This window comes from Pipistrellus kuhlii, unplaced genomic scaffold, assembly GCF_014108245.1.
Source record: "Pipistrellus kuhlii isolate mPipKuh1 unplaced genomic scaffold, mPipKuh1.p scaffold_m20_p_5, whole genome shotgun sequence".
NCBI classification, from domain to species: Eukaryota; Metazoa; Chordata; class Mammalia; order Chiroptera; family Vespertilionidae; genus Pipistrellus; species Pipistrellus kuhlii.
The window spans coordinates 79,694,176-79,797,751 of record NW_023425551.1 but is presented as its reverse complement, the minus strand read 5'-3'; the positions used below and the strand labels follow the sequence as shown (position 1 = coordinate 79,797,751).

Below are 103,576 nucleotides of genomic sequence, written 5' to 3'. Positions count from 1 at the left end.
GAGCATTATGCTAAGTCAGTGGTCGGCAAACTCATTAGTCAACAGAGCCAAATATCAACAGTACAATGACTGAAATTTCTTATGAGAGTCAAATTTTTTAAACTTAAACTTCTTCTAATGCAACTTCTTCAAAATAGACTTGCCCAGGCCATGGTATTTTGTGGAAGAGCCACACTCAAGGGGCCAAAGAGCTGCATGTGGCTCTCAAGCCACAGTTTGCTGACCACGGTACTAAGTGAAATAAGCCAGTCAATGAAAGAAAAATACCACATTATCTCACTCATTTACAGATAATATAGAGCATTATAACCTGATGAACAAAAAGATAGATAAAGAGGCAGTAAAGCATCAGACTGTCAAATTATAGCAGGAAGGTTAGGGAGATGTGGGGGACATAAGAGATCAACTGAAGGACTTGTATGCATGTATATAAGCATAACCAATGGACGTAAGACACTGGGGGTGAGGGCATGTATGAGAGTGGGGTGGGGGACAATGGGAAGATATATACACATGTAATACCTTAATCAATAAAAAAATAGCAAGTGTTTGAGCAGATGTAGTAACATGCACAAAGACATGCTTTGGGAAAACAAGTATGTTAATGATACGGTCTATAGCTATGCTATCCAAGACAGTAGCCATTGGCTACTTATGGCTATTTAACTTAATTAAATTAAAATTTCAATTCCTCAGCCATATTAGCTAGATTTTCTTTTCTTATTTTTAAAATATGCTTTTTATTGATTTTTTTTTTTTTTTAGAGTGAGAAAAGGGAGAGGGATAAATAGAAACATTGATGAGACAGAAGCATCATTGATCAGCTGCCTCCTTCATGCCCCCTACTTGAGATTGAACCCAAAAACTAGGCATGTGCCCTGACTGGGAATCAACCCAGTGACCTCTTGGTTCCTAGATTGATGCTCAACCACTGGGCAACACTGGCCGGACACACTAGCTACATTTCAAGTCTCAACAGTCACATATGGCAAGGGTTACCATACTGGACATAAAACATTTTCATAATCTCATTAGTTCTACTGAACAATACCTGGAGTTAGAAGAGACGGGGGTAAAAAGACCAGTTGGAGACCATTACCATTACCTCTAGGGGGAGATGTAGTCAAACCATAACTCATGGGACCATAGCGGACGTCCATAGCGGATGTCTAAAGGGGCAGGTGGAAAGCTGTCAGTGAAGGGCTCATCCTAGCTAAAGGCAATCAAGAAAAACACAGGATTTCCTTGTTGGGTTTCTTTTTCTTAGCAGTCTCCTCTGGGATTTCTCCAGTTCCATGTGTGTTTCTTGATGTGACAGAAGCCCTGGTGGTTCACTTTCATGCCCAGCAAGACCCTTCCCTTTCCCAACAAGATACAATGACCAAGGCTCCTGCTGACAAGTGGCAGAGCGCTTTGGTGTGGAGAAGGTGAAGCATCACAGAAGTCATCCAAACTGCATGATGGGAAGTGACCTTACAGCCAAGACACGACACAGGACAGTAGGGTGTGTTGCAGAGAACTCATTATTGGGATGGGGATGTTGGAGGCTTCGAGGGAACACTGATACATAGGATTTGATTAGAAGAGAAAGGGGCTCAGGAGGTGGGGGCGGGAGTGGGGCTCGGTCAGGGGGAACAGAATGAACATAAGCAGGGACCTGTGAGAGTAGGAGGCACGCCTGGGCGGTGGGGTCTCAGGAGGAGATGGGTGGGTGTGAGGTGAGGCCCCGGCTAGCCTGGGGCTTTTGACCTTTCATACCAGCGAGTTTGAAAGGATGCAGCTTGCAAAACGCACACAACTGCTTGGGCAGCAGAGACAATGCTTCATTCATTCCACAGGTTTTGATTGAGCGCCGGGCCCTGCGGCTTAAGGCGCGCCCCCGCCCGGGACGGGGCGCCCCGAACCCGCAGCCCCGGCGCCCGGCTCTGGCAGCGGCTCACCGGCTCCTCGGCGGGCGCAGGGGGCGCCGGTCCCGCAGCTCCGGCCGGGCTGGCGGCGCTGCCCGCGGTCGCCGGCGGTTCCCGAGCCGTTGCGGCCGAGCCCGCGGGCGTTCGGGGGGGCGGGCGGCAGGAGTGGGGCGAGGTGGGGAGCAGGGGGCGCGGGGGTGGGGGACCTGGGCCGCCCTCCCTGCACCGGGCCGATGAAGCCCCTCACCTGCGCCACTCGGGGTTTCCCACTGGTTTGACTACTACCCTTTTTTTCCCCCGGAGAGGAAGGGAGAGAGAAACATCATGGTGAGAGGGAATCATTGATCGGCTGCCTCCCTGACCAGGAATGGAACAGTGACCTGCTGGTTCATAGGTCCACGCTGAACCACTGAGCCACGCCCGCGGGGCTTACTACTGCTCTGGATGGAGGGCCCAGCTGATGCCAAGCCTGGCGCCCTGCACCTCGCAAACAGTAATCCACTGTCTCCCCACAACCACATCAATAAGAAGAGGCTGAGGGAACTGGAGGCTAGAGAGCCACCCAGGCTTCCAACCCTAGCTCCCGGCCCCACAAGCTGGTTCCCTCGCCCTTCTCTCTCCTCCCTCTTCCCCCTACCCACCGCCCCCTCCGCGGCTGCCCAGGCCTCCGGCTCTGCTCTCTCCCCCTTTACCTGCCTCCACCTCCTCCTTCGAAGCTGAGGGCAAAGGGGCCACATGCTCGCCTGACAAGCTCAGGGAAGGCCTGCTTGGTGGCCTTGCAAACTCAGAGACCTACATTAACCACAAAAGATGGTCTGAAATAAAAACGTTTTTAATGAAAAGCAATTTATGGTGGGTAGTCATGTCCTGGGTTGGTATCTTCCCTGACAATCTTTACCTTAACTAAGCCTGCCTATTGTCCTCTTGCATCTATGATAACATATTAAAATGTCAAAGTAGTCTAGCTGGTTTGGCTCAGCAGATAGCACGTGGGCCTGGAGACTGAAGGGTCCTGGGTTTGGTCAAGGGCACATGCCTGGGTTGCAGGCTCAATCCCCAGTAGGGGGCGTGCAGGAGGCAGCAGATCAATTACTCTCTTACTGATGTTTCAATCTCTCCCTCTCCCTTCCTTTGCCACTGAGTTAATTGTTGACTGTTAACTGTCCTATACTCACCCATGTAAAAGGAGTGTGTCTGTCATTTTACTTTTTTCTTTTTTTCTTTTTTTAAATATATTTTATTGATTTTTTACAGAGAGAAAGAGAGAGGAATAGAGAGTTAGAAACACAGATGAGAGAGTATCATCGATCAGCTGCCTCTTGCACACCCCCTACTGGGGATGTGCCCGCAAGCAAGGTACATGCCCTTGACCAGAATCGAACCTGGGACCTTTCAGTCTGCAGGCCGACACTATCCACTGAGCCACACCAGTTAGCTAGCCCCTGTTTCTCACTACAGCCTTATATTTCTAATCAGCCATTGCAGTTTTACAATCGCTGAATTCCTGTATTCATGTTTAACACAGTATTCACTTTACCCATTCCTTTTTATAACTGTCTCTCCCCTATAGGGGCAGGGATTTTTATCTTTCATTTACTGAATCATCAGTGCCTAAAACAGTGTGGGAGATAAAGTACATGCCCAAGAAATTTGTGTTGAATGATTGAATGATTACCCTCAAGTTAATTGTAAGCTCCATGTAGGTACAACTGAATTTGCTTTTAGACCACCCTTTCATCAGGAATGCATGGCACCTAGTAGGCATTTAATACATATTTGTTGAATGAGTGAATGCAATGCTCACTCCATCTTCACCCTTTTGGTCACCCTCGCCTCATCATCGCAATTTGTTGGATAGATTTATGATTTTCTTAGGATTCCTGCTTCCAAGTTTCCTCCCTCATCTCAATTCTTCACTCGAAGACCTCATTTTTCCCCCCACAGTCATATTTTTGCTCTCACTTCCTCCTTCAACCTTCATTATTTCTTTGAAAGCTCCCCAACCTGCAGGTTGGCTTGAAACATTTTCAAGCACCATGTCTTTGTAGGCAAGAGAATCCAGGCTAAGCCACATTGAATAAAAAAATACAAATACAAATAAAAATAAAAATAAAGCTTTGCACGAATCACCCATGAATCACGTTTCAGGTTTTAGGTTTTCTTATTTTTTTCCTAGAGGAGAATTGACATTCCTGTACTACCTTTAGCACAGGTGCTCTGCTGGTGGTGGTGACTAACTGCAGTTCAATGGTCATAGGTCATAATTTGTTCAACAAATGTTTATGGGGTATCTTTTATGTTCTGGGCACTGTGTTAGATGTGGGGACAAGATAGGCAAAATCTAAGCATTCCAAGGGATGTATAACACAAACTGGATAATCATGGGAAGTGATGAGAATTGGCTTGTATCTTATTATTTCTTTTAGGGTCCAATTTGCCTATTGGAACAAGCTTGAGCATAGGAGTAGGTTGGTAACAGTGGGTATAGGCATGGGATTATAATACCTTGCCCATTCATATTTAATACCTTGTTCAGCTTTCCAAATGACCCTATAGGATGAGAATGTAAGAAAGGAGTTATCTTTTGCACTAACTGGAATTAAGGTCTAAGGAAGATCAATTGACTTGACTAATAAGATGACTCTCTGCTCTGGTTTTCTAAGTCTGAGAGGCATGAATTAAATGCTTAACGTCCCCTTCAGTGGAAGCTCTTCAGGGCAGGAATCCATTTCAAACCATCAGGGAAGCGTTTTTGTTTTATTTTGTTTTGTTAAATATATTTTTATTGATTTCAGAGGTTAAGGGAGAAGAAGAGACAAAAACATGAATGAGAATAGCGGATGGGCTGCCTCCCCCACACCCCCTGCTGGGGATCGAGCCCACAACCGGGAATTGAACCGTGACCTTCTGGTTCATAGGTCCACGCTCAACCACTGAGCCGCACCAGCGGGGTCCTCAGGATAGTGGTTTAAAAAATACTTCTCAAAGGCAGATACCAGAGAATTTCCTTCATCAGAACTGGCTGGGCGGTATTGTAGAAATTCGCATTCTTGGTGCCCATCACAGACCTATCCAACCAGGCTCCCTGTCTGGGAATCTGCGTTTTCAAACTCCCAAAGTGATTCTTATGCACATGAAACTTTGAAAACTACTAGGAGAGTTAGGGTGCGAAGCGTCAGTCTATGAGGCAAGGCTGAGAATTACTTTGGGGATAGATTTAATCAGAGTTCCTAAGAGTAAGCCGTCTGTCCTTGAGTGGATGGGAATGCAACAGCTTTCTGGACGGAACCTTTCTCTTTTTTTTTAATGCAGTTATTTCTTGGAAATTGGGGGTTCGGCTGCGCAGGTTCAAACAGGCTAGCCGCAGTTCAAAGATCTTTTGGCTCTTTTCCCACGACACTGTCACCGTCAATTTCCACCAGGCATTTGCCCCGCCGGCCACGGTGGGGCGCACACGGCCCGTGTTGCCTGCTTACCTTCTCCTTCGGGCCGCCTTCCCGCCCTTAACCGACGCCAGGCTCCCCTTCCTCTGGCGTCCAGCTGTTGCTCTCTTCTCGCGAGAACTGCTCCTCCCGTCCTCCTCCCTCCTCTCCCCCCTCCCCTGGGCGGGTTCCATATTGGGTAAAATCTCGGTTCGCGGAGCGTCTCGGGAGCTCGTCTCGCGAGAGTACGGCGGGAGGCTCCTGTTCTCTGGCTCGGGAACGGCGACCACTGGAAGCCCAGGCGGCGCAGCAGCTGGAGCCGGGGTCCCGCGGCGCCGCCGGAGTCGGCCTGACAGGGGAGAGGGTGCAGGGGGAGCTCGGCGGGCGCAGCCTGGAGCCCCGGAGCGCGCCCTGCCCCTAGCTGGGCTTGCCCCCGGCGCCGAGGCGCGTCCAGCCTGCGGCTGACAGGGGCCGCGCGCCGAGTCCGCGGGGTTGCGGCCGCCGCACCTGCGCGGGCGTCCGGTGCGGGGTCCCGCCCTACCGCGTGGGCACCGAGGGCCCGGGAGCGGGTGCGGGTGCAGGCGGGGCCCCGGAGGGCCACCTCCTCCCCCCGCGGCCGCCGCTGGAAGATGTCTCAGGAAAGGCCCACGTTCTACCGGCAGGAGCTGAACAAGACCATCTGGGAGGTGCCCGAGCGCTACCAGAACCTGTCCCCGGTGGGCTCCGGCGCCTATGGCTCCGTGTGGTGAGTGTCCCTGGGCCTGGGGCCGCGGTGGCTAGCTGGCCCTCTATGCCCCGGAGCCAGGCCTGCCCCCTCGGCTCAGCGATGCACCAAGCGGCAGGAATTCTCCTTGGGGGAGGGCATCGCCGCCCTTCCGACCCCTGTCCAGCACTCCCCGTGCCCCTTGCACCCCTCACCCTGCACCCCGAGGTGGGTGGTCAGCTGTGTGCAGGATGCAGGTCCACGGCGGGCGGGAGGGCGGTGGTAATGCTGGAGCTCGGCCCTGGCTGCACCCTGCGCATTCCCTCCTCGGGGGTTGCTGCTCTGGGGCCAGGCACGAGGTGTGTGTGTGGGTGTCTTTCGGGGGGAGGGGGGGTGTCTCCTGCTGGCATCCAGCAGAAGGACCTTCTCCAAGGTGCCCCCACCCCGGGCGCCGGAGCCTGCCCTCTGAGCACAGCAGCCCGGGGAGCTGCCGGGAGGAGCAGAAGGGCAAAGCCCGACTCGGAGACTGAGGACGGAGGGCGTCTGTCCGGACTTTTTTGCAAGCCTCTGTCAAAATCCCATTTTGAGAGGCGTCCTTTCTGAATGTGCAGTTGCATTAGCAGCGACCCACAGAGCTTAAAATACCGGCTTTATCTCGGAGAGCGCTGTGCCAGCTTGAGCGGAGTGTTTCCGATCCGGTGGAGAGCGTGTTTCCTTTGGCGGACGGGGTGGGCGATAGCGCCCGCGGGAGCCTGCAGCCGCAGGAGCTGGCGGCCTGGCCGGTTAGTCACATTCCGCTGCTCATTTAAGTATTGTTTGACAAAGCAATTTTCTCACTTGGAGCAAGTGAGAATCAGACCCGTTGGGCGCCCTCAAGATCAAAAAATTCTTAACAATGCTGGGAGATATTGTAAATATTTTTTTTAATTGCGACAATTCTTGTGAACAGGACTGTGTTTTTTAAAGTCCCCGAGCTTTTGCAAGGGGGGGAGGGGGGAGAGACTTGTCTACATTTATAGCCCGGGGAGCACCATGGTTCTGCGGGATATATCAGCTTTAATTCCCACTGAGTGTGTTTTAAATGAAATGAAATTAATACCATAAAATTTCCAGATCTGAAACATTTCACTTAACTTCGCTAACTTCCAAGGCTTTAGACATTACATTTTAGGCTGACTGTAATTCGAGAGCTCCTGATCTGAAGCTTATCCATGTAATTCATGCCCGTTGAACATTTGAAAAGGGGTCTATAAAATGATTTCTTGCTTTGGAACAAATTCCGGGCTTTTGAACGTATTCATCTTTCGGTATGATTCCTGTATTTCTTAAAGTCACATCATGAATTTCCTGTTTGGTAGAATCTTCTGGGTAATTGAGATTGTGCAATTGTGTCCAACAACAGATCGTATTGCAATAGCTAGTTCAGGCTGTGAATTATGTTGCTAATGGCACCATACCTGACATCTTTTCCACGTTTTCGCAGTACAGCAGGCTACATTTTAAGGGACTTTGCAGTATTTTACTGTATGTACAGTATATGTATTATTGACTTGCTACTTTTCAAAGTTGTATTTGGATCATTGCTCCTTTAAGAGCTCATTAGTTTACTTTGTTTTTTACTCTTGAATTGACACATTAATTTTTGTAGTTCCCAGTTTTTGTTTCCGATGATGTGCACTTTAGTGCAGTGGTACAGTTCAATAGTCCAACTGTGATGAGTTTAGTGACTTGCACTGCTGCAGGGTTCCCTGCCGTGGGTGTGAATGGCTCTGCACTGGGACGGGAGGTTCAGATCCACAGTGGAGTGACGTTAAAATGAATTTCACAATTCTTTAGTGCTAGCATTGTTTCCTGGCTGGGGAGCCAGAAATATCTGACACTTGGAAATAATTTTGTTAAACAGGTTTTTAAAAATTCGTCATGCATTCACATTGTATAATGTTCCAAAGGTATAAAAAGATACTCAGTGAAAAGTCTTTTCTTTCTGTTCTCCAGCCGGGCTGTTTCTTTGCTCAGAGATAGCCTCTGTTAAGTTTCTTTAGTGTCTTCCCAGGAAGGCAGAGCTTGTTGGTTTTGTTCTTTAAGTAGTATCGATATTTCTGTGAAGGCTGTTTAAGGTGTAACCTTTAGCACATTAGTGGAGGAAAGCACAGCTGATCTATGTAACAATTGACTGTAGACAAATGTAACTGATTTTGGATTAAAATATCAGAATTTAGATTTAGAAGTAAGTGAGTGTATCATTCAGAGTAGTTATTTGGAGTTCTTCCAACTAGCAACTTTTCAGGTTTGGCAGAAAATACTCTATGAACCTCTCTTAGAATTCGTTTTTGAGCCTGCGTTATTTTTCATCATCTTCATCCTTTGAGTGTGGATTTTGGGAAATAACAAAATGAAATTGTATCCAAATAATTTAGAGAATTTGTACTGAAGTCTGGTGAAGAGGATTAAGCAGCCAGGTTAGTGATACTGCCTTATGTCTAATGGGAGTCTCAACTAAAAAGTAATGACACAGAATTTCTTGTGTGACTTGTAGAACTGGATCTGAAGTCTGTTCCCAAAAAGAATCTCTGCAAGTACTTTAAGGAATGCAACCTCACTGAAATATGTGTCAGCTTCCTAATTTGATTATAATGAACTGCGATATGCTTTGATGTGTAACTTAAACTTTTTATGTCAAGGCTATTTTTATTTTAATTTGTGCAAAGTATATAATAAAAATGCAAATAGAGCAAGTGTGATAACCAACCACAAATCAAAGAGCAAGGAATCAGACTAGAAATCTGAGAATTGATAAAGTTTTACAAATATGCCTTTCCTTTTTAAGGGATAAAGGGAACCAAACTAAGCCTTGCAGTTTAAGGAACTTTGTACATTGTCTGTGAGGGGAAATGAAGCAAAATGGTTTAAGAATAGTTGTTGCAAAGCATTGATTTTGTGGGTTTGGGACAGAAACAGGGGAGGGAATCTTTGTGGTTAGTTTAAGGAAACATAAACAGGAACTTAAATGCCTTTTTCTGGGGTATGGTTTTCAGACCTTTGATTAGAGAAGATGGGGCACTGGTAACCATAAAATAGGTGAGAAGTGAGAATTACTCTTAAAACATATTCAATTACTTAGTCAACATATTTATTAAATACAAACTATGGACCTGATAGTGGGCTGGGTTTCTTGGGATACAGTGCTGAATGAGACAGAGCAAGATAATACGTCCCTCATAGAGCCTATAGCCAAATGTGAGTAGAAACCACATTTTATGCATTGCTTACTATGATCCAGGCATTGTGGCATGAGATTGATATTTATCATCAGTATATAGAGGATATAACAAAACTTAGTAAAAGGTTGGCAACATTTCTTTTTTTTTTTTTATAATATATTTTTATAGATTTTTTTTTACAGAGAGAAAGGGAGAGGGATAGAGAGTGAGAAACATCGATGAGAGAGAAACATCGATTAGCTGCCTCCTGAACACTCCCTACGGGGTATGTGCCCTTGGCCAGAATCGAACCTGGGACTCTTTGAGTCCGCAAGGCTGACGCTCTATCCACTGAGCCAAACTGGTTAGAGCAGCATTTTTTATTTATTTTTATTTTTATTTATTTATTTTTTTTCCAGTAAACAAAAGAAACTTTATTGAGGCCCTAGCATCACAGGGTTCAGATAGAAGGCTGCCCTGTGGACCCAGGGAGTTGGGGAGGGGCCTTATTTAACCTCCTTCTTGGGGCGCAGGTTGTTGGTGAGGCCGCACTTCTTCGTGCGGCAGTTGACAGCACGGGGGTGCAGGCGGGCGTAGCACTTGCGGCAGATCATCTTGTCGCAGTTGTAGTTTTGCGCGAGCTGACCGAGGGAGGGTTCGATGATGCCACCCCTCAGACGACGCACCAAGTGCAGGGTGGACTCTTTCTGAATGTTGTAGTCTGAGAGAGTGCGCCCATCCTCTAGTTGTTTGCCCGCAAAAATCAGACGCTGCTGGTCAGGTGGGATGCCCTTGTCTTGGATTTTAGCTTTGACATTCTCAGTGGTGTCACTGGGCTCAACCTCAAGGGTGATGGTCTTGCCAGTCAGGGTCTTCACAAAGATCTGCATTTCTCCGTCTGCTGGGGAGGCTGCTCCGCTGCCTCGTTGACGAGAAAGAGTAGAGCAGCATTTTTTAAATCAAGTCCAGTTCTCTGAATGTTTTGTGGAGCAGTTGTATATTAACAAATATAATAAATAAATTAAGCTAATTTTTTCAATATAAATGCCCATTCATTATTTAAAATCTTTCATTTTTATTTATTTACTTTGAATGAACTAGGACACAAATAAAAATATGTTATCGTTGAGTATATAAAGATGACTTTCTTCATATATATACTCAACGAGACAGACTTGCCCTTTACTAGTGGTGACAATAAGCCCATGTTGATCTTTTTTTCCCATTTGTTTTTATTAGTAATCAAAAGTAATGTGATTGGCTGCATATAATTAGTGCTAACCAATAAATATTTAAACACAATGGCAAATATTCGTATTGATAAAGACTTTTATATTTAATTTTTAATTTTTAATGTCTTTATTGATTTTATAGAGAGAGGAAGGAAGAGTGAGAGAGAGATAGAAACATTAATGTGAGGGAATCATCGATTGGCTGCCTCTTGCATGATGGAGCGGGCAATCCTGGCATGTGCCCAGGAATCGAACCGGTGACCTCTTGGTGCAAGGGATGACACTCAGCCGACTGAGCCACGCTGGCCTGGCTGTCTATAAAGACTTTTAAGAAGTTCAGTCAAGTTGACTATGAAGCCATTTTACTTATCAAATCCCACTTTTTCACTGGTAGTTTTCCAGTGGTTCCCATTTTAAAATAAGGGTATTCTGGACCTCTACCTTTTCAGTTCTGCCAGTTTAATTTCCTGACACTGAGGAGTACTCTGCTTTTTATTCCATGCTAACTGTGCTGTTTGCCTCTTCCTATCCCTCCTCTTTGAAGAAAGGGCTGCTGGGTCCCTTGTCATAGAGCTGTGACTATTTCCAGGGCCCACCAACCAATGCCATTGCCCAGCTAGTCTGAGGGGTAATGACTTAACTTATTGAAATCGCATCTCTTCCTCAGAATTGATAAAACAAAAATGAACTTACTGTCCAGATTAAATTTTCTCCCCAGAGAATTATTAGGCAGTGCATATAGTTAATTCCTGAATTTATGAATCTTGTCGATTTGAAATTCCTCAATGTGCATTTTGTAAAGTTGGGACTTCTGTGTATGTTTGTGTTATAAGTTTAGGACATAAATAGAAATAATTGCCTCTCTAGACCTTTAAAAAAAACATTGGATTTTTTTTCTCTTTACTGTGAAATTTGGTATTGAATTGTTCCTGTCCAAGAGGTATAATTACTGTAGTGCTTAAAAAAAAAAAAAAAATCCTCATCATAAAGTTGGTTCCCTGACTTAGAATCTAGGGATCCCAAGATTTCTTTAAACTTGTTTGTGTGTGTGTGTGTGTGTGTGTGTGTGTGTGTGTGTGTGTTAATAAAGCTTTCAGTATTAGAAGTAGTTTGTCTTTGCATAGTGCTTCCATAAATTAAGTATATATGTGTTAAGGATTTATAAAATTGACTGGCTTTTCAGCATTTCATTTCTTTTTACAGTTTTAGGGAAGAAGGAGATGGTGGTCTGTAAGTTCTGCATTTGAGAAATAAGTCCTGGCTTCAGACATGTTTGGCTCCCCGGCTCAATGCGGGGAGAAAGAGGCACAGAAGAGAAGGGACTCCAGGATGACCCCCGAGTTCTGGCTTAGGACAAATGGATAGATCTTAGTGCCATTATCTGAACTTTGGAGTGTTACAGGGCATAGGATGTGGAGGCAGAGAGAGAGGAAGATGGGTTCATGCCAATCTCTTTGAGGATAGGACTCTGAATATTATACTTTGAACAAATACTTTGTCATTCTTCAGGTGCTGGAAATGGAATATGAGCAAAACAGGCAAAAATTTCTGCCCACAAGAAACTATATTCTAAGGGGGTGGAAGTAGAAGATGATAAACAAGTAAAAATTAGAATATGCCAGGTGATAAGTACTATGAGGAAAACGAAGCATGGAAAGGAGGGAATATTGGGTTGGCTCTTTGAAGCAGAGTAGACAAAATGACATAGAACACCTGTTGGACATGAGAGGGGAGAGAACATTTCAGGGTGAAGGATCAGCAGGTGCAAAGGCCCTGAGACAAAGGCCCCTTGCTCTCTAGGAGTAGCTAGGTCAGCATGGCTAGAGCTGAATGAACCAGGGGCCAAACAGTAGGAGAAGGACGTATAGAGGCTGCAGATGGGCAGGGATCATGAAGAGTCCGTTTTGCCTTTTATAAGAACTGTGCCTTTTACTCCGAGAGGGGAAGCCATGGAAATCAGGATCAGAGAAGAGACGTGATTTCACCTTCTGTTTTAAAACATCACTCTGCTCTGGTGGGTCCCTGCTTTTTCCATTTCTGCGTTTTATCCATGTATTAATTGTAGTTCAGGTTGATTGGGAGACTCAGATGAATTGGTGCACAGCCCGGACTGATGCTCACAACTGTCATTCCAAAGACTCGGAACACCAGAGCCAGTACTGTTGTTGGACCCTGGAAATGTCGGGTACTCAAGCTCTTCAAATAATGTGCTTCCCTGAAAACAAAAGAAAGGGAACAGAGATTATCTTCAGGCTTCTGTAACAAAGGAAGATTAGCCTGCGGGCAGGTTGTTCAACTTTCTCTGGGTTTCTAGGTGTGTATGTTTTGTTTTTGCTGTCAGGTCATATTTAAAAGTCATTTTTGCCTTCCTTCAGCATTTAATTTCTGTTGTATTTGGTCCTGTATCCCCTTTACATTCACCCGCCTTTTCCCCATTACAGTAATTGTAGTCGAGATGGGGTTGTTGTTACCAGTTACTAATATTTTGGCTATGAGGTTGAGTTCCCACAACCTCTCTCATAAGTTGATTATATTTTTTAGATTAAAAGATTCTACACTTATATGACCCTATAAGAGCCCATGGGAATGCTCCTCTCCCCCACCTTTACCGATACAAGTCTCTCCTCTTTCAGGAAAGCTGTGCCCCCGTTCGCTGCTCTGACATATAGTTGCAGAAAATGTGTTCCTAAACACTGATTCCCATGGCAACATAACAAAAGGTTCTAGGAGAAATGTTTATTCTGTTTAGATCTGCTGGCAGAGTAACTTTAGACCCTGAACATGCCAGCTCCTGGTACTTGGAATGATGTTAATAGTTTTCCTTGTTTTCCTCTTCTACACCTTCACCCTTAGGCCTCCGTGGTAGTCACTGTGCCTGTGGCATGAGGAAGGTGTGTGAGGATGTGTGCTTACCGCCAGTCTACTCACAAGCACGCTTTGGCTGCTTTTCCAAGCTTATGATCCAGAGTGTAGGCATCACATAACACACACAGGACCATGCAAAACAAAAACAAAAACCCACAAGCACACCGCCTGTCCCCTTTGTTTTCTTAAACCCATTAATTCAGTAGTGCCAGTGCATATAAAGATTAAAAAACATCAACAAAAAAGCAGCAAGGATCTGCTTTTGAAAGTATCATCCCACACGGGGCATGTCTATGTCGTTTCCTCAGGTTGCTTTGGAAATCCCCCCTTCTCCTCTCCATTTCTTTTAAAAAAATATATTTTATTGATTTTTTACTGAGAGGAAAGGAGAGAGATAGAGAGCTAGAAACGTCGATGAGAGAGTAACATCGACCAGCTGCCTCTTGCACACCCCCTATCAGGGATGTGCCCACAATCAAGGTACATGCCCTTGACCGGAATCGAACCCAGGACCTTTCAGTCTGCAGACCGAAGCTCTTACCACTGAGCCAAACCGGCTTTGGCTCCCCTCCAATTTTTAAAATTTAAATTGCCATCTCAAATCTACCTTTATATTTCTAATACTTCTTTGAAATCTTTTAGATTTTCCTGTGTCTCTCGAATCCAGTGACACACTGGTCACTTTACATCTAGGGTAACTCCATGCGGGGCTGTGGGTTGAAGATCTGTGTCAGAGAAGCCTTTCCATCTGATGACTCACATCTAGAAAGTGGTGACATCAGTTGTGCCCACAGAGGTCAGAACTTCTCCTTTTGATCTGCCCAGGGCTCAGGGAGGCTATGATTTAGGGGGAGGAAGGGACGAGGAGGGTAAAGGTCCTCTAAATCCTTAACCCAGCCCTATCCCGGCAGCATCTCTGTGTGACAGTGTCAGACCTACAAATTAACCTGCCTCTAATCATGCCCGTAGTCTGTCCTGTGACTCTGGCCGGAGGTGTCTGGTTTATGCAAATGTACATTCAACTCATATGTTTCCTCAGCCCTGTAGTAGATATAACTTTGTTCCCATAAATAATTGCCTTATTCTTACCATCCCTAATAGCTATTTCTTTATATCCCCTTCTGTCAAATCCTTCATTTAAGGCTTTAGCTAACTTGAGCCTTCTTGTACTCAGTCTTTTGAATTCTATTTATTTATGTTTTCTTCTCCAGACTTCCAAATGCTGGGGAAAATCTTAAGTTGTCTTCCTAATTTGGTATAATAAAAGATGACTCCCTAACACTCTCTTGGTATTAAATTTAAGTGAAATATTGATGTTGATATCTCAAATTGATATATTTCTAATAATTTTCTCATTTGACATTATAAGTTTAGCTTGCTTCATTTTCCAATTCCTAGTTTGGTATTCTAAGTGCCTTTATGCATTGATGATATGCTTTGAAATGAACAATCTCAATACATTAAATGATATAGATGCTAAAAGCAGCTAAAGGGGGAAAATAGTAAATGAAGAGAGCAGTAAATACTTTGAGTATCTATCAAGCTGTGTTTCCATTTTCTAATTGACATAGTATTCCCTAGGATTATATAGTCTATGACATTTTGAGTGGGATAAATTTTTTTGTTGTGGGACCTTCTTTTGCATTATAGGATATTTAACAGCATCCCTCTACCCTACCCACTCACTAGATGCCAATAGTAACCCTCAGTTGGTACAAACCAAATATCTAGACATTGACCCATGTCCCTAGGGGCAAAATTATCCTTGGTTGAGGACTACTTATATAATCCTATATATTTAGATCAATTGGCCGTGAATAAAAATGAGATTGGATAACTTGAGTCTTCCCCCTGCAAAAAGGATCAAAGCTATATACTTTCTGTGCACATTTCTTTTGAACTCATTACTTGATACAGTCTCTGTAAGGTTTGAGGCACAGAAGCAAGACAGAGTCCAGGCGATTAAAGAGGGGAGGGAGAGATTCTCGCTGGTCCGAGGGTGGGCCAGGGAAGTTCCCGCCGAAAATTGGCATAGGTACTTCTTTTCCACAGCTGTTTAGGGAGGGGAGGGTGGAGGGCATGAGAGGTGTGGGATTCCTGCCTGGCCAGGGGTCTAGGAAGGCGCCAGCTATCTTTGTCCCCATCTACCTTGCAGGTGCTTGCATCGGCTCTGGGCTTCCCCCCTGCCACCTGGATCTAACAGTCTCCACAGTGGCCTTGTTCCTATACTGTGTCCAAGATTGTATACTTACAAACTTAATCTTAAGAATTTATCCTCCTTTGGATTTCAAGTCTATTGAAATGTAGAGTTTCATGCTTTCCCTGATTTCTTCCCTACACATTATCAAGGACAGGGCTCTCAGAGACATAGCACTGACTACCCTAGGAATACATTAATGTTGTAAAATTGCCTTAGATACGTGGAGCTGACATTTGAAGGAAGCTTATCATTAGGTGAGTGACAGTAGTCCTGAAAATTGCAATCAGGGAGTGAGCTGATTACCTGAAGATTTCTATTAGTCTAGGTATTTAAAGCAACATAATTTTGAAAGTTTGAAATTGTGTGTGTGTGTGTGTGTGTGTGTGTATTTATGTTGGTGTTTTATACTTACGGTAAGGAAGGAAATCTGTTGGTCATCCATCATACAGTATCAAGTGCTCACCAGTGTATAAAAGAAGTAGATATAAAAGGTTAGTGAATTGTACATAGGTATTGATGTGTATAGAGGTATGGGGACATTGTGGGCTATAGTAGTGAGAATGGTTCCGTGGAAGGAGAAGGATATGAAGATTATTTTGAAGGATGGGCAGTTTTTGGAGAGGAGGAAAGGGAACGTTTTTAGATTAACAGGAGAAACCATAACTAAAGGAATTAGATATGAGATGGACTGGCCTGATGGAGGGTGTGCTGGTTTGTGCTTCAGAATCACTTGTGGGACTTTTTAACATGCAGGTGCTGGGTTCTACCCTCAGAAATGAAGAATTAGGTCTGGAATAGGGCTAAGGCAACTACATTTTCTAGGCAATAGAGAGCTACTAGAATTGAGTTGTAAAGTACAAGGAAAGGTGTTATTAAATTGGTCTGACGAGGTACAGAATGGATTGGAGAATGCAAATGTGCTGCTTTGTAAAAGTCTTCAGTAACTTGTTTGTATGTGTCTGTTCATTCTGACTCCGCAGCTAGATTTCTCAGTTCCTCTAGGTCAGGAACCATCTGTGTAGGTATGTATTAATCTTGCAGTAGTTTCAGGCACTGGGCTAGGTTCTGAGGATAAACTGGAGCTTCTGCTCTCTCTCCCAGTCTAAGTTGGGAAACAAATATATAAAGGAATAGTTTTTGGCAGTTCAATGTCATGAAGTATTGGTTTTATTATATTGCTGTTTTTAGTAGTTCTTAGATCTCATCTAGTAGTCACTGAATAAGTATGCATACTAACTTATAAAAGCAATATTTTAGTTATCTGTAGGGTGACAACAAATGATCGAGGATTTGAGCCCTCAATTACATTTTAATAATCTGCCTTATTTTACCTCAAATTTGAGAATAAGAGATCTAAAATTAGATATTGAAAATTGATTATGTAATAAGCCCCATACAGCTTCATTTCAACTTGGGACATTTAAAATTACCTGCCTTATTTCTATATAGAAAATGTTAATATGGAAAGTCTCCTCAGGTGTTCGACCGGGAGTTCGATCGCTCACTGTGATGTGTACTGACCACCAGGGGTCGGCGTGGAGCGAAGGAAAGCCCTGGCCAGCAGCTGGGGAAGGAAGGCCCCAGCTGGCAACCGGAAGGCCCCCATCGGCCCTGATTGCCGGCCAGGCCTAGGGACCCTACCATTCACAAATTTCATGCACCGGGCCTCTGGTATAATTTATAAAGTACTTTCACCTAATTATCTTGAGCCTCAAAATAGCATTCTGAGACAAGCAGAGCTGGTGATACTACCATTTTAATTTTGTATTTTATTTTTGTGTGTTGGTAGGGTCCCAAAGGCCTGGCTGGTGATCAGGGCAGATCAAGTTCCTGCCTCCCTGCCTCCCTACCTCCTCCTTACCACCGCGTGCCACCGCTGCATGGTTCCCCACCTCCTCCTCCCCTTGCTCCCTCAGTGCCCATGTTCCATGCCACCCCCTGGTGGTCAGTGCACATCATAGCGAGCAATCAAACTCACAGTCAAACTCCATAATAGCCTTTTATATATGCATAATAGCCTTTTATATATGTACTTAGAGGCCCGGTGCACAAAATTCGTGCACAGGTAGGATTCCTAGACATGGTCAGCGATCAGGACCAATCTTGGGGCGATCAGTGGGATGACGGGGAGAGGGGCCTGCTGGCACCCACCTTGGCCGGCCTGGCACCGCCCGCCTGCTAACCCCGCCTCCCTCCCTGCTGGTTGCCTCCCTCTGCGGGGTAACTGACGGGTGATTGAGAGGCCCCCTGCTGACACCTGCCTTGGCCGGCCTGGGGTCTGTGGGCTGGGGGCAGCTCCTGTGTTGAACATCTGACCCCTGATGGTCAGTGCACATCATAGCGACTGGTTGTTCTGCCATTTGATCAATTTGCACATTAAGCTTTTATTATATAGGATATCAGTTTTACTTTATTATTTTATTCTAGTTTTGGTTAATCGTCACTTGAGGCTATTCACCCATTGAACTTTAGAGAGAGTGGAAGGGAAAGGGAGAGAAAGAGAAACGTTGATGTGAAGAGAAACAACGATTGATTGCCTCCCGCAGGTGCTCTCACCTGGGCCAGAGATCAGTCCTGCAACCCAGCTCTGTGCCCTTGACTGGGAATTGAACCTGAGACCCTTTGATCCAAGGCTAATGCTCCGATCACTGAATGACTTTGTCAAGGCAACACCACCATTTTATTGATTTGGAAACAGGCTCAGAGAAGTTTTGGCCAAGATCACTTACTGGGAAATGCCAGAACTAAAACTAGAACACAAATCTTTTCACTCCTAGTTTACTTTTCTCTGCATCAGACTGTATGTGTTTGTGCTTAATAGGATTTTTTTAGATCAAGTCCTCAAAATACCGCAAACAGAGACCTTTCACTAGGGTGCGAAAGTAGCTTTGTTAAATGGAATTTCAGTGATTTTTCTAGAGCACTAAAAAGATTTTATCTACCATTCCCAAACTTAAATGAGCTATTTTGGAAATTCCAGTATTTCAATTTTAAAAAATCAACTTGCTTTGGGAAGATGAACACACAATACAATATACAGATAATGTATTGTAGAATTGTACGCCCGAAACATAATTTTATTAACCAATGTCACTCCAACATATTTAATTTTTAGAAAATCAAGTTACTAAGTGTAATGTTTTAAAAATATGACTATAAATTACTTGATACTCCTCCCTTCAAGAGGTGGAGCTTAATTCTGCTCCCATTGAGTACTGACTGTATGTAGGAACCCACTTCTCTAATGTACAGAATGCGGCAGAAACGATGGAATGTGACTTCTGAGGGTAGGTCATAAAAGACATTGTGGACCCTATCTTGTGCTTTCTCTGAGATCAGTTGTTCTAAGGCAGTTTCTCAACCTCAGCACTATTGACATTTAGGCCAGATAACTCTTTGTTGTGAGGGATGTTTAGCGATATCCCTGGCCTCTACCCACTAGTTGTCAGTAGCAACTAGTGCCTCCCAGGGCACCCTCCTCTTGCCCCCCCCCCCCCCCCACACACCAGTTGTGAAGCTAAAAATGTCTGACATGGTTAGATGTCCCCTGGGGTGGGGTACAGTTGCTCCGTGTTGAGAACCATACTGAGGGGAAGCCAGCTGCTATGTTGAGAAGATGCTGAAGCAGCCCTATGGAGAGGCCACAGCGGGAGGGACAGGCCTGCAAGGCCATGTGAGTGAGCCATCTTAGACGTGGAGGATCAGCTCACTCAGGCCTTCAAATGACTGTAGCTCTGGGCATCCTCATGAGAAACTGAACCAGAAACACCCAGCTAAGCTGCTCCCAAATTCCTGTCTCACAAAAACTGTCAGATCAGACATGAAATTTTGGTGGTAATTTATTATTCTGCATGAGATAATAATGCACTAAGTAAGTGTTGCTGTAAAAAAAATATGTACATGTCATTTAAGATGGAGAATCACAGTCTGAGCAAAACACAAAAGTTTTGAAGACACATTAATTAATACCTGTTGAATACTTCTGCAGTCATGTTCATAATATTTGTAGGGTGCTTTTCTGGACATAAGCTTATAAATACTATTTCTGTAAAAGCCTTCTATTTGTAGCAGCAAGGCAAAGTTGATTGGTGGTCATATCATTGCTGAATATTGGGTCTAGTAATAATTAATGTCATTTTTTAACATTCGTTTAAAATCTTGCTTGGCGTTGACTTGTATTGACATAACCTTCAAACACGTGGTATCTACAGAACGTGTGAAGTGCAATTAACAAGTTTTGCTTGAAAAAGTTTGTGTTTGGTTTGGTTTTTGTTGCAAAACTAGGGCTAAGAAGATGGCGGATGAAGAGCATATTCGGCACTGCATGCTTTACGAGTTCCAATTAGGAAGAAAAGCAAGTGAGGCTGCAAAAAACATCTGTAGTGCTCTTGGTCAAGATGCAGTTAGCGCCAGAAAATGCCAGCGTTGGTTTGAGAAATTTCACGAGGGAAATTTTTCGTTAGATGACAAGAGTGGTCGAGGCCGTGTATCCAATTTTGATCAAGAAGCTCTTCAAGCTCTTTTGGTGCAAAATCCTCAAATTACTCAACAAGAGCTTGCGACAACTTTAAATTGTTCACAAAAAACAATTTCCAATCAATTGCGTGCACTTGGCGAAGTCCAAAAGTTTGGAAAATGGGTTCCTCATGAGTTGATCGACAACAACCGTAATCAAAGAGTCACAATTTGCAGTTCGCTCCTCTCTCGTCAAAACCGTTTGCCGTTTTTAGAGCAAATTGTTACCGGAGATGATGAATGGGTGCTGTATGTTAATTTGAAAAGGCGGCCTCAATGGTTGGACAAAAATGAGGCTCCACAGCCCACGCCAAAAGCTGACTTGCATGCGAAAAAAGTGATGTTGTGTGTTTGGTGGAATTTTAAAGGAATTCTTCATTATGAACTTTTACCATCTAACCAAACCATTACAAGTGCAGTGTATAGTGCCCACTTGGAAAGGTTAGCCCAAGCTTTAAGAGAAAAAGAACCCGCGCTGATTAATCGGAAGGGCGTAATTCTTCACCACGATAACGCACGACCACATACTGCAAGAATCACTGCTGAAAAACTGCGCCAGTTGGAATGGGAAGTTCTCCCTCAACCTGCATATTCTCCTGATATTGCCCCTTCCGATTACCATTTGTTTCGTTCTTTGCAAAACTTTCTTCTTGGAAAAAAATTTAATAATGAAGAATGCCTCAAAAATGCATTGACCGAATTTTTTGCATCAAAATCACAAGAATTTTACAACAGAGGGATTAAAATGTTTCCTGAGCGTTGGGCACAAGTAGTAGAAAACAATGGCAACTATATTGTTGATTAAATTTTGTTGTATTGTTTAAATAAATTCGATTTAAAAAAGTATTAGAAAACGACATTAATTATTACTAGACCTAATAGTTACAATGTAATATATTGTTAGTCTATTTCATATTTCAGATTTGCTTGAAAGGAGTTATGATACTTCAAAAACATTTGTTATTTAAATTTTTAAACACCAATAGGTAAGAAGATGTACCAATGGTGACAACGTTCTCACGGGGATTTGGAAAATCCTTTTAAAAGAAAAAATAGTCCTGGCCGGTGTGACTCAGTGGTTAGAGTAACAGCCTGTGCACAGAAGAATCTCGGGCTCAATTTCTGGTCCAGGGCATCTACCTGGGTTGCAGGTTAGAACCTCAGCCCCGGTCAGAGTATGTGCAGGAGGCAACCAATTGATGTGTCTCTCACATCTATGTTCCCTTCTCTCCCTCCCTGCCTTTGTCCTTCCCTCCCTCCCTCCATCCCTCTTTCTCTAAAAATCAATGGAAAAAATTTCCTGGGGTGAGGATTAACCAAAAAAAGAAAGAAAGAAAAAGAATACATGGAATAAATAAGAATCCACATGTTGCAATATTTTTGCAATCAATATGGGTTGACTATTAGATATATCACTTCACATTTGCAATCAAATATGCTGACTTACACCCCCCCACACACACACTATAGCTTTTAAAGTTTCAATGAAGAAATATAAAATCATTGTATTTTCAAATGGATCCTATAGCAAACAAAGATGAATTGCATTTTAACCACAAATGGCTTTGGATTTTTAGATTGCATGTCTGAGTGAGTTTCTACATTGTTTGGATGTTTTCATTATCTCAGTAAAAATTGAAGCAGTTGTGAAAAACATTTTTGCTCTAGTAGTTGAGAAGCTTTTGCAGCAGGAATTGGACCAGATCAGGAATGGCAAGTATCTAGTATGTTTTGCCATTCTCTGAGTCCCTGCCTCATGGCTAATGTCCCTAATAAGTCCTATCACAAATGTATTTTTCTATTTGAATAAGATTTTCATGAAAAAACTAAATTTGCTTAAGAGTTCTTGATCAATTAATGATTCTTTCCTGGGAGGGGACCAATATTTTAAGCCTTTTTAAGAACTTTTAGAAACTGAAAAGCTGGAAATTGGTTGCATTGCACTTTCTTGTATTAATACCATTTTATGTTCTTCCAATCAGTAAGAGAATGCTATTGTTAGAGACTGAATTCCATTTTAAAATACCATGTATAGTGCAAATAGTAAATAATTTTTTTATTTTTGAAAAAACTCAAAGTGGTATATAAACATTAAAACAAGGTATTTGAGAACTAGTGGTGATATTAAAAGAAAGCTCACTATGTTTTATAAAGTCAATTTTAAATCCCTTTCTACTCTGAAGAATATATATTTTTAAAAATATATTTTTATTGATTTCAGAGAGGAAGGGAGAGAGAGAGAGAATCATTGATTTACTGCCTCCTGCACACCCCCAACTGGGGTCTAGCCCGCAACCTGGGCTTGTGTCCTGACCAGGAATCGAACTGTGACCTCCGGGTCATAGGGGAGTGCTCAGTCACAGAGCCACGCTGGCTGGGCTGAAAAATACTTTTTGAGCTTCCTAAATCAAAACTTGAGCTCTAGTTTTTGCATAAAGTTGCCTTTATTTTCATGTTATTTCTAGGAAGGGGCAGAGCATAAGCATCAAACGTACATGATACTTGCATCTGTGTCTGAATTTAGAAGAGAGAAAGTAGGTTTGTGTAGTAGAGGGATATTTGTACTGAAAAATATTTCCAGTATGGTATTTATTGTAATTTATATTAAGTATTACTAGGTAAAGAGAAGGTACCAAGTTAGTAGTTGAATTACTTTGTTATTTAGGAGGCACATTTTGAAGGCAATCATAACTGGAATTCAATTGGAAAAAAGCCTCAAATTGTATCATCTGTGGAAGAGTAAATATTTCCATTGATTTCCAAAAATAAAATTGTGTTTATCTTGTTAACCATTATTGAGGGCTCATTTTTCCTTATTAATATCACATGGGGATTAGAAAAGTCATCTGTGACCATAGAAAGAAATGGTAAAGTTACTTATGATCCCCACACATTATTCAGAGACTTGCCAGGTGATTATTTTTCATTCAGTCAGGCAAAATCCAAATTGTTTCCTGAGGACAGTCCTGGCACGCTCATTTGTCCTCATGCTTTGCGGCCGTGGCACTGGTCCGGTCCGGGTCCGGCAGCTCGTCACCTTTTTAAGGTGGTTCCCTTCCAGCTCAGCTTCTGCCTTCCAGCTCAGCTGACAGAGCATGTTGCTCTGCCTTTATCCTGCAGCACATCTGCAGGCCAGGGGCCATCATGGAACAAACACAGCGTCTCTGTACCTATCAGAGGCTCCGTTGATGGGAATCAGCGTCTTTGGAAGATTGTCTAAGGAATATGGAGTTTAGTAGTCTCTTTTTCTAAACGCACTGAAGATTTCCTCTCGGATTAAGTCTGTCGGAGCAGCATACCCTGCTGTTTTGTACTCACTCTCCTTTCTCCTTTGCTCACAATGAGCTGAATTTTGGCTTTGTGAGGGACGCTCTAAGCCAGAAAGAACCACCTGAAACACACGATTATATTTGTGTAAAGATGTTGATAGGATATCTTTGGCACGTTATAAGTGTCTTCTTCATAAACATGCACAGGAGGAGGGACTTTTCTCCAGTTTTATTGCAGGAATAATTATGCCTCTCCAGTTCTCCTGAGTACCTGGTTTGTTTTTATTTTATGGCTCCTATGACACATGTCTTCACTGGTTGTTTTTATGTCGTAGCTTTAGTGGACTCCGAACCACATTTGAGGCCCACCTCTAACCATATTTAAAAAGGTCCTCCTGATAAACATTTATGCTAACCTCACCCATAGTGAATTTCTTATTTATCTTATTTTCTCTTAATCATAGTTATGGGTATATATTTCCAGGCTGCTTTAAATTCATTGTGGATTAAAGCAGGGTGGGATATATAAATAAATTTAGAAATTAAACAAAATTATATTAGTATTTATGAAGAACCTAGTAAGCCTTTTTTATTTTCTGGGCAGTTGCGGGGGAGGCAAGTCTGAATGTATAACAAAACATTCAATTTTCTTAATGACTATTATTGTGTCCTAGGCACTGTATTTATGATCAGCAGTAAATGAGTGACAGTGACATCCTAATGTTGTAATAACTGCTTTTAATGAATTTTATATTTCTTTATTTTGTTTAACCTCATCAGTGATTTTATAAAATGTGAATCAACTATAACTTTGGGAGACCTCATTTGAATTATTGTATATTCAGGAGAAAACTTATTAAGCAGTGTGTTTTGAATTTTAGTTTGGAGAATGTGATCATCATAAAGATAATTCCATTTTATGATGTTGTCAATGAAAACAGTTTTATTTGTAGTTTTTAAAATATGATTTAAGAGGATTCTTCTCAACTGTTAATATTAGTGAGTCGTATAATAAAGGCAAAGTCAAAAGTTGGTCTTAGGGTTGTCCTTATTCTGGCAGCTTGGCATCCTGGAAAAAGAGAGCATTGACATAGACAGATTTGGCTTTGAATCCCACTGCGTACTACCTACATGACCATGAGTGAGTTGTTAATATAAGTAGGTATTTCTGCCTTTGTTAATTACAGTGTTCAATTTAGAATGAGATACACTATTTCTTCTGTCTCCAAATATCGCTTTGATTAGTGGTTGAAACAGGAGGCTGAGTCAGAGCAATTAATTGCTTAAAGAGATGGGGGTTGGAATGGATTGTATATTCCTTGCTTCAGCAGCTTTTGCTATAATGATTACTAACTATTAAACAGAGAGCAGTTTTTCTAAACAATTTCTACTTATTCTCTTTTGTGAGTAAAATATGTTTTAAAAAGTGGGAGTGGCCCTAGCTGGTTTGGCTCAGTGGCTAGAGCGTCGGCCTGCAGACTGCAGGGTCCTGGCTTTGACTCCAGTCAGGGCACATGCCCAGGTTATGGGCTCGATCCGCAGTAGGGGGTGTGCAGGAGGCAGCTGATCAATGATTCTCTCTCATCATTGATATTTCTCTCTCTCCCTCTCCCTTCCTCTCTGAAATCAATAAAAATTATATTTTTTAAAACATTGGGAATGTGTGTCCTTTGAAAAAAAGTATTCATCTGTTCTCAGGAAATGATGCAATTATGGAAGAAATAGTGTAAATTATGCAGGCAGGGGCAAAAGTAAGTTTACAGTTGTGAGTACATGAAACAGTTTATTCTTGTATCATTTACTTGTTTTACAATTGTAAGTCAACTTTTGCCCACCCCTTTATATTAGGAGGATAGCCATGTATCATTGAAGGGAAAATAATTGTTAATAGCGGTTTTATTAAAGTTTGAGTGTCTCCTTTGTTTTGGGGTAACAGAACAATACAGATGACTTATGCTTCTAACTTGAATGCTCCTATTAAAAGGTAAAGCTCACCCTGCTAGTTTGCACAGTGGTTAGAGTGTCTGCATATGCACCAGTGGGTCTCGGGTTCGATCCTGGCCCCAGTCGGATTGCATTCCTGAGGCAACCAATCAATGTGTCTCTCTCACATCGATGTTCCCCCCCTTCTCCTCCCTCCCTCCCTCCTTCCCTCCCTCCCTCCCTCCCTCCCTCCCTTCTTTCCTTCCTCTCTCTGAAAAGCAATGGAAAAAATATCCGCAGGAGAGGATTAACAAAAAACACACCACTTGGATTTGAATTGCAGCTCTCCCAATTTCCATCTATTCCCTGAGAACATTACTTAACCTCTCTGTGCCTCATCAGCTCTCTCATGTATGAAATGGGAAGAATAGTGCCTTCTCATAAAGTTGTGATAATTAAAGACATTCATTCATGTAAAGATCCGAAAACAGTGACTGTCAATAAATGTAGTTAAAATTTTTTTTTTTTAATCTTCATTTGAGGATATTTTTTCCATTCTTTTTCAGAATGGAAGGGTGGAAGGGAGAGGGGGAGAGAGAGAAAAACATCAGTATGAGAGAGACACATCAATTGGCTGCTTCCTACACGTGCCTTAATAAGGGCCAGGGATCGAACCTGCAACCCAGTACATGCCCTTAACTGGAAATCGAACCCGAGATCCTTCAGTGTTCAGGCCAATGCTTTAACCACTGAACCACACTGGGCAGGGCAATGAATGTAAGTTTTTAACATTAATATCAGTTTCTTATTATTTAGATGCTATTAAATTTGATGAAAATTGAAAACCAAATGAGCAGCTAAAAGTTTTTCTTTAATATTTCAGGTGACTGTTGTTATAAAATACTCTTGTATTTTGCTAAGCATTTATTGAGATTGTAACATGTGCCAGGCATTATGCTGAGTTTTACATAGTACAATAGTGAGTAAAACAGATGACGCTTTTTGCCCTGGAGATGTTTACGATGAGTGGGGCAGGTGGACGTTAGTAATGTCTAATACTGGGCTCTATCACATTTAGTCCTGACAAACACCCTTCAGATTGGATATAAACGTTGTCCTCATTTTATACGTGAGGCTGAGAGAATTTAATTAACTTCCTCAAGATTATACAGCTACTCTGATAGTCTAGTACTGAAGCTGAAGCTCTCATTTAACCACTCTGCTGGGTTGTAAATAAACATATAGTAATAAACTTTATTATTGGGGTCTGTAGGTACTGATTAATCCTAGCCTGCCTTGTAATGAACAGATACAGGAGTCAAATAGAGATTGAAACATGTATTACTGTGAAGCTGGCATAGAGAGCGCCTTCCAGTGCTTGGACGTGCAGCTCCGGTGGGCTTCTTCCCCCCTCCCCTCTCCCCCCTCCTGAATTTACCTCTCACACTAAGTCCCAGGCAGGTCAGCTAGAAAGCTGATGGCATCCTTGCTCCAAGAAGCCCAGCAGGCTTACAGTGGAACAGAGGAGAAACAGTCGAAGGGAATGGGCCAGACAGGAGCAATGACCATTGCTTTCAATCTCACCAGAGCCAGTGAGGGATGGAGAGAGAGTAAAATTACTTGGCACTTCCAAGGAGTTCACCTTTGATGGGTTTGTAGGAACAAGGGGAGTAGGAGAGAAGAGAACCAGGCCCCCCCCCCCTTTCTGTGGGATAAGGTAGGAAGCAATGAGGGTGCTGTGACAGGGAATGGCTCCTAGGGGCCTTTAAGCCATCTCTGAAGGGGTGGCTATTTAAGCCCATGCTTCAGGGGTAGGGATTCCGCTGTGGGGGGTGGAACGGTAGAGATGGAACCAAGGAGAAGAGCAGTTCAGGGACCAGGAACCGCCTGCCTGAGGCATTGAGGGCACTGACAGGAGCCAGCGTGTTCAGAGCGCAGAGTGTCTGAGGGAAGGAGGGACCAGGCTGGAGCAGGGTGGGGTGGCCTCCGGTGCTCAGATCACCTGAGCCTTGTAGGCTGATGGGAAATTTGCTTTTTATTTTATATTTTATGCCAAGGAAATTCTTTGAAGCAGGGGAGTGGTGTCATCTAAGTTATATTTTTAAAGGTTGTATTAGATGCTTGTGGAGGGTATATTAGAAAGTAGCAAAGTAGAGGAGGTGGGAGACCACTATAAGGAGCAGTCTGGTGATGAGGATGACTTGGGCTGGTGTGGAAGCAGTAAAAAGAAGAGAAGTTGAATTAGCCCTGGACAGTGTGCTCAGTGGTTAGTGTTGGCCTGAGCACCAAAGGCTCACGTTAGATTTCAGTTCCATTCAGGGCACTTACAGGAGGCAGCCAATTGATGTGTCCCTTTCACACCAATGCTTTTCTCTCTGTCTCTCTTCACTCACTCCTTTTCTGCTCCCTGCTCCCTCCCTTCCGTTCTCTCTAAAAATCAGTGGAAAAAATATCCTCCGGTGGGGATTAACAGAAAAAGAGAGAGAAGTTGAATTAGAGATGTGTTTTGGAGATGGAAACCATGAGACTTGCAGATAAATTTGCAGGAAACAAGGAAAGGAAGAATCAAGGATGGCATTCAAATGTCTGGCTCGAGCAACTGGATGAAAACTTCATTTGCTGAGATAAAGAAGACAGGGAGAAATAGTTTTGGGTGTTTTGAACTTGCTAAATTTAAATGCTTATCTGTTTAGAGGCCCAGTGCATGAAAATTCATGCACATAGGGGGTCCCTCAGCCCAGCCTGCCCCCTCTCACAGTCTGGGACTCTTGGGAGATACCCATCTGCTTGCTTAGGCCTGCTCCCCGAGAACAGATGATCTAAAAGAAATAATCATGTCCTTGGGTAAGGATTTTTTTAAAAAGGTAATGGTCGCATGAAAATTCACTGCCGGCGGGGCTGAGGGGACTGGGCGCCACCATCTTGTAGCTGTGGGCACTGCCATCTTGTGAGGGTGTGAGGGTCAATTAGCATATTACCTCTTTATTATATAGGATGACAGGTAGGCAATCAAGCGCAGAGGAGATTTCAGTGAGTGATGTAGATTTTGGAGTTTTCAGTATATAGATGGCGTTTAATTTAAAGTCATGGTAGAGATGAGATCATCGTGAATGAGAATGTGAGAGAGAAGCGGGCCCAGTGCTGTGCCCGGAGAACTCCAGCGGGCAGAGCTTGACTAGGGAGGCCGAAAAGGTGCTGCTGCAGAGGACAACCAGCCGAATGTACTGATGTGGATTCCAGGGTGGGCCGTGTTGAGAGAGGAAAGGTGGTCACTCTGTCAGTTGCTGGTCTAGAAAAGTGGCCATTGGACTCGGTAATGAGGCCATTAAGGGCACCGAGAAGAGCAGTGGGTAGCTTGAGGAAAGATGGAGGCTGAGGAAATGTCATGTAAATATGTGCTTCTCCAACCTTAAGATGCAGGTGAATTACCTAGAAAACTTGTCAAAATGTAGATTCTTTTCCAAAGCCTGAGATTCTGTACTCTAAGAGCATCCAGATAATTTCAGTGCTGCTGGTCCATGGATTAGTGTATGTTAAAATTACATAGAGGGCCCTGGCTGGTGTCTCAGTTGGGCATCGTGCCATGCACTGAAAGGCTGCTGGTTCCATTCTGGTCAGGGCACATGGCGGAGTGTAGACTCAATCCCCTCCAGGAGACAGCAGATCAATGTGCGGAACCACATTGATGTTTCTCTCTCTCTCTCTCTCTCTCTCTCTCTCTTTCTCTCTCTCCCCCCCCCCCTTTCCTCTCTCTCTATAAAAATCAATAAAAATGTTTTAGAAAATTATGTGGAGGGCTTGATAAAAGTACATATTATTGGACCCACTTCAGATTTTCTGATTCAGTAGGTCTGGGATGGTAGCTGAACATTTAAATTTCTTTAAGTTCCTATGTGGTACTGAATCTGCTGGTCTAGGAACCACACTTTGAGAACCACTGGGAAGGTTTTAACTGTGATGGGGAGCTGTCAAGAGAGATTTTTCTTTTGTTGAGGGTGGCTAATAACTAGAGCATATTTATGCTGATGAGAATGATCCATTAGGGAGAAACTGATTATGTAAGAGAGAAAGAGAACAAAGGAGTTAGTCCTTGAAAGGATGAGGGAAGATGGGCTTTTTATAAGAAAGAGCATGCGCCCTTCACTATGGCAAGAGAGGATGCAGAGAAGATGGGTCCATAGCTTTGTAGATTTAATGATAGGCAGATGGAGTTCCCCTTTGATGGTTTTTATTTCCTCAGTGAGGGCTACTCCTGAGGAAGGAAGTGACGTTGTCAAAGGCTGACTTTGAGTAGGAAAATCAACTTTAAAAAAAACAAGGTAGTATTGAGAGGTTAAGGTAAGAAATTAAGAGTGAAACCGATCTGTATGATTGTGATTTCTTTTTTTCTTTTTTTCTTTAACCACAGTTTTTCAACCACAGTCAGACATGAAAATTAAATAGTTGAGATCTCCAGAGGTAGACTTTATCTAGGAGAAAGAGAGAGGTGAGGGGGGTGCGGGGGGTGGGGGTGGAGACAGTCAGACAGACAGACATGAGAGGGCCTAGGATAGAAATAAGCAATGATGAAGAGGTTAATGAATTAGCATAGTTAGGGTACAAGTAAACTGAAACAGCACAGGTTTGTGATGGAAAAGCAGTGCTGGCATTCAAAATTTGGTAGGCAGGGCAGCTCTTGGTGGTGACAGAGGTCCAGAGTGTGGCACTGAGGTGGAGTTTCTTGGAGAGGTCAGGAAACTGAGACCAGGATGTTGGAAGTGCCCTCCACCTGGATGTTGAGGTTGCCAAGAATGATGACAGAAGTTGGGAGTGGAGAGAGACTTTGAGATAGAAACTAACTTTTCAATGAATGATGGAAAATCCCAGGTCAGTGGATGACAGCAGCAGAGAGGGTTGTGAGCAGGGACTTTTATAAAACAAAGGGAGAGTTAGGGTTGGAAGTGGTAATGCTTGGCAAGGCGGACATCTACTCACCCTGCTAGCCTTGAGGAACCTGGGAGGCTAGTGAGAGGGTGTCCTCGAGATGCCAGGCTGTGAGGGAAGTAGCATCTTCACGGTACAGCTTGGTGTTAGTTAAAGCAGAGATGGAGGGGTTGAAGATGTCCATGAGTTTATCACAGAGAGGGAGCTGAAGAGCAAAGACAGAGTGAGCATTTGGGAGTGAAGGTAGGGAGCTTCTGGAGTAAGCCCAGAGTCTTATGGGAAAGAGTTTGGTGAAAATAAATTATCTGAAATCTTGAGCGCCCATTCGAGACTGACAGAAACAGGAGGATGAGGCACGATGGAGTTAGCCAAGTCTCTAAAAATATTGAGCATGCATAGTAAGTGTGTTGCTGCAGATGCGGTCAGCCTCTGCCGACTAGTCCACCTCTGACCTCATTCTCTTCAGCTCCGCCGGCTCCTGTGCTCGCCGCCATCTTTCTTCGGCCACTTCAGCTTCCCCTTGGTTTGCACCTGCTCTTCTGAGAGGCAGCACAGCAGAGTGGCTGATAGCGTGAGCTCTGGTTCCAGACTTTTTCTGCCGCTTTCTAGCTTTGTGAAGGTTATTGAACCTCTCTGGACTCCAGCTTCCTCATTTGTAAAAGTGATAGTAATACTTACTACAAAGGGATGTTGGGAACTAAAAGAGTTAATTTTAAAAATGTCAGATGCTGTCAGTGGTTTCTGGTATTCAGTGAAGATTCAATAAGTTTTTTTTTGTTTTTTTGTTTTTAATGCTTAAAGCTCTTTTTTCCTATTTCTTTACATGGTTGCTACTTACATTCAGCTGTCTCAGCTTCCCCAGACATCCTAGCTAAAGTAGCATGACTCCATTGGTTCTCTTCACCCTGTTTACCATTATCCTGTTTTATTGAGTCATAGCATTCATCACTGTGTTTTTAAATATGTTTCTTGGACTTTTTACAGAAGGATAGAGAGATAGAAACCTTGATCAGCTGTCTCCTGCATGCCCTCTACTTGGGATCGAGCCCACAACCTGGGCATATGCCAGACGGGAATCAAACTGGTGACCTCTTGGCTCATGGGTTGACACCCAGCTACTGAAACACTGGCTGGGCATTCATCACTATTTGAAGCTATTTTATAACTTTGCTGTTCCCCTCTCCCTGCTTCCTCTGAGGGTGGGGGTTTGTTGGCTTGTTCCCTGCTGTATCTGAGCTTCTAAAAAGTGTCAGATACTTTAAAGGTACTCAAAAAGTTTTATACCAACTTGTCCCGAAAACATGGTGGTTTCCAAGGCGTCTACTCGGAACAGCCAGCTTATTGTGGCAAAGGGACGGCAAGACCAGGCAGAGGCCAGCTGGAATCCTGCTCTTTGTGTATCAGTCTGTTGGCTTCTCTGGACAGGTGCCTCCTTTCTTGAGCTACTGGGACATAACCACGTCCATTTTTCAAATTTATTATCTGGCTGCTTTTCAGCTACAAACACAAAGTGGAGTCGCTCTGACAGAGACTCTAGGCCTCACAGAGTCTAAATAATTACTGTCCAGCCCTTCACAGAAAAGTTTGCTGACCCCTGATTTAGATGCGTACAACAAAAAGGCTAATAGGAAACACCTAAAATAATGACAAGTTTTATTTGGGTAATGGAATTACAGGTTATTTTAGTTTTTATCTTTATACTTTCCTGGTATTTTGTTATAGACCCATTTAATTTGAAAATGAAATAGCCTTGTAAAGGCTAAATTTTTGAGTATTTAGAGCACATTTAATGATGTTTTTTTTGTGTGTGTGTTTTTCCTTAGTTCTGCTTTTGACACAAAAACTGGGTTGCGTGTGGCCGTGAAGAAGCTCTCCAGACCGTTCCAGTCCATCATTCACGCCAAAAGGACCTACAGAGAGCTGCGGCTGCTCAAGCACATGAAACACGAAAACGTAAGTTCTTCACTCCCTTCTGCTCCGAATGGACTAAAAAACTTGTTTTAATTACTGCCGATGGCAGTGCATTCCAGGGCATCGGACTGTGGGCCATGCTCCTTCATTGGGTGTTAGTGGCCACTGCTTTATGTCAAAGCTTTGGGATGCAATTGGTGCATCTTCTCGGAGTTTGGTTTTACTCAAAGATTTTTAGAGGGAAAACATTAAAATAATTTTTAATAAAAAAGGATATATTATGAGTTATAACAATTCATAGCAAGTTTTAGGAGAAAATATTACACACAAAAAGTGTGTTCTTTACCTGGTTTACTTCAGGCCACCTTATCATAATATGGGATCCATGGCTGTTTTGAGGTGTTTTGGGTTATTTCAGTGGAGAAGTTTGAGGAAGGAGTACTTAGGCTCACTCAAAGTCCTATCAGAGGTGGCTATTATTTTATGTACAAATTAATATTATAATTTTTATTTTTGATCTGCAAAAGCAGCTTTACCAGATTTGGGTATTTTAATAAATATGACAAAGACATTATAAATATGACAAAAACTTTTTTTTTAAAAATTTATTTTTTTTATTTTAAGATATTTTATTGATTTTTCCCCCCTCCCTCCCTCCCATACGTACCCTCCCTCCCCAGAGTTTTATGTCCATTGGTTGTACTTATATGCATGTACACAAGTCTTTCGGTTGATCTATTATCTCCCTGAGATCTTCCTCCCCTCACCACTGTAATTTGACAGTCTGCCTGTTGCTTTACTTTCTCTATATCTGTCTCTTGGTTCATCAATTTATAATGTCCTTTATCATCCACAAATGAGTGAGGTCATGTGGTGTTTCTCTTTCATTGATTGGCTTATTTCGCTCAGCATGATGTTCTCCAATTCCATCCAGGTTGCTGCAAATGATGAGAATTCCTTCTTTTTTATGGCAGCATAGTATTCCATTGTGTACATGTACCATAGTTTTTGGATCCAATCATCTGCTGACGGGCACCTAGGCTGTTTCCAAATTCTGGCTATTGTAGATTGTGCTGCTATGAACATAGGGGTACATATATCCTTTCTGATTGGTGTTTCTAGTTCCTTGGGATATATTCCTAGAAGTGAGATTACTGGGTCAAATGGGAGTTCCATTTTCAGTTTTTTGAGGAAATTCCACACTGTTCTCCACAGTGGTTGCACCAGTCTGCATTCCCACCAGCAGTGCACGAGGGTTCCTTTTTCTCTGCAACCTCGCCAACACTTGTCGTTTGTTGATTTGTTGATGTTGGCCATTCTGACAGGTGTGAGATGGTACCGCATTGTTGTTTTGATTTGCACCTCTTGGACAATTAGTGACTTTGAGCATGTTTTCATGTGCCTTTTGGCCTTCCTTCTGTCTTCTTTTGAAAATATTCTATTTAGGTCTATTGCCCATTTTTTAATTGGATCATTCATCTTCCTTATATTTAGTTGTATAAGCTGGCTGTAAATGTTGGAGATTAAACCTTTATCAGTGGTATTATTTGCAAATATGTTCTCCCATACCGTGGGCTTTCTTGTTGTTTTGTTGATGGTTTCTTTTGCCGTAAAAAAGCTTTTTATTTTGATGTATCATTTGTTTATTTTCTCTTTAGCTTCCATTGCCCTAGGGGCAGTATCAGTGAAGAAGTTCTTTATTTTTGTGAATGGTGTAAGTTGGTGATCTAGTTTCATTCTTTTGCATGTGTCTGTCCAAATTTCCCAACACCATTTATTGAAGAAACTGTCTTGACTCCATTGTATATTCGTGCCTCCTTTGTCAAATATTAATTGAGCATATTGATTTGGGTTGATATCTGGGTTCTCGATTCTATTCCATTGATCTATATGTCTGTTCTTGTGCCAGTATCAGGTTGTTTTGAGAACAGTGGCTTTGTAATATAGTTTGAAGTCTGGTATTGAGATCCCTCTTACTTTACTCTTTTTTCTCAGGATTGCTGTGGCTATTCAGGGTCTTTTATTGTTCCAAATGAACTTTTGGAGAGTTCTTTCTAGGTCAGTGAAATATGCCGTTGGTATTTTAATGGGGAGTGCATTGAACCTATAGATTGCTTTAGGAAGTATGGACATTTTGATGATGTTGATTCTACAAATCCATGAACATGGTATGTTCTTCCATCTCCTTACATCTTCCTCTATCTCTTTTTTCAGTGTCGTGTAGTTTTCTGCGTATAGGTCCTTTACTTCCTTAGTTAAATTTATTCCTAGGTATCTTAATTTTTTTGGTGTGATGGTAAATGGAATTGCTTTTTTAGCCTCTGTTTCTGTAGTTTCACTGTTGGTGTATAGAAATGCCATGGATTTCTTGGCTTTAATTTTGTATCCTGCTACATTGCCAAATTCATTTATTAAAGTCAATTAGTTTTTTAATGGAGTCTTTTGGGTTTTTTGTGTACAATATCATGAAATATGACAAAAACTTTTTCTTTTCTATCAATTTGGAAATTTGAGAGCAATGCCATCCTGCAGAGAAGTGCTTAAAAGTTCTAATATGGTAAATAAGAAGATGCAGTTCTAATATGGTAAATAAGGAATATTATCTGAAAATGAAAAAAACAATTGACTGAGGATACTTATTTGCCTGTGTTTTGAAATCAGGTTAAAAACAATTTATGTGGCCGAAACTGGTTTGGCTCAGTGGATAGAGCGTCGGTCTGCGGACTTAAGGGTCCCAGGTTCGATTCCAGTCAAGGGCATGTACTTTGATTGCGGGCACATCCCCGGTGGGGTGTGTGCAGGAGGCAGCTGGTCGATGTGTCTCTCTCATCGATGTTTCTAGCTCTCTGTCCCTCTCCTTTCCTCTCTGTGAAAAATCAATAAAATATTATTTTTTTTAAAAAAGAATTTATGTGATTGCTATGTGAAAGGAACTGTAAATTTTGTAGCATTGTAGAAACAATGACCATAGAGATTTTAGAGTCATTTGACACTATTGATTGTTACTGTGTAGAGGAAAAATTCAAAACCTAAATTTATTACTTGGCTATTCAGACTTTTTATGTTTTAATAATTGAACTTGTTTTGTCCATAGTAAGAAGAAAAAAAAAAACATGATAAGTGATACATTATTAATTTACACTTGTTTCACAAAGTATGAATTTCTTCTACATTGAGACTTGAATTCAGAACTGGATTACAGGTGCTGCTATAATTTTTCCTAGGTATAATACAGACAGTTACGTCGGACTCGATGTACGTCATTTTGTGGTTACGTGCTAAAAAGTTCCATCATTTCAACATATGTACCTATGTGCTTTATGTTTTTTATTATTTATTATTTTTATTATTTATTATTATTATTATTTATTTACCACAAGTAAAGGTCCGGAATTGTTATCTTTCTAAGTTTCTTTTACTGTTTCACTCCATTGCTGCTGTGTATGTGCTCCATGTGAGTGACGTAGGTGCTTATGTAGGTGGGTTCCGACTTCTGGCGAAAATCACGTTGCGTCGCGCCGTAGAAACAGATCGACGTAACCCGAGGACCTACTGTATTTATAATTATAGTTTACAATTATTCTCAGGTATAATTTTATAAGAGCATCCATGTGCAAGCCTAAGTTTTTAAAAATTTCAGTGCACAGCTGCAGTTTTTCTAATCAGCGACGTGTTTATAAGAAGTTGAGATTGTGGAAAAAGCTGGCAAGAGAAGCTCGAATCCAAGGTCTGCATAAAATCAAGGTGGCCTGGCAGCTTAATTGTTACATGTACAGGGGTTTTTAACAGTTAGTGTGTATGCTGTTTTCATTACATATTAAGATGACAGAGGCATTGTCATAGCTTTTTAAATATAGGGAATACTTAGAAAATGGAATGCCAGCCAAAACCAGTTTGGCTCAGTGGTAGAGTGTCGGTCTGCAGACTGAAAGGTCCCGGGTTCGATTCCGGTCAAGGGCATGTACGTTGGTTGCGGGCACATCCCCAGTAGGGTGTGTGCAAGAGGCAGCTGGTCAATGTTTCTCTCTCATCGACGTTTCTAGCTCTCTATCTCTCTCCCTTCTTCTCTGTAAAATATCAATAAAATATATTTTTTTAAAAAGAAAATGGAATGCCAGCAAACATAGATAGAACCCTAAAATACCTGAGGCCCCAGGATCCCACACTAAGTTAAGAACATCTGGCTTACCAGTGCTATATACCAATACTTTATTGTTACAAATTAAGCCAGTATTTAGGGCACAATTTATTTTGCGTTATCTGAATCCATGCCTTGACTTTCCTCGGTGATCATAAGCAACAACCTTATGTACTTTTTTATACTTTAATTTTCTGTAATGAGATCATTTGAAATGTGTCATGGCATTGGGCTGGTTACATTTGGGCCATTTTGTATTTGTGAAATGAGGAGGCCACAGTGATGGGTAGTTTTTCTCATTTAGGATGACTCCGTTTAAAAGGAGAGCTGAACCTGGCTAGGGTGGTTCAGTGGCTGAGTATCTATCCATGCACCAGGAGGTCTCAGTCTGATTCCCTGTCAGGACACATGCCTGGGTTTCCGGGGTCCATTCCCAGTAGGGGGTGTGCAGGAGGCAGCTGATCAATATTGATGTTGTGTCTCCCTCTCCCTCTCCCTCCCTCTTCCCTTTCCCTCTCTACCCCTCTCCTTCCCCACCCATTCTCCCTCTCTCTTTCCCTTTCACACTCTCTCTAAAACCAAATGGGGAAAAAACATTTAAAAAATAAGAGGGCTGACTGAATTAGAAAAACAGGGTTTTAAGGTACATAAATTATTTTATAAACAACGAGCTTAATAGTCTATCATTTTTATATTAAGACGTTTAGATTTTAGCAGTATCAGTGTAGAGAGTCACCTATGCTTAGATGTTGGTAATTTTGTTGTTTGAACAAAAGAAGGCATATGGCTGAATGTTTCATAGTTCTCTGTTGTTTTGGCAAATGTTTGAAGAGGGAATGAGAAGAGACCAAAAGACTGACTCCATGTAGAAAAATTCCTGAATTTTAGTCTTGTCTACAAACAATTGTTAGGTGCTTACAATGTAAAAGTAGTTTTACCTGTAAAGAACCAAGACTTCAAGTAAGGTTAAGCAAGGATTTTTTGTTATTGTTAATCCTTACCTGAGGCTATTTTTTCCATTGCTTTTCAGAGAAAATGAAAGGGAGGGGGAGGGGAGAGAGAGAGAAACATCAGTGTGAGAAAGACACATTGACTGGTTGCCTCCTGCACATGCCCTGGGGAATGAACCCAAAACCCAGGTACATGGCCTTGACCAGAAATTGAACCTGCAACCCGTTGTCCCATCGGCCAATGCTCTAACCACTGAGCAACCTGTTAGAGCAAGCAAGGATTTTAAAGGAATTCCTCTCCTTTGTCCTCTTCCTCTTTTTTCTTTATTTTAAACGACTGTTTTGGGCCACCATCTAGTTTTTATGTAGCCACCAGACCACCAAAGACAACAGCAATAGCAACAGCTTAAAACTCTTTAAAAGTTTAAGTAAATATTGGTAACAAAAATAAGGTGCTGGCCCTAACGGGTTTGGCTCAGTGGATAGAGCGTCGGTCTGCGGACTCAAGAGTCCCACATTCGATTCCAGTCAAGGGCATGTACCTTGGTTGCGGGCACATACCCAGTGGGGAGTGTGCAGAAGGCAGCTGATTGTTGTTTCTCTCTTATCGATGTTTCTTTTTTTTTTCTTTCTTTTTTTTAAATATATTTTATTGATTTTGTACAGAGAGGAAGGGAGAGAGATAGAGAGTTAGAAACATCGATGAGAGAGAGAGTCATCGATCAGTTGCCTCTTGCACACCCCCTACTGGGGATATGCCCGCAACCAAGGTACATGCCCTTGACCGGAATCGAACCCGGGTCCCTTCAGTCCCCAAGCCGACGCTCTATCCATTGAGCTAAACCGGTCCCGGCTCATCGATGTTTCTAACTCTCTATCCCTCTCCCTTCCTCTCTGTGAAAAATCAATAAAATATATATTTTTAAAAAATAAGATGATGAATGCCCATGTGATCTTTATACAAAAATGCGTCTGGCCTACAATCCCTGCATAATTCATTTGTAGTTAGGTATTTATTTCACTGGTGATAATAAATGATAGGTGTACATTTATCAGGTGGTTAATAAGAACTAAGAAATGTTTCCTGTGACTTAAGTTACTCTGAACAAAGTTAGCTTGCTTGCTCTGATTGAACTTGTGACCTTGGTCTCATTAACACCTGCTCTAAGGAAAGATTAAAGGGAAGCGCCCTGCCAGCTCTCCTTTTGCTGTAGGGGTAATTATTCAAAGACTCCCCCTGGATATCTGTAAGTTTTGAAATTTAAAAATGACTAAGGGAATCCTTTCATAAATTTTATTCGGGGACCTTAGATTCAGTCTCACCATGGTAGACCAAGTGGTGGTTTTGTGGCTTTTGTTAAATACAGTAAATATTGTCTTTGATTGATTACTGAGTTAAAGTGTTTATTTTTTGAGTGTTTGCTAATTTAATAAAAATGTATTACCCTGTTAGCTTTTGGACCATTGTAGGGCAATCAGATTGATTATTTATATTGTAAATGGTTTGTTTTTCTAAAAATTTGAATCCTGGCCTTTTAGGTGTCATATAATGGCACAAAGAATAAGAAAATAGGCCAAAATATGATGAATTAAAAGGAAATTTCCATTAAAGAAATGAGAATTTATTAGATTATGTAATATTCCTAAAATGTTCGCCTGATCTATTTTAATGCTGAGAAACATTTTTTACAGTGTTTTCCTTATGATTAACACTCAAAAATATGATTAATAGGGAAGGGGTATTTTGTAAAAGACTACAAAACATTAAAAATACTTTGTTGTAAAAATAAACCATTTTAATTTCATAAAATGTGTTTCATTTAAGGAAATTAAAATTTGATAGGGCATTTATTAATATGATTTGTTCTACTTTTTCCAAATTAATTAATTGTACTTTTAAAAATATATATATTTTTATTGATTTCAGAGAGGGAGAGATAGAAACATTAATGATGAGAATCATAGTTCAGCTGCCTCCTGCCTGCCCCTACTGGGGATTAAGTCCACAACCGGGCCATGTGCCTTTGACTGCAATCCAACCCAGGACCCTTCAGTCAGCAGGCTGACTCTATCCACTGAGCAAAAACACTTAGGGCAGAGGATGGTGTTCTTGATCATTGCTAATCTGGATCCCCTAAAGCACTGGTTCTCAACCTTTCTGATGCCGCGACCCTTTAATACAGTTCCTCATGTGGTGACCCCAACCATAAAATTATTTTCGTTGATACTTCATAACTGTAATGTTGCTACTGTTATGGATCGTAATGTAAATATCTGTGTTTTCTGGTGGTCTTAGGTGACCCTGCTAGCGGTTCTCAACCTGTGGGTCTGAGAACTGCTGCTGAAGAGCCTGCCCTTTAAGAGGACCTGCTGGGTCTCCAGCAGCCTGTCACTCAGCCACAGTCCTCACCGGTTTTTATAACCCACAGTCTGGGGCTTCTCTTCCCGCTCTGGAGTCCAGAGCTGGGGGTCTGGTGTGGCGCTGGGGTCCTTGCTTCTCACCGGAGGCCTCTGCAGCCCAGATATCCCTCCGTATTGAAAATAGTGCCACGGGTCAGCGTCGGACCGGCGTTCCTGGGCACCTCTCTGCCATTCTCCGTGTGCTTTCTTCTTTACTTCTCTAGTTGTAGGGTTTCCATTCAGCCGGATTTCAGGCGGTTCTGAATGATGGTTGTTCTGTATCTTAATTGTTTTAAACTTTTCTTGCATTGAGATGGGGCATCTCATAACAGGAATCAGTGATTAGAAATGTTGGAACAGGTGGAGAATATTGACTTCTGCTTCTCAGCTACCTAAATACAAGTGGGTCCAGGGGAGAGGAATCAAAAGACCAGAGGTTTTAAGGCAGGAGTATGTCAAACTCAAAACGATTGTGATTTAGATGGAGAAGTGTGTATACCCACATCCCGTGTGGTTCAGGGTTCAGGGTTTGGGCTCCGGTAGAGGGGCTGTGCACAAATGACAGAGACGAGACAATCAATAATAATTTGGAAATATTGGGGGCCAGGCGGGAAAGCCCACTGCAGGAGAAGGGACTTCCATGATGCTCAGGCCTTGCCAGCCTTTCATTCAATTTTGGATACACATCTAGCCCTTAGGTGGGTAATGGCAGTAACAGACCATCCTGAAGGTCAGTAAATATTAGAAAGATTTACTGTGAGACTCTTTGTTCAGGAAATGGCCTGAGCCCCATTGTCTGGACTAAACAATCGATGCATAGCTCCGGCTCCTGCCAGGGCTCAAGGGTCACCAGTGTTCCAGGATCCTTGTTTACACTTCTCTTACACGGAAGACAATGGTGGCTTCCCACAGAGTAGGGTAAAGAAATTGATTTCACTTACATTTAAAGCACTATTGAGCGCCATGGATACATAAGATTATGGATACACTATTGGTGAGAATGCAAGTTGGCCTCACTTATGGAGGACAATTTGATAAGGTTAAAATCCTTAAATACATTGGTGTCTTTTTCATGGAATAATAACATTTTTTAAAGAATAACAATTGTAGAAGTATGACTTGCTTCTGTTTCTTAGACTATTAGTGCATGTTAAGCCAAGACCCCTAAACCTTTTTGCTTCCTGATAAACTAGTAGCTATTGTATATATGACTAAATCCTAGGGAGTTGAATATTTTAATAGTAAACAAGATTTTTATGAGAGGTAATATTACAAGTAAAAACAAAAGCATAATTTTGATAGGAAATGTGTTACCCTGTATATATATATAGTATTGTGATGTTATTGAACTCAACGGGATTTAGAATCAGTTCACAGTCATAGACCTGATGGGTGCTATACTAAGTTCAGTATTTATTGACTGTTTGACTTTTATGTTTTCTTATAGGTAATTGGTCTGTTGGATGTTTTTACACCGGCAAGGTCTCTGGAGGAATTCAATGATGTGTGAGTAAAGCTTGTGTGCTTGTCTTCCTCAGCTGGAAGATCAAAACTAGCAGCCCATGTCTATTCCTGAGCCATTTAGCAGGTTACAGACTTCAAAGGAGTCTTTAATTCTGTCATCCAGTTCTCCTGGGGGCTGGAATGGATACAGAAGAGGTGTATTATGGGTAGTGAATATATTTTCATCATTTCAGACATATTGTACTCTATTTGGAGAGTCGGCGGTGATCCTTGCAATTGTTCAATAGAGAAGAGTATAGGGAGTTTGGACTATGATTTTTGTTCTGAACTTGCCTGCTCCAGCTTTTAAAGGGACACTTCACCTTATTACATTTACATAAAGATATGTAATGGAGCCTTGGTTCCCTATGGGTTCTTCCTTCTCTTCTCTCCCACCCGTGTGTGGGAACTGGCACTAGAGCTGCGTGCTGAGCCTGAAACATTGGATTTCTGCACTGGGAGGGGGTGGGCCTCGCATGTTGAGAAAGCTGATGAATAGTTCTGATTCCCCCAGTTTTGTGACCATCTCTGATTTTAGTAGTGGGGGCTAGGGAAAACGAGACAGGGAAGGAGAGAAAGCTGCTACAGGGATATGTTATTAAGTTGCTCACCATTGTGGGCTGGTGGGCTAAAAACTGCCAGGATCTTCTACAAAGCTGTACAGAGTGCACCTGAGATGAAGAGCATTTACCCACTGGCAAGATTACATACTCCATGGGGCATTCATGTCTCATGTGCCTACGTTACATATGTGTGAATGCAAGACACATGCATGCACAGGTTTGAGTGCAGGATAGATCCCGGCAGGTGTTTCTGTAGATGTACAAGCACTCCTGCAGCTTCCCCGCTATGGCACCAGCATCCCTCCCAGAGTGCTGTATTTTCTTTTTACCAAGGCCGAACCTACATTGACGCAGCATAATCACCCTAATACTAGTTCCCTGGTTATTGTGATATTTGTTATTGTGACATAGTTTACCTCAGGGTTCACTCTGGGTATTGTACATTCCTTGGATTTGTACAAACGTATAACAACATATTATTTGGATGTACACTGTATTTTCATTGTCCTCAGAATGATGGGTCTTGATATTCTGCCTATATGTGGGAGAAATGCTGAAGCACTGTGTTTGTAAATTACTTTGGAAAACATTCGAATCAGGTCTGAGCTATTTCCCAGAATTTTAGGTGCAATGAAGATGGATTTATTTAACAAAGAAATTAATGAGTGCTGACCGAGGCAAATGCTGTATTTTGGCTTAATCAGGCATTATGGAATTGGATTATTCTTATGTGAAAAGACCTTATTCAAGGCTGGTGTCTATTTGAAAGGTTAAGTTTTATCTGTTGTAGTGCCTTTAGCTCCTTTATCCTTTTGAAAGCCTACCAACTTAAGCATACCCACTGAACCAAAGTTGTGTTTATTGCTTCTTTGAAGGAGTAGAAGAATTAGACTCATGGGTGTCGGGGGACATCATTCCAGGCAGAGAGGACAGCCAGTGAGAGGCTGTGGCAGAGGCTGCGTGAAGCATTGGGATCGCAGCAGAGGCCTGTGGCTGGTGTGGAGCTGAGTGAGCCGGGAGAGAAGCAGGTGATGAAGTGAGAGTGATAATTGGGACAGCCTACTGGATTATGTAGGATTTATCTGAAGTAGAAGGGATTTTTGCCTTTTGATGAGAGGAGGGACATGATGTGATTTTTATTTTTAAAGCATTATTGTCTGCAGTGTTGAGAACAGACTGTAATAAGGATCATTGAACGTATTTCAGAGGCTTGCAGTTGTCAACCCCGGTGGTTATTTTAAATAGTTTCTTTAAATATGGAAGTGTTTTTTGCCTTTTCATAATTGTGCTTTATCAATTAGGGCTGGCAGTAGTAAAGATGCCAATCTGTAGATGTAAAAGTTTTTGTTTTTTTTTTCTACATGGGTTCTTTCTGACTGTATTATGCTTTAAACATTAAGGTGGTAGGGTAGGAATCTTGACAGTTGGGTGTTACCCAAAAGTGCCTAATGACTAAAGTTGTAGAGTAGGGCTGTCTACAGAACTGAAAATCACTTACTGTAGACATTTGCCTTCTTGCCGATACAGTACAATTTTAGCGTGAGCCACTTTAAGAAATGGTGGTTTATACTGTTTGTAGTTTGAATAAATTTAAAGGAGACCATTTTTACAAGAAAAGTGAAAAGCAAGCTTTGTATCAGCCAATGAAATAATCTTTTCTGCCTTTAGCCTAATAAAGTCCTATTCATTTACCTCCTTTTTGAAGATGGGAGAACTAGGAATAGATAGCTGTCCAGCTGTCCTCAAGTCAAACCTTTAATTTATTTGAGATATCATGAACATTGTCATGAGCACTGCCTTTACAAAATTGTAATTACATTTGCTTTCCAGAGACAATAGAAACTGGGATATCTATTAATGCTTCTTTTGGAATTGACTTGTTTAAAATGTGTTCACATACATTTTCCTCCCACTCCCTAGTTCACTACTTTTAAAAGTTGGCATGTCTTCTGTAAGCACTTGGTAACATTGCATGATGTTTGCTTTTGTCTACTCTTGAAAGATTTATTTTGGAAATATGTGATGAGTTGCAACTGGACAGTTGGTTGTCATGATTAGTCTTTGAGCTTCATGGAAACAGCACACAGTGATTCGGTTAATTCTTGCAACACACTTCTGCCAGGAATAATGCTTTTCAGTTGATTCAGTTCAGCCGAGCAGCAGTGCTTGGTAGTTATTACTGTGTAGACTGGTCTAATATACTTAGATAGTGCGTAGACTTTCTCACCCTCCTCCGGAGATTTCAGTGGTAAAATGATATGGCCCCTGATGGGGAGGCTTGAAGGAAGTTACATGCTGGTGGAATATTCTAACTAAAAATATGTTCTCTCTCTCAAGTGAAGTCAGGGGTCTCCTGCGTGTATAGGATTCCTTGTCATTGGTAATCTTTAAAACACAATAGTTATACTTGAAATTACTGTGGTTGCATTGGTAATACTGATTACCACTTTTGTGAACTAGCAGACATTTTAGAGGATTAAGACTTTTAGGTTTTATTTCAAGACAAATTAAGGCAGAATCATCCAAAGCATTGCTTAGCTTTTCTCCTTAAAATTGTTTTTAAGTGGTGAGAGAATAATTCTCTTACTACCTGATGTCATAAAATAGAATTATTTACAAAGCAGTCTTATAAGACATAAATTGGATTCTCTCTTTCTCAACCTGAGCTTTGCAATTTGTCATAATTGGTGTTTTGGATATTGCAGCCATCAGCCCAGGTTTTCTGGGGGAAGTTCTGATTTCAAAACACTAACCAATTATTCACAGTTTTATCATATTTGTCAGATTATGTGTCAATTTTGGGTTTAAAAAATACAATGACTGATTAGGATAGAATATTCATTCATTGCTGCTTTGCCAGCTTTCTTTTTCCTTAAAGGTTAACTTTGATAATAAATATTGAGAATTGATAAGAAAATTATCAGGAAATACTAGTTCCCTGGTTATTGTGATATTTGTAAAATATTTTTAAAAGATCATTCTCTCAACTTAGATTTTTTGTCAGCTGGAAGAATGCAGAAGCAGTCTGTGCTGTGATTAAGATTACAGTCTCTGAGGTCAAATAGTTTTGAATGCAACCCCTGACATTTCCACTCTTTTAACCTTGGGCAAGTTGTACATTCTTATTCTGTCTCTGTTTTCTCATCTGCAAAATGGGAATACTAACTGACTTCACAGAGCAGTAGAAAGAGTGTATGAGCCATGGGCATAATAATAGTGCCTGGTTCAGAGTAAGCACTGCCTGCCTTTATGCTGTACTGGCCTTGGAACATCTCTCAAATAAGAACTTCATTATGAAAAAATTTCCGAAGGCCCAATTTTGTTTGTTTATGGGTTTGTTTTGTTAATCCTCACTCGAGGAATTTTTACATTGATTTTTAGAGAGAATGAAAGAGAGAGGGAAAGATGGAGAGAAACATCGGTGTGAAAGGAACACACCGATTGGTTGCCTCCTGTACCAACCCCACCAGGGCCCTGGGCTGGGAAGGAGCCTGCATGCCCTTGACCGGAATCAAACCCAGAACCCTTTGGTCCACAGGCTGATGCTCTATCCACTGAGCCAAACCAGCTAGGGCACAAAAAGCGTAATTTATACTTCGTATTACATTTAGAGTCCAACCTTCCCTCAAGGCAGTATAAATGTGCAACTTTTAAAAATATGAAATTCTAAAAATCTTAGGGTCACATACATCTGGGCTAGCTCCTTTTGATCTTGGTGCAATTGGGAACTGACCATAACAGCCCAATAGGAAAATTAGGAAACAAAAATTTCTACTCCTCTTTGAGGAAAGAAATTAACATAGTGGGGTGTGTGTGTGTATGTATAAAGAGAGGTCATACACACACTTATTCATATTCATATAATGCATTATAGTAGACTTAAATTCACTGGCCTGGTTTCTTTCCCTCCAATTTATTTTTAAAAAAGAAACAAATGAAATGCAATCATCATTCTTTAAAGCTTAACTAGTCTGCATTATTATTCAGCCTCAGGAATGGGTAATGTTCATACACCGTAGATGAAACCTAATTTTTAAAAATTCAGCCTCTTTAGTATTGATGTGGTTTTTATGTTCCCCTCCCCCTGTAATGCAGTAATGAGTGGGTAAGGTATTGCATCTAAAATATCTGTGGCAGACCTGTTGGACTTGAATGTAATCACTCCCTAATCTTACTGTGTAATAATAGGATAATTACCATCACCACACCTGTGAGGAGTCGTTCTGGAATGCCTCTTCTTGCTTACAGATAAAATGTGTTCCTCCTTCCTTTAAAGTAAATGCAGGAATACCACCAGTGAACAATATTCTTTTACCTGTCATTTCTGGGGGTGTGGGGGGAAAGGTGTTAATAATTTGAAAATTTAAAGATACTCCCATTTTTTAGAATCTACAACTTGGAGGGTTTATAATGAGATGCAAATACGATGGTAGATTTATTTTTTTATTTTTTATTTTTTAATATTTTTATTGATTTCAGAGATAGAAATATCAATGATGATAGAGAATCACCGCACATACCCCACTCCCCCACGGGGATCAAGCCCACAACCCAGGCATGTACCCTTGACTGGAATTGAACCTGAGACCCTTCAGTCTGTAGGCCAATGCTCTATCCACTGAGCCAAACCGGCTAGGGTTGTAATGGTAGATTTAAAATACAAGATACTTATTATGGCCGGACATTTAGTTATATTGTTCATTTCTATGCAATAATAAAATTTTTAAAGAAAAGAGATGCTAACAGATATAATTCTAATATTCATTTTTATTCTTTAGAGAACCTAGGAAAAGATATGTCAATTAGGAATGAGTATAAAGTTTTTAGAAAAATAGATGGCAGGAGATAAAAGTTAGGATAGCAGTATTAAAAATGAGTCCCTGAGAGAAGTTACTAAGCTATTAGGTATCACTGTGGTACTTCCTGGCAGGCTTTTTCTTAAAAAGATAAGAACTTCCTAAGGTTTCTGGATGATTGTGTAACTCTCCATTAATTTCTAGGTATCTGGTGACCCATCTCATGGGGGCAGATCTGAACAACATTGTGAAATGCCAGAAGCTTACGGATGACCATGTTCAGTTCCTTATCTACCAAATTCTCCGAGGTCTCAAGGTACACACAGTATAGTAATATTTTTGAGACATGAAATTCTCTCTCTTCTTTTTAGGATTTAAGAGGGTTGTGGGGAGTGAGACCAAAAAAACTTGTCTCGTGAAACATTTAGAACACTCCCCAAATCACTAGTATAATCAGAAATACGAAGCCCTGTGTTTACTCAATGACCACAGTTACCAGCATATGGCCAATCTTGTTTCTCTTGTAATCCCCAAGCACTGGATTATTGTAAAGCAAGTCTAGACATCATCTCATTCCACCCAAAGATACTTCGGAATGCATGTCTGAGAGTGGAAGACTCCTCATTATTACACCTAAACAGTAATAATAATTTCTTGATATAATCTAATATCTGGTCAGAGTCATATTGAAACTTTAAAAACATCCTTAAGGAGGCTAACTTATTTGTGAGAGAGGCAGATAAACAGTGTTTAAAATGAAATCACTTGATATTTAGCCTGTTTGAATCCTCATTGATCTATAGAGAACCAACTGGAAATAGATTGAAAGCACTGAAATCACTCATTACTTCAGCTTTGAGTCAAGGTCATGGTGTGGAAATCATAGTTATGATAGATGTGCAGACTAATACTAATTACTTGTTCTGATTTCTAATCCCATGGTTTATGCTAGCAGTTCTCACTGTTTCCTGACAATGTGTTTCAAAAAAGTCATAATGTGGCAGTGGGAGGTTGGCAATGACTTATTTAACTGACTCTTTTCTATTTCACAGTATATACATTCAGCTGACATAATTCACAGGGTATGTCTTGTGTTTTTTATGAAGTTATTTTGGGGAACTGGTGGCGGAGATGGGGGGACGGGGGGCTGTCATTTATCCAAGATAATTGGTTAACTGTAACTTTCTAAGTTTAAATTGATTTTAAAAAGATGTATAGTTTCAACAATTTAAGGCTAATTAGGACTAGATAATGACTACAGAATGGAAATTGTCTGTTTATGACTGGATGAAGTCTTAGTTTTATGTTAGGATCTGAGGAGAGAATTCACCGTGCACCATAAAGCTGTTCCTGTCCTCTCTGTCCTTCCTCCTAGGACCTGAAACCTAGTAATCTGGCTGTGAACGAGGACTGTGAGCTGAAGGTAAGGGGAAGAGGCGGTGGGAAATAGTTGTTTCACTTTGTAATTACAGGTTTGATAAACCAGGCACATTTATACAGGGAATGGTTTTATAAGCTATGGCTTTTTATCTGAAAAGTCATTTTGTCCTCAAGAATATCAAACTTTGATATTTAAACCATAGATTTGGTAAGCTTTAGTTTTTGTGTGTATGGTTTTTTAATATGTTTTTATTGATTTTAGAGAGGGAGGGAGGGAGGGAAACATCAATGATGAGAGAGAATTTCGATTGGCTGCCTCTTGCACACCCCACACCAGGGATTGAGTTAGCAACTCCGTGCCTTGACTGGGAATCAAACCATGACCTCCTGGTTCATAAGTTGATGCTCAACGACTGAGCCACGCCAGCCTGGCAGCTTTAGTTTTAAATGACATTGAAGGTGGCATCAGGTATCTTGTTTTCATTCTAAAAGTTAAGTTTGAAATTTAATATATTAGCTATAATAAAGGAAAATTATAGTCTGAATATCAAGTAAGCTGTCCTGAAGAGATAATTATTAGATTAAATTTAAAAAAATGGCAGAAGCCTTTTCATTCAAAATAGTTAATAAATAAATTGTCTATAAAGAACAAGCAGCTCTGGAGTTTCTTTGTTTCATTTCTTTTTTTAATATATATATTTTTAATTTTTCAATTAAAGCTGACATACAATATTAGTTTCAGGTTTCATTTCATTACTCAATTTTTAAAACATAATTTACATACAGTAAAATGCATTCTTTTAAGTATGCATTTGACAAATTTATATATCCCTGTACGCACCAACTCAGCTATGATAAAGAACATTTCCATCACCTCAGAAAGTTCCCTGTACCCCTTCCTAGCCGATCCTCACCCTTCTGCCCCTAATCCTGGCTACAGACAACAGACAACCTGCTTTCTGACACTTACAGGAAGATTTGTCTTTTCTGAAGTTTCATGCAAATAGAATCATACAGTATTTGTGTGTGTGTGTTGTGTGTGTCTATGTCTGTGTGTGTGTGTCTGATTTTTGCTTAGTATATTTTTGAGCTTCATTTATATTGCGTATTTCAATAATTCATTCCTTTTTTTATTGCTGAGTAGTATCCAATTTATATTCATAAATCTGTATTCATCCATCTGTCGGTGGACATTTGTTTCAGCTCTAGTTTGGGGCTGTGTAAAGCTGCTATCAACATTCATGTGTTAGCTGTTGTGTGAACATTTCTTTCCATTGCTCTTGGGTAAATACCTAGCGATGGCATTCTTATTTTGCTTTTTGTAGCTTATTTTTCATTTCTCCAAGTACTTGCTGTGTTTCTCATGCATTCTGAACATAGACCTGGATATATGTTTATGAATGTACTATTTTGTCCTCCCTTTTTATAGAATTTTTTCATCCTGCTTTATAAGTCTTAGGAGTTGAATCTTTCAGCACCTGACTTCTCTTCTTTTTTTAGATCTTGGATTTCGGACTGGCTCGACACACAGACGATGAAATGACAGGCTATGTGGCCACCAGGTGGTACAGGGCTCCTGAGATCATGCTAAACTGGATGCATTACAACCAGACAGGTACTGCTTACATTGGTTATTCAGGGCCTATTAATGCCATTTTGGGTGTATTTGGCATTCTCTGAAGTAGAGAGAGTGTAATAGGAGGAAACATCTTTTCTTCCCTCAGTGATCCTTTTAAAGTCCACAAATAGGAAATATTTCAGTACCTCAGGTAAAGTGGAAGTTTTAATACACAGTTTTCAAATTTTGTGATTTAGCAATTGAATTTTTATTTACTTAGATTTTCAACTTATTCTGAATATTTCTACCTGAAGGCAATGGTTAGTAATCATCACCTCTCAATATTGGGAGAATCTCCGATTTCTGCTCCTTTGTACACAGCTTATTTCTTTTGCCATAATTATGTTTGGCCTTAATCCCACCTATGAAGCCCTTTACTGGGGTAAGGGTCTTAATAAGCTTACTTATTCCTGTGAAAAGGAGTATGATTGTTTAAACCAGATGCCTGAAATATCCGCGTGAGTGTTTCGCCCTTAGTCACGGTTCCCTGGGAGCCAAGCCCGATCCCAGTGACATCGTGTGCCCTGTGCTTCTCTTTCCAGTTGACATTTGGTCGGTGGGATGCATAATGGCCGAGCTGCTGACTGGAAGAACATTGTTTCCTGGTACAGACCGTATCCTTTGGAAGTTTGGGTTCTTGTTTTTTAGTTGTATCCCAGTGTCTGTGGGAGTATATGGCTTTTACCTGTCTCTAGGGAAGGTTCTCAGATACTTGCTTTTGTAGTCCAGATATGCACATGAGCTCTGCCCCTTTTGTGAGTTGGAAAAATTCTTCTTTATCTGCAAAAACCTTTAAAGCTTTCATGTCATCATTTTGCACTGAGTTTAAGATCATATTCATATTCAGCGACCTGAAGGTATTAGTCTGCTTGTACAAATACTTAATGAGCACAAATACCCAATTTATAAATCAGGGGTGTCTCTTTATGTTTGCTTTACATATTAAAAAGGCTATATTTGGTCTCTGTAATGATATACCTGCTTGTTATGTTTGTTTTACCACAAATAATAAAAGAGGAAGTAGTAAGGTCACTCTGTTTGGTGTACCTTTTTTCCCCCAGCACAACTTAATTTTTATCCCAGAGAGCAGTCAGACCTTAATTTACTTCCACACTTCCTGTCTAGTTTGTGATTTATCATGGCCTCTTTATTTTAGCCCTTTCCTGTCTGCTGCATGCCTGCTTCACGGCTTAGTACTAGCATCCAACTGTGCTTTGCTGGAACTCCCATTGGATGCACGGGGTGACGATGTGTAGGTGAGAAGGCATGTTGAAGTAATGTTCTAGAATTGGGGTAGAAGGTTTTTGTGAACTTGAGGGGACTAGCCTTCGGGGCTTTGGTGGCCTCCGGAGGCTGCACTCACCGGCTTCAGTCACCTGAGACCCCTCACCTCCGCCAACTGTGGTTTACAAACCAGAATGGCCGTTCCCTGGCGTACAGTTTGGGATGTGCTGCATGGTGACCGATGTTCATGCTATCTGTCCACGTGTCCTGTCTCCTTCCAGAGGAAGTGTACTTTCCTGTGACCCTCGGGAAGCTGTGTTTTCCTGCGCCTCACTGGATGGATGGGGCTCAGCCTCCTGTTTAGCTCACTTACGGCTCCTCACCTCCAGACTTGTAGTTGGTTTAATACCCGTGTTTCTCCTTTGTCTGTGCTTCATTCACCTTGTATCTGTTTCTTCAAAATTTGGGGCGAACATTACAGCCCGAGATAATTGGGGGAAATTTGTGTTTCTCCTTTTCCTCAGGTCACAGCTCAGAGTCCCGCCCTGCAGTCTGTCCTCCGAGCACAGCGCTCTGATGCTGCCTCTGCTCACCTCTCCGCTTCCTCCTCTCCGGCTGGCTCTCCGTCTGCCTTCAGGAGGCACTGGCACCTGCGCACACCGGCAGGGCGGAGCGCTGTGCTGGAGTCAGACTTCTGGGTTTTCCTGGGAGCTCTTTCACTCCAGCTGTGTGGCCTGAGCAGGTTCCCTTTCTCAGTCTCGGTTTCCTGGGCTGTAAATGCTGATGGTAATAGTGCTTCCAGTACCTCACACGGCGCCGTGAGAATCAGTGAGAGAATGCCTGGCAACTGCTCAGCACAGAGCCTGCTGGGAAACGTCAGCCATCTTCTTTCTTAACGGTCTGATCATTGGGAAACAGTTCCTCCCTTCGTCTTTGCACTCTGTCGTCTACCTTTGAGTCACTAAGCAAGACTTTGCTGTGTTTAAGTTGGTGGTGGTAGTAAAGGATGGATCTGCTTGGCAGGCTGCTGGTCGAAAGGTTTCTAAGCAGCTGTGGCCGGCGGCTCACCTCGGAGGGAGACGCCCTTCAGGAATGCTCACTTGCAGCTTCTGACTCCTTCCCTGTGTGCGTACTTCTCTCCTCCTCCAAACTTCACACAGAAAACCTGGCATTCCAACTTTTTACTAGGTGCTTCTTTTTGTAAAACATGCGAGTTTATTTCACAATTCTATGTAAGTAATGCACTGCTTCTACTTGGCTCTTTTTGAGGCGGGTCAAATTCAGAAGGTTTGTATTTGTAACATCCATCACTCCCTTGTCAGTTGCCATCTCTGTGGATGTAGCTTTGGTTGCCTGACAAAGAGAGGGAAGTGGTTTCTGTTATTTTTTTTCTTGCCTGAGGTGTAGCCGCTTCTGTTCTCGCACAGTGGTTCTTAGCTCCCCTTGTGGGTAAGGATACGTTGGGAGCTTTAGAGACCTCCCGAGGCCTGGGCGCCACTGAGACTCGCCTTCGCTGGGGTGGGTGAGTGCCCAGGCCTTGCAGGAGTGAGGTTCCGCTTGATTCTTGTGTGCAGCTGGTTTTGTGTGAGACTAGAATTTAACCCGATTGACTTTTAGTTTTAACCTTCTGGCTGATCCTTATTATAGGTAGTCTTGCCTCATCTTTTTATTTTTTATTTTTTAAAGTACCAATGAGATCAGGAGGCTAAGAATCTAGAATTGCGGAGAAAGATGTTGGAAAACACTAGTTGTACTCCCTGTGTTTGTAGATGAGGAAGCTAAGACCCAGAGAGTGTACATACATCCAAACCTGTTTCCAGGTCACAGATTCTCTCCAGGGCTGTTTGTTGTCTCGTCCCCTCATTTCTAGAACTCCTTTTCTTAAACCCTTTGGAGAAGGTGCTGACTCCGTACTCTTCTTCCTTTTCCCAGAAAGACATGCTGCTGCTGCCTGTTGGGATTTCTAAGTGCAGCCGAATGCTGAGGGGACCGCTAGAGCATGCTGTCTATCTGAGTACACGGTTTTCTCTGTTTCCCTCATTTACTGATCATCTTGCGTTTGTAACTGGTGATTTTAGCTTTAGATAAGAACTAAGTGATAGACTTTCCTGTGGTGTTGCAAATGTTTTGTATCTATGCTATCCAGTGTGGTGAGTGGTAACCACCAGCCACATGTGGCTAGTGAGCACTAAAACGTGACTAGTGTGACTGAGGAACTAAATTAAAAGTACATTTGTGGTAAAATGTATTAACATAAAAATTTATCAATTACACTTTTTTGTGGTAAAAATAAGCGTAACATAAAATTTACTATCATGGCCGAAACCAGTTTGGCTCAGTGGTAGAGCGTCGGTCTGTGGACTGAAAGGTCCCAGGTTCAATTCCGGTCAAGGGCATGTACCTTGGTTGCGGGCACATTCCCAGTAGGGGGTGTGCAAGAGGCAACTGGTCGATGTTTCTCTCTCATCGATGTTTCTGGCTCTCTGTCCCTCTCCCTTCCTCTCTGTAAGAAATCAATAAAATATACTTTAAAAAGAAAAAAAAAATTTACTATCGTGACCATTTTTAAGTATAAGTATACAATGCAGTGTGCTAATTACAATATATTCACAAAGTTATAGAACTATCACCACTCTCTAGTTCCAGAACACATCATCGCTCCAAACAGAACGTCTGTACCCGTTCCTCCCTCTCGCAGCCTCTGGTTACCTCACTGCTACTTTCCATCTCTGTGCTTTGCTTATTCTAGATATTTCATATAAATGGAATCCACACTGTATCTGTCCTTTTATGTCTGGATTATTTCACATAGCATGTTTTCAAGTTTCATCCAGTTCTAGACTGTATAGAAATCTGTTCCTTTTTATGGCTGAATACTAGTCCATTATATGTATTCTAGAGGCTCCGGGTGCACAGGTGGGGTCCCTTGGTCTGGCTTGTGGGGATCGGGCTGAAACTGGCTCTCCAACCTTCCCCAAGGGGTCCTGGATTGTGAGAGGGCGCAAGCCAGGCTGAGGGACCCCACCAGTGACAATCAGGGCCGGGGAGGGACCGAAGGAGGGCTCCAGGGCATGACCGGCCCATCTCGCCCAGTCCCAAGTTCCAATTGATCAGACCCCAGCAGCAAGCTAACCTACCTGTTGGAGTGTCTGCCCCTTAGTGGTCAGTATGAGTCATAGGGACTAGTTGAATGGATGATCGGACACTTAGCATATTAGGCTTTTATTATATAATTTTGTTTCATCATTCATCTGTTCTAGGCACAGGTGGTTTCTACCCTTCCAGCTATTGTGAATGATATTGCAATGAACATTGGCGTGCAAGTACCTGTTTGAATCCTCACTTTTAATTATTTTGGGTATATACCTAGAAGTGGAATTTTGGGGTCATATGGTAATTCTGTGTTTAGTTTTTTTAGGAACTGCCAAATTGTTTTCCACAGCAGCTGCACTATTTTATAGCCCACCAGTGATGTATGAACAATTTCTCCACATCTTATCTTCACCAATACTCATTTATGTCATTTTCCTTTTCTTCCCCTCCCCTCTCTTTTTTTCTCCCTCCCTTCCTTACTAGTATAGTCATCCCAGTAGGTGTGAAATGTGGTTTTGATTTCCATTTCCCTTATGACTAATAATGTTGAGTATTCTCCTGTGTTTACTGTCCATTTGTGTGTGTGTGTGTGTGTGTGTGTGTGTGTGTGTATGTGTGTGTCTTTTTTGAGAAATATACTAGTATATCAAATCCTTTACCCATTTTTTAATTGGATTGTCTTTTTTATATTGAATTTTAGGAGTTCTTTATATATTCTGAATAGTAAACTTTCATTAGGTATATGATTTGCTAATATGTTCTCCCATTCTGTGGACTGTCTATTCTGTTTGTTTATTTTTAATCCTCACCTGAGGATCTGTTTATTGGTTTTGAAAGAGAGAGAGAGGAAAGCGGGAGAGAGAAACATTTAACAGATCTATCAGTTGCCTCCATATTTCCCCCAACCTGGGATCAAACCTGCAACCTTTGGTGCATGGAGATGACGCTGCAACCGAGCCACACCAGTCAGGGCTATTCACTTCCTTGATATTGTCCTTAGATGCAGAGAAAAAGCTTTTGATAAAGCTACAATTCATCTGCTTTTTTTTTTTCTTTTGTTACTCATGTTTTGCTGTCATCTAAGAATTTATGAGCAGATTTAAGGTTATGAAGATTTACTATTTTCTACCAAGAATTTTATGGGTTTATCTGTTATTCTTGGGTTTTGGATCCATGTAGAGTTAATATGATTAGAGGTTAGGGGTCTATTTTATCTTTTGCATGTGGAAATTCAGTTGTTCTCAGCACCATTTGTTGAAGTGACTATCCTTTCCCCCACTGAATGGGTTTGGCATGTCTGTCAATGATCAATTCTATGCCTTTGGTCTGAATATTATCTTTATAGCAGTACCATATTGTTTTGATTACTGTAGTTTAAGGTAAGCTTTGAAATCAGGAAGTGTAAGTCATTCAACCTTGTTTTGATTTTCAAGACCCTTTTTTTGGCTCTTTGGGCTTCCTTATAATTCTATATGAATTTGAGGGGGTGTTTTTCCATTTCTGCAAAAAAGCTGTTACAATTTTTTTAGAGATTGCATTGAATTTTTAGATCACTTTGGGTAATATTGACATCTTAACAATATTAAGTATTCTTTTCCAGGTACAGTAAGGTCTTTTCATTTATGTAGGTCTTTAATTTCTTTTCATGTTTTGTAATTTTCACCTCTTTTTCTTCTCTCTCAGATGTTTCTTTCTAATGAATTGACCATTACATTTCCTAAGTTCTGAAATGGCCAACAGACCATAGAAAGACATTTTTTTAGGCTCCTGCTCGAAACCAGCAGCTTCAGGAAACTGCTGACTTGGTTCAGGGCCAATGTATGTGATAATTTTAGTGGACAAATCTTTCACCTCCGTGGTTAAATTTAGTCTTGGGATTTTACTTCTTTAGATGCTATTGCACATGGAATACTTTCTTTATTCCCTTTTCACTTTGTTCATTGTTGGTATTTAGAAAGAAAACTGATTTTTGTTTGTTGTTCTTATAACTTGCAATTTTGCTCTACTTGTTTAACTCCAGTAGCTTTCTTGTGGATGCTTTGGTATCTTCTATGTCATCTGTGAAGAGATGGTTTTACTTCTTCAGTTCCTATTTACATGCTTTTCCCCCCCCTCTTATCAACTGGCTCTGGCTAGAACTTCCAAATACAGTGTTGAACAGCAGTGGTGAAAGTGGCCATCCTTGTCCTCCTCTTACCTTAGTAGGGGTGTCGAATTCAATCAGAGAAGGGGCCAAAATCTAAAATCTAGCCTAAATCGCGGGCCGAATGGTATACTGAACAGTCATAAACTGTCATTGTGATGGAAACGCAGCGGAGTGCAGTGATGACACCGCAGTGCGGGCCACATTGCAAGGCCTGGCGGGACGGATTTGGCCCGCGGGCCTTGTGTTTGACACATGTGCCTTAGAGGGAAAACTTTTAGTCTTTCACAACTGAGTATGCTTTTAGCTGTGAATATTTTTGTGAATGCTTTTCTTCATGTCAAGGAAGCTTCTATGAATAGTTTTTTTGTTTGTTTGTTTTTTGTTTTTGTTTGTTTTTTCTTTTCTCTCTTCCCATTTTTTTTGTTTTTGTTTTTTAAAAAAATATATATTTTATTGATTTTTTTACAGAGAGGAAGAGAGAGGGATAGAGAGCTAGAAACATCGATGAGTGAGAATCATCGATCAGCTGCCTCTGGCACACCCCCTACTGGGGATACGCCTGCAACCAAGATACATGCCCTTGACCGGAATCGAACCTGGGACCTTTCAGTCCACTGAGCCAAACCAGTTTTGGCCTATTGATAGTTTTTTCTGTTTTGTTTTGTTTTGTTTTGTTTTGTTTTAAATCCTCACCCTAGGAAATGTTTTACTAATTTTAGAGAGAGGGGAAGGAGGAGAGAGAGAAAAATCGACATGTAATCGCTTGCCTACCATATGCATCCCTCCCTTCTACCCTTCCACCCCCACCAGGGATTGAACTAGGAATGTAGGTATGTGCCCTGACTGGGAATCGAACCAGTGACCTTTTGGTGTATGGGGACAATGCTCCAACAAACCGAACCATACTGGCCAGGGCTATTTATAATTTTATGAGTGCTTTTATCTGATCTGAATTTTAAATTTCATTAGACTTTATTTAGATTACATTTAAATTTAATCACATGCTTTTACTGGTATTGTATTATACTGTGCAGTTTTAGATCTCTGCAAGTCTTTCCATTTCACCTTTTCATTTTTTTGTGATTAGTATTTTTCTTTGGTACTGACTGTTAATAATCTCTGGAGTTCTCCTTAAGATATAAGAATTATTAATTTTTGTCTTAAAGCTAATTATATATTGCTAGGCCAGAAATTATTCTCATTTGTGACTTTGCAGACCCGTCCAACTAACTCAAAATAGAATTGTAATGTTTTTTAAAGAATTGAGTCTAGTTGATTGGGTACTTCAAATGGACACAGCTGACAAAACTTTACACTAGAAGACAGTGAGGATCCAGAATGTCTCTTCAAGTATAGTATAGTTGGAAAAGGTTATTACTAACACTCGAGTCTGCAGCCTGCGGGGGAGAAATGAGAGCATAGCTCTGTTACACATCACGTCCTGCGTTCTCTTCCAGAGGCACAGCTTGGTTTACTGCTGTTTTCCTTCCCTAGGTGACTATCCCACATATAAAACTTTTTCCTCCTTTTCATGTTTTAATAGAAATGGTTCTCTTATGACATTAACTGGAGGGTAATGGGGCTGCTGAGTTATACTCCACTTGCCATCAGCTAGCTGCTCTGCTCCATGTCACTTTCCCGAGTGTATTACATTTACTCCTTACTCTATTAATTTCATCTTTTTTCAGACACTTTATGAAATACTTCAGACACAAAGAAGACAATGAGTAGCCCAGTTAGCGTGGTTCAGTGGTTGAGCATCAGCCTATGAACCAAAAGGTCACCAGTACGATTCCCAGTCAGGGCACATGCCTGGGTTGTGGGCTCAATCCCCAGTAGCGGGCATGCAGGAGGCAGCCAATCCATGATTCTCTCTCCTCATGGATTTTTTTCTTTCTCCATCGCCCTTCCTCTCTCTGCTCACAAACAGTAGGCCCTGCAACTAGTTCTTTTTTTCATTTTCAACTCTTCAATCTGAGGAGGTTTCTAGAAAATGCTTAGAACTATGTTCCCTCTAGTTCCCCCACTATTCCTTCTAGTTTCCTTTCGCTTTTGTTACAAAGGACGTAAAGAATAATTGGAGGCAGAAGTCATATGTGCATCTCTTTATGCACAGTATTTTTATCTCCTGATGTTTTAGGAAGTATCAGGAAATTTATGGTTTAAATTTTGACGATGTGGTCATTATAATTAAAATATATTTTTAACTAACAATAAAAATAACACTAGTCTGTTGGTGGGGGGAGGATTAGACCTATTAAGAAGGATGGCTTGCTGTGGAAATAACTGTCACATGTGGTAAATGTTGCTTTGCTTTGCTTATATAGCTACTTGAAGCTCCTTCTGGCCTTAACCGCCTGGACACATTGTAGTGGCCTTACAGTGGCTGGTGCTGCTGAAGACTGACCTGGGTTTCAGTGGACTTGCCAGCTCTTGGAGAACCTGTGGTGATGTCCTTTGAGGTTTGCATGCTTTGACTTCCTTCACGCAAGTGCTTTTAGCTGCTGAGGAGATTTCTCTTGGCGTTGTGTGTTTACTAATCTCCTGAGTGTTGTCTGCCATGCTCCTCCAGCTCTCTCTGTGGCCCTCACACACTAATGCGCGGCGTTTGTGTCTCTTTGTGGTGTAAACACTTCAGGGGAGTGTTTGAGATCTTGTTAGGCCCCGCGGTAGATGATGCCATTTTTCTTGACTATTTTTCTGTGTATAGACTTGATACAGAGTCTGGTTCTTCTAGATTTTTTAGGGCAAGGCAGAGGGGTGACGCTGAGTTGAAAAGTATAGTATAGAAAATGTTTTCAAATCTATCCATATTTACTGAGCCTGCTTTGTGGAAGGTGCTGGGGATAAGAAGGTACCTGTCCCCCAAGCCAGATGGTCATACTCAGTGGAAGGTGAGTTACAGGAGTAATTTGAACAAGTTTTCACTCTCTGATTATAAAACAAGACAGAGTGACTTAGAAAGTACTATGTTAGAAGTATTACGAAGTTAACGAAAAGAGGCAGGAATTCATTTGAACTCAACCAGGAAGACTTCGTGGCAGAGTTGTTATCTGAGCAGTTTGAAGGGTAAGAGAAAAGGCTTGGTAGGGGGGGAGATGGAGGGTAGTCCTGCTTGTGCCTGGGGTAAATAGGAAGTTGGAAGCTTGGGCGTGCCTGGAGCATTTGTTGTGGATTGAAGCATGGGTGCATTAAGGAAGAGTGGTTTGAGGCAGAGTCAGAAGAGAAGCCTGATGCCAAGTCAGGGAGGCCGTGAATGTGAGAAGGACACGTCCGGGTCCCGCCTCGGTCCCGCCTCGGTCCCGCCTCGGTGTGGCAGTGAGCCCTCCAGGGTGCGGAGTGAGGGAGGGCGCTGAGAGCTCACACCGGGAGCTTCTGTCTCCTGGGAGCTGGAGGCTGACTCGTTCTCAGTAGTCAGCACTCTCCTGAACAAGACACCCAATCTCAGCGTTACTTCCAGAGGTTAGTTTTGATGAATTCATCATAAAAGTACCTGTTTGAGAGCTGAGGGAGTCTAGGGTTAATTTGTTTTTTCATGTGCAATATATTTTATCTTTTGGGGTAGCAGCCTAGTTAAATGTACTTCTGAAGAGTTTGAGCAAACTAAATGTATGCAAACGGAATTATTTTATATGAGCAGAAAGGATTCTGTATTAAATTCTATTGTTACATAGTTAATTTATTTTAGAGCAAGATGGTATGCATTCTTTGCTCTGTCTTTATTAATGTATGCTTTAAAAATTTGCTTGTCAACTAAGAAAGAAGTACTGAACATTTAACCTCCAGAGCACATTAACTTCTGCCATTTGCAGAATACAGAATTCTCTATTCTTAATTCAGAAGTAACTTGTGTAAGTGGACTTGTTTATAATTTCTAGAAATAAGTTTTTTGGGTCTAGGATGATGTTCTGCAAACCTTTTCTTAAGAGGCAGATAGTAAATATTTTAGACTTTGGGGACTATGTGGCTTCTGTCGTGTCCAGCGAAAGCAGCCAGAACCAGTACATAAATGGACAGGCAAGGCTGTGTTCCAATATAGTGTCATTTTCAAAACACAGCAGGTTGGGGTTTGCTGACTCCTGTCTAGAATTTTCTTCCACGTAAGCCAGTTTCAGATCTGGGGAAGAAAAAAAGAAAAAAGAAAAAAAAAGAACAGGGTAAGACGCCAGTGATATTGCATAAGTAATTCCTGTAACTTAGGCAACAACTGTGACTTGCTGCAGCCATTATTTTCAAGTTACATTGTGTTACCTTTGGTTGTATAACCATAAGAAGAAGTATTTCCTTCCTCCTTCTCTCCATCCTGTTCTACCTTCTCCGCAAACATTTGAGTGCCCACAGGCAGCAGGCGTTAGGCTGAGCACTGGAGATACGTGGTGGACAGGCAGAGTAGAGGCGGCAGGCAGTGGTTACAGTGAGCAAAAGGTGGCTAAAGACTGAGGTTGAGAAGGACCCAATCAGGCAAAGCCTGCAGGGGTCAGAGGCAGTCATCCTCCAGTCCTGTCCCCTCAAATGCCAGTGAGATGGAGTAAACTACTCAGATTTTCACAGAGATTATTAAAAGCTATTTTAGAAGATCCCCCCCCCCCCCTCCTTTTCAGGCAAGGCCAAAAGCAGTAAGAGCAAATGGGAGTTTCTGTCTTCTCATTAACATGTGCTCATACATTCTGGGGGTTCTTGAAGACTTGGCTACCGGAATAGAGGTTTGGCACTGTGGCCTATGATTTAGATAGAACCTTTGGGGGGGGTGAGTTTGTTCATGTTTTTATAAGGTTAAACCCTCATCGGTCCTGCTTCGTTACGGCACTCCTGGAGGTCGCTCAGGTGCGGTGTGGGGTGAGGCCTTCTGCTGGCTGTCACTCACAGTTCTCTGCCGGCTGTGGCCAGGGCAGGGGGAGAGGCATTCGAGCGGAATGCTCAGTGGTTGGGCTCTGAGTTCTGCACAGGCCCTGCCACATTACAAGCTCCTGGATCAGGCCTCGGGGATAGTTATAGGGCGGCTGGTCTTCCCTGGCTCCTGAGCTCTGCTGCTTTGTGCTGTAGCCTCTGCTTACCACTGCTCTGGCTTACCTGGCTCCGATGTTTCGGTGGAAGGTGAAGAGGTAGGTATGGACTGAGCATCTGGACAGAGGGAAGCTCTCGTGTTTCGCCTGCTGTCTCTGAGCTCAGTGCGCAGCTACAGTCACTTCACTTTACTGATAGGGGTGTGGATAGATGCACAGATGAATGTTCGTGGGGTGTGTGGCAGCATTTGAATCCTGTACAGGAGGAGCATGTCCTACTTGAAGTGACCGTCCTGCAGAAGCCTTAACTAGACGGTTCACCATTTGGCTTGGTTTTTCCTTCTTGTCATTGGGGTATTTTGTTTGTGTTTGTTTTGTTTTATTTGTTGTTTGTTTTTCATTTTTATTTTGTCCCAACATTTTCCTTTATAGTCCACCTTTAGATATTGATCAGTTGAAGCTCATTTTAAGACTCGTTGGAACCCCAGGGGCTGAGCTTTTGAAGAAAATCTCCTCAGAGTCTGTGAGTTGATGCTTTGATTGTAATTATCTGCCCTGTTGGGAGTCTGCAACTTGCCTTCCATCCGTACCTTGACTCGAGTGTGTTTCTAAGCACGTGTGCCCTTTGTGTGCTGAGTTCTGGATGAGGGGTGTGTGTGTGTGTGTGTACACACTTGCACACATATACACCATCCTGCTCACATGCATGAGTGTGCTTTTTTCCCTCTATCTGGGTATGTATTAGATCACGGGGTCTGTATTGGGCAGTGGTATCCATGGTAGTAAATGAGATTTGAAATTCTAATTCATTCCCAGAGGTTAGTGGGAAATTTATGTCTCAGTTCCAGCCCTGACTTTATCGTTCTCAGAGGTTTCCCATGTAGTCGAGGGCTCTTCTCACTTTGGGCTAGTGTTTGTTCTCAGATCACGTGGCTCACCATGGATTAGTCTGCCATCAGCACTAAAAGAATGGAATGTGCGTTGCCCGTTATTGCCCTTTTCCAGAAGTTCCTTGCTTTCTGTTGGCTGAGAATAGACCGCCTGCACACCTGCGTAAAGCGTCCCCAGACCAGCAGAGGCTGCTCCCCAGTCCTGCTGCCTCAGAGCCACAGGAATGGGGTTATAATCCTTCCTCCCACGGCCTGTCTTTGTGATTACAAATCGTAATAACCCGATAAAAGGCTCTGGCACAGTGCTTTCCTGCCTCCACGCAGGCGTTGACAGAGAAGCCACTCTGGCTTCCTTTGGCCACAATTTCCTGCTGTTGGGCAGGAGACGTGAGCGAAATCGTGAAAGCCCAGCCTGCATCTCTTTCCCTCTGTCGCTGCCAGGCAGTGGGTAGAAGGGGGGAGGCTGCAGTGTGCCTTCCCGGGTTCTCCTAGCAGTCCCTTCGCCCAGTGGGGAAGACTGCTGGGTAGCTGCAGGTGAGTTCAAACGGTTCGTCATCTCCCTGTCAAATACAGACTGTTGTCATCTGGAATGTGTCTGGTACATTCCTTAAAAGGACCACAAAGCCCAGAGTATTTATGAATTTCCACTCTGACGATATGTAAGAGAATATAACAGCCCTATTTTATTTTACTTACTTATTTGGGATGATGAAGCAAAAGCACAGAAAGGCTGTGGCCTGCCCGAGTCATGCGCTGGGTCCCTTGGCAGAGCCGAGCGTAGATCCAGATGCTCTGAGATCGAGAGCTGAACCTGAGTCTCAGGTGCCTGCACGTTGTGTGAGTCACTGTCAGAGTTGCCGACCACACGGTCAGCCCAGGGGAGTGTCTTCTGCTTTATGAGACGCAGAAGCTGGATTGGAGCATCAGAGATGATACGAGGAGATGCTTAGGACACCTGCTTTTTTGTTTTAAATGCCTTTGCTTAGAAAGATTGGCTGGTAGGGAGGACATGAGGGAGGAGAGTGGGGTTGAGAAGAGTTGGGTTTATTAATGAGCAGAGCTAATGAGACTAAGAGCAGATTCATGCTACCTGGGGTGGCTACCGCAGCTCCTGCTCAGTCCCTCCCACTCCTACCCACCCGCCCGCAGATAAGTGCCATTAGTCACAAGAATTTCTAAAAGAAGAGGTATGGGCAAAATAGTATTTACTTGTTACTTAGCCACCATTTATTCTTTTTAAAAAATATATATTTTATTGATTTTTTACAGAGAGGAAGGGAGAGGAATAGAGAGTTAGAAACATTGATGAGAAACATCCATCAGCTGCCTCTTGCACACCCCCTCCTGGGGATGTGCCCGCAATCAAGGTATATGCCCTTGACCGGAATCAAACCTGGGGACCTTTCAGTCCGCAGGCCGGCGCTCTATCCACTGAGCCAAACTGGTTTTGGCAAGCCACTGTTTATTCTTAAGGAAGAAACAGCACCATACCTGACCTGATATTGAAATGTCCTTATTTTTGGTGAAATAAAGCACATTATATATTACAAAGCTCTAGAGTTGGGCATAATAAATTGGGTACCAGCATACAGAATTTACTCAAGTAATATTGTACTGAGTATAGGAATAAGAACTGGTGGTTTGGTTTTTTCCTACATAATTATGGTGAGTGGATAAAAGTAGTTTAAGCATTCAGACGGGTAGGCAAGATTAATTTGATGTTTAGTGATATTGCCCAAGTGCCAATTTATTTTAAAAGCACGTGATGTGTGGAATACGTGATATGAAAATAACAAAGCCAGGTGAGTAAAATTATTTAAAGATTTTTAAAAGTTAAAAATTCTTTATTTAAGGAATGTAGTAAACAGAAAGGCAATAGCTATTTCTTTACTCCTGAAAAGCAGGGAAACAGTGCTGAATCAGTAAAGAGGAGGACCTTCTGAGTAGGAGAACGCAGTAACAGATGGGCTGGTTGAGAACAAGTCAGGATGTGCCTGGAGAGACTGGATAAATGGCCCAGATGGATGGCTAGGGAGATAGACTCTTTGGGTTGGTGACCCAGTACATATAGCAATTAGTGAAACAACAAAAATCCCATTAAGAAAGCAAAAGAGCCGTTTCACCGACTCATTCTCACACTTTTCCCTAGAAATTTATTTTTCTAACCCCTGACAAGGGAATGTAATAGCCTTTTGGCTAAAGAAGACGAAACAGACACTGTACAGGCCAAGTATAATACATGGTGGGCAAATGTAGGGTTACAGTTGTGAGTCCATGAAACCCAGTTTATTCTTGTATTGTTTATTGTTTATTAATCATTGTGTTAGTTCCCATGCGAACAGCCGTACACCCGTGTTTGCCCCACTCTGACTTATTCATAGGAAAGAAGAGAGAGGTGGCAGGATTTTAACATTTTAAAACCCAATTGGCATTCTTTGGCTGGTTCACTTACTGACCCCTTTTGTTATTTCTCTTGGCATGCAGAGAACTGTTTGCTCTGTCGTTTGTTTAGAGTAAATCTAAACTTGGGGTGAGAATGTTAAGAATCTTCATCCCACCTTTAGAACATGCTGGCGCAGAAGCGGCAGAACCAGCTCTTTCCTGAGGCCAGCCTCACGGTGTTTGCAGTGGTCAGGCCAGAGGGACACTGAGTTCAGGGAATGAGCTGAAGCAGAAAAATGGCTGCGAGAAGCCACAAAGCAGTGAAATCACTGACCAGGGTGCTTATGAAGATGATGCTGCAACCGAAGGAGGGCGTGAATGGTTAACGAGAAAGGGAGTGTGACAAGGTTTTTACTGTATTTGTGTTGAGGATTTTAAAAACCTCATCACCTCTGCTTTAACAGGAACACAAGGTAAACGAACAGTCCTCCTAATATTTTCGAAGAGGGGAATTGTGTTAAAATCGGTGGCACAGCTAAAAGGAGTGTGGCTTGTGTATGTGCTTGTTTATAGTTCTGCCTCTGTCGAGTGATTGCAGTGTTTTTGCAAACGTCGTCCCAGCTCTTTGTTAGCTGAGGTCAGTGTGGTCACGGGTTAAAACGACTGGGAGAAATCACGGTGGTGTGCAGGCTGGGACTTCTCTTCTGTCTTTACCATTGGCTTCTAACCTCCCCCGTGTTTCCTTTCTTCACTTGCCTGCGTGTTTGTGGCATGTATTTTAAATGTACCACTACTAATGTCTCTGAAACTTGTCATTGCTTATCAGCCCAACAGCCCCCCGTGTCTTACATTGGAGGGGTGGAGATCACCAGAGCCTGTGCCTCACAACTTAACCTCTTCCCTAAATGGGCATGCTGGGCATATTCTTCTGAACTGAATTGAGTCAGCATTTTTTAATCATCTCCATTGACCCACAGCAAATGGGTTTTATCCATCAGTACTTGGAATAGTTCTCTGGCTGGCATCCTGGATCAAGGGGCACCTCTTTCCAGGGATCCTGAAATATATAATGTTAAAGATGATGCTAAAACCACAGAAACTTGTCCTTATCTGCACGGCCAGCCACCGGCTACATGCCTGATAAGTCTGGTGCCGTTCACCAAATCATGCCTCAGTGTGCAGCCTTGGGCTCTGGCCTAGGAGGGTGGCACGGGTGGGGATTAGGTTTTCTATTGCTTGGGGGTGGCTGTCGGTCTTTTAAAACTTGAGTTGAAAGTTATGTTTTGCACCGTATGTTTGACAATGCCCTTGACTAGGCATCTAAGATATTAACCAGCTTCAGCAGATTATGCGTCTGACGGGGACACCCCCTGCTTATCTCATTAACAGGATGCCAAGCCATGAGGTGAGAACAATAGCTGCCCAGGGAATGCCCTCAGGCGGCCACATTCTCGTTTGATGGCCACTGTATAACCAGCACACTTGTACTGTCCCTGAATGCTTGCATGTGCCTTGAGGCCGCTGAGGTACCGATGCCTGTGTGCTGCTGCAGGATGTTGATATTTGGGATAAATTTCTCATTCAGTCCTGTGGGTTGAGAATACAAGTTATAGACTTACATGTAGAAATGATGCCACTTTTCTACTTGGGTTTTATGAATTTAGTGCTCAAGAGGCTGTTCTGTCTTCTGGGTTCTGTGCCTGTGGCTAGGGCAGTGGTCAGCAAACCTCGGCTCTCGAGCCACATGTGGCTCTTTGGCCTCGTCTCCTGTCGCCCGACCGACCGACTGACTGACACCCCCACTTCTTCTAACGCCACTTCTTCTAAATAGACTCGCCCTGGGTGAAAACTGACTTCCACGCATGGGCCACGAAGTTTCAATCGCACTGTACGTGTGCGCCCGCACGTGGTACTTTGCGGAAGAGCCACACTCAAGGGGCCAAAGAGCTGCATGTGAATTGAGCCGCGGTTTGCCGACCACTGGGCTAGGGCATGCTGCCATCTGTTGACTTGCAGCTGCAGGAATAGTTCTGAAGGCATTAGCATACTTCCCTAGTCATCAGTTCTTTAATGACCAAAGAGGATTCTTCATTTAAAAAACACTAAAATACCCAATAAGTACTGTGTTCAAAAGAACACACAAATAATATAGAATAAATATGAATACCTGTGTAGGGTAAGGTGCCTTTTTTACCAATTCTTAACTCTTTAGTCTAACTCTAGTCCTATTATCAGAGAGGGTTGGGGCACTTTTCTCTAAGGTGCCCTCACTTTCTGAGCCGGGTTGGCATCACAGAGGCCCTACCCTTCAGCTACACGCAGCTCGTTTGTCTGACTTGTCCTGTTAGAGGGGTGGGACAGGCCTCTCTGTCCTCTGGTCCCTCAGCCTTTGCTCAGGAGAAAGGGACTACCGCCATGCAGGTATCAGTCCCTACACCTTCCTTCTCGAATCAGAAAGAGCCTCAGCTGCTTTCCACAACGGCTCTTGCCTGCTCACTGCACATGTAATGAGAAGGTGAAGTTGCCCTAGCAGCCAGAACTTTTTCTAACCTTGTGTGTTTGCGCACGTGTGTGTGCATGCACCCACATACATGAGTACCTTTACATTGAGAAATTGTGAGGAGGCAGTTAAGATCAATTCAAAGAAGTTTAATCTCAACTACGCAGATCATGGGATTTATTCGTTGAAACAGGAAGGTCATGGATATAGTTTAACACCTAATATCTGACATTTATGTCATTCTCAAGACCAGTTTTTGGTATTGCCTTGATTAGCAGCTGTCAGTCCTGAAAAGAATTTGGCACCTTACATTCCCTAGAGTGTAGTTCGGCAGCCGGGCAGTCAGCGCATCCTTAGGACGGGGGGCAGGCCCCCCCCAAAGGCAGCCACGGTACAGCCAGTGTCGCGAGCGAGCTCGGGACCCAGCGCTGAGCTGAGGAGCGGGTTCCATCGCCAGGCCTCGCTCCCGCACTGGGGGCAGGCGTTGGGACTGGTCCCTTTTCACAGCCGAGGACTCAAGACTCAGAGATAATAAGTAACTTGCTCAACGGGTTAAACTCAAGATTCAAATTCAAGCCTGTCCCAGCCCAGAGACCAAACATAGATCAACCTATTGGTAACATAAATGTTGTTTGTGTCAGAAATATAGTCTGAAGCTCTTTCATGAGTTTTCTCTTGCTTGAGTAGCACAATAACCATATGATGTAGACAAGCCACATATCAGCACCGAATATTAATATTTTGCAGATGAGACTTGAGACATGTTCAAGGAGATGAGGCTTATAAATGGCAGGAGAAGGATTTCTGCCTGGGCCGTGTAATTTATAATCCACTACTCTATTGCTCTCATTGGTTTAGTCTTTTTAAACTGTGTTCTAGCCTCTTTAGATATAATAAGCTTAAGTTTACTTGTTACCAAGATTGCTTGGTAACAAGGTTCAATATTTATACTTCGGGTGTGCTAAGAGCACCCACTGAAACCAGCGCCGTCGAAAGACTGCCTGCCAGTCTCGGACTTCCATGAGGATGCCAGTTCCTACGCCCTTTTTAGCGTTTAGGGAGTTTGTCTCAGGAAGGGCTGCTGCTTAGTTATTTTGACCTCATTTTTTTTTTAACTTCAGATCAGAAAGCTAATGAAAGGGAACTTGATTAGTTGGCATTGCCGTCCACTTGGAATATAACTGAAATATAGCAGGGATATAAATAAGGTAGTGATCATAGTAAGGAAGTTTAGGACAGCACTAAGAGAGAAGTCTGATAACTACCCAAGACGGTCATGAACATTGGAGCTAGCAGACTTGATCAGCTAACGCTTCTTCCTGATCAGGCCCGAGACTCTCTGAGGGCAGGAACATCGCTGAACAGAAAGCCATTTTGAAAACCCTTTGTTTTTGCAGGCAAGAAACTACATTCAGTCTTTGACCCAGATGCCGAAGATGAACTTTGCAAATGTGTTTATTGGTGCCAACCCCTTGGGTAAGTTGACTGTATCCTCACGTCATGGATATGAAATTGGTTATGACAAAGGTAGGGATTTGAAGTCTGTGACTTGCTCACAGCTGCTGTCGTGTCTTACCCAGGCTGAGGGGAAAAGCCACAGACGGTGGTGTGGGCCCCGGTGCTCCCCGCCGGGTGCCCCGCTCACCTGTACCCTCAGGTGCTGCAGGCCGGTCATCCTCCCGCCCTTCCCCTTCCCCTCTTCTGCTCCTCAGAGACTTAGCCTTTCTCCACGGGAGCGAATTTGCCGCCTCAGGCTTTAAGGAATGCCACCATCACTGCCTGGAACCTGGCAAAGGGACATGGCTGGCGCTGCAGGACGTATCTCCCTGGCTAAAGGAGCTGCCTTAGTCCCTAGAGCTGGGGGCGATGTGTGCTCAGTGGCCCTGCAGGTGGCCTCGCCTGAGGCTCCAGCACCCTGACTCGGGGCACAGTGGACAGTGGCGGACACACAGAGCTCCAACCGGAGGGAGCGAGGAGGGCCTATGATGGAGGCAGAATCAACCTTCTCGCTTTTCTCAAGAGTGTATGGTGGCCTCCCTGCTCAAGGGTGGGTCCCAGCAGCTGTGCTTCAGGGTCGGAGTGAGGCTGAGAGGTTTTAGCTTTTAAATACCCCATTGTCACGGTGTTGGCTGCAGTGCCGGTGTCACTGTGGTCATTCTCAAGGTCGCACAGGTGCTCTCGCGCTGAGGTGTTGGGCAGTCGCTGGTGAGTTACGTCCGCCCTGGAGGCGGAGGGGAGGGTTCCTCGGGTCTCAGCTGGTCACGCTTCCAGGAACAAATCCAGACTCTCGGGGGCGTGCAGAATTCTCGGGTTGGCTAAGATTGGCATCTGCCCTGCTGTGCTCTCATTGGCTGTGTTGTCTAGTTCAGGGACCTGTGAGACGCTCTCCGAGTTGTAAGTACTCCAAGAATTTGGGAGATGAAGTTGTCTGTCATTCTGTTCTGGGTGTTTTTTCATCACATCGATTCATGTTTCAGACCTGGCAGTGCTTGCTTTGACTTCCTGTTCTCTGACTCCGATGTGTTTATTCATTTTCCGGAGGGGGGCGGGGTGTGACCAGCAGCTTATTTAGGTCACATGCATCTGAATCAAAACATGTAAACATTCAAAAGGACTAGACACCACATAGCACTGCCGACTGCAAGCGAGGTCCGTGGAGGCGTTAGGCCATCTGTGCCCGCACTGCGGTTCCGGGAACCCCAGCCCACACCCTGCCAGGCGCTGATGCCGTACCGTCTCTTCTTGCAGACGTCTGAGAACACGGTGTTACTGGCCAGGAACCTGTGCCCAGCTGTTAGCTGAGCAGAAATGTAAATATTGACACCTGTTGTGTCAGTCACTGATTTCCTGTTTCACGTTCCCCTCCGCACACAAATCAAAACTGAAACTGCCCTTCAATGTAGTGAGTGTGCTTGTATCTGCCCAGATCTTAGACTGTGTTCCTTGTCAGGGGCTTGTCTGCAGGACATGGTACTCTTTACCCTCAGGTGGCAAAGACCATATGCTTCAAGCAGCAGCTGATGCGGTTTATTTTTTCTAAGAAGAGAAGAAGGACGTATTTCCAGGCATTTCTTCCAAGGCTTTAAATGGAGCCTGAATTAACCCATAAGTATTCACCTTGTTTTCTATCCCTTGAAACCAAATTCGTTGGTTTCTCTGGAAGGCTACAGAATGGGGTCTTTCACCCCCTCGGTGTACCCAGCAGTAACCTCTTCAGGAACCTCTTCTCTTCCCGCCCCAGCCCCGCCCCACCCCCTTGGCAGTGAAGGAACTCAGTAATTTGCAAAGCCTCAGAAGCCTGGTTTCACAGGGGGTGCCTGTGATCATGCGGAGTTTGTCCTGCATCCTCAGGAACTCAGCACGCCCCGTTTGACAGAGTTTGGAAATCACCATTGTGTGGCCCTGAGATAACTGCTGAGAAGGAAATCGGGGCTGCTGGAGCCCTCAGTGGAAGGACCGGGCTATTCCTGTGGTTTCAGAGCCCGCAGATCACCTGCTTAGGGCAGAAAGGAAACAACCCTGTGACCAAATTTAGCACCATTCATAACGGGACAGATGCCTACCGCTCCTGCAGGTCCACATTCTACCTGGTGGTTAGATCTCACATGGTTTTAGGGGAATCACAGTGGGTGGAAGAGAGCACGGGTGTGGATTCATGATGGACATTCTCAGGACCGCTGGGCTGAGTAGGAAAAGGGAGAATTAGTGTCTCTAACTAGGTCTCAGATAATAGGTAAGATTTTTTTAGAAACTAAAGAAACCCAGTCAGGTGCAGTGTGTGGCCCTTCATTGGTCCTGGTTTGAACAAGGTGGGTGTGAAAGACAACGGGATACCTGGAGAAATTCTAACTTGAACTGGATGTTAGATGTTTGGAAATTATTTATTTGTCAGATGTGATAGTTATATGATTGTATAGGAAAATGTCTTTATGTGAAAATATTTAGCTGTAAAATATCACGTGTATAATTTTATTTTAAAAAGGGGGCAACAAAAAGTTAGAAATAAAGAAATACAAAATGTTAATTGTTGGATGTGGATGGTCAACCTGAGTATTCACTGTATTGTTTAGTTATATTGAAAATTTTTAAAATAAAATAATCACTTTTCCCAGACACCCTGTTTCACCCACACACTTGTGTAAAGAAAGCCCTCGTTCTGTCCATTGTTTGAAGACCTGTTTGAGGAATAGTCATTTGTCTGATGTTGGTTTAAAAAAAAACAGTGAGGGGGACAAAAATGTTGAAAAATTAAAAACTAGCCCTACTTACCTCCTCTAGATCCCTTTGGTTTTAGGCTTTCCTTTAGAAGCAGTTGGACTACAGTAGTAACAGTTTGGCACGGACATTCCACAGAATGTCTGCTTGTTCAAACGGAATCTGTTATTTTTTTTTTTTAATTCTTTAGTAACATATTCTTTAAAAATAATACAAAACACACACACACACACACACACACACACACACACACACACACACACGAGAGTAAAGTGAAAATATGCCCTGGAGCGGACGCCCTGGAGGAGAATCCTTTGTGTGGGCTTGAAGGGTCAGGCTGTGTGTGTGCTCAGTAAGGCGTAACTTTGCTAACATGTTAAACACTGGACTTCTCTTCCTGTGGGCTGGCAGCTGTGGACTTGCTGGAGAAGATGCTGGTCCTGGACTCGGACAAGAGGATCACGGCCGCCCAGGCGCTCGCACACGACTACTTCGCTCAGTACCACGACCCTGACGACGAGCCCGTGGCGGACCCCTACGACCAGTCCTTCGAGAGCCGGGACCTGCTCATCGACGAGTGGAAAAGTAAGGCCCGGGCAGCATGACGCCTGCCTGGCAGCTCGGTCTGATGGTCCCTGGAGAGTGTGCCCGGAGAGTGAGGTGCCTGGCCAGCAGCAGCTCGCTGACACCGGTCGGGGCCTCGCCCAGAGGGGGCGCCTCTGTCTGAAGCGAGAAGGGGTGACACTCTCCGAGCTGGGAGGCCCTCACATTTGCTCCGATTTTGCGCGCAGCCCCTCACACCTGCCTCGGTCTCTGAGGTTCTCAGAATCTTTTTCTTTACAGCATCTTTCTGAGAGGAGTAAAGGAGGGAGATGTTTACAGTTAAAAATCTTTTATACTTTATACAATTGGGACAAAATATCTTACCTCTTACCTTAGACCTAGTCAGGGACACAGCTGGAAATGGAATCCGGGTCTCATCTCAGATTCTTTCTGTAAAGTTCGGAACTCGGGGAAGCTGCCCAGAGCCAGGCTTTCCCGCCGCTGGAGCTTGTCAGTGGGGCTGCTCTGCTACTCTTGAGCTCCAGGAGGAGGCACTGAGCGGTGACAGAAACAGGAAGATGGGTCAGATATGTGTCCAGTCACATGACCCATTGGCATCCCACACACGCAGGGACTGGTTCCTTGGAGTGCCCTCCCAGCACTAGCCGGGGGAGGCAGGGAGGCTCGGCGCAGAAGCACAGTGCTTGCCAGCAGAGAGCACAGCCTGACCTCACCTGGCTTTCCTTCCCAACCCCTAGGCCTGACCTACGACGAAGTCGTCAGCTTTGTGCCTCCGCCCCTTGACCAAGAAGAGATGGAATCCTGAGCACCCGGTTTCTGTCCTGCTGATCCCACTTCACTGTGCGGGGAAGGCCTTTCCGCGGGAACTCTCCCAATCTCATTCAAGTGCCTCCTGTTGCGAAGATCTCCTCCGCGGTGGACGAGGGTTGTGTGCGTGCCCGCATGTGTGTTAGTGTGTGTGTCTGTCTGTGTGGGAGGGGAAGAGACTGTGAGCAGCAAACTGCGATCAGTGACTCCGTGGCGTTCCAGACACCCCATGGCAGCCTCTGCTCGCGCTTCTTCGTGAGTCGGCTCAGGCAGGCAAGAGCTGCCGTTCCCTTAGGGGTGTTCAGTGCAAAGTAAAAATATTCCGTGTCCTACTTCCCAGTCATGCTTTCACTATTTGGCCTCTCCTGTGGGCCCGCCTTGACCACAGAGGCTGCTTCAGCTCGGGAGCCATCCTCGGGATGCCCACAGCCAAAAGGACCAGCTGGCCCTGCGCTGGTCTAAGAACTCGCTCTGCACCGTCCTCAGAACGCAGCCGGTGTATCTCGGACTCTGACTCTGTTTGTGCCTTAAAGGGGGAGAAGAGAGAGTGGCAATTGACGTTCTGAGCCAGGCGAGTGGTCGGCTGGGTGGACGACCTTGTGAAACCGCCTTCAGGGGCTCCGTGTGCATGTGGGCATGCGTGTATGTGCTTCTCGCTCGCCCCCGGTGTTGTGCCATTTCTCTGTTTGCCCCCCCTCGGCGCAGAGGTTTCCTGAGTGTTGGACCCAGAGGCCGGCTCTTGCTGTCTGTGGACGTCCCGTGTGCTCTTTCTTCCCAGCGAGTGATGATGTCCTGCACGCCTTGCTGTTTGAGCATGCACAGCTGCTTGCCCTGTTTTTTTGGGGAGGCCCTGGCGCCAGGCAAGTGGGCCAGTGAGGACTTCTTAGAAGTTCAGAACTCGTGTCACCTTGGCTGAAGCTACGGGCAGGCGCCATCTCTACGGCCCCCAGTGCTATTTTGTGTTGAACACAATTGATACTCCAGGTGCTTTTGATGTGAAAATTATGAAGAAATGGAACAGATGGATATATATAGCTTTTTCTTTCCTGCCATCTGATTTTCAATCAACTATTTTTGGGGAGCCATCATGGGAAAGATGGGGCTTTTCCCAGGAAACCTCAGCCTTTGGAAACAAGTCATTCTCTCCCCCCCAATAACCAATGCTAAGAAATGCTGAAATCAAAGTGAAAAATAAATGCTCTGAGGCCAGAACTCCTTTCTCTATTTTTGTCTAAATATGGTTATTTTTCTAAAAAAAAAAAAAAGGAAAGAGGTGTCTTTTCCACCTTCTTTGTTGTCTTCTTGGCAGCATAACATTGGCTTCTTGGTCTCAGTTTAGGGAGAAATGAATTTTGTATTTTGCAGGAATCCTTTGAGCATGTGATTCCTTTGATGGGGAGAAAGGGCAAATTATTGTAATATTTTGTATTTTCAACTTTGTAAAGATGAAATATCCTCAGGGGTGGAGAAGAGTCGTTGTCATAATTTTCTGAATTTCAGGCATCGTGTGCTACGTTAGGGCCCAGGTATTTAAACCTTCTGTGAAGTGAGAAAGTGTGAGCCACTTGCAGGGCTGGCCACGTGACGGCCTCACTGGCGCGAGGTGTTTCCATTTCTGTCACGTGTGGGGACTGCGCTCCCGGAGGACAGTGTAGGGCCGCATCCGCCGGAGCGAGGGAACGAGGCAGCTCACGGTGGTCATGCCACACCCGGGATTGTCCCCTCCCTAAGGACAATGCACGCAAAGGCCTCATCTCCTTGGCGTGCAGTTCAAACCCTCACGGCCCACGGCAGGGTGAGTTTTGTCAGCGTGTGGGGTTGTATGTGCTGGTGTGATCTCTTCCGACGTGCTGCTCTGTGTATCTTCCCATCCAGTCTCTGCAGGTGTTAGGAGCTAAGCGACCTGGGGCAGGGCTCCTGTGTCTGAGAATCATGCTCCCTTCTCCTGACTTCTCTGAGCGGAACTCAGAAGAGAGAATGAGGGAAACTGCTATTTTATTTGTACTCATGAACTTGGCTGTAATCAGTTATACCATATAGGATGTCATACAATACCACTGGTCAAAATAAAGCCTATTTTTCAAATGTAGTGAGTTTCCAATCTTATTGCATTTTTTTCTCTTGATAATTTTTATTTAATGCTCAATATAGCTTTATGTCAGTGTTCTTTTCAGCTATGGTCTGGCATACTATGGCTCCTGACAGGTCTTAATATTACTCCTAAAATAAAAAAATAAAATAAAACAAACATGTATAGAGCTCCTTGGTTGTACGTTTATGGTGAAGCAGATCTGAGCCTTTGAAGCGAATATGAGCAGATGAGCAAGGCATCAGGAGGCAGGTGCTGTGCGTATTGCCCTTGGAGTAGCCTGGAACGGGGTCTGAGGCCACGGCCCAGGGCCCAAATCCACTAAAAATGGTTTTTACATTTTTAAATGGTTGAAAGAAGAACGTGTTTTTGTAGCATGTGAAAAATAATGTAAATTCAAATGTCAGTGCCAATAAATAACGTCTTATTAGAGCACAGTCGCACACTGGGTTAAGTGTTGTCTGTGGCTGCCTTTGGGCTGCCGTGACAGCTGAATAGTTGTGGCAGAGAACACGTGCTTACAACATCTAAACTACCTACACTTTTACAGAGGAAGTCCAACCCCTGGGCCAGGATTTCCGTTTCCTCATTTGTAAAGTGAAGTTTCTTAAAGTAGATGTTCGTGTTTTGTTAGATTTGACATTCTAAGACTATCCATAGAAAGTATATTTTTATAGGATATTTCATAAGAAAACTTAGCCGAGATAAAATCTGCAGACTGTGGTGTGTCAGACACAGCGACCTAATGAACAGCTACTACAGGCATTTAAGATCTTAGACAGATGAGCTCTGGAGACAATTCTGACAGCTAGTTTTTCTGGAAAAGCTGCTGTGTTTTTAACTGTAAGTGGAAGCTGGTGATTTTAACTTGTCACCGGGGGCCAGCTGTGGGGCCAGCACTGGGGGGGACACTCACTGCACCGCACTCTTCATCCCCAAATAAAGGTCTTTTCACACCAAAAAAAAAAAAGTATATTTTTATTTTCAAATTTCCAGAGAGAAGGATGGATGGGTACCTGCATATACATTGATTGTAGACTTTTAAGCAAATGTGTTTTATGACTCTTGTGAATGGCCCTTGACAATATTCTTCCGAACGTCAGAGGATTTAAAGGGCCCAAGCTCTCACAGCTGCTTGTAGGGTCCGCGTTGGTTGCTTCCTTCTCAGTAGCTGGGCATGCTGGCAGGTGCCCTAGTTGTGCTGTCCTGTGTCGTCTGGGTCCTGGCTGGTCGTCAGGGGTGGTGGCAGCTGTAGGAGGCAGACCCAGCACAGGCTGTTTTCTTCACCCTGTTCTGTTCTCTGGCCTCTTAAGGGGCTCAGAGAAAAGGCGCTCATCAGCCCCCATAAGGACCAGGCAGTGGCGGGAAATGTTTGCCTCCACACGCTGGCCATGAGCGCCAGCACCACCTTCCCCAGGCTTCTGAGAGGGGAGGCCTCCGCTCAGGAAGAGAGTTGGCGCCAGAAGATCGCACCTGAATGAATCCACGTAGAAATGAGGACCAAAACTTCATCGGATGTGGGGCAGGGAGAGGAGCTTTTACCATGAAACCAACGTTATAAAGGCAGCATAATTTCAGATTCCTATACAGAGGCCGATGCACAAAGATTCGTGCAAGAATGGGCTTCCTTTCCCTGGCTGCCGCTCAGCCAGAAGCCAGGCTCACAGCTGGCAAAAGCAGCAGCAGTGGCGGGAGCTCCTCTCATCTCTGCTGCAGGTGGGCGGTCAGGAGTGAGGGGTCCTGGACTGAGAGCCCCAGACTGCAAGAGGGATGTGTGGGACATCCCTGAGGGGTCCCAGACTGGGGACCCTAAGCCCCCCTCCCCAGTGCACGAATCTCGTGCACCGGGTCTCCAGTATTCTTACAATGAACAAAGAATGAACCAAGTGTTAGGTTTTAAAGTGAAATTGTGTTTAGTGTCCTACAATATCCTTCCTGTCTTACTTTTGCAGCGTTATCTTAGGTAAATTTTTACAAAAATATTTGAGGTCTTCCTCAGTTTTCCTAAGGACCTCCATCTTGATAGTCACATCGTTCTTTTTTATTGACATCTGTTGGTGATCATTCTAGCTATGAACTATTAAGGTGTGTATACATCTTAAAAAACATGAACACGCCAAAACCGGTTTGGCTCAGTGGATAGAGCGTCAGCTGCGGACTGAAAGGTCCTGGGTTCGATTCCAGTCAAGGGCGTGTACCTGGCTTGTGGGCATATTCCCAGTAGGGGTGTGCTGGAGGCAGCTGGTCGATGTTTCTCTCTCATCAATGTTTCTAGCTCTCTCCCTCTCTGTGGGAAATCAATAAAATATATATATATATTTTTTAAATGAACTCACTTCAGCATCAAAGATGCTGCAGTGAGGCGCTGGCTCCTAAACCTTGAGTGTGACCTGCGTTGTGCTGTCCACTCAGCCGTGACTGCCCGCTGCCCATCACATGACGTTCTGACATTGGTGAGCAGCTCTTGGTAAAACGTCAAACAGAACAAGTACAGCCATTTGTATTTACTCGGTTGCTGTGGTCCTGGACATTGTAAGTATATTAACACGTAAGGACCTTTGTTTTATGCTTCTAACCGAGGCGCGGCCCAGGCTCAGGTCCAGGCTGGCTCCCTCCGGGGAGCAGGGTGTGTGTGTGGTAGCAGGCACCGTCCTTAGGGCTCCCACTGCGTGAGGGTCCCTCGTGCCACATCATTGTGGCCACGGCCCACGTGGCCCCACGGGTTTCCAAAGTGACCCTTTGAGAAGTTCTGACTCAGGGACGTGGGGCCCTGAGAAGTGGAACCTCCCAACTGAAGGACATTTGAGACTATTCTCTCTCCTTCACCTCCCCCTTTCCTACTAAAAAGTTGTTTTATTGAATCCTACTGCGTTGTTTTATTTGTGTATTCTTTTCAAGCAACGTGCCACGTTCTCATCCAGAGTCACGTTACAATGGAGGCTGGACTCAGATCGTCCTGCTTCCCACATCGGAGGGCTCCCGGTTCCAGAGATCTGTGGCGCTGACATTAAACGTGCCTCTTTCTGCATTCTTTCTGTATGATTTCCTGAAGGACTTGCTTCTGGCCAAGTACAGGTGTCAAAGGGGCGCCACTATCCGTGGCAGCCACTGCTGGGCACTCCCCCCCCAGCGCCCGCGGGGCCTCTCCCAGCCCCAGCCGCCTCCCTGCTTCCCTGCCCAGCGGGGACCTCAGGCCTCAGGAGAGAAGGAGCCCTGAGGGCTGCAGCAGCTCTGATCCCTGTCCTCCGTGCTGCTCTGCACGAGCTCGCCACTGCGGCCGAAGCCCCTCTGCCTGGAGCCGCCTGCCCCGTCCCCACAGCTGGCTGAGGGGCCATATCACTCCGCCTGCCCGGCCTCGTGACCATCCCCAAGCTGGGTCAGGTGTCCCCTCCGGAGCTTCTCAGACTCGTCGCAGGCTCCTGGTGGCACTGACCCCACCGCGGCGTCACTGCCTCGTGTCTGTATCACCTGCTCACGGATCAGGGCGCTGGCTCCGAGCCCGTCCGCCTGACTTTCAAATCCCAGCCCCTCCACAGTCTAGGGGTACAATCTTGGGCAAATACTGAACCCACCTCCTGGGGTTGTGAGGGTTAACTGAGTTGAAACCTGTGAAGCCCTTGGCACAGCTGAGGTGCTCAGTAAACACGAGCTCAGGGCACAGACTGTCTGTTCACGCCTGTGGCCCCATCACCCGGGACCCCGGGCCCGTGGGCATCCGATCGGACTCCCTGAGTCAGGTGACTATCTTTTTTTTTAACTTAAATAACAGAGATTTATTTTCTCACAGTTCCAGTGGCTGGGAGCCCAAGATCAGAATGCTGAATGTTTGGTTTCTTCTGAGGCCTCCCTCCTTGGCCTGCAGATGGCTGCCTTCCCACTCCGTGTTCACATGGTTGTCTCTGTGTGTGCACCTCAGGGGTGTCATTCTCTGTGTCCTAATTTCCTCTCCTGTTTTGTCTCATAGCCGTTTTCAGGGACCTTCATGACTTCCGTGTCTTTAAGGCTTGTAACATGGCTTGACTATTGCCAGCTTTCTCTGAATTTCTGCAGGAGCACATTCAGGTCAGCAGACTCACTGGCTGGCTTGACTATCATCTTTTAATCATTGCAAAGCACCTTGTCCTCTGCTTCCTGTCTTTGCAGTCAACAATCTTTAGAAGCAAAGATTATCTAAGGGAAGAAACCAGACATGCTCAGATGATCTGTCCTGTCTGAGACGCGGTTTAAGAAGAGGCAAGCATCACAACTGGATTCTCAGTCTCTTGCCTCCATCTCACTGTGCAGTTCAAGTTGGATGCACAACCCTTGGCTGAACTGGAACAAGAATCAAAAGATTTCTGACGGCGGCCGATGGCCCTGATCCAGAGAAGTGCTCCTGGCTCCCCATCCCTCTCCACCTCCCCATGAAAACATGAGGGGGAAGGAGGGGTGCTGGGAGGCAGAGTGGTGTCTCCCACCCTCCTTCAGCCGTCCCACAGACCGGACCACTGCTCCGTGGGCACTGGGAGCTGTGAAAAGCAAACTTGCCTGCCCTCGGCGTTGGCCTCCTAAGTGGGGGGACAGTTGGAAACAGCAGCTGTTGCCATGTTCCCGGCTCCCCTGGAACAGCTCTGGGCGCCGGCTGCTGGGGCGCTTCCGGGCTGCGTGCTGTGGGCCACCTCCCTGGCACTCACCTGGCCGGCCGACGAGGATTTTTTCGTGGGAGACCCAGCCCTGTGTGTCCTCCATGGTGTTACCTCCACCTGGTCGGCTCGGTCGGCAGGCTCCACCTGCAGGACTGCCAGCGCAGCCACTGCTTCCGGCCGTGAGGTGGGCAGCAGCATCCAGCACCATCGCTCAGGGCGCCATCGGCCGTCGCTCAGGCATGACGGACAGCGGGTGGCAGCTCTGCCCGGTGACAGGCAGTGACTGTCTGTCTACTCATGGCTGCTGACAAAGTGCTGTGGTGGGGAGTGGCCCCATCGGAGGCTGTCTGCCCCAGCCCGCCCCGCCTGCTCCCCGTTGGGAAACACCGTCCTCGCCGCCTCCCCGCCTGCAGGTGAGTCAGGTGCCCACTGCAGGCGCTCCTGGAATGTGGGCCGGCCTGGCCGGTGTCACGGCATCGCCACCTCACTTCTCCCAATTGTCATGCTTTCATGACACACACAACCTGTTTATTCCTGAAAAATGTTAAGTGCAGGTAACATCCGTCACCCCACCACCGAAACAGCAGCTGCTCACAGGGGGGTCACCCCTAGAAAATCTGTGAACTTCCCAGAAACGAGCGAATATTGTCCAGTCCACGATGTCAGTAAGTGGTGGAGCCAGCGGGCACACTGCTCCCCTCCTCCAGCCACACCCACGTCAGAGGACCCGGAGATGTGCGTGCGGTCCGCAGGCGAGTCCCCAAGCCCAGGACCCACAAAGGGGGAGGCTGACAGCCGTGCCGCCTCAGACGGTCAGACCCGTCACACGCAGCAGGTTGGCATCAGGTGACCAGATGTCCCGATTTTGGCGAGACAGTCTCGATTTTTAACAATTTGTCTTGCATCCCATAGCGTTTTAAAACAGTCCCGAGTTTTGGAAAAATGCCGTGGGACAAATTGTTAAGAATTGGGACAAAGTGGGGCTGTCCCGCCAAAAGCAGGACGCCCGGTCCCCTTAGGTGTGGAGCTGCCCGCCTCCCGAGCCCGCGTTCCATTTCCAGGTAATTAATTATTCGCCAGAAACGCTCGCTCCCCTGGGGCTCGAGGAAATGAGCGTGGGACTTCCCATCAGTGTCATCTGCCTGCAGAACAGCCGGAACCACCCGCCCTCCCCCTCCCCCCCAACGGGAGGAGACGTTCATTCATTCCCAGGAGGAAACGTTGAGCAGCAGCGAGAACATGCACTGCAGTGACGGCGCTAACCCCAGGGCTGTCCGTGCCCCCCGGGGACAGCTGGCAACGTGGAGACCTCTGATTGTCACAGCTGGGGGTGGGGTGCTGCTACAGTACACAGGTCACCCCCCAAAACAAAGAATCACTGGGCCCAATGCCACTGGTGCCGAGGTGAGAGACCCGAGCTAGACTGGGGTAACGTGCGCAGATGTCACCGAGAATTCCGGGTGGATGGCGAAACCGGTGTGGCTCAGTGGATAGAGCGTCAGCCTGCAGACTGAAAGGTCCCGGGTTCGATTCCAGTCAAGGGCATGTACCTTGGTTTCAGATACATCCCCAGTGTGGGGTGTGCAAGAGGCAGCTGATCGATGATTCTCTCTCATTGATGTTTCTAACTCTCTATCCCTCTCTCTTCCTCTCTGTAAAAAATCTATAAAATATATTTTAAAAAAAGAATTCCGGGCGGACGGGGAAGGTGCAGGACAGCGGGTTGGTACTTGGCAGGTGCAGACACGGGCAGCGTGGGAAGAACAGCCACTCCCTCTTCGGGAACAGTCCACCCTGGCGTTTCTTCCACTTTTTTTTTTTTTAAATAAACAGTCTAAAACCAAAAATTAAATAAACAGCAGCCTGCTCTTTTTTTAAAAAAAAAATTATTTCAGAGAGGAAGGGAGAGGGAGAGGGAGAGAAACATCCATGATGAGAGAGAATCATTGATCGGCTGCCTCCTGCACATCCCCTATTGGGGATCAAGCCCACAACCCGGGCATGTGCCCTGACCGGGAATCGAACCTGACTTCCTGCTTCATAGGTCAGGGCTCAGCTACTGAGCCACACTGGCCGAGCTCCATTGCCTTTTCCCGTGGCGCTGGAAAGGCCGCTTTCCCGCCGATGATGCCAAGGTGAGGGCGTGCCCTTGTCTGTGTTGCGTGGACTGACTTGTGGCCCTGGAATTACCAGGATAAACGAGATGCTCATTTTCACGGTTTGTTTTTTCTAAGATATATTTTTATTGATTGCAGAGAGGAAGGGAGAGGGAGAGAGAAACATCAATGATGAGAGAGAATCATTGATCGGCTGCCTCCTGCACACTCCATCCTGGGGATCGGACTTGCAACCCAGGCATGTGCCCCTGAGCAGAATCGAACCCAGAACCCTTCAGTCCTCAGGCTGACGCTCTATCCACTGAGCCAAACCAGCTAGGGCCATTTTCACAGTTTCAATAACAAACGGTTCTGAAGCCCGGGGCCCATTTGCCCTCCCACCTGCAGGGGGCAGTGTGCTGGTTCCTTTTTGCTCCCCGCCCTCCAGGTCTGAGCCTCTGGGACAGGGACATGATGTCTGTCCGTGCATCCTCAGTGTCTTGACAAAGGGCTCAGCAAAAGCAGGTTGAGCCGCTGACGGCTTTGCGATGCATTGCTACGTAGGTACAGAGGACAGAGCAATGAGCCACTCCGGCCCTCCAGACACTTGCAGCTCAGTTTTGTTAGAGAGGTCACTGGCAGCTGGAGTCTAAGCACCTGCTGTGCCCCAAGTCCTGCAGGAGTGGGGGGCTGGAGGGGGCATGAGGGTAGGTCCCAGGGTCCTCTCCTTCTTGGCAAAGCAGAGGAATGGCATTCCAGGCAGGTGGCACTCAGCACGGGCGTGGTGACAGGGATGGGGAGGCACGTCAGTGAGAGGCCGGAATGGAGGGTGTTTGCGCAGAGCCTCCGTGGAGGATCTGATGAGCAAGACCGGCAGGGTCCCGCCGGCAAGCCCTGTCCGCGGGCTCTGAGCGGGCGCCTGTCACGGCCGACCCGCCCCACGCTGCCCCCTCCGGGGCCGAAGCCCACGGGGGCGAGGAGGAGGAAGGGAGGGGGTGGGAGGAGCAGGCCCAGAGGCCTGGCGGGCCCTCGTGCCCGAGTGAGTCCCCATTCACCCTGTGGACAGGGGTGCGGGAGCCCCTTCGCTGTGGCTCCTGAGAACCGATTTTCTTCTGAACTCTGTGCTCGGTGACTCCAGGTCCGTACCTTGAACTTGGCCATGGTGGGGCTTTTGTGCCGCAGAAACCCACAAACCCGGTGCTTTAGGACTCCCCACCCCACGGCCAGCCCCGCACACCGCCGGCTGGTTCCTTCCGGGAGGAGGGGAGGTGCGGTTGCCAGATTGGGAGGAGGGCGGGAAGGGAGATCCTTGCTCAGGGAGGCCGGCTGGGACCGGGAGGAGGATGGGTGTGCGGCACCCTCCGCGGCAGGTCCGGTTTCCTGAGGCCACGCTGGCGCCTCCCCGGTGCTGCCCGTGAGGCCGAGCTCAGTGGTTAGAGCACTGAGTGCGGGCGGACTGCCTGGGCTCGCGTCCGGCTCTGCCGTTCACCAGCTGTGTGACCCGGGCACGTCCCCTGACCTCTCTGTGCCTCGAGTCTGCCACGCGTGAAGTAGAGGCCATGAGCGACCCAGCTCACAGGGTCCCTAGGAGGACTGAGTGAGTTCCATGTGCATTAGGCGCCAGGACGATCTGGGGCGAGCAGTGAGCACTCTGTCCGTGCTGTTAACTGTGCCAACGGGAGCCCGAGCGAGGCAGGGCCTCCCCTCCGGCACTCGGCACTCAGGCAGAGCTGGCGCGGGCCCAGGCCTCTGCCGTGGCAGGCGGTCCTGCGGTTCTGGTCTGAGTCTCTGTGACCCTGGGGGGCTGGGGCTCCGAGGATGAGCCCTGTGTCCTGGCGCTGAATGTTTACAAGAAGGGGAGGAGCAGGCCGACCCCGGGACCCTGCTCCTGCTGTCGGCAGGCGCTGGAGCTGGGACTGGTCCAGGCACGAAGGGGAGTTGGGGCCACCCGTGCACAGTGATAAGAGTAGCTTCCATTTATAAAGCCCCCACTACGCGCCGGCCATTCAGTCGTCACTAGATGCCGCGTTGGGGTTTCAGGGTGGACGTAGTGTATCAAACCTCTGCCCGCACAGACCTGGCCTCCTAGTGGATGGTAGGCAGGTGATACACAGGCAAACAGGTATGAGGGCTTGAAGGGAGGTGAGGCTGGTATGGCGGGTGGGCGGGGCCTGGGGTGGAGTCGGGGAGGACTCTCAGAGGAGGTGGCATCGGAGCCGTCCTGAAGGACGGGAGGGAGCACCGCGCACAGTGCCCGCGGCCGCGTCAATCCAGTGTCATCACATCCTCCTCCGCGGAGCGATGAGCTCCCGTGTTCCTGACCAGGAAGCTCGGAGGCATGCACCTGCTCAGGCCACACAGCCCCGCTCGGACCCCAGTCCTCGGCTACCCTCCGCTGGCTCCCAGGAGCTCAGGCTCCAGAGAGCGTGGACATCACCAGAGCCCGGGTGTGGGGCGCCGGAGTCACGGGGGCAGGAGGGTAGTGCCGAGGTCCGGGGTGAGCCGGTCTGGAGGTCACGCCATCGCTCGTCTCAGAGCAGAGGGTGGAGCCGAGCTCTAAAGGCCAGGAAGGAAGGGCGATTCCAGCGGGTGGAACCTCAGCGGACAGGGAAGGCCGTGGCAGGGAGGGCCCAGCTTTGGTATGAAGTTTGGTGCAAATTCTTGGGGACAGAAGTCCCCAGATTTGGGTTGTGTCCCTGGTTCTTAATCAGAACCTCTCCGCCACACACCGGCCCGGCCTCCTGCCAGGCTGAGGAAGCCACACAGGCAGACGGCTCCGGGCCGGCCTCCAGGAGCGAGGGCCGAGCAGAGACCAGACCCTTCAGTCCGGCCAAGTAGAGACCTCACGGCTCAGACAGTCCCCGGATTCTAAGCATCGTCCCTGCTGCTCCTCAGCCTCACCACCTGGTCTTCAAACCCCCACCACCAGCACCACCACCACCACCCCCACCCCCCCCAACCACCACCACCACCACCTCCACCACCTGGTCTTCAAACCCCCACCACCAGCACCACCACCACCACCACCACCTCCACCACCACCACCACCACCACCTCCACCACCACCACCTCCTCCACCACCACCACACCACCACCACCACCACACCACCCCCCAACCACCACCCCCAACCACCATACCACCACCACCACCATCACACCACCACCTCCACCACCACCACCTCCACCACCACCACCACCACCACCTCCACCACCACCACCTCCTCCACCACCTCCCCCCCCACCTCCACCACCACCACCACCGCCACCCCCACCCACACCACCCCCACCACCGCCACCACCACCACCCACACCACAACCACCACCACCACCCCCCCTCCACCACCACCTCCTCCACCACCACCTCCTCCACCACCACCACACCACCCCCCCAACCACCACCACCTCCACCACCTCCACCACCTCCACCACCACCCCCCAACCACCCCACCACCACCACCACCACCTCCACCACCACCACCACCACCTCCACCACCACCACCTCCACCACCTCCACCACCACCTCCACCACCACCACCTCCTCCACCACCACCTCCACCACCACCTCCACCACCACCACCTCCACCACCACCACCTCCACCACCACCTCCACCACCACCACCTCCTCCACCACCACCTCCACCACCTCCACCACCACCTCCACCTCCTCCACCACCACCTCCACCTCCCCCACCACACCACCACCTCCACCCTCATACCCACAAGAGACAGAAGGTCTTCGGTTCCTCTCCTGTCTCTGGCCCTGGGGTCCTGGCCGGGGTGAGCGGGGGGCTCCACACCCTGTGGGGCTCCACACCCGGACTAATGACTGTAACGAGCTGGGGCGCTGAACACTCCCGGCTGCACCCCCAGACACGGGCCTGCCGTGGGCTCCCCTGGACCCCCAGCCACTCCTGCCCCAGGACCGGCTTCTCTCCATAGGTTCTGCTGAGACGGCTCAGATGTCACCGCTAAAATGTAAAATCTCTGGTTCATCCATTCGCTAAGCTTTCTGAGCACCTGGCGGCGGGCCAGCACGGGCTGGGGCCAGCAGCTGCCCTTGGCCTCAGCCCCCAGCCCTCACTGGAGCGAAGGGGCGCGGAGTCCCACACAGGACAGCGCAGGGTCGGAGCGGAGCCGTGTCCCACAGAAGGCCCAGGCCGCATCTCCCGGGGTGGACCACGGGCCAGCCTGCAGCCGGGGGAGGGATGCGGGTCCCGGGGTGGAGGGGCGGGTGGGGAGTGAGGGCAGGGCGGTGTGCCTGGGAAGGGGAAACGTCTACCTTCAGGGGCCCCGCAAGGCAGCTGTGAGGCCACAGGGCAGAGCCGCCCTTCCCCTGTCCTCCGCCAGGGGGTGCTGACGCCCAGGGCAGGAGCAGACAGGTAAGGGCGGGGCCGGGCAGCGGAGAGGGAGCTCCTGCAGCTGAGGGGCCTGTGAGAAGACCTGATGTTGTTCTTGGGATGGATGTGCTGCTCAGCGCTGAGTCGGCCCCGGCCCTAGAAGGGAAGAGGTGCTGGGAGGGATGGCTCGGTGACTGAGCTGGGTCCCAGTGGGACTTACAGAGACGGCTGGCTGGCGTGGGGGGAGGGGGGGGGGAAGGTGGAGGCTGGGTCAGATGTGGAGAAGTCTGGAGGAAATGCGCCTGTTTCCCCCCCCCCCCCCCCCACAGAGATCCGAGGGCTCACTGCTCGGCCACGCAGGTGTTGCTCAAAAGTCTCCTCTTGAGAAACCTTCCTGACACACGCCTGGGTTGGGGGGCAAAGCCGGACAACACTGGGGAGGAGCGAACAGGGAGCACCTACTCTGCGCCAGGCGTGAATTGGACACATCTTGTGCCGTCTCTCTTAGTCCTCATGATGACCCTGTGAGGTGGATATAACGATGAGGGCACTGAGCCCTAGCCGGTCTGGCTCAGTGGATAGAGCATCGATCCACGGACTGAAGGGTCCTGGGTTCGATTCCGGTCAAGAGCACGTACCTTGGTTGCAGGTCCCCCAGCCCTGGTCAGGGTGCATACAGGAGGCAGCCAGTCGATGTGCCTCTCTCACACCAATGTTTCTCTCTGTGTCTCTCCCTCTTCCTTCCACTCTCTCTAATAATCCATGGAAAATGCCCTCGGGTGAGGTCAGCTGACGTAACAAGCCACCGAGCGGTCCCCGCGTGCAAGGCTGTCCTTGCTGCTCCCGACCTCCCTGAGATTTTGACTGTCTGTGGGGCTTGGAAAGTCGAGGAGGAGCATGGGAATCTCTGGGTTGGGGCCAGAGCTGTGGGCTCCCGTGCTGTGTCTTCCCGAGGGGCCCCGGGGGGCGTGACTTCTGTTGGTACAGGTCTCCTGGCCAACCACGGTGAGGCTCTGAGCTGCTGGCCCTGCCGTTTGGGACAGAGAGGCTGCAGTGTTAGAGACGAGATGGATCTGGGGGGTCAGAAGGGGGACACGGCAGGTTCCAAGGAGCCAGTCATCACTCCCCAAACCTTGTCCTGCCCTCCAGAGGGCAGCCCTGCAGTGCCAGCCCTCTGAGCCCGCGGGCCCGCTGCGCGCTGAGCCACACGCCCCGCTGGTTCACCGGGTGCGCTCCTGGTGACCTTTGGCAGGAGGCACGGGTGTCCCTGCCTCACCGGGTGGCGGCCGCACTGCACCTGGAGTGATACATCCCGGGACTCGGTGCCATGCTTGGCCCTCATTTCTGTTTGGGGGGGGGGGGGGGCGGCGGCACTGGACTCAGAGGGGTGGAGCTTTGCCTGTCACCCAGCTGCATAACAGCCCGGATGGAGCTCCTTCCCAAGCTGCTTTCCTGCCGCCTGGCCTGGGCATTCACAGGGCAGAAACCAACACTACAAACCCTGCCGATGTCGGGAAGGCAGGCAGAGCGGAGGGTCAGAGCTCAGAGAAAAAGGAGGCCCAGGGGCCGTGGAAGGAGAGTCCCCGGGGCCGGGGGGGGGGGGGGGGGGGGGGGGGGGGGAGGCAGAGGGACACCACATCCACACCAGGACAGCCTCAGGGGCCTCCCCTCAGCTGCTGAGCAGACGTCGGCCAGCGGAGGCCGAGGTGGGGTCAGTGTCAGCGCCTGCGCCTGAGTCACTTCCTGACCATTGCCTAAGAGGCCGCGGAGCCACAGCCTGCGGCCGCTGTGCCCTCGCAGGATTGCACCCACTGGGGCAATGAGCACTCCCCGATATTCCTCACCTTCTGGGCCCGCTGCTGCCACCCAGGTTTGCAAGCCCGCCCCTACCCTGCAGATCCGGATCCTCAGCCCGGAAGGAAACCAAGTCTCCAGAGAGTTCTCTCCTGTCTGCGCCCAGTCCTACACACTGGCCCCCAGGTGTCTGCTCCAACTTGAGAACTGGGGTGCCTTCCACCCCGATGTTCTGAACCTCTCCAGTCCTCCAGGCACCCGAGCCTTCCCTTTTCCCGCCACAGGTCTCAGGGCCAGCGTCAGGGGTGGGAGGGAGGTGGGTGGGCGTATGTCAGGACAGGACGTGCTGAGGAGACATGTGTGTTTGGGCAGCAGAGAAGGCCTCAGGATGTGCAAAGGCCGATGACTTCACACACAGGCTGCTCCCTTCGAGGAGCAAAGCCTCTCAGCTCAGGCACACACACAGCCCCGGGGCCCAGAGCCTGGACCCAGTGCCAGCTTATTCAGCCCAGCTCTGCCCTTACCAGCTGTGTGACCTTCAGCAAGTTACTTAACCTCTCTGTGCATCAGGTTCGTCACCTGTAGAATGAGGATAACAACAGTACTGACTCACAGGCCTCTCACCAGGATGGAGGGAGCCGTGTGTGTAAAACACCTAGAGTAATGACTGGCAAATGGCAAGCACTAGTGTTCATTAAATAAACATTTTTTAACTTCTAATGGACTGACTCTTCCATTCTTTCTCCATGATTTTTATATCCTACTGTGTGCCAGATACAAACATTCTGCGAACTCATTAGTCAACAGAGCCAAATATCAACAGTACAATGACCGAAATTTCTTTTGATTCCCTGCCTGCACTGCCTGCTGGGTATTTCTGTGGGAGCCCTGTGCCCCTCCCCACAATGCCCTCTGGACTGTGCCACTCTGGGACTTCGGAGCAGGGCTGCGGCACCAGGTGTGAGGCCTCCTTGGGGCAGGTCCTCCAAGGGCAGGTCCCTCTCCTCCCTCAAGCCACCTTCTCTCTGTTTGACAAAGTGGTGCCCACCCCTTCCTCAGCCCCATTTCCAGGCCGGCCAGGGCTTGGACAAGTCGGGCTGCGCATCCGACTTCGAGTAGTCATTCTCTGCCCCCTGTTCCTGGGAGGCCTCTGTGATTTATTTAAAATATATTTTTATTTATTTCACAGAGGAAGGGGGAGGGAGAGAGAGGTAGACACAGCAACTATTAGAGAGAATCATTCATCGGCTGCCTCCTGCACGCCCCCTACTGGGGATCAAGCCTGCAACCCGGGCAAGTGCCCCGATAGGGAACGGAAGTGTGACTTCCTGGTGCACAGGTTGATGTTCCACCACTGGGCCGGCCGGCGGGCAGGCCGCTGTGACTTGGGTTGAGCACAGAGTTCTCTCCAGGCCGCACAAGCCACCAGACACAGGCGGCGGAGGCCCTGAGCGTGGCGTTGCTCGCTGGGCCATTAGGAGGCGAGCAAAAACTTCAAACATTCAACCGGGACTGGGTAGCTGCTTATCAGAGAATTTCTGTTACAGCTTTTAGGTGTAAAAAGGATCTTGTGTTATTATTTCAAAATAACCCTCATCTTTTAGAGCAGTGGTTGGCAAACTCATTAGTCCTCAGAGCCAAATATCAACAGGACAACGATTGAAATGTCTTTTGAGAGCCACATTTCTTAAACGTAAACTTCTTCTAACGCCGCTTCTTCAAAATAGACTCGCCCAGGCCGTGGTATTTTGTGGAAGAGCCACCCATGAAGGGGCCAAAAAGCCACATGTGGCTCGAGAGCCGCAGTTTGCCGACCACTGTTTTAGAGACTCAAAAATATTTATGAAATGATGATACCTGATTTTGCTTCAAAATAATGAGGGCGGAGGGATGTAGAGGGGATAAAGTGACAAGGAGCGGGTGTAACTGCTGAGCTGAGGGCTTGGGTGTGGAACCTCACTGTCTCTGTGGCCCAGAGACCCTCTGAGCCTGGAGCTGGTGAGAAGTGCAGAATCGGCTCCACCGCAGACCGCCTGCATCAGAAGCTGTCTTTTATTATTCTTTAAAAATATATATTTTATTGATTTTTTACAGAGAGGAAGGGAGAAGGATAGAAAGTTAGAAACATCGATGAAAGAGAAACATCAACTGATTCCTGCACACACCCTATCCCCCCACTGGGGATGTGCCCGCAACCAAGGCACATGCCCTTGGCTGGAATCGAACCTGGGACCTTTCAGTACGCAGGCTGATGCTCTATATCAACTGAGCCAAACCAGTTTCGGCAGAAGCTGTCTTTTAATAAAATACAATTCCCAGGGGGTTCGTGTTCACAGTCAAGTGTGAGAAGCACCAGGCCGTTTAGCCTATTTCTGAATGTTTGAAACATTCCGTAATCAATGGATCTTGAGGTTTAGTTTTGTTTTTCCAAAACTGGCTTCAATTTCACGGAGAGATCTTCCCGCCGAGTCCAGACTGCAGAGAGCTGGGAGGACCCAGGTCCGGGAGCGCCGCCCCGCGCTGGCCCCGGCGGCCGGACCTGCCGCCGGGCCGCGGGCTGCGGGCTCTGGGCCGTGGGCCATGGGCCATGGGCAGGCCGGGGCGGCGGGCACCTGGGCCAGGGGCAGGCCCGGGCGGGCGGCGGGCACCTGGGCGCCGCAGGTGGGGCCGCCGCGGGCCCCGCCTCCCGGGGGCGGAGCGGGCGCAGGGGGCGCGGCCGGGCGGGAGGGGCCGGCGGGGGCCCGGGGCGCACACAGCCGCGCGGGCCTCGGAGACGGTGCAGGGAGCGCGGGATGAGCCTCACGAGGAGGAAGGGCTTCTACAAGCTGGACGTCAACAAGACCGCCTGGGAGCTGCCCCGGACCTACCTGTCCCCGGCGCACGTCGGCAGCGGCGCGTACGGCGCCGTGTGGTGAGCCGGCGGCGGGGCCGCGGGTGGGGGGGACATCGGGGCGGTCCGACGTGGGGCGCTCGGGCCCAGGACCCGGGGGGCCCTCCCGGCCGGGCCGAGGCTCCTCTTTGCGCCCCCGGACCCGCCTCCCCTCCCGGCTGGGCTCCCGGGCCGCGCGCCTCACCCGGACTCCGGCCCGGCGCCCCGCGGCCGGAGGGCCCTTCGGGCGGGTCCTGGGCCAGGTCGGGGGGCCGGGGGCGAGGTGGAGGGTGGGCGATCTCCCCTGCGTGTGGGGCGCTGTGGGTGGAACCGGGACTGAGTCTGGCTCCCCAGGACTGGGAGTTACAGGGGACCCCCGCGTTCTTCCGGGTGCACCCCCCTGGTTACGGACGGGCGCTGAGACCCGAGGAAGGAGAAGTGACTTGCCGAGGGGACGGTGCGGCTCCCGCGGCCGGTCCTGGCTCTGACCCCGGGGTCTGTCTGCGGGCGCCCTCCCCGGCCCCGCCCCCGGCGCCATCCCCTCACCCTGCAGCCCCGCAACCCGGCTCCTAGGCTGGCCCGCGGCGGGGGGAGAGGGGAAGGGATGGAGCGGCGGGATGGGGCGAGGATGGCCCGGGAGGCACCCCCAGGATCAGGTGGCGCTACCCGGGGAGAAGTGCCGCCTGCTGACCTCCTGTGCCCGCAGCTCCGCCATCGACAAGCGGTCAGGGGAGAAGGTGGCCATCAAGAAGCTGAGCCGGCCCTTCCAGTCCGAGATCTTCGCCAAGAGGGCCTACCGGGAGCTGCTGCTGCTGAAGCACATGCAGCATGAGAACGTAGGCCAGGCCGGGGTGCGGGGGGCCTGGGGGGGCGGGGAGCCCACCCGAGGCCGACCTGCCCCGTGCTGGGAGCGCCCAGGGCGCCAGAGCTCAGGACAGCGCCCGGGGAAGGGGACGTCCTCCTGCCCCCTGGTCCGGGCACTCAGCTCTTTATGGAGATGAGGTGCAGGGCCTGCCCTGCCTGCCTCCCAGGAGGGTGCAGAGGGGGTGTGGCGGTGCAGCAGAGCGACCTCTTGAGGTGCAGCCCACAGCCTCCCTGTGGGGAGGACACGGCCCAGAGGAACTTTGTAATGTGGTCCAGGTCCCAGAGCTGGGCCAGGCTCCAGGTGCATGTTTGTGTGTGTGGCCTGATAACAATAGGCGAGCAGCACAGGCAGTCCGCGGTCACCTCCCCCCCGCGGCAGAGCGGATATCCGACGTAACCCGGGGACATACCATTCTAAGAGCTTTGCCTAAACCAGTGGTCCGCAGACTGCGGCTCCAGAGCCACATGCAGCTCTCCAGCCGCGGTTTGCCGCTCTGTTCACGAATGAGTTTCTGCCAGACTACATGGTGCCGTGTGTTGGAAGCTGTGAGGATGAGGCGGTTGTGGCATTCTGTGTGCAAAGAGGTAAAGGGTGGCATATGACAGTGGTCGGCAAACTCATTAGTCAACAGAGCAGCAAACCTCGGCTCGCCAGCTGCATAGGTGGCTCATGAGCCGCAGTTTGCCGACCACTGGCCTAAACCAGCTTGTTTAATCCTAACAGAAGCACCTGAGATATGTACTGTTAACTTTCATGTACAGATGGGGAAACTGAGGCAGGAAAGACGCACAGGTTGTGTGGTTAGTCAGTGGCAGAGCTGGGATTTGAATGCGGGCAGCCTGGCTCCAGGCCTCAGTGCATCGGACTGTCCTATCTGACAGAAACAGCTAGAAAACGGGCGACCCAGCCTTGGGTCTGACAGCCAGGCTTTGCTCTGGGACACGTAGGTTGGAAAGCAAGCATTTCAAACAACATTCAGCCCCATTGCTCCTCAGCAGCCTCCCCTCGGCCTCCAGCCAGGGGTGATCTTGCCCTTGGCTCCCAACTAGCCCTTTGGAGGCCAGAGTCGAAGTGGCAGGAGACCCCAGGCCAAGGGCAGGGAGCCTGCTGGCTGGAGGGCCCTTCCCTGTTCCTCCCCGATTCCCTCCGCCTTGGTGGGTCCCTGCTCGGCGGGAGAGTGGTTTTGTGCTGCTTGCCCGGAACAGCACACTTGGAGGCAGTGAGCATAGGAGTGTCCCCCTCCCGCCTCCCCAGCCTGACTCTCCATCGCTGGGCTCACCCCCAGTTAAGGGATTCCTCTTCCGCCTCCACCCCTTAGCTGCTCCCCGGGACCCTGGGAACCTGCCTCCTGTTAGGAAAGGGCGGATGGTCCCAGGCGTGGCTAGGCCTGAGTGGGGGAGGGGCGGGGTTTGGGGGACTCCGGTGTGGCGAGGCCTCAGCGCCGCCCGGCCCTCACTGGCACCTTCTCCCCAGGTCATCGGGCTCCTGGACGTGTTCACCCCGGCCTCCTCCCTGCGCAGCTTCCATGACTTGTGAGTGGCTGTCGGCCCGGGAACGGCAGTGCTTACTCCCACGGGGGAGCGCGTTGGGGTGGGGGCTTCCTGCCGGCATTCCCGCCTGCGGTGGAGGGTGGTTCTCTCCGGAGAGATCCTCCAGCCCAGGGCGGAGGGGAGGGCGGGCAGGAAGGGGTGGGAGGGGCTCTGGTGCGTGCTTGGCAGGAGCTGTCTGCCAGCTGCTTTGCTTGTTACTCAGCTTTAACACCACCAAGATACCTCTGCCTGTGCTCACAGGGTTGGCACCAGCTCCCTGGGCATTCCCCAGGGGCCCAGGTACGGATCTGGCCTTGAGGCTCCTTCCAGCATGAAGCAAGGGTCAGGAAGCCGGCTGCCTTGGCTAATGGGGTTGACAGTTACACAGAACCGAAACATTTCGTTGCTAAACGCCTGGTTTGGCTAGTGCAGTGGCTGGCTTAAAATTTAGAAACCTTAGGATTTCCCCCCCGCCCCCCCCCCCCCCAGTCCTGTTTCAAATGTTCTGAAAACCTCTTTGCTAGCATGCTTTTGTTGTGAATGTAATACAGTAATTTTGAGTGGAGTGGGTGTTTGTTGAAGCAGGTAACATTATATCTTTAAACAATTTTTAATTTTCAAATATAATTTATATTCAGTATTATTTTGTATTAGTTTCAGGTGTACAGCATAGTGGTCAGCTAATCATCAACCTCACAAAGTGCTCCCTCCCCCCAACCCCCGATATTTCCAGTACCCATCTGGCACCATACACAATTATTGCAATATTATCAACTGTACTAGAGGACTGGTCACCACATTTGTGCCCTGGGGCGGGCCCCTCAGCCTGGCCTGGCCCTCTCAGAGTCTAGGGTCCCCTGAGGGGTCCTTAGCTCTGCCACAGAGTGCTAAGACGCTCCCCCACTGCTGCTGTGCTTGCCAGCCATAAGCCCGGTTCTGGCTGAGAGGCACTCCCCCTATGGGAGCACATTGACCAACGGGGAACAGCTCCTGCGTTGAGTGTCTGCCCCTGGTGGTCATTGTGTGTGTCATAACAATTGGTCATTCCTCTGGTCGATTTGCATATTAGCCTTTTATTATATAGGATTTCCTATACTGTACCTTACATCCCCGTAACTATTTTGTAACTACCAATTTGTGCTTTTTACTCCCTTCACCTCTTTCACCCAGCTCCCCAACCCCCTTCCCCTCAGGCAACCATCAGTCTATTCTCTGTATCTCTGAGTCTTTGTTGTTATTTAGTGAAATCATATGGTACGTGTCTTTCTCTGTTTGACTTATTTCACTTAGCATAATACTCTCTAGGTTCATCATGTTATCACAATGGCAAGGTTTTGTTCTTTTTTATGGCAGAGTAATATTCCATTGTATATATGCACCACAGCCTCTTCATCCGGTCCTCTGTTGATGGGCACTTAGGCTGTTTCCGCATCTTGGCCATTGTAAACAGTCTGCAGTGAACACAGGGGTGCATAGATCTTCTTGAATTCGTGTTTTGGATTTCTCTGGATAAAAACCCAGAAGTGTAATTGCTGGGTCATAAGGTAGTTAGTTATATTTTTAAACATACTGTTTTCCATAGTGGCTGTACCGTTTGCAACACCCCTCTCCCCCAGTGCATGAGGTTCCTATTTCCCCACATCCTCACCAGCACTTGCTGTTGGTTGGCTTATTGGTGGTGGCCTTTCTGACAGGCGTGAGGTGTGTCTCATGGTGGTTTTAACTTGCATTTCTCTGGTGATTAGTGACATAGAGCATCTTTTCAGATGTCTCTTGGCCATTTGTATGTCCTCTTTGGAGAAGTGTCTATTCAAGACCTCTGCCCATTTTTAAATTGCGTTGTTTGTTTTTATGGTGTTAAATTATACGAATTCTTTATATATTTTAGATATTAACCCCATATTGCATGTATCATTGGTGAATATCTTTTCCTATTCAGTAGGTTGTCTTTCAATTTTGTCGGTTTCCTTTGCTGTGCAAAACTTTTTAGTTTGATGTAGTCTCATTTTTTTGTGCCTCTTCCCAGGTAGTCCAGATTTATTTGCAACTTCTGAGTAATCACTTGACTGTTTACAGGTTCTTCGAAAGTAAAGTGTCCAAAGTGGAGTTCAGTATCTTTCTCCTAAGACCTGTTCTTCCTCCACCTTGGATTCCAATATATGAACCTGAGATATATAGTTCAAATACTAAGTGCAGTGTCAGAGAATTTGCTGCTTATGTTTTCTTGTAAGAGTTTTATGGTTTCAGAACTTACATTTAAGTTTTTAATCATTTGGAGTTATTCTTGTATATGGTGTAAGAATGTGACCTAGTTCTTTCTTTCCTCCTTTCTTCCTTCCTTTCTTCCTCCCTTCCTTCCTTCTGTCTTTTTTGCATGCGTCTGTCCTGTTTTCTTAGAATTAACCCTACAGGTTAAGAAAACAGGATAGTTTTCTTAGTGAAAACTGTCCATGGAGGTTTTGAACAGGGGGTGAGACCAGATTTGGGGGATGTACTCTGGTGGCAGCAGGAAAGGGTGAAGGAGCTGCTCCAGGAGGGGGGAACTGGAGGGTGAGTTCAAGACCCAGACCTTGATCTACAGAGGAGAGGTGATGGGTGCGGAGAGCAGACCGGAGCTGGGAGGGCTGCATAGGTCGGGGCGTGCCACATTCCCGCTTGGAATCCAAGGTGGAGGAGGAACAGATAGTGGGAGAAAGATACTGAACTCCATTTTGGACACTTTACTTTTGAAGAATCTGTGAATGGTTAAGTGTTTACTCAGAAGTTGTAAAAAGATCTGGGCTAGGAACGGGATCTGAGTTGGAATAATCACCCATGGGTGACAGCCAAGGCCCAGGACAGGCGGCACAGAGCCCGCGCGGTGCTGCTGATGACGGTAGCATCGCTGAGGTCCCAGAGGATGAGCAGGTGACGCGCTGAGCCACCTGATCAGGGCAGAGCAGGTGGGCAGAGAATCTTGAGAGGCAGTCAGACTCTGCAGAAGGTCAAATAGGAAGGGAGGGAGCTGGCGGGAGGCGGGCCATATTAGTGACCTTGACCAGAGCAGCTTTGGTGGTGCAGCCAGAGCAGACGCCAGCTTGTGGGAGGCCTGGGGTTGAAGGCAGTGGGGTCAGGAGGCATGGACCACTCTGTGTAGAAGTTTGGGGGGAGAGAAGGGGAGAGAACGGGCAGTTATTTAAGAAACAGGGCCACAGGAAGGTAGTTCTGGCACGGTGAGACTTCAGCACGTTTGTGGGCCCAGAAGGAGGAACAGGGTCTCCTGGAAGGGAAGGACCCAGGCGGGAGGGGCTGTGAGGAGCAGGGCCAGCAGGGGAGGGTGTGGTCGGGTAGAGGCTGCAGAAGGTCACAGGTTCAGCAGGTGGCCTCCCCCCCTTAATGTTCCTTCTTCAGTCTGTATCATTTTTTGTTCTGGACTTTGCTGTTGCTACGGAGAACAGTTGCATTTTGCTGACCTCGATCTGTTTTGCAATTCCTTAAGAGGGTGCAGCGCTTAGCCACCTCCTCCTTCCTTCTTCCGCCCTCCTGGGAATTGTTTTCTTGTTTCCTTCTTGGCGGGGAGACCTTTTGGTTGTTCCTAGAGCCATCTCAGCCAGGCGTGACCTCTGGCAGAGAGACTTTTTTTTTTTTAATAAATATTTATTGTTCATATTATTACAAATGTCCCTTCTTTCCCCCCCCTTCATTGCTCCTCTCCACCAGGTTCCCACCCCACCCTCTGCCCTTTCCCCACCCCCCATTGTCCTCATCCATAGGTGCACAGTTTATGTTCAGTCTCTTCCCACATCCTCCTCTCCCCTTTTCCCCAAGAATCGTCAGTTCACTCCCCTTCCATACCTCTGATTCTATTATATTCAACAGTTAATATTGTTCATCAGATTTTTTAATTCCCTTGGTTTTTAGATTCACTTGTTGATAGTTACGTATTTGTTGTTCATAACTTTTATCTTTATTTTCTTCCTTTTCCGCAATTTATATAATTCTGGTTTGGCGGTGATGAACTCCTTTAGCTTTTTTTATTTGTGAAGCTCTTTATCTGGCCTTCAATTCTGAGTGATAGCTTTGCTGGGTAGAGTATAATATTTTTGGCTGTAGGTTCTTGCTATTCATCACCTTGAATATTTCTTGCCATTCCCGTCTGGCCTGCATGGTTTCTGTTGAGAAATCAGCTGACAATCGTATAGGTGCTCCTTTATGGGTAACTACCTGCTTTTTTCTTGCTGCTTTTAATATTCTCTCTTTGTCTTTTGCTCTTGGAATTTTAATTATGATGTGTGTTGGTGTGGTCCTCTTTGGATTCCTTTTGTTTGGGGTTCTGTGCGCTTCCTGGACTTGTAAGTCTAATTCTTTCACCAGGTGGGGGAAGTTTTCTGTCACTATTTCTTTCAGTATGTTTTCGGTATCTTGCTCTCTCTCATTTTCTGGGACCCCCATAATTCTGATGTTGGTTCGCTTGAAGTTGTCCCAGAGGTTTCTTACATTATCTTCAACTTTCTGGATTCTCTTGTCTTCTTGCTTCTGCGGAGGAGTGTCTTCTGGCTCTTTATGTTCCAAATCTTTGGCTTGATTCTTGCAATCTTCCATTCTGTTTTTAGGACTCTGAATAATGTTTTCTCTTTCAAATAATGTATTTTTTATTTCTAGTTGATCCCTTATTAATTCTAGTTGATCCCTTTTCATATCCTCATAGGTCTCATTTATCTTATTGGCCTTTTCTAGGAAATTCTTGAGAAACCTTATAAGAGTGGTTTTGAATTCTATATCCAGTCTCTTTTTGTCCTCCATTTCTTTCCTTTGTGATCTGTTTCCTTGTCTTGGCATTTTCACAGCTTCCCTGAGTTGGTAGGTGACTTTGTGTGCTAAGGTGTCCTATATGGTTCAGTGGTTCAGTCTCCCAGTTACCTGAGGTGGACACTCTTGGTGCCCCCTATTGTGGACTGTGTGTACAGCCTTGTTGTAGTTAAGTCTTGATTGTTGTTGGTATCACTGGGAGGAACTGACCTCCAGGCCAATTGGCTGTGAGGATCAGCTGTGTCAATGCCAGGAGACAGCCTTATTTGACTAGACTTGGAAAATTGCAAAAGTTTCTGTGCTCAGCTTGGATGGGGCGGAGTTTCAGGGTGGAGCCTAGAGCCTTGGCTTCCCCTCAGCCCCACCCTATGAGGCTCCTGAGTCTCAGTGTTCCTCAGTGTCCTTTGGTACTCGCTGCAAGCACCTCTGAGAGAAAGGTGCTCTCGAGTTTCGCCCGCTACCAAACAGTCTAGGCTCTCCCCCAATGAGCCCGGAACTGGGGTTCAGTTCAGTTGGAAGTGGGGCTGGAAGTGGGGTTCAGAGCAGTCTGGAGTTTTTGTCTCTTTCCCGCTAGGGCAATCTAACAGCAGAGTCAACAGTCCGTCCTCTGCGTAATGTGCGCGCCTCCGGGACTGCCTTTCGCCGCTCCCCTGGGTTTCTGCCTTACAGCCCAGACTCCCTCTGTATGTGTCTGGGTCCCCAGGGTCTTACCCAGAACTGGGGTCCAGCGCTGTCGGATCTGGGGTTCAGCACAGTCCGGAGCTTTTATCTCCTTCCCGCTAGGGAACGCCAGCCAGGCACTCAGCCTCCCCCTCCTCTCCGGCTCCGTCCTCTCCCCACGCGCAGCGTGTCTCCATACCTTAGGCTTTTGCAGCTCCTCTGATTTTCCTTCCGATTTTCTCTTTCCTTCTAGTTGTAGAATTTCCAGTCAGTCAACTTTCCTGTAGTTCTGGGTAATGTCCATTTTGTATTTTAGTTGTATTTTTGAAATTGTTGTGTGAGGCTGCAGTTAGGCATTTACCTAAGCCGCCATCTTGGTTTCCACCAGAGAGACAGTTTGGACAGAAGCAGAGGGAAATGTTGAGAGAAGTTTCTAGCGCACAGCTCTGGCTTCTATGGGGCATAGAGGAGGCGAGGCGAGGGCACTGGGAAGAGAGGGAACCAGCTTCCTTTGGCTTTCCTGAGCGCGGTCCAGCTGAGATGCTCCCGCTGAGCTCCGCCAGCTGGGCGGCCCCTGCAGAGCCAGGAGGCCCGTGGGGTGGGGGGTGGGGAGTGTGGGGAGCTGGCTGGCTGGCTGTGGTTGGGCGGTTCTGGAGGGCATCGCTTGGGCCCCGTTTTGTCCCAGCCCCTCCCCCTCCTATGAGCTCAGACCGGGGCTGGGTGAGACTCGGAGGATCCATGAATCCCTTGTGCCTTGCAGCTACCTGGTGATGCCATTCATGCAGACGGACCTGCAGAAGATCATGGGCATGGAGTTCAGCGAGGACAAGATCCAGTACCTGGTGTACCAGATGCTCAAGGGCCTGAAGGTGGGTGGGCACTGCAGGATGGCGGGCAGAGGGGTGGGCCCTGAGGGTCAGGGGGCCGGGCCTGTGGGGCGGGCGGGTTCTGAGCTGATGAGGAGCCTGGTGTGAAGCAGCGCACGGACCCACCCTGCTCTCCCCTCCCTCCCCCACAGTACATCCACTCGGCCGGGGTCATCCACAGGGTGAGTGCTGAGTCCGAGACGCTCCCGCCCCCGCCCTGGGCTCCCCACAGCCGGGAGGGGGGAGGGGAGGGCGGGCATGGTCCCGGGGACACGGGCGGTGGGCTTTCAGGCCCAGCCTCGGCCTAGGAGCCCTGCTCCGCAGAGCTGCTGTGCACTGGGACCTTCGGGGGAAGTGGTGTGAGCAGGGCCAGCAGAGCCCGTGTTCCGGGAGCCTCAGAGCTGCGGCCTGGGCCTCCTGTGCACACAGGGAGGGTGACCCCCGTGGGGCGTGTGGGGAGGCCGCACGCTGGGCCTGGCCACGGGACACGCTCCCATCGGCCTGTCGCCTGGTGCTCGTCCCGTCCTCTCCTCCAGGACCTGAAGCCGGGCAACCTCGCTGTGAACGAGGACTGCGAGCTGAAGGTGAGGGCCCGGGCGGGGCCGGCCGGGGCGGGAGGGAGTGGGGGATGGACCCCCCTCCCGCAGAAGCCCCCCCCCCCCCCAAGCTGCTCCAAGAGCCTCCCTCCTCAGCGAGCGCCCTCCCGTTCCCCGTCGTAGATCTTGGACTTCGGGCTGGCGCGGCACCTGGACGCCGAGATGACCGGCTACGTGGTGACGCGCTGGTACCGGGCGCCCGAGGTGATCCTCAGCTGGATGCACTACAACCACACCGGTCAGTGCTCCCGGCCGGGCGGGGCCTGGGCTGGCGGGGACCCCCGCAGCCCCCCAGGCCGTCTGGCCCCTCTGGGTGGCTGCCCGTGGCGTGGCCGGCGCCCGGTGACACCCCCTCCCCCCCGGCAGTGGACATCTGGTCGGTGGGCTGCATCATGGCGGAGATGCTGACGGGGAAGACGCTGTTCAAGGGGAAAGACTGTATCCTTTGCCGGGAAGCCAGCGTCCAGCCAGGGGCCCTCCCTTCCTCAGACGCCTTCTTAGTCTGTTTGTTCTTCTTTTTTTAAAAAAATATATTTTATTGATTTTTTACAGAGAGGAAGAGAGGGGGATAGAGAGCTAGAAACATCGATGAGAGAGAAACATCGATCAGCTGCCTCCTGTGCACCTCCCACTGGGGATGTGCCCGCAACCAAGGCACATGCCCCCAACCGGAATCGAACCTGGGACCTTTCAGTCCGCAGACCGACGCTCTGTCCACTGAGCCAAACCGGTTTCGGCAAGTCTGTTTGTTCTTATAGGGAAAGGGACGCTGCTCACTGTAGTACAGTCTTTAGAACAGGTGGGCACACAGTGAGTGGCAGCCCCCGTGTCTCCTCCACCACGCAGGACACACTTCACGCGTGGGCCCCACACGCTCGCTGTGGGCCGTGTGCCTGCAGGCGTGGGTGAGGGGCCGGTCTGCCTGCCAGCGCAGGGGGTGAGGGTGGGAGGCGGCAGGGACCTGTGAGCGTGACCGAGTGGGTGAGGGCAGAGCAGGAAGCCAGCAGCACTTGGGGGAGGGAGGGCCCTCACCCTGGCCCCGCTGGGGGCTGGGGGCGGGGTATGGGGGTGGCTGGGGGGCCTTCCAGAGACCTGTGTCCGGAGCAGAACCTCCGAACCTCCCCCCAAGCAGGAGGAGGCGGGAAGGCGCCTGGGGGGGGCGGGGGGAGGCCGCTGCAGGGCCGGGAGGGGGTGCTGACGGCCGCTGGGGAGGGCAGCTCCCGATCCGCCAAAAGCGAGTGAGGCTGAGCCTTAACCTGCTGCCAGACCTGGACCAGCTGACCCAGATCCTGAAGGTGACCGGGGTGCCGGGGGCAGAGTTCGTGCAGAAGCTGAAGGACAAAGCGGTGAGTGGCAGTGGCCGGGCGGCGGGGCAGGGGGCAGAGGGCAGGCGGGGCAGGCGGGGCAGCCTTTGGAGGGGACGGGAGGGAAAGGGAGGGGAGGGCTTCCCTGGCTCCCTCTGAGGGGGCAGGTGCTTTGCCTCCATCCACTGTGGACTGACCGGAGCCCTCAGCCTGTTGCTCTCCAGACTCCGCTCCCCCCCTCCTCCCCCTCCCGGGCCTGAGCGCGGGGGCTGACCAGACCACTCAGTGCTCCTCTGTCTTCAGGCCAAAGCCTACATCCAGTCGCTGCCCCAGAGCCCCAAGAAGGACTTCTCTCAGCTCTTCCCCGGCGCCAGCCCGCAGGGTGAGCCGGCGGCCTCTGCACCTGTCCGGAGGAGGTGGGGGGCGGTGTTGGCCTCCCCCAGGCCCGGTGCGAGGCGCCTCTCTCCCGCAGCCACGGACCTGCTGGAGAAGATGCTGGAGCTGGACGTGGACAAGCGCGTGACGGCCGCGCAGGCCCTCGCCCACCCCTTCTTCGAACCCTTCCGGGACCCCGAGGAGGAGACGGAGGCCCAGAAATTCGATGACTCCTTAGAGCACGAGAAGCTCACCGTGGACGAATGGAAGGGTAAGACCGGGCCGCTCCCTCCTCTTAGCCTTGGCCCCCCGGCCCCCTCCGCCCCTGGAGCCCACACCGCGGCCCCGCTCCACCCTGTCTCCGCCGTGTCCTCCTCCCGGGCAGGGACGGCCCTCCTCCCTCAGCCCGCCCCGCCCTCCTCCCTCAGAGCACATCTACAAGGAGATCGTGAGCTTCAGCCCCATCGCCCGCAAGGACTCGAGGCGCCGGAGCGGCATGAAGCTGTAGGGCGGCCCGCGCGCACTCCGCCTCCGCCGGACCGCGTTTGCCCGTCGCCGCCCAGCGCTCCGTGGACGCTAGTTATCCTCCCGCAGAGGACAGAGGGCCTCGTCCCCAGAGGAGGCAGAAGGGAGGGATGTCGGCTGGCGGAGGATGCTGGCTGGAGGAAACCCCCCTGACTGCGCGGCCGAGTTTCGTGCCGCCTGGACAGTCCCTCCGGGGGTCCTCGGCGGTGGGGGAGGAGGGCGGGCAGGGCCGGGGTAGGCCCACCTCAGCGATGGTGTATCCACTGCGAGGGCAGCCATAAAATTGACCACGGACTGGTTGCTTAAAACAACAGAGACGTGTGCTGTCCCGATTCTGACGTCTGAAGCCGAGGTGTCCGCGGGCCGCGCTCCCTCCGAGGGTCCGGGAGGAACCTTCCAGCCTCCTCAGCCCTGCGGGCGCCCGCCGGGGTCCGGGCGCCCTTGGCTGGTAGCTGCCTCGGCCCACTTTCCGCCTCTGTCTTCGCTGGGCCATCTCCTGTGTCTGTCTTTCCCTCTTTTTTGTTTAAAAAAATATATTTTATTAATTTTTTGCAGAGAGGAAGGGAGAGGGATAGAGAGCTAGAAACGTCGATGAGAGAGAAACATCGATCAGCTGCCTCCTGCACACCTCCTACTGGGGATGTGCCCGCAGCCAAGGGACATGCCCTTGACCGGAATCGAACCTGGGACCCTTCAGTCCGCAGGCCGACGCTCTATCCACTGAGCCACACCGGTTTCGGCTGTCCTCCCCTCTTAGAAGAACACCAGCTAGTACAAGTAGGGTCCATTGGTGTGATCGCATCTCAGTCCTTCCTCATTACCCCGCAGAGAGCCATTTCCACACGAGGCTGCTTCCTGATGCCGGGTGGACATGACGGTGGGGAGCACTATGCAGCCCCTCGCGATGGCCACAAGGGGGGGCCTTCCCGCCGGGCGCTGGCCGTGGAGCCAGCATGCTCGGCTGCTGAGTTAAGAAGGTGGTGGAGGGAGCGCGGCTGCAGAGATGCTGCCTGCGGGCTATTGGGGGTCGGGCGGGAGGAGTGATAGGCCACAAGCCTGAGACGGCAGGCCTGCTGATGGAGCTGCGAGTGGAAACGGGCTCTCCCAGGCTTTACTGAGCACCGCTCTGCGCCTCCCGCGGGGAGTGTCCGTCCGCCCACCCCTGACCTGAGACGGCTGGGACCCTTCTGTTGAGGTCTGGGCAGCTGGTAGGACGCGTCCCCGCCCACATTCAGGAGCTGGCCCTGCTGTCCCTGCCCTGGGCCAGCCTGTCTAAGCCGCCCTGTGCACAGGGGCCTGGCCAAGAGCCCCTTCCTGGGCCCGCCCGGGGTTCGGATTCAGGGGCCTGGGGGGGAGCCACTAGATTGTCGGAATGCAGGCCCCTTCCCCCCAACCAGAGCCTAGTGGTTCCGATAGGTGTGGGGCCATGTGCAGAGAGACGTTAGCTGATTTCTGACCCGTTTAATTTGCCCGAGGACTGCGTTAGGGACCGCAGCGGAGGCTGAGGGTTCGGAGGAGCCTCACACTCCGTCTCACAGACGTTAAGACGCGGCTCACAGGGGCCGTTGGGGCGCTGACGCTGTTCTGTGTGACGCCGCGATGCTGGGCCTGACATGGTGCTTTGCCACAATCCACAGACTGTACAGCAGAGTGAGCTGTACTGCACACCACGGACTCAGTTAACGATAATGTACAGATGCTAGTTCCTCGGCTGTAGCAAATGGGCCACACGCTGTTATGTGGGGACAGGAAGGAAATACAGGGAACCTTCTGCTCTTTGGACACAATTTTTCCAGAAACTTAAAACTGCTGTAAAAAATGCCCCCTCCCTGGAGATGCAGCCAGCGCCCCGGCTGGGAGGGGTGGACTCGGCTCGCCCTGGAGCAGCCTCGGGTCCCCCACGGCTCTCGGCCGCACCTGGATTCCAGGGCCGCGCCTCTCCCCTCTAGCCTGTCTCTGGCCGCTGCTGCCCGTGTGCACGATTCCTCTCTCCCCACGGAGCGGCCATCAGGAGCG

At 47.2% G+C, this 103,576-nt stretch overlaps 3 protein-coding genes and 2 non-coding genes across 7 annotated transcripts; 2 read left to right on the top strand and 3 right to left on the bottom strand.

Annotated features, from left to right (window-relative positions):
* Positions 1–5,539: 5,539 nt before the first annotated feature.
* MAPK14 (mitogen-activated protein kinase 14) lies at positions 5,540–74,331 on the top strand. 2 transcript variants are annotated; one of them, XM_036413411.2, is made up of 12 exons: positions 5,540–6,074; positions 31,983–32,112; positions 41,006–41,064; positions 46,625–46,736; positions 47,473–47,502; positions 47,796–47,843; positions 49,301–49,415; positions 49,961–50,032; positions 65,482–65,561; positions 68,054–68,132; positions 71,283–71,456; positions 72,173–74,331. In XM_036413411.2, the coding sequence occupies exons 1-12, from the start codon at positions 5,959–5,961 to the stop codon at positions 72,238–72,240; spliced, it is 1,083 nt and encodes a 360-aa protein (XP_036269304.1). In that variant the 5' UTR covers positions 5,540–5,958; the 3' UTR covers positions 72,241–74,331. The 2 variants fall into 2 exon arrangements, with proteins under 2 accessions (XP_036269304.1, XP_036269303.1); XM_036413410.2 differs by lacking the exon at positions 65,482–65,561 and adding an exon at positions 61,328–61,407 and having other exon boundaries at positions 5,542–6,074.
* LOC118705128 (ubiquitin-60S ribosomal protein L40-like) lies at positions 9,640–10,162 on the bottom strand. The gene has a single exon (XM_036413412.2). It carries the CDS (start codon positions 10,120–10,122, stop codon positions 9,739–9,741), a length of 384 nt encoding a protein of 127 aa, XP_036269305.1. The 5' UTR covers positions 10,123–10,162; the 3' UTR covers positions 9,640–9,738.
* On the bottom strand, positions 55,417–55,552 carry LOC118706233. The gene has a single exon (XR_004983954.1). It is a non-coding gene; the product is annotated as a small nucleolar RNA SNORA2/SNORA34 family (small nucleolar RNA).
* A 3,956-nt stretch (positions 74,332–78,287) lies between the features above and the next one.
* On the bottom strand, positions 78,288–78,417 carry LOC118706246. Its single transcript, XR_004983964.1, has one exon. It is a non-coding gene; the product is annotated as a small nucleolar RNA SNORA33 (small nucleolar RNA).
* Positions 78,418–89,899: 11,482 nt separating this feature from the next.
* Positions 89,900–101,667, top strand: MAPK13 (mitogen-activated protein kinase 13). 2 transcript variants are annotated; one of them, XM_036413409.2, is made up of 12 exons: positions 89,906–90,094; positions 90,759–90,888; positions 92,391–92,449; positions 98,655–98,763; positions 98,913–98,942; positions 99,297–99,344; positions 99,480–99,594; positions 99,723–99,794; positions 100,623–100,702; positions 100,964–101,042; positions 101,133–101,306; positions 101,464–101,667. In XM_036413409.2, exons 1-12 carry the CDS (start codon positions 89,976–89,978, stop codon positions 101,541–101,543), a joined length of 1,095 nt encoding a protein of 364 aa, XP_036269302.1. In that variant the 5' UTR covers positions 89,906–89,975; the 3' UTR covers positions 101,544–101,667. The 2 variants fall into 2 exon arrangements, with proteins under 2 accessions (XP_045429083.1, XP_036269302.1); XM_045573127.1 differs by lacking the exons at positions 100,964–101,042; positions 101,133–101,306; positions 101,464–101,667 and adding an exon at positions 100,793–100,954 and having other exon boundaries at positions 89,900–90,094; positions 100,623–100,751.
* The last annotated feature ends 1,909 nt before the right edge of the window (positions 101,668–103,576 follow it).

Excerpts from the sequence above, each read along its gene's own strand:
- MAPK14 (XM_036413411.2), top strand. The coding sequence starts at position 5,959 with ATGTCTCAGGAAAGGCCCACGTTCTACCGGCAGGAGCTGAACAAGACC. Across the intron at positions 6,075-31,982 it reads GGCGCCTATGGCTCCGTGTG|TTCTGCTTTTGACACAAAAA; the intron begins GTGAGTGTCCCT and ends GTTTTTCCTTAG. Across the intron at positions 41,065-46,624 it reads CTGGAGGAATTCAATGATGT|GTATCTGGTGACCCATCTCA; the intron begins GTGAGTAAAGCT and ends ATTAATTTCTAG.
- LOC118705128 (XM_036413412.2), bottom strand. The coding sequence starts at position 10,122 with ATGCAGATCTTTGTGAAGACCCTGACTGGCAAGACCATCACCCTTGAG.
- MAPK13 (XM_036413409.2), top strand. The coding sequence starts at position 89,976 with ATGAGCCTCACGAGGAGGAAGGGCTTCTACAAGCTGGACGTCAACAAG. Across the intron at positions 90,889-92,390 it reads AGCACATGCAGCATGAGAAC|GTCATCGGGCTCCTGGACGT; the intron begins GTAGGCCAGGCC and ends CCTTCTCCCCAG. Across the intron at positions 100,703-100,963 it reads AGAAGCTGAAGGACAAAGCG|GCCAAAGCCTACATCCAGTC; the intron begins GTGAGTGGCAGT and ends CTCTGTCTTCAG.